The 144179-nt window shown below is 44.2% G+C and overlaps 2 protein-coding genes across 4 annotated transcripts; one reads left to right on the top strand and one right to left on the bottom strand.

The window, feature by feature from the left end:
- Positions 1-7234: 7234 nt before the first annotated feature.
- Positions 7235-60343, top strand: slc25a26 (solute carrier family 25 member 26). 3 transcript variants are annotated; one of them, XM_041955818.1, is made up of 10 exons: positions 7235-7370; positions 10484-10640; positions 11810-11928; positions 18736-18840; positions 19578-19625; positions 43198-43242; positions 47643-47712; positions 51263-51327; positions 54679-54752; positions 59482-60343. In XM_041955818.1, exons 1-10 carry the CDS (start codon positions 7338-7340, stop codon positions 59591-59593), a joined length of 828 nt encoding a protein of 275 aa, XP_041811752.1. In that variant the 5' UTR covers positions 7235-7337; the 3' UTR covers positions 59594-60343. The 3 variants fall into 3 exon arrangements, with proteins under 3 accessions (XP_041811752.1, XP_041811767.1, XP_041811760.1); XM_041955833.1 differs by lacking the exon at positions 47643-47712; XM_041955826.1 differs by lacking the exons at positions 54679-54752; positions 59482-60343 and adding an exon at positions 53174-53566.
- Positions 60344-62092: 1749 nt separating this feature from the next.
- lrig1 (leucine-rich repeats and immunoglobulin-like domains 1) lies at positions 62093-100336 on the bottom strand. Its single transcript, XM_041957260.1, has 18 exons — positions 99302-100336; positions 87016-87087; positions 85947-86021; positions 79264-79401; positions 78770-78913; positions 77485-77628; positions 76797-76940; positions 74808-74951; positions 72482-72562; positions 70503-70574; positions 69962-70033; positions 69569-69732; positions 68861-69214; positions 67742-68023; positions 65784-66218; positions 65207-65341; positions 64696-64974; positions 62093-64139 (listed from the first exon to the last, which is right to left on the bottom strand). Exons 1-18 carry the CDS (start codon positions 99502-99504, stop codon positions 63937-63939), a joined length of 3141 nt encoding a protein of 1046 aa, XP_041813194.1. The 5' UTR covers positions 99505-100336; the 3' UTR covers positions 62093-63936.
- Positions 100337-144179: the final 43843 nt, after the last annotated feature.

The following is a 144179-nucleotide window of genomic DNA, read 5'->3' on the forward strand; positions in this document are numbered from 1 at the left end:
AGGGTTTCGGTGAACAGGCCAGTGATTCTGGAGGCAGTGTGTGTGATAGCCTATGATGCTCTTGTCATTTAGCACGGTAGAGAAACAAGGGTAACAGTAGCGTCATAGTAACATAGACTGAATTAGGCATTAGCACTGCACCCCTCTTTGCAACAGCCCAGGTTCTTCAGGTTTATCTGCACTTCTCACCAGCTGTAGTTGCAGCAGGTGTTTTCTGCCCTCCAGCCTCAGGGGGCAGTAATATGCCCATTACAGCTTGGCGCACCAGAATGGCACTTATAAACCTGCTTCTTCCAAGCAACACAAAAGACTTAAAGGATGATGAGTCACGAGGCTGTTTGACAAATGCACATCTGGTTAACTTCCTCACTTCCAATAAAGAGAACAAACAAACCTAAACTTTTCAGTGGGAAGCATGTGGGACTTCACCATGCGATGGATGGCGAGGTCCCAAACACGGCTAGTGAATGGTGGCGTAATGATCCAAACTGAGTTTAATATCCCATCTTATTCCAAGGTATTTAGAACACCCTCCTTGCTCAACAGCAAGTCTTAACTGTCAATTATCGGCAATCATCCTGAGTTCAATTAGCTAACAGCGCAAAACAGATCATGGAGTCACACTCAACAAAAACAGGATAGGCAGCGTGTGCCAGCGAGGCTTTCAGAGAGAGTCTTAACAGAGGCAGAGCCATGCATGAGAAAGCTGTACAGTGTTGCACGAGGCTTTGCGGAGCGTCAAAGCGGCACTGAAGCACCAGCCGCTAGACGGCAATAAGGCTTGGCAGGGATATCTGTCACCGCAGACACAAAGACAGACTGGCATTAGTGAAGTCAACGAGGTGTGTGTGACTCACATCACACAAAAGTGTTTTGTGATGGGAAAAGAGCGCATTATGCTGCACAAAAAAAGAGGAAAAAGTCACAGGAAACTTCCACTTTGGTGTTGGAGGTTTTTTTTGTCCTTTACATGTTGTTGTTTTATCTGTCATGCATGAGAACCATCCCTGTTCTTCTCCAGACCATCGCCTATTGAATGTGTGCAATACATAAGGTGGAATTTATTTATTCATAAATTTTTACAGAAGATGCAAAAAGCCGAATTATAAAGGAGTGAGACTTGGTGAAGTGATTTATCGAAGGACGCAGGATGCTGCGGACAAAGCTCCCATGATTCATTTCGCAGCTCTTGGTGAAGTATTGTTGTTTGGGTGCTCTCACCTTCTCCTCCTCAGCACTTAGGCCATGACAAATGCAAGTGTCATCTGTGACTGGGAGCCGGAGCTGCGAAAGGCCAGTCAGTTAATACTAGCGGAAAGAGGAAGCCAGCCACACTAGTTGTGATGAATAGATACCGTATCTCCTTTGAGATAATTTTGTGAAAGTTGCTTTCTGTGAGGAGACTGGCTGTTCATCCTCCCTGTTTTACAGCAGTCAGCACATTTCTCCAACCTGTTGGCTTGCTTCCATCGGATCACACTTGTTCTTGGGCATTTTTTTTTAAATGATCAGGATTTTGTAAGGGAAGCTATGAAAAAATACTGATACACAGTGATAAAATACTAAATGTTCTGCATGAACACCTTCACAACACTCTGCCACAGATGAATAGACGAGCATTTCCATACAGCATATTCCTAAAAACATTTTAGAGGTTGTATCATGTAATAACTTTCAAGATCTCAGTTTTCTTTGGCATTATATATATATATATATCTATGTGTTTCATAAAAAAGCACTCTACTATACACCATAATGCTGTACATGATTGTGAAGGACCAAGAAAGCCAGAAACAAGACACAAAGTGCAAAATATGGTTTCAGTTTAATTCTAAATCGTCTATTACATTGTGCTGTTTTACTTAACAAGACTAAAGCAGGCTGAAACACAGCTAACCATGAGTTCAGCCTAGCATATTCAGTAATCATTGGATATTGGTGGCTGTGAGGCTGTACGGCTTGACGTTGTGCTCCACGCATGAGCATCAAAATAAGCATCCAGAGGGATCCAGCTGATAACTAATGACATGTAAAGTCATGGTAAAGAAACATTGTGACACTTTGTAACTTGTATGTATTTGTGAACAATAGTTCATGACGAATAGTGAAATGAAATGGTTTGGGGTGGCACAGCTCAACCTACGCACCAAAGAGACATGAGACCGGGCCTTTACAATGGTTTGTAACACAAGCAAATAAATACACACATATAACAAAGGACATAAATTGTGTCAAATTCAACATTTGACACGTGACATTTAATACTCAAAGCTTTATCTTCAGTGTGAACGAGGTCCTGACAGCTGACGCCTTTATTGTGGCCACTGCCGCTGGACAGCTATAACACAGGGATGATTACACCCTTCCTGACCAGTTGAAGGCCATCACAATTCAACCCGTGTGACAACCCTTTGCTCAGCTCACCTGCTCTCGCTGAGACAACGACAGCAGGAGCACAGAATCCATCAGCGTGCATTGTGGTGAAATTGATCGTTGCAATCAATATCAACCCGCGAAGCCATTGGCAGCGCGGCTGCTGCTGCTGCTGCAGAGGAGGAGGAGGCATCAGGAGTGCTTCGCCTTGTCTGTGATCTATCTATCTTTAGGCAGGAGCTAGGCGTGGGATCAATATGCTACAGGCAGCTCATATTTCACTGGTGGCCCAGCAGGGATCAGTAGGGCAGAGGGGAGAAAGGGGAAGGGGAAGATGGGATGATGACACGGCTTTGCAAGGCTCTCGGGGGTCAATCCAGGGAGCAGACAGCATGAGGCACAAACAGGTGATATGGATGTAAGCAAAGGTGAGAAAGGGAGAGAGAAGTTTTGGGTGTGACGTAGGAGTCAATAGTGCAGCGGAGGCTTATACACTACATGGACGGCAGCGCGGCCTGACAGCTTGTCGATTCAGTGAATTTATAATGAATGTTCTTTTATTCTCCTCTTTCTCTCTAACCTTTCCCTTCTGCTTTACTCCCTTTAGCTCACCTCCCTCCTTCCTCTCGTCCTGTCACCTCCCTTCCTCTCTTCGCTTGGGGCATCACTCCCACCCTCCCTTCCCTCCTGCTCTCCCTCCCTGTCACAGTCTCATGTAGCCTATCATCCTGAGAGTAAAAACAAAGAGTTATGTGAAAGGCGCTTAGTCGCGTTTCCTCCTACCCCTGCTGTTGCGGTGTCCTAATGATGCAAATGTTAGGCCGGCTAATGAGCAGGAGTTATGTTTTCGGCTGAAGTTTACCGCACCGCTCCAACGCCCTGTCTCATGAATAATGTCTCCGTGTCAGACTCAAGATGTGTGTTCCTCTCAGCTCACAAATAATGACCATTACAGATGGCGCTTTCTCAAATTACGCACGAGAAAAAAAGGACAATTCTGGGTCCATAACGGTGTCCAGCAGAGCAACTGGGCCTTTAAAATGAAGGTAATGAAAATTCATTTAAAGAATTCAAATGTAAGCAATCTGCCCCATCTGAAATAACACACACACACACACACACACACACAGAGGCAGGAAAAGTGTCTAAAAACTTCAGGTGGAGCTCTGAACACCCTCTCACCTGTGCAAACCACATAACCTTTTGACTCTGAGTTCATTCTGGCTGTCACCTAACACACAAGCCTGTAAACAGAGTGAAACCAGTAGATGTTGGCTCTGTGTTATTACAATAACCCTTATGGCTGCTTGCATTTCTCCCCCTCCCTGCCTCGTGGCTTAATCCTCCGCGCTTTTGCCCTTCAGTTTTTCAAAGACAGCCTGCGGGCTGGAATTGCCCTTTGCTGACTTGCGGCTGACAGTGAATAAGTTCCCCTCTCGTCTCCTCCCTTTTATCTCTGAGATCATACTCTGAGTGGGTCAAGATCAATGGTGCTCCCTGCAAATCTGCCCAGACTCTGGGTGCTTCTCATTGACCTTACACAGAGGTAAGTGAGCACTCCTACTCATCCAGCCAGCTTTAAATGAACTTCTATGGATAAATTCACCACTGCTCGATGGGCTTTCATCCAAAAGTCATGGACCACGTTGGTGCAGACCAGTTTCTGCGCTATTTGAGTTCTTTTTGGCCTCAAACTGTAAGCTGCACTCCTGACATGCATGCGGCTGAAGTCATTCAGGAACACGTTCGTAAAGGTAAAAGGTAAGATTTTCATCACTGCTGAAGAAATACATAAATGACTCAGAAGCAGACGGTCAGCCAGCCTACTTTCTGAGCACATGAGCTCCACAAAAATCTCTCAGAAGTGAGACACTTATTGAAAAAACGATCCATGCTCCAGTTAAGAAACTTCTATGATTTGTGCATTTTCACTGGCACCTTAAGGTTTGCAAACAGTTCATTGAGGCTTACAGGAATACAGCATTTGGAGCACAAATGACAAACATCCCAATAACCAAGGGCGTGCTGTGACAGGGTGATAAATGGCTTTACATGATGGAACAGACAGGACTCTGCTGCAAACTTCTCGACAGCAAAACAACCACCAAAAGAAAAAAAAAAATCAATTTCAGGTATGGCATAGAATTAATGTGCTGTATTGACAAAGTTTCCCTCAGGGATGGGCTGTTATGTAAAAACACCACCACAGTGACAGCGCCACAGTAAATAACCAGTGCATATATTCAGTGGAACATGATTAAATAACGTGGCCAACAAAGAAATCCTTGCAGGCTGTGAAATATTTTATGGCGCTGCATCAAGATAATAAAAGCCTGAGAAGCTGATTCTAAGTGATCCTATTTCAGTCCTAATACAGACAAAGGCAGCAGAGCAGCAGCCCGGTCCAGATCCAGCTGGGGCTCACATCCAATGGGATTCCTACGAGACCCGCTTCAACAAGATGGATGGCGGGCACCGAGCTTCAAACTGGGCGCGCTCAGCCCAGACATCACTGGGTCCGGGCTGAATAAAGAGGTGGTGGCCCCTCGCCTGCTCTTCCCTAATAGGAGGCGCTGCCTGGCTGACAGCAGCCCATAAATAACCCAGTCGGCGTGTCGCTGGAAAAGAACACACTCACCTGAGCACACTCACTCAACAGGCTCACGAGGGAGAGGTGAGCCGCGGCAACACCAGTGTGTGTGTGAAGGAAGGTCACCGAAGCACATGTTTTGACTTTTATACGTTTGTTTTTTCATTCATCGTGTCACTACATGAATATAATGTCATATTTAAGGTTAAATTAAAAACATCAAGTTTAATTTGAGTCAGATTTTATACACCAAGTTAGGATAAATTAATTTGCTGCAATATTTTCCAACCACTCAAATCTGTCATTTTTTTTGTCCCTAAACCTCATTCTGTTCTCCTTTCTGGGTTTGTCACAGGCGACGAGCGGGACTGGAGACACTCTGGGAGCCAGACAGACAGGTCAGTCCATCGACAGGGCACTTCTTTCAGGGTCCCTCTGTCAAAACAGAGACCAATCAAAGAAACGCCAGTCCAGTAGCACTTTACTAGTGTCTCATTTAGTTGCATTGAAATTTGTGCAGCCGACAAATTCGGGAATGTTTCAGCTGTGTGATTCACCTTTGTTTGACTTTAACGTGGTCTTGTCGGACTGGTGAAACAGTGCTGCCTTGATCCATCTTGTGTTTGAGTCTTTATTCAAGTTTTGCATCATCACCCCATTTGAACAACATTACAGACAACAAACAGCAACATCACTGTCCTGGTCTGGGAGAGAGTAAAGTAAGAGTTTGCAAGTCAATGATTGTTTTGCTCACTGTTTTTTATTACCTGGGGTCGACCTGTGCCATTACTTTCTTCTGTTGAGAAGGCAAATTTAAGAGGACCTTTAGAGCCTGTAATTTAACTCAGCGTCCAATTAGCTGCAATGGTCCAGCATTTATCAGAACTAGCAGACCAAACATTTCTATATTTTTATCTCTCAGGGAATGCAACAGCAGCTCGTTGCTCCAGGCCTCACAACAGCTCACTTCACTGACCACCAGGCATCCCTCAAACACCTGTGAGCCGAATGAGGTGGATCTGCAATAGTTTCACCCATCACATGACACTAATGAACCCACAGAGATGGTGTTGTTGTTGAATGGAGGAGGGATTTGGATCCTTTACTTGAGTAGAAGTACTAATACTGCTATGTAAAAATACTCCATTACAAGTAAAAGTCCTGCATTTAGAATGTAATTTAAGTTAGTAAGTAAGTATGTAAGTATAATCAGAAAAATGTACTTTATGTAGTAAAAGTAAAAGTACTCAATGGTGAAAAATATCCGCTGCGACTGTTAAAGGTTATATCATTAGATCATTGTTACTCATTTTCCTGTTGACGGTTGAAGTGGAGCTGATTTTTAACTATTTTATATAGGGCTACAACTGATGTTTATTTCCATTAAATAAAATTCCGCTGATCATTTTCTCTTATTATTTGGTTTGTAAAATATCAGCAAATAGTGAGAATTGCAATCACTATTACCAAAATGTTGTAGTACCAACAGTCCAAATGAAGCAAATCCTCACATTGAGAAGCTGGAACCATGACATGTTATGCATGAAAAATGACTTGCTAGTTGGGAATTAATTTTCTGCTGATTAACTCATTGCAGCTCTGCTTGTATAAACTGTTGGGTAGTTTATTTTATAAGAAAACATCATATTTTCTAAGCTCTATGTTCTTTATGCAAAAATGTAACTAAGCTGTCTTATGATTGTTGTGGAGTAAAAAGTACAGTAGTTCCGTTGAAATGTAGTGGAGTTAAAATAGAAAGAGGCATATGAAGAAAATATTCATGTAAAGTACAAGTACCTCAAACTTGTATTTAAGTACAGTACTTCAGTAAATGTACTTAGTTGTACATTCCACTACAGCCTTTTAATCAGTCAGCATTTTCATTATCTCATGAGCAGGAATACATTTTTTGACGAAAAATTTTCATAGATCTACATTCAGTCCAGCTGTGGGCTACAATCGAAGGCATATACAGTGTGGGTGAAGATGTCTTTAACTCAATCGCTGTATCTCTGACCAGTGCACAATGAGCACAGATACTGTGTGACTGCGTCTGACTTTTCTTTTCAGCAATTTCTTTGTTTCATATTTTCCTTTCACAGTTCAACCCCCAGATACCTGCACACTGATACTTGAAGTCTGGGTGGTATGTAAAGCCAGTGTAGTATAGACCTAAGAAAGCGAAGCGACAGATACAAACTCCCTTAGCGTTCGACATCACATGGTCAGCGTACGTCCTGACGTCACGCGGAAGTAGTTCAACCAAGATGGCAGCGTCCTTGACAGGCATGTTTTGATCACAGTTAGAGTGTCAGACATGCTCAGCAGATGTAAATTTACTGACTCGAAAATTGAAAGTTTTTGAGCGCGGAGGATGGAAAGACGAGAGTTCGTCGCGTCCCTGGTGGTAAAGTAGCAATGTTGTCTTGTTTGTTCATGATACGTGTTAACATGTTCATCAACCAGCCTCTCAATTAACCACATTTAATCACAATTTCTGTCGGTTACTTGCATTTGCAGACTAATTTACCACAGGAGCTTAAGTCGTGTATATGTTTTGTTCGTGTCCTGCATATAAGTCACGAAAGAATTCAGGTGCAAAGTATGCAAAGTATAGTATCAGACAAGCCAGACTAGACCAACGAGACTAGACCACAAGGAGCTGTATCACCTGCTGCAGCCACAGATTAATGTATTTTAAATCCTAACGGACGACGGGTCTTAGCTTAAACTCGAATAACACAGTAGTCTGACTTTACGGGCGGTAGCTAACTGAGTTACTGTAAGTGTCACAGATAACGCTAGACACAAAGTGTTATTGTAAATACTTAAAGTAGAGAACTGGCTCTATTCTGTAAACCTTTATTGTGGAAAAGAGCATCTCTCTGTGTGGGGTAATGGCTGTCTGTCCGTGCACGAGCCTAAAACCAGGGGGCGGGGCATCGCTACCCCCTTGTTACATGACAAACCAGGACTTAGTGTTCTGTTCTACTGTGTTTGTTTTCTGGCCAAATAGGACGAAATGTTACCAGTTACCAAACGTGAATGACAGGACTGCTACTGCCACAGTTCAACTGTTTGGGGACATGGGAGCATTTTGTGTCCCTTTATTGAAAACAGACTATAATGAGACATAAGGAAGAGCAAAACTTGATGATGTGACAGGCCAGTAAAGGTAAAAGACAGACATGAGTGTTGGAAAGATGTGTGTGTATAGTGCAAAAAAAAAAATTAACCTCTTTTATTGTGTTATTGCACATTTATTGTAATGTTGAACAGTGATAGAAAACATATACCAGTATGTAGTTAGTACAAAATTCTTCACATGAATGCATTTTCAAGGTAATTGTACCTGAGTACTGTGACGTGCTTTATACTCCCTCGTGTGGTATTTCTGCAGCATTCACACTGACTAATGATGTCACACTCAATGAGGGGAGCTGCTTTATTTGTGGAAAACAAAATGTTTTCTGATGAATAATCAGTGTCCACTAGTGAAAGTTGGATGACTAAAAGCATTTCGTCTTCTGTCTCCTGTAAACTTCTTGTCATCAAGTGCAACCCTCTTCTGCCATCATTACTTTATACTGCTGTTTCATATTTGTATAAACTACTATCCACTGCATTTAGTTGACAGTTGATTTTATTGATATTTATCTACTACTTTTAAATACAAAAGGTATGATCAGTTAATAAACAAGTATTTGATGCACTGCTGATTTTGCAGGTTTTGCCACTTACAAAGCATGTAGAACTCTGTAATTTTTATCATAGGTACAACTGTGAGTGTCAGAATCTAAAACAAAAATCCAGAAAATCACAGTGTAGTATTTTTAAATAATTAATTTGCATTTTATTGCTTTATATAGGTATTTGATACAATACGATACGTAATAACAGAACTTAATATTTGGTTCAGAAACCTTTGTTTGCAATTACAGAGATCAGATGTTTCCTGTAGTTCTTGACCAGGTTTGCACACGCCGCAGCACGGATATTTGCCCACTCCTCCGTACAGATCTTCTCCAGATCCTTCAGGTTTCGGGGCTGTTGCTGGGCAATATGGACTTTCAGCTCCCTCCAAAGATTTTCTATTGGGTTCAGGTCTGGAGACTGGCTAGGCCACTCCAGGACCTTGAGATGCTTCTTACGGAGCCGCTTCTTAGTTGCCCTGGCTGTGTGTTTCGGGTCGAACCATCTTCAATGCTCTTACTGAGGGAAGGAGGTTGTTGGCTAAGATCTCACAAAACATGGCCCCGTCCATCCTCCTCTCAATATGGCGCAGTTGTCCTGTCCCCTTTGCAGAAAGGCATCCCCAAAGAATGATGTTCCCACCTCCATGCTTCATGGTTGGGATGGTGTTCTTGGGGTTGTACTCATCCTTCTTCTTCCTCCAAACACGGCGAGTGAAGTTAAGACCAAAAAGCTCTATTTTTGTCTCATCAGACCACATGACCATCTCCCATTCCTCCTCTGGATCATCCAGATGGTCATTGACAAACTTCAGACGGGCCTGGACATGCGCTGGCTTGAGCAGGGGGACATTGCGTGCACTGCAGGACTTTAATCCATGACGACGTAGTGTGTTACTAATGGTTTTCTTTGAGACTGTGGTCCCAGCTCTCTTCAGGTCATTGACCAGGTCCTGCCATGTAGTTCTGGGCTGATCCCTCACGTGCCTCATGATCATTAATGCCCCATGAGGTGAGTTCTTGCATGGAGCCCCAGCCCCAGGGAGATCGACCGTCATCTTGAATGTCTTCCATTTTCTAATAATCGCGCCAGCAGTTGTTGCCTTCTCACCAAGCTGCTTGCCTATTGTCCTGTAGCCCATCCCAGCCTTGTACAGGTCTACAATTTTATCCCTGATGTCATCAGGAAATAATCAATCAGCAGTGTATCAAATACTTGTTCTCTCCACTGTAGTAGGTAAAATTAGCTCCACCAACACCGATTGCAGTGCTTATAATAATAATTCAATGACACAATGAAAAACAACTTTTCATACTGTATACTATAAGTATATTTTACTGAAAATACCAGTATTTTTTCACTGAGGCGCTGCTATGGTTACGTAAAGCACCTCATTGTTTTGGTTGTACAGCTTGCATCTTCGCTGTTTTGGTTGGGCCCCTCTCATCAGCATTGCTTGCAGCAGCAGCAGATAAAATGTTCTGATGAACCCACTGTACACTACCTGCCCAGCACCAAACAGCTGACAGGCAAAGCAAGTAACGAGCAGGTGGATGTAGTGAAGCATTTAACAGCTAATGAGCCTGATATTTCCCTCAGGAGTTGGTAGAGACCAAAATAGAGCTAAAAGGAGAGTGATTATTGACCTCACATATGTCAGGTAGCCAAAACCATGGCTGGAAATTATTCCTCATATTTGCCTGTGTCTGCTGGATATGTAAATTGGCAACTGCTAACAAGTTTTAAGTATAAGATCTGAGTATGTCCTCCAACACTGGTGTTATAGAGTGTGTATGGCATCTCACAAAGGGATCATTGTCTTTTCAGGCAGGAGGCTGTGCAGGGATGTGTGTAGATCTGACCCTCTTCCCCCTGGACACCATTAAGACAAGACTGCAGAGTCAGCAAGGCTTCTACAAGGCAGGGGGCTTCAGGGGCATATACGCTGGAGTCCCATCTGCTGCTGTCGGCTCCTTCCCCAATGGTAAGATGCTCACTGTGACAGGTGGATGTATGTTCTGACGGAGGTTCACTGCTCAGTATTGTTTGTAACTGATGTTCTCCCAGAGATGTAGTACATACCAAACAACCAAGATTGTTCTTTGTTATGGGCTCAGTCTGAGACCTGACCTTTGACTGCGTGTTTCAAGCTTTCGAGGAAAATAACTTATAAGGAGGACCTGGATTTTAAAGTTGACTTTAAAATCCTAATTTTATTAAAGTCAGAATAATATAGTGGAACCTAGAACTGATTGATGCTCTGAGTCTCTTCTCTAAAGGTCCAGTGTAGGATTTAGTGGCATCTCGCAGTAAGGTTGCAGATTGCGATCGCCTGAATACCCCTTGCCTCACCCTCCCCTATTTTGGATGCTAAAAACATGGAAAACACAAAAGGTGCTCTCTAGAGACAGTGTTTGGTTTTTGGCTACTGCTGAAACATGGTGGTGCAACACGGTGGAGGACCTGTTCCCTCTGTAGATATAAAGAGCTCATTCTAAGGTAGCGAAAACAAAACACTTGTGATTTTCAGGTGTTTAAACATACATGCACAATACATAACATAAACATAAACATAACTGCATCCATAAATGAACTTTTTCACTCAATATCATTGCAAATGCACCAAGTCAGTCAGCTATTTAAACTGCATCTCCTAATCGACCTTTGAGTGAATGCAAAAATGATTAAAAGAACCACTGGCTGATTAAGGCTACTCTATTTGGGTACTATAGGGTGCAAATAGAAGTAGTCTTACTTGATAATGAATAGACCATTCAATCAAAAAACTGCATAAATCTGATGACTTTTTAATAAATCAGGATGGCTAAGCTCAAACTCTTTTGATGGCCATATCAGAGAGAGACTGATAAAGATGATAATGTCCAATCTGTTTGCTTCCGTTTGCTAATGAATTCAACACTTTTTCAGGATGAATGTATGTGACTAGTGGGAGTAAGAAACAACTGAACTCTATCCACACAAGACACACTTAACTTTCTCAGCTTTTAGCCTCGTTCTACATGCAGACAGACACACATTCACATACACGCTTGCACCTCAGTTTCTCCCCTGTCAGTGGTAGTGAGGGATATTAATTGCTGTATGCTGGTTGACTAATGGGCCTTAAATGGCTGTGGTTCTGCTTGGTTACAGCTGCTGCTTTCTTTGTCACCTACGACTGCACAAAGTCCCTGCTCGGCGCTGGCGGAGCGCTAGCGTCACCACACGTGGCACCTGTCAGTCACATGCTGGCTGCCTCCCTAGGGGAAATAGTAAGTCTTCCTGTCCCTCATTCTCCCAACTTCTTGCCTCTTCTCATTCTTTCACTCTGCCAATACACTTCTCAAGTCATGTTTATTTGAGTAGGTCTAATGCATTCTCAGTTGTTCCACGCATAGACGGCCAGCTGCTTGCTCTTACATGGACTTGGTCTTCCCTCTTTGTGTCTTTCCCATCACTGTGAGTCCCAAATGAACGCCACCGGCATGTCTGTTAACGTTATTGCCTTGCAAGGGGGCAGCAGTCGAGTGGGGAGGCAAGTACACTTGTGGTTTTGGCTTTAGGCCCTGAGCTCCAGCTGGGTGAGTTAAAGGGGCTTCCTCAGGACTCTCCCAGCATTTCCCCCACTAGCTGGGTAAATAAGATCTCATTACTGCCTATTGACTCATCCACTTTCCCAGCTCTGGCCCCTGGACTCTGCCAATTTAGTCTGGGGAATTCGGGCTCGAAACCAACAGCAACGCAATTTCCTCAACCCATCCTCTCTCAATCACTCGCAGTGAACCACAGAATCTGAGCCATATGGGGGCCACGCGTATTCACATTGGCATGAAGGGGGGTAGAGGGATGGTGGGTATGGAAAAGGGATGCCCCCTGCTATACCATGGCTTTCTGCAAAATACCAGGTTTTCAGTATTCATGGCTTTTGGATGGATGTACTGTAATTTAGCCAAGTTTTGCATGTTTATGAAATGGTATTATTCCACATGGGGGGGGGCACTGTGCTTGAGTATATGAAGAGGACACACGTTATTCTTGTTTGTCAATTTGTACTTGCGTTTCCCTCTTCTATGACTGTGTTGATGAGATCTACTTCCTTCAACACCCGATGACTTAATCACACCCACACAGGTTAAAAACAAGGGAAAGTCTATTTTTTAAGATGAAAGTTGCATTAACTATTGGATTTTCTTTTATAATTTAATGGCTGTTCAAAAATGCTAATTTGAAGGACCCATCCCTACAAACAATCTGTGGATTTTTCCACTTTTTGTCTATGTTATGGTCCAGATGAGTGCAAAAGGTGAGGCTGAGGTTACAGCTACCTTTAACCCCTTTCCTGCTGTTCTGGATTTGAGCACATCAAAGGCACAAATCCTCGGGAGTGGAGCTGAGCAGAGCAGGGGCGGTATCTCACTGCATTCTGGCAACTGGATACGTCTTGTTCAAAGAGAGTAATCTTCAGGCTTAGCCATGAAAGGCCTACCCTAGTGCTGCCCCGTACAAGGCCTAAACACCCGCACTATGATGCAATGGCTGCCACATGTGATTCTTTGTTTCCTCAGTCATGGCTAATGATTTTTAATCCAAAAGTTATTGCATTGAGGATCTGACATAAGCTTGGCTGAGTGTTGGCCAAGTGGGTGCAATATGCTCTTCATGTCTGACGGCTAAAACAATTACTTGATTAAGTTTTTAGTCACTTGATAGAAAATGAATCAAATCAGCATGATTTTCTGATTTTCTCTGTTTGATATCAGTGTAAACAGAATACCTTTTGACTTTGGAGAATACAAACAATTTGAAGATGTCGCCATGGCCTCTGGAAAATTGCGGGGGCCAACTAATTTCTTATGCATCATATTGTTTTGTCATTATTAGTTCTCTCTAGGTACATTCCATCTTTGCCAGACCCTTCAAGCTATGCTTAATGAACATGAATCTGACACCAGTCACGTGATCTCAGTGCTCTAAATGGCCAATCCACACTGTTGAGCTTGAGAGGATATCAGCCTCTACCTGCAAGATACCTGCTCAGTTCAGTGTGTGCATCCTCCAGGTTTAATCCACCATTGCTTCTTTTAGTCCTTCTCATACCCTTAAAGAAGACGGCCGTCTCACATGCTTGCTATATAACATCAACGTTGTGACTGTAAGGGCTGTGTTCTGTCATATTTTGGAGCGTAATGGAAGTTTGTGGGAGACAGCTTCATTTTTGCAGTTAATGTTCTCTTCTCTTGTTCAAACCACACAGGCAGGAAGGTACCTCAGCCCGAATCTTAATCGTTAAACACAGATCACACTGTCAACATGAATTTCATTAGCATTATGTTTCATCTCCCACTCTGCATTATATTTCTGTGTTCTGCCAGTATAAGACAGGGTCACTTGTTTTTATTGTGTTTCTCTGTTGCTCTTCCTCCTGCTTGTCTCTCCTTTGCTGGGAGCAGCTGGGTGCAGGCAGTCTTTGACACACAGGAACTTAAAGAAGAGGAAGAAGCAACTTGTTATTTGGTCCTTGTCTGACATCCCCACCCCACCCCTTCATCAGCCCATGATCCTTTCCCCAGGAGTCCATTTAGTTGTGTTTTACCAACTGTTTCCACTCTGCAACATTCACAACAGAAGCTTTATGGGACTTATTGCTTTGCTAATCCCATCCCGAAGCCTCCCTGCATGGATGATGTGCTTGACTTGACACTAACTTAGTAGATATGGACTTCATTCAAAGGCTATTATGACCACACCAGAGGGAGTTTTTAGCTCAGACTTTATTCTGCATAAAGTATGAGATGAGAATTGAAAAAAAGAAGGAAGAACACTTATACACACTTGAATCTAAGCAGTTTTCATCTTATTAGTGAAGCCTTGGGTCTAACAGATGTTCATCAAGGGGAAGGAGGAATGGTTAAGCATATACAGGAAGAATAAGCCTTAGCAAGGCCAGTTAAAACTTACAGGAATCAAAATTTGGCAATTAATTTAAAGTTCAAGACCTAAATAAGTTAATTAGATTCAGGGTCACAGGTTGCGGAAATATATGATTTTAGAAACAGATATAAATCAGAAATTTAGTAGAGCTGTTGGATGGAGACCTTCAAATATCACAACTTAATGTTATTTCTCTATTAGCCGGCTTACTGCCTGACTTGTAAACAGAAGCACGACAGAGAGTAGGACAGTCATAAGTTGTAGAGAGGAAGAACTAGAGTAGGGTCAAGACAATGAGAGAAATCCCCCCCCCCCCCCCCCCCCGCCAGCAGTGTCCTGATGGTAGTGTGACTGCGGTGGTGGGACGCTCCCATAAAGAATGTGTAAGCTGATGGCGTCTGTCAGGCTCTAGCAGGCTGTTATCCAGCCATTAGATCAGATTTATCTTCATTCCCATTCGCTCGACGTCTGCCCTGAAAGCTCATTTGTCAAGGCGAGGCGGCGGGCTTCTCTTGCATCTATAAAACCCCCACCCACCCTACACCACCTCGCCACCACACGTCTGTGGGAGGATGTACTGGAAAATACAGTGTGACATGACAAGATAGGGGACAGCGAGAAGGAGGGAGCAAGAGGGAGGAGTTTTGGGGGGAGAAACTGGCATCCACTTAACTTGGCACAGAGAAATAATCCATGCATCGCCTTCGAGCAGCGCCACGCTCTGTGATTTATTGGCTGTTGTTTCAAATTTGGAGACACGCAGTGTCCTCATCACTTCCCTTTTTCTTCATGACCTTTTTTCTTCCCTCTCTTCCTTCCTTCCTTTGTCGGCCCTTATTTCAGTCTCTCCTGGTGTATAATGCATCTCCAGGATTGGGCCAGTGATCAAAAACCCAGAAAAGTCATTGGAGGTCTGACATTGAGTGAAAAGGCACTATTTTTCCACCAGAGATGAGCGTAACAGCAGATCTACCAGAGGTTTCGAGCATGTTTAGTACCACTTATTGTCTTACTATCAAGACGTGTTGAATAAGAGATTGAATTGTTTAGCAGATTTTTCAGATGGAGTTGATTTTTTTGTTAGAACTGGGCTAAAGTGAGGTACATTGTTTGTCCTACAGTTTCTTTATATGTGCGACTGCAGCAGTTCCTGTTTGGCAGATTGCCTGTTTTGGTGGCGAACACAATATGTTTTAATGACAAATAAATCCACATAATTGAGGCCCATAACAGTTGCAGCCTGTTTGATTTTCTTACCTGTTGTAAACAATAATCCTGGTCCTGATTGACTGACCGCTGTGTCCTGATGGCCAAAGGAGGGATGAAATGACTAAATCTGTGGACTGATTTGCTGGTTGTGCTGATAATGTGCTGTGAGTCTCTGCTAATTTCCCATTCCCAACTGTGGTTCGCCCATGATTGAGCGCCGGCTTCTTACCTTGTTGTTTGGCGGCCAGTGCTGCAAATTGAAAACATGCTCTGTCTTTTGGATTAACAACAACATGCCAAGGGAAACTGAAAGGCTCCAATCACAGGCAGGCAGACTCCTAATTAATGCTGCTTGATGAATCCAGCAGCTTGTAAATAAAGATGAATGGTAGGAGGAATTTAAAAGACTGACAATGGGTTTATAATACGTTTACAAGACAGAGGAAAGCAGTGAGAATAAAGGGTGATCAAAGTAGATGAAGAAACAGACGTCTGTCATCCTGACAGCCTTCTACCTACAGCCTTCCCCTAAACGTGAGGAAACAAGCCCGACTGGTAATGAGGGACACCTACTTAAATACAAAGAGAATGCATTCATTTGCAAGAAAACTGTGTTTACCATCAACGGTTTTAAGAAGTAAAATGTGGTGGTATCCTTTATCCAATCATGTGTTCACAAAGTAGTGAACCTCGCTACATCCTCACTTGTGAATGACTGAGCCTTTCCAGGATGCTCCTTTCATACCCAATCATGATACTATCACCTGTTACCAACCAACCTGTTTACCTGTGGAATGATCCAAACAGGTGTTTTTGGAGCGTTCCACAACTTTCCCAGTCTTTAGTTGCTCCTGTCCCAACTTGTTTGAAACATGCTGCTTCATCAAATTTAGAATAAGCAGATATTTACAAACATCAATGAAGCTGAACAAGTAAAATATTAAATATATTGTCTATGTACTGTTATCAATTCAGTCAATGTCAAAAGGCATTCGCAAATTAGCAATCACATTCTGTTTTATTGATGTTTTACGCAGCGACCCAGCTTTTTTTTTGGAATTGGGCTTGTACCTCTAGATCACCACACAGGATGTGACTCTATTATCCAGACTTTTCTAAACCCCAGTCCTATCATGCTCAGATTCATCACCATCGCTCCCCGATTTTGTGCTGTTTTCAGAGATCTGAAATGGCTGTAGAGGCTGCACACTTTATCTTCTATCCACTCAACATCGTTCTCCCCACCCCTAGGTGCGCAAATTACTCCCAAATAAACAATGTCCCTAATTTATTTGGTATAATCTCTGGCTCATTCTGCCTTCCCCTCTGCAGTGACAGGAGAGGAAAGGCCGTCTCAACTCCAGGCCCCACATCCAATTACGTCAGTAATTACTTGTCATAGCCACTTTCTTTCCATTTAGCTGCCTTATTCTGGTCCTTTGGAGAATTGGTTTGGGGAAAACATGATGTACAATGTATTATGAATGGTAACTTGACCAAAGGGAGGGCAAATGAGATCTCTGAGATGGATGCTGCGGGCTTAGTGATTACAGGGAGGTGATGCATGTGAAAGGTGAAAGTTTGGCCACTTGGTGGTACTGTTGTCCCATGGTTCGCTTTCAGCTAGGCTGTGGTAATACTCACCTGAAATACCAAGTAAAATTGTGCTGAATTCTCCATAGACTCTCATTCAGGTCTTGTTTTTGCTCTTAGAGAGAATGAGGTTTATCTGCTCACTGTCTGTTGAAAAGAGGAAGAACTCTCAGTCTCTTGCTGCAAAAGTGACACAACGCATGTCAAAACAAAAGCAATAGCCAACAGGATTTTTAGAGATACAGAGCAAGAACTGTGGGTGTACACTTTCACATGTTATGTCTGCAAAATCTGCTGCTCACTCTGTGATTTCACTTGACCTCCAGCACTGCTGACTTATCCTTTCTCCCTTTGTGCTTCACATATGTTCACGTTCTTGCTCATAAAGTGTCCTTGGTGTCTGGTGGAGGATTCGTAGCTGACAGAAGTGAGCCCTCTAGCAGCTGGCGGGGTAGCCTTCTACCCCTCACGGAGAACGTCGATAGATCCTCCAGGGCCCATATCCTCTGAAGCATCAGATGGGGCCCAAACGCTAAATCAGTCCGAATGGCTGAATGAAGTAGGAGCAAAGCAGGGAAGGGCTGAATTTTATCTTTATTGCAGTACCTCCATCAATCTTTTTCTTTCCTCCTCTCCCCACATCACGGTGCTGTGGTGAGGGTGGCACCGGCAGACTGGCATGTGTTTGACCAAGGGGAGTCACAGCAGGGGGGCGGCTCACAAATCGCTCTGGAAGATTGCTTGCTGTTAGCCAGTATTTCCGCTCCGATGCAGGATAAATGGGAAATCAAGTCGCCAGGTGGGCAGCTGTGCCTGCCTGCCTGCCTGCCTTTAGGGCGATGAGAGTTATAAAGCATAAATATTCATGTCTATCTTCACTGGCTGTTGGCAGTCCAGATTTTTGTTGACATATGGTGGATGGGTTGGAACTTGTGGCGGGAGGTGTGCATGTGTATCTGGATCTATCAGTGTGTTTGATGGAAGCGCATGTTCTTTGGACACAGATACACAGTCAGCCTGGTGACCTTTTTACCTATTGCTCAGGTGTCATGTCTCCTTTGTGCACTGGTTTGTTAATTGGCCCAACTGGACGCTAACTAAAGCGCTCCTTAGCCCACCAGCTCCATGTAAGGTGTAAGATCTTCTCAGGCTGGGCCGTATCATGGCTACCTGCCATGTAGCAAGAGCATACACAGGCTAGTATCGTGTACAGCAAAGGGCACCTGGGGGAGTGTGAGGGGGAGGCATATCTAAAAGCCCTTTTAAAGGAAATGCAGCACCGTAAATCGACATTTTATGTGGTCAGGTAACAGTATCTGTTTACTTATGTTCTTTCCATTGTGTAGGTGGCATGTCTGATCCGGGTGCCAACCGAGGTGGTCAAACAGAGGACCCAGGCTTCACCCTCATTCTCCACCTATCACATGCTGCTGTCTACACTCAGAGAAGAGGTACATAGCAATCAAAGGCACCACCTGAAAGGATTACTCTGGTTTATTACACTTTTTAGCTCTTTTGGGGGGTTTTGGCCATCGTTGCTAATAACACTGTGCTCACCGAGTTAAATGCTGAAATACAGGTGGGATGGGGTGGGGGAGTTCAGAGGCTGTTATGCTGGGTTCAGACTGGAGGTGGAAGCACTGCAAAGCACTGAGAGAGATGAGGTGGTGGGCACAGGCTAGCCTAGGCCATTCAAATGTCAAGGCATCATCATTATTATTACTGTCTGAAAAGAAACGAGCAGAGATAGCACTGACATACTGCGCCGCTTCCATCTCTCCATCTGAACCTGACGTTAGAGCATCCAGGTGCTTAGGTTTTAGCATACCGGCTCAAGCCTCAACCTTACCCCAAGTGTCAGCACTTACTTTGATGAGTAAAATGAAGGTAGAAAAAAAGAAGACCAAACCTACAAAAATAAGAACTAAATTGTAATAGGATGGATATATTCTTTGGTTCTACATTATGATTTCAAAGATTAATTTAAGAACTTTGATTTATTCACTGTTGTAAAATGTTGAACTTGGTTTCTTGTAAGAGAATGACCTTATAATATGTTTTGGTATTCATATATAATTGATGATTTTTTAAAAGAAAAATGTTTCTCTATTCATTGAGTCGAATTCTGAGTGCGTGTCTGGTAGTAATAAATGTGTGTTTGTGAAACTTTTCTGTTATCTCTACGCAGGGTGTCCGAGGCTTGTACAGAGGATACGGGAGTACAGTTCTCAGAGAGGTAGGATTAATTCAACTGTTTTTTTTCTCTCCTCTCACCCATGTCAGTGGGTCTCTGTCATCCATTAGAGATCGTGATCACAGCCAATAATAGCTTTACTAAAGCAGATCACACACTTGTTATGTCTGTCTTTGGTAAAGTTTAGTTTCAGGAAATTGCAGAGCACATCTTGCAGATTTTACTAAAATCAATTTCAAGAGTTTAGACTAAAGACAATTACTGGACTCCTTGAAGGCTCTGTGGTGAATTCTTTTTGATAGGCTCAATGAAAATTGAGGCTTTCCACTCTTCTGACAGAAGACATTTTAATTTCTCTTGGGCTTTATTAAGGTTGGAAATATTGATTTGCCGCTTTTTTCCCCCCTCACTTTCATCTCATTCAATTACTTGTGCAAGATGCTCTCCCTCGTATTAAAAGTACATCTGATTAATTAATGCAATTAGTTGCGTTATAAATGCAAAACAAAACAAAACAAGGATAAATGAAAATTGGGGCCGCACTCCCTTGATGGTCGCTCACCTTTTTGTAATGAAAAAGCCGCTCTAGTTCTTTGATTCATGATCTTCTGTGTAATTGCACCTGCAGTGCATGATAACAAAATAATTGTAGCAAAAGCTTTATAGCTCTCTCATATTAGCCCTCACCCCCACCTGATAAGTTTCAATAAAACTGGAAAAGAAAATGAGAAAGGGAGGCAGAGAGGGAGAAAGAAGTACATGAAGGTGACACTTGTCTTTCCATCCTTTTTTTTTTCGGGGAGGTGGGTGAGGGCGTAATCTAGTCCCCTCTGCTGTGCTAGCCTGTACTTATTTTCTGCCTCACTAAACTGATGTTATTCACGCAAATTCCATCTGGACAGCCGGGGAAAAAAAGGACAACAAGACACTGTGATTTCTCCGAGGGGCTCTGAATAAATGAATACATTTGGAGGCTGGCGCATGGCCTGTGTGCATACTAACACTGGCGGATGAAACACAACGGTGGCGGCAGGGATTTGGGGCGCGGGAACGGCAAGGGATGCTCCGCAGTGATTGGCTTTGACGTGTGTCAGGAAGGTAATTCATTTTCTCTCGGCCTCCTTCGCTATCCGCACATCTCCCTCCTTTGACCACGCGACCCTGTCAAGATAAGTTTGTTTATGTGGTATGGCGTGTGCCACCCCCCTCCCCCTCTCGCTGGCCCACTAATTGGGGTTCTCTCTGTGCTATATGTGCATTAGGGTCCTGAAGGCATCTCTGATGGGCATGATATCACGTTAGTGCAGCATGTGTGAGGATTGACTACAGTCTGGAGGCTGGTGTGTAGGCTGGAAGGTGGAGTTAAGGTGTGACTGATTCAGTGATCTGCTTCACATTGTAGCACCACCCTACATCCAGATCATCAGCTGTATCAGGGAAACTTTAAAACAGTTATGGAGGCTTTTACACAGCTCACCCCTACAATGCCCTGAGTTTTACTTAAAGCCTTTTCTGGACTATTGACTAATAGGCATTAAATTCGTTTTTCTTTTGCACCACATTAATCTTGTTGTCTGTTGTCTACCCTCAATGTAAAACAAACTGTCAAGTGCTGAGTTGGCACCTTTTGGGTTCCAGCTGAATAGAGCATGAAATCAATGAGATTTAGATTGTGATGAATAAAACTGTGCTGAGAAAAATGACTTTATTCAACTCCAAAAAAACAAAACAAAACAAAATTGTTTAGAAACATCAGCAATACTCTGTGCTGTATTTTAAGGAAGAGTCAACTTGTTTTCAGTCCCACACACAGGCTGTTTATGTTGTCTGGCTTCATTTGTATTAATTTTATGAAAATGCAATTAGCTGAAACTCTACTCATATTTCATCAAGACTCTTCTCTTATATTTCATCATCAGGTGAAGTCTGTCATTTCAAGCTGTGACAGGCTTCTCCTTTTGGATAATACCACCCATCACCACTAGATGGCATACTAAGATTAGCACTGCTGTGGATGTTTGTGCCTGACTTTCTCTCATTTCTCTCCTCGGCTGACTCCATCTGTACTCTCCCCTCCTCACACTTTCGATCTCTCTGCTTCCCCATTACACCAATCCAGCTTTCTGACATTTATGAGCAGCGGTCTCTGCAGTGAAAATGATGGCTTTTTTATGGCAAGCCCTTTATTTTTCTGATCTAAAGTGCTGTGAGGTGATTGTGGATTTGATCTAACCTGCTCCAATTTGAGTTTGAGTAATGAGCCTGAGATAGGTTATTAGATCATAATTTGGTACCATGGTGGTATGAGGGCCGTGGAGAGACAGGTGTAAGTGAAGCTGACAGTGTCTGACGCAGTCGACTGAAGAGCCTTGAGCATCTGATTGACTATACTATACGGCCACACTGCATAAATCTCCCATACTCTTTCACCACTCAGGTCTGAAAGCAGGTACGCACACAGACAAGGAAGGTAATTGAGCTATGTGAGACTGAACAGTCTACTGATAAAAATGTGTTCCTAGTCTTCCCTTTATCCTTGTTATATATATTTTTCTTTAGCCAGCCTCTGAATCGGTCTTAAAGTCTCTCCACCCCAGCAGCTGGGACCTGGCAACCTGAGGTACAGAATCTGGCAGTGGGGCTTATGAAACACCTCTCCATCCAGGCTCCTCCACACCACACCTCTGCTTCCTCTTTATCCCTCTCCTCTTCAATCCCTGGTTGATCCTTTCTCTGCTTCCTCCATCAGGGGGTTTGGCTCTAAGGAAAGACTTGCTGACTTGGGTTTTAACTGCTATCAACAGGCCAAATTACATTGCTCCAACTTTGTGATTTCTGGAGTTATGTCCTGATTTGGAACTGATTTTAAGGTTTTTAAAAAACAACGGAGTGTTTTAGTAATGTGTTGGACTACCACAAGCCTCCAGACCAGCTTCAGAGCTCCTCGTCGGATTGTCAAAGTCTGGAATTCTACAGAAGGGATGAACACCAATCTTCCCAAAAATATTCCCCCATGTGGTTTTTTGATGACGGTGGTTAGAGCGAAGTGTCTACCACACTTCTGACCATAAAGGCGACATACATTTCTTTTCATAATCGATCGGTCTGTGGATTTGTTTTCTTGATTGATCAATTGACCGTTTGGTCCGTAGAACGGAAGAAAAAAGTAAATAATTCATCCCAATTTGTTAGCATATGCAAATTGACAAGTATTCACAATTGCGTAGCTGGAACCACAGATCTTCTGGCATTTTCACCTTAAAAAAATTGTCGACTACTTTCTCAATTAATTATTTGGACTATAAAACATTAGAAAATCGTTAAAAAATGGGCACCAGAATGAACTTAAACTCAAGGGGATGTCTATAAATTACTTGTTTTTTTCTCATTAACAATTCAAAACCCAAAGATATTCAGTTTTCTGTAATGTAAAACAAGGAAAAGCAGCTAATCTTCACATCTGTAAAGCTGGATGCAATAAAGTTTTTGATATAAACCATTAATCACCTAATCGTTTCAGCACCAGCCCCCTTCCACATTCTCTCACACTCATCCTCTTTCTTCCTTGCAGGGCCCTTCTCCCCATCGGGGTCCTAGTCAGTGTGTTTGATTTCTCTTGTTGTTTGCTCAGCTTCTGTCATAGTGGACTCAGCTTTAAAAAGGTGGACCTATGTGAGAGTTTGCATGTTGTGTGCATGAGGCGTGCAGTCACGACCGTGCAATGACATTGCTGTGTTGTGCATACAGTCCATACAGGGCAGTGAGGGAGTTCTGCTTCCACTGCTGGGATGCTGAGGTTGAAACTGTATCAACCGGCACGCAGCAGAGCCGAGCATAGCTGACCCCTGCGTGGCCCTTTTTTGGAAAGGAGCCACTTTTCACCGTCTGTGACGCAGGTTCAAAAGGGAGAGGTGAGGGGAATCACTCTCATATCCTGTCTCTGTGTGCACTGATCCACTGAGGCTCATGTTTATACACCCTCATATGACTAAGACAGAGCGGAGGAGAGACAGAGCACAAAGAGAGAAGAAAGACAGGGCAGGGGAAACAAAAACGGTTTATTTTCTTCTACATATGTAAAGGTAGGATTTTTGGGACGTGTCTGAATTAGCAGAGGCTTCCTCCTGCTTTGTGTTGGACATCATCAGAGCAGCTGCTGTACGTCCCTCAGAGGAAGACAGCAAACCAACTCTTCTAAATGACTTCAACGCCTTAAAAAGCTTGACAAGAGTGGATTCAATGAAATGGAAAACACCAGTAAAAAAATAGTTATTAAGCTAAGGACAATAATTAACTGTTGGCTGAAAATGACATATAATGCCTACCAGTGAGATAGCTATGGTCACGTATATTTTTCCTTTTCTCGTTTCATTTTGGAGTTTTTGTTAGAGTCATCTTGAATGTATGTTTCAATTTGTTTGCAGTTGCACAGGCATAGGACATGAGTTTTATCAGCCTCTGCAAGCCAGTAGAATAACTGCCAATGAAACTAAGTTTGGCTTTATTGGCTTCAAAGATGGAGGTGAATCTTCAATGTGAGCTAGTGGTGCTACCTTATCTGTTTGCACTGCGATCAGTGAGTAGACTTAAGGGTCTACCTCTTGACCTCTTTAGATTTGACCCTTGACATGGCTTGACCCACAGAAGGGCGTGTGCGTATGTGTTTGTTTGAATATGGAGAAACAATAGAAGAGTTAAGTTACTGTAAACTGTAAAGTGCACATACATACAGTATTTTACACACAAATAGACAGTTAAATGAAATTACATTTTGGGAACATATGCTAATTCGCGTTCTTGCTGACAGTTAGATGAGAACATTGATAACCATTCATGTTTCTGGACGCTGAATATGAAGCTTAGCACTAAGACTAGAAACAGGGAGAAACAGCTAGCCTGGCTCTGTCCAAAGGAACAAAATCTTCCTACCAACACCTTTAAAGCTAACTAATTACTGTTCCTGCGGTTTGAATCTTTGGTCTTGGAGTTATTTTAGGCTGAGTTAAAGCAGACAAATTAATCAGTTGCTTCACATTTTGTCGAAGAAATATAGTTAAGAATTCTTATTGCTCTACTTATGGAAGTTAAAATACCTCTTTCATCTCATTGTAAATCATGCATTCTTTGCTTATTCCTGTGTGAGGCTACAAGGGAAGCTAGAGCTTATCTCAGCGTGGATGGAGAGAAAGGGAGTAATAGCCAGCACTACAAAGGAGGTTGGCTGGTTGGCAAGAGCTTGTTTAGGGATGATGAGCCTGAGCCTTACCTTCAGCGGCTAGCACAAGCAGAGCCCCATGAAGCGGCCAAACAAAACGGCATGCGTCAAATACTTTCTTTGTTTTGTTGTTATGGTTGTTCCTAAGGACACCTTCTGCAGATATTCTGCTTAACAGGTCACAGCAAGACAAGTAAGTGGGCAAACAGGTGTGCACAAGCCCTTATTACACCTGGTCTCTGAGTTAATTGATAAGCCCACTCACAGCTCGCCAAAAGAAAGGAGGAAATGGACAATGTGAGCCTTGTCCTCAACTTATTTAACAGGAATTCAAAGGCAGTCAACTATAGCTGCAGAGAGGCCTCAGCCTGATGTGTTTATTCACAATTTGAGGTTTAGAAGTATTCGTTTCTTTGATGAATCACTATCTGTCCACCTGCTTGAGTTATGGACTGTTCCTTTTGAATGCTGCCCCCGTTTGACTTGTTTGCGGGTCAGGCCGACCCTTGTAAGAAGAGTGATGGTCTTCTTAAGCTACAGCGATTGATTCCTCGTCGTCACTGGAGGATCTCTATCACTTTACCACACGTCACTCCAGAGATTAATGGTTTACTCCCACCACCATTCTGGATGACAGATGGATGGGCTTCTTCGCTGCACCTGTCATTTACATTAGTGCAGTTGTGTGAATAGAACTGTATCTTCACATTTTTTCTGTTTTTCTGTGCCTCGCCACACAACCCTGATTGGGTTGCTGCGTAAAACATAAGTAAAACAGAATGTGATCATTTGCTACTCCCTTTTGACATATACTCAATTGAAAGCAGTTGAAAGACAATATTTTTAATGTTTTTTCATCATCATCAATTCATTGATTTTTGTAAATATCTGCTTATTCTGAATCTGATGCAGCAACATGTTTCAAAGAAGTTTGGACAGGAGCAACAAAACACCTAACAGGTAAACAGGTTGATTGGTAACAGGTGATAGCATCATGATTGGGTATGAAAGGAGCATCCTGGAAAGGCTCAGTCGTTCATAAGCGAGGATGGAGCGAGGTTCACCACTTTGTGAACGCATGATACAGGTATAAAGGATGTTACTACATGGGCTCGGGACACTTGGTAAAACCATTGTTGGTAGACACAGTTTGTTTGCAAATGACTGCATTCTGTTACTGTTTTTTGGAATCTGGGTTGTACGTCCATGCTGGCCTGTGCACCTCTATCCCCCTGACACATCCAGTCCCTCTGCTTTGGACATTGGCATGGTGACTTTTGCTGTAAATCTGACTAAACCTCAGTAACCTTTCTAAGATCAACACACGGTCTTATTAATGACTTTTACAGTAGGATGTGTTTAAAGAGTTAGCTACCATTCTGTCGGACCCCCACGTGTGCCTTCCTGCTCTGTGCAGACTTGGCCGGGGCACAGTGTGGGCTTTCTGTGCTCCCCTTTTGAGGATGATGCATTGGAAGTCTGTGCCACTGAGAGCCATGGATCACACACTTATGTTAAGTATGTTTGTCCCCATTGAGCTGTTGAATCCACTCAAAAATCCATCACTGTGGCTATAATTCCTAATGCAGGGATTCTTCGTGCATTTCTGTGTTTTTGTGTGGAGACTTATTACCAATATCTACTGCCAGACATTTTTCCAGGAAAAAGACACTGTTGTTTTAGCTGTGCAACTGTAGCTGTTTTTATGCCTCTCCCCTCTGCTGTATGTCTGTCTGTGTATGTATGAGCGCTGTGGACATGACCACGGAGGCCATGTTCGTCAGTGTGTCTCGCTAGATCTCTGGGCTGCGTTTGCTTCCCACAAGTTTACGCATGTTTGTCTCAGTACGAGAGCAGAAAACCTTTGGTGCTCCACATGTGTTTCTAATAACACACAGCCCCAACGGCCTGGCAAAGGACAGGGGGTGGGAGGGTGTTTAACAGAAGGGGGACGTAGGTCTGGAACGGAGGGAAAAGGGACAGCAGTGGTTTGGATCTCATGTGGAAGGAAATACACGTCAAGAATATGCTCCTGTATGTTGGCATCTGGTGTCAGTACACAAGATTGAGTATGATGCATTATTCCCCTGACAGCAATACTCGCCATGCAGATTTTGCTTGAATTGGACACCTGTTCCACTTGAATTTACCAGGCATTAAAGTGACATAATACCCTAACTGCCTAATTGCTGTAATACCCTTCTCAGTCAACCAGCCCATTATAAAGTCACTGTAAGAAACTTTTACATGGGTAAACCCTCAATCAGATCCACTCTAAATAACTGACGTTTTATTTTCCCTTTATCCTGGAGTGACAGGAGAAAGTGAGAGTTCAGGGAGTGGAAGGAGGATAAATCAGTGCTGCGCAAAAGCCAGACATGAGGAAGCACACAGCAATTACAACACCACTTCTCTTTCATGAGAAGCAACGCTGCACATGCTTCTCCCTCTCCTTTTCTCCCCTCCTTTCCAAAACCAGACAGTCGCATCTCTCATTTCTGTGGATTTAGAGTAACGTTCAACTCCATGTAAAATATGACCCCTTGTGAATTCAGTCGGCTTTTGGAATGTAAATCATTTCAGACGCAGACAATGAGTTGCATTTTTCAATCACATTATGAGTTGCAGGGTTGTTTTGTAGTGTGCAAGGTTTTTCTGTTGCATAAGTGCCCTTTTTCCCAGACAGTCATATGAGGTTCTCCAGAAGCAGCACCTGCCCCCCTCCCCCACACACACACTCCATCCAGGCATAAACCTGCCCCTATTTCCTCAGCCACAACCATCATCTACTAGCAGGAGTGCTTACAACCCAAAAGCATCTGGAACGAACCACCTGAATGTCAAGGTTCACGCTGTGATGTGGCTGCTTAATGTCCAGTGGAAAAAAGAAATGTAAAGTGTCACCTGCACCACAAGCATTCACCTCAGTCAACCCCAGCAGAGGTGAGGAGTTCAAACCGATTCATAATTCAACACTCATCTGCATTCACAGCAGTCCGAGCTGGAGCTGTTGTTTATGTGAGCCAAGCTGTTACATGGTTTGATTCTCGTGCTCGATATATCACAATAGTAATTCAAACCATGTCAAATTGATGAAAGGTTTCACATTTTTTTGTATATGTTCGATGTCAACAAAAAGAAGGTCTTTACTGAGCAAAGGAGCATTCTTCTTGTAAAAGACAGATTTTGAAGCACCTCTACCTGATTAGCCCTAGAGCCTGGGCTCGAGGGACGCTAAGGTTCGTAGGTCTGATAGTCTCAACAATATATGAAATATGTGCAGACATTCATGGTTCAAAGAGCATAAATCGTCATGACTTTGGTGATCCCCTGACTTTTCATCCAGCGCCAACATGAGGTTGACAGTTTTGGTTTTGAGGTAAATCTGGCAAATGTTGGATGGATTTCTCAAAACCAGGTCAGATATTAAAGGTTTATTTTATCTATTAAAGGAGCCAAAGGATTAAATTGTACATTAATTACATTTTATGCACTCTATGTACTCTATTATACCTTTTTTTACTCTTATTGTTCAGTGGGTTTTGTTTTCCATCAAGTGTCCTGTTTTAGTGTTAAGTCTATTTCTTTTTCATGTGAAGCACTTGGTGCACTTTGAGCCACATTTCTTGTGTGATACGTGCTATACAAATAAAGATTACAGTATTATTATGATTATTATTGTTAGTAGTGGCATCATTATATATTGGTGCAAATGCTTTGTTAGTAATGAAAAAAAACTGTGACAAGCTGAGTAACATGTTGTTTTCATATTGACTAATGATAGTGCAGCTCAGTGTGATGTTGTGCAGCCTTTGTCAAGGTCTGTAACGGATTGATCGGGCCTGTGCATGGCTTTGTTTGACTAACTCATCTAGCTGTATTGGTTTTTTCAGAGTGGTTGCGTCACTGCCAGTATACGCTTCTCTCACTATGGAGATTCTGTCATTTCCAGCTGTGCTGCTGCTGTTCTTATCTGATTCCCAGCTGATAAGATATGTTTCTGTTAGTGAGAAACGGGGAGAGAAACATTTCAGTTGGCAGTCAGGCAGTGATTGGTTAGCTGGAACGACTCGGGTCTGTGTTTTATTGGTGTGGGCACTGCTCCCAGAGAAGTGCGTGCGTGCATGTGTGCATGCGCGTGCGTGTGTGTTGTGCATGTGTTTTTACACAGGCGTGTGTGTGTGCCATGCTGGAGATATCAAAGCAAGCGGTCTTGTTCTGGACCTTCCTGCCCACTTTACTCTACTTTGACTAAAATAATAGAATTCCTTTGTTGTTATTGCAGAGTATGAAATTGAGCAGCAATCCTAACAGCGCATTACACATATCAATCAGCTATTAATAATATTAGAACACTAGACTAATTGAAGGTGCTAAGGATATAATTAAAAAATCTGTGACTTAGAACAATGAACAATGAAATATTAAACGGTAAAATCAGACAAAGTTTATTCATCCCACACTAGGAGAGGTCTCAGCAATATATCAGCACCTCGAGAGTCAAAAGCAAAGAAAGAAAGTGGTTGAGTAAAGGTGAAAACAAAACAAAAATAAACTAAAATAAGGATAAAATAAGAATAAAAGCTAGATAAACCTTTCATTTATACAGACATGACCATGATGGATGATTGCGCCCATAATTGTAATACACACATGGTGTGTAGCATTTGCTCTTTCCTTTAAAGGGAAGCTCTCATGTCTTTACTCAGGCTATTTAACAGTCTTGAATGTTACCTGTATTTATAGACGCATTTTTCAAATATATTGCCAGAAGACTACATGCAATGCGTTCTGCTTTCAGACAACTTTTGGCGGTTTAACTGTTGATAAAATACCCCGTATTCATTGCAAATGCTGTTCTGACATGAGGGCACCCAGTGACAGTCAAACACATGCAGATGTTTCACCTTACAAATGTACAACCACAATTCTGCATGATGCACGGTTCAAGTACAAAACAAATTTTTTGTGCTACTGGGTAGGACCAGACTACCAATATGTTAGCAATATATAAGCTCAAAAAGTGACATTCTTTGACATTGTTGGCTGTGTACACACATTTGGTTACACACTCACTTAATAGCAAAGTCCTGTTGTTTGTGTAGATGACGGTTACTCTTTTCTTCGAAAAAGCCTGTGTATTTTTATGGTAGCACATAAATTCAGAATTTCTTTGTGCTACCGTCCACAGAAGAATCTGACAGAAACATTACTTTCTGCTTCATATTGATTCCCCAGTGTCTCTAGCTTGCACAAATAACCATGTGTCTCCTGTTGCTCCTTTCAGTTTGTCTTAGGACGTTAGAGAGATTAAAGTCTTTCATACATTCAGCAGTCTGTCTGCACTGGCTTCCACAACACAATTTGGTCATAAATCATACACACTTATCATTCCATGCTGTTGGTTAGCGTCACTGGCACCATTTGGCTGAATGTTTTCTCTAAAATCTCTCTAAATTGAGTTATTTGCAAGCACAATTGGAAGAGAAACCGCCACACCCACTGTGAGTACCAGCCAGCTGTGTAGCTAGGCTAACTCTGCACCACCAACCTCTCCCATGCTTAGGCGCACAGCACCAACTCAGTCCACTCTCCCACGTCTTCCTCCGAGCCTCAGCCATCTCCTGAGGCAGCCATACATCTCTCTTCCTGTCAGCAGCTAATTGGCTGGCCCTCAGGGCATCCTGTGCCACACCACACCACCATTCATTGGCTAATACGCACTCTGCCATGGATGTCATTTGTCAGTGGCTGTGACAGTCCAAACAGTCAACCAAATGAAAGAATATATAACAAATAAAATGTGCTCAACACAGCTTGTTATTTGAAAACTTACAGGATGCTGAAAATTTCTACCTTAACATTTTATGATACTACAGTGTTGCATTAGCAGCAGGCTGCACTTCTCATCCCGTCATTAAAGGCTGTGGAGAAAAAGAAGCCTCAGGTGCCTGGTAATGAAGAAGCTTGTGTTTTTCTCTCTGTGCCTTCGCCTGTTTTGCTGTATCAGGTGTCCATTTTGAAGCAACAAGCTGCACACAGGTGGGAGGAAGAAAAAATGTCCGGCACAACATAAATATTATTCAGTTTCTGGGAAGCATTTCTCTCATGTCGATGGAATTGCTCCCTTGAATTGTTGCCAGCACACTGTTTCTCCCCCACCACCAGCACCACCTCTCCTCTCTCTTTTTCCTCCGCTCCCTTTCGCTCCCCCTCCACCTCAGAACAAGTCTTAATTTGTCGGGAATATTACTGCCCCGCGCCTTCATTTGCTGGGCTGCGGCGGCTTATGGGAACCGTGGGCCAGCTGCGATTTGATTTGCTCACGGGAGATGTGCCGGTGCTCAAACCTCTCCCTAGTTTGGCTTGTTTTAACACACACACACACACACACACACACACACACACACACACACACACACACTGAGCTGCCCTTGGCATTCAAAACTGTCAGATGGAATTCTTCAGCAAGTGCACTCACTCTCGTTCTAGTTTTTACAGCGCCGGGGAGCTGGAAAGGTTGGGATGAGTGATTGCTAGTTGCTTACGGCAGAACACTCCTCATAGTTATATAGTATAGGCCTTAAAGGGACACGTGCTCATGCTGCAGGATGCACACAAACTGCATGGCTTCCAGCACTCCACTCACTTAATCTGTGACAAATTTAGGTTTTTGAGGAACTGCACTGAGCACAGGGGGAGTTGTGCTTTCTATGTGTTATTGGTTTAAGTTTGGATAGGCCTATGATTTGTGTGAAGTGTGCCTCAGGGGAGTGTAAAGACAGGTGTGTGTGTGCGTGCGTGCGTGCGTGCGTGCGTGCGTGCGTGCGTCCGTGCATGCTTGAACTGAGACAGTATATGGGGGCCTGTTTTCTGTTATAAAGAGAGCAGGCCTTGGCTTCCACTAACCAGCACTATACAACCACCTAGAGAGCAGTAATCCAACCTTCTCTCTCTCTCTCTGTCTCTCTCTCTCTCCTCCTCCCCTCCTTTCTCCCTCTGTCTCTCCCTCAGGCCTCTCTTATGAAGTGAGAGGCCAAACACAAGCCCGGAGTGCCGGATCAGGCTCCCTCTATCGATTGACTTTATTTATGTGTTTGTTTATTTATTTAAAAGGCCCTGAACCCCTCTGTCCCTGAGGGGTACTTAGGTGCCACAGTCTCTCTCTCTCTCTCTCTCTCTCTCTCTCTCTCTCTCTCTCTCTCTCTCTCTCTCTCTGGACTGTACACACACAGATCCCTCCACCGCTCCTATGTTTAGCCAGGGGTTTTTGCAGCGTCACTGCCGGGTGTAACGTGTGTCGTCACTGCAAAAATTAGGTGTGACATTAGCTCATTTGTGCACACACAACTTGCGCCCAGTGTTTAGAAACATAACATAGAGCTGTCTGTAATAGGGAAATAATGAATGGCCCATATGTGGTTAAAACAGGGACGATGTTGGAAAATTGAATTGGCTCGCACAGCTGCAGTTACAGTAGTTAGTTGTGTCTTGAATTATATTCTTACACTATGTAGCTTTTTTTGGGATGATAATACAGCTGCTTGATAACATGAAACGATTTCTCGACTGTACGTGGAATCGTATTTTGATGATCTAAAACGAATGAATAAATAACTAAATAACTAGATAACTACGTTTTGTGTCCAAATTATGATTCAGAAGAAGTTAGATTAACAACTAACAATTTGAAGAAAGTGAAAAAAAAAAAACATTTTCCACAATAAAAGTGTTAAAAAGTGTAAATGGAAGGCACAAACAAATCATGTAAAAGGAAATTTATGAAAGTAAAAAAGACAACAATTGTTAAGGAGCAAAAATAAAGAATGACATCGATAACAGACGACTCAAAAATGGTGTTTATAATGTCGAAAATGATGCCTAACTGAGGAAGATGGTGATTTGCTGTAAATATCAGGATATACGATACAATATCAAAAAGATTTGTAAAGAATTATTATTATTTTGTGCCCGGGCCTGAGGTGGTATTCAGAAAATGTCCAGCAGGAGTTATTTTAGGGAAGTAACAGCGGCCCCCCGCTCACCGTCAGAGCTCAGGGTACTGCAGCATACATCCTTATCACATATCTGTCATACTTCATTAGAGTGTTACTAAGCAGCAACACGCCTCGTTGTGTATTTCTCTGTGCTTTTCTGCCACATGCTCAGCTGTGCAGGCTTTTGTTTTTGTATTTTTGTTTTGTGTGCACTCTTGCGTGTTTTGCCTCAATATTTACATCCAGATTGTCCTTCAACTGACAGACAAACAGGTCCGGCTTCTTCTTGCTCAGTGACTTTCTAAGACTGAGGTTCAGCACTTGGCACAGTAATCACGGAGGTGTCCAACACCACCTGCCTCTCTGCCATGATTAATGACTTTGTCAACTTTCAACATATTAAAATCTGATGTCTGTCTGTTTGTTATCAGCGCGTCACCACAGTCAGTTCCTCGTCGTGCTTTTGTGACATGCAGCAGATGGAATGTGGGTGTGTCTGCGTGTTTGTGTGTGTGCTTGTGTGACTGTGGCAAGTGAATCCAGCTTGCAGCCCTGTTGCATTAGCAGGTAATAAATGTGGACTTAGATTCAGGACTTTGCTCCGCCTGGCCAGTCTGTATGTTTTTTTTTTTTATTTGCAAATGTGTGTGTGCGTGTGTGTGTGTGTGTGTGTGTGTGTGTGTGTGTGTGTGTGTGTGTGCATGCATGTGTGTGTCTGTCTGTCTTTTGGTCTTCACATGGCCAATAGTGATTCCTCACTTTGAATAAGGCTGCTGTTGATCGCTTCACCATCTGACTCCCATCTGCTTCCTCTTAAAAGCTCCCCTCCTCTCCTCTCCTCTCCTCCTCCCTTCTTCTCCCTCGCTCTTTCTCTACCAAAAAATATTAATATGAAATCTAATTTATTCTTTGAGTATTGGACACACAAACAAAGTTCAGGGTTACAGGGTATAATTTACCACTACAAAAAGAGTATCAGAGGTAAAAGGGAAATGCTGAAACTGCAAGATTGTGATGCAGTTAAAAAACTATTACTGTAAATGGCTCAGGATAAAATGTAAAACTGTTGTTGTAATTTCAAGGTGAACGCTTTAGTGACTCACAATTTGTTATCGTGATGACTTAAACGTATCAAAGCAGCCAGTGTAGATTTTACTTTGCATATAAATTGAATTTGAGAGAGTACACACGTTCTCATTTGAAATGGTACATTTGGTAAATTCCAAATCCTCGGGTTTAGGAGGTTTTGCCAAATGGATTTGGAATGACCATCCCGAATCAGATACTAACAGGATCCAGCAGTCTTCTCTGGCTCGTGAATCATTTGCTCTTTTGCTCATTTGCTGCACATCTGGTGGCAAGAACGGAGCAGAATGAGTTGCAAGTGTGTCAGTTGTTGGGTTTTATGATTGCACCACAATGTCTTGACTGAGTTATAGTGTGAAAAGTGGTTTGCTGAATACTGTTATTTGTGTCTGGGATTTCATCATATATCAGTGAAATCTGGGAGGGTGCCCTTATTGTCATTGTAATGACAGTAAACAGTATCATTTAGCACATCATTTTAAACCATATAATGCGAGTTCTGACATAAATGTTTTCAGCAGGGTGGGAGTCTTTACATATGGGTAGAAATCTTGATGAAACAAAACTTTTGCTCTGTTTTCACAAGACTTGCATCTCAACCAAGGAGAGAATTACCAGCACGATTTTAGTGTGAACAATCTCAGCAACTTTTGGAGGCTTGGCATGAAATTTTGTACAAACATTCATGGTCCCCAGAGGATGAATTATAAAAACTTTGGGCATCCCTTAAATTTATAATCTAGCACTAGTAGCCAGTCTTTTAACTTTTAATTTGTCCCATACTTTCGTGACCAGGTACCAAATACCTGCAAAACTATTCTCATCATCTTCATTTGTGCTTTGTTTGTACTAAGAAGCACGCTGCATGCTGATACACTGAACTAAGATGATGCACATGGAAAAGACCAAACTTGCTGAACATCAGTGTTTCCATTTTGAGAATATTAGCATGCCGTTGTTTGCATTTAGCACAAAGCACCTCTTTGCCTATGACAGAGTCACTAGCAAGGCTGTTGACTCGTAGGCCACGTTCAGACCGACTTGAGCCCTGCCTGAACAATCGTAGCCCTGTCATTTATTTGAATTAAATCAGTCTGTTGGCTCAGTGGGGGTGCCGACGAGGGCCCACCTCTTGCTGAGACACGGCTTTATCTGGCAAGGCATTGCGTTGGCCAATCAAATACATGCTAGCACACATCCATGGTTTATTTCTTTTTAACTTGATTAAACCTGAAGATAAAACCTGGACTTCCTGGATCGTATGTCATTGTCTCACTGATACCTTAAGCAACATGTCAACGCAGACTCCTGTCCTGTTTTAATTTGCTTTGTTTGTCGTCAGTTTAACTCATAGTTTGATCCATCTTACCTTACCTGAGAGTCTTCTGGTAAAATAATATCAAGTGGAAAACTGTTTATCGCTTATCGTACTGTTGTTGCTGATTTTAACAAACATCTACCAGCCTGTCAGTATTTTATTTTTTCATCCATTGTATAAAAGTCTGTAGTGCACTGTTAATGTTAAATAGATTGCACAAGCTAGCTTTATGTCCTCTCAATGGTGTCATATTATGCTAAATATCTGACATGCTGTGACAAATTATTACATTTTGTTGGAAAGCTTCTGAATTTTGGTTTCCGGTAAAGTTGGTTTTGGAGAGCCTACTGCTTCCACAGTAGCAGCAGGTAGAAGTAGGAGAAGTGCAAACATTAAGGGATGAAGTACATTTTGGAGAAGAATCTGTTGGAAGAGATGAATAACGTCTCATCTGTTGGTTCGGCCTTCTATACATTTGTCCGCTTGTCTCTCCATCGTAATATCTGTCGTTCTTACTTTTACTCTCTCCTTCTAAATGCTCATCAGTATGCAGAGGCTGCAGTATGACCTATTAAAAGTCATTTGTCAAATTGCAGCCAACTGGCTTGCTTGCAATCAGGCTCAATGTGAATATATTTTGACATGTGTTTTTCCTGCCCTCCACTGAGTGCCTAAGGACCTGTGACAGCCCAAAGCCTCTCTGAATACTAATAAAGTTAGCACTAATACAGTTGGCAAGGACACACACACACACACAGGAGCATTGTCAGCAGAGTGACAGAGCAGACGCAATCTCCATATTCCTATAATATAGTACCTGACAGTCACAGCAAGTGGCACTGTCACCTTTGATCATTGACAAAATGTGTCAGCCAGCAAACATAAAATGCCAGACACACATACGCACACCAGCAGGAATATGATTAAGCATGCAGACATATTCATACAAAAACGCAAGACCCACACATGCAGGATAGCGGGTGTGTGTGAGGGTTGGTCATGTGTTTCCCAGCAGTGGAATCCTGTCCCTGGAGGCCAGCTGGATGACACAGATGTTTGTGGGCTTTGGGAGCAGATGTTGCAGAGCTCCTGGAGCACAGTTTTTACTTTGTGGCCAAGTTGCAGAGCCATACTTTGGCATGATTTCAACCACAACAAAAAAAAAAAGTGGTATATAATAGTGGATATAGCTTTAACCTAAGACATCACCAGTTGTGATCCTTACTGTATGGTGTGGGTGTGTTAATAATTCGATTGAGGTTTGATGCAGACAGTGAAGACAATATAGTTTAGACAGCATGTATAAGAGGGTCAGAAATATGAGGGTAGACACTAAAAACAGAGGCCTAGGGAGGCTTGCTGAATCATTTCAGCAAAGCTTCAGTCCAGAGTGAAACAGGTTAAAGGGTAAAATTAACTGACCTTAACCAGCCTAATTGGACATACAATGTATACTCAAAACAAAAACAGAAGGGCCGCAGCTAATGATTATTTGATAAATCAGGCCAAGCCCAGGGTGACATCATCAAATTGCTTATTTGTAGACAGTCTTGAACCTAAAGAACTGCACTTCACTATCACATAAGAAAACAAGACTGAAAATCTTCACTATTTAGAAGATGGAACCAGAGAATATTCTGCATTTTTGTGTGAAAAATTACTTCAGCTGGTCAAGATTTCACTCTATACCAGAAATATTGAACAGCAGGGGGCGCTAGAGGAAAAGTCAGGGAGGATTCTTCCTCTGGGAACCATGATTGTACTATATATACAAAATTTCATGGCAGTGCATCCAATAGTTGTTGGGATATTTCAGTCTGGACCCAAATGGTGAACTGACTGAACTTGGCCTCCAGCATTATGTTGTTGGCACGGCTGAACAAGTCCATTATGTTTACATTTATGTAATTGTAAACCTCCCTATTCCATAGCTGTAGATATGATTGCTTATGCTTCTGTTACTGTGTGTGCGCGTGTGTGTTTGTGTCAGGATTTTTATGTCAAGTGGCAGGTCATGTTCGCAGACCTCAACAATGTGTTAAGTGGACTGGGTGTGTTCGTCTCCCTGCTTATGGTTATGATTCGGTTGCTGCTCATGTGGCCGTGCAAGTGCGCTGATCGGCTCAAGCTGGAGTTGAGTGAGCTAGTAAAGTTTTGGCAGGCAGAGGAAAACCTCAGTCGTTTTCAATGGACATAAACATCAGCGCTGCTCTGCCTTCAGGGTAGTGTTTTCTTCTGCTAACTGATCATTTAAATAACAGCTACACATTTAGTCTGTGTGAAATGACACACTGAAACAAGATGAAAGCGCGCTCCCTCTTATTTGCTGTGCAAGTTTGATGGTGTAATTGTAGGATCCTGATTGTTATGTCCTGATGATGCTGACAGACATCTCTTTTCCACCGTTTTTAATGCCATTTATGAAATCCTGTCTGTTTTTTCGAGTTAATATAACGACCCTGGATTGAGTTGCTGTCATCCACACACTCAGACACACACACACACACACACACTCAGGCACACACACATACACACAGAGCAAGTTTGGCTTGGCTTAACTGTGCTGAATAGGCCATGGTAGCTGATGCATTATACAAGGCAGGGGAATGAGACAGAGTCAGAAGTTAGCACCATGGAGCAGTGCGGATTTTATGCTGCCTGGCTGCCTTCTTGCTAGCCTAGCGTAGCGCGACCCTGGCTGTCTGCATGGCTTTGTGCTAGTCTACCATGACGTCGCTCAGTTCAAAATGTGCCCTCAACACTCGTTGTAGACCTCTTTGTAACTCTAGAATATCAAAACCATGTGGTTCGTCCATTGGGCCGATGGTTACAGAATATGTCCCCTTTTGACTTCGAGTTCAGCACCTGCAACCAGTTACAACCAGGTGGTCCCTCACAGTGTCCTTAAGCAATATGCTGAGCCCCTAACTGGCTCAGTCACAAGCTGCACAGGATAACAGTGTAACTGCATGATCCATGTTTTCTTTTTCTTTTTTAAAGGTAGCTGTTTGCTGACTCTCATCCTGATTTCATTGGATACATTTTCAGAGCTAAAAGGTCACAGTGTATATTTTCATCATAGCTAATCCTGAAATTTAACTTAAAGAACTAACTTACTGTTCATTTGTTAGTTTGCTCGTCTAATGCCACACTAGTAGACGGGTAAAATACGGGAAAATTAGTAGATACGTACAATAAGTGTAAAATGAATTATTTTTATCAACAAGAGATGTTCAAATAGGGAAGAGTTGTAAACTTGGGGTAGCGGGTTAGCCATTGCTTTTTAATTGATTTCATTTAGTTATATTGCTGCCCCTTGGTTGAGCAAGACTTTTTTTTTATTACAGTTTTTTCTTTTTTTTCTTTTTTTCAGAAGCACAGTTTGGGGTGGGGGTTTACCCCACCTTAAGGCAGTCTGCACAATGATCCAATTGAATAATTACTGTCACACATAATTCCTTAAGAACTGCACTTTCACTTCTCTGATGTTGTGGACAGATTAACTGTTTTGCCTGAGGGAATAGACAAAAATGTAACATTTCAGTTCTCACAGTGTCTGATTCTGGGTCTGTGCAATAGATCATTATAGTGATGTATTTGAAAAGTACAGTATGGTGTGTGGGGGGTTGTATTTTTCCTCATATAAATACATGAACGTTTAAACACATTTTATGGAATTTTCCTGTCAATGGTAGATGGAATTTCAAAATAAAAGCAGCTCTGAAAAACTACAGGAACAGGACAGGTATGAGCACCGTTCTGTCTCTCAGGTGCAATGCTGATGCATAAGTCTGTCTCCAAGGTTACCCCACCTCAAAAACAATAGCAAAAGCGAAGAAAACCTGCTCCCCTGGGAGCTGGGAGTTTTGAGAAATCTTGTTTGTGTTTTTAGTGCAAGTCAGAGCATTGACACAAGGATTGCAGTTCATTCCACAGTGGGTTCCACATTGCAGGCATTACTCAGCTTGATAGAATATGAAAAGACACCAGGCTGCTTTTTGATTGGGACGTTCACAGTGTGATGATGCACTGGTATAAGAAATTAAAAAGGAAGGAGTGAGAGATGGATGACTTGTCTACTCCCCTTTCTTCACCACTTCTCTTTCTGTCTCTACCTGTTTTCATTTCTCATTCAGCTGAGAGATTTATTACGTCTGTCGTCTCCCTCCGTCACTACACCAACATCAAGTTAAAGTATTGCTTTGGTAGGTCGGTGCTTGTTGATGTGAGATGAGAAGAATCATTCTAGAACTGGAAGGAATAAGACTACAGTGATTAGCTCACATGTCCTCCTCCCTGTATATTTGATGCGATATTTGAACTCAAATAAACAAACACAGAGTTGGATTCTGCCACATCTACTCAGGTTCATACATGTTTCAGATGTGTGTGTGTGTGTGTGTGTGTGTGTGTGTGTGTGTGTGTGTGTGTGTGTGTGTCTCCTCAGCCTTCCCTTAACTATAAATGGCTTATCAATTTTAATCAGACCGCATGTGGTTTTCAGACGTTCCATCTCTGCCAGGCAACACACACCCACACACCGCAAGCACAGTGTGCCAGGGGTGTCAAACCAAGTCATAAATCATTGGTGGATCAGTCTTTCCATCTGCAGAACCCAATTGTCCTGCTCTTTCTCTCGCCGCGTTGTTCAACAAGTCCTTCAGTGACTTTTCTGCACATTGAATTATTATTTTAAAATTATTTTTAAACTTGGATTTTTCTTTTACCAATATCTGTCAGCGACATTTCAGGCTGATTTAAAATGATAATAATTTAGCTTCGATAAATGTGAAACATTATTGAAACAGTTTCAGTTTAATACTGATGCCGTGGTATGATCTACATCAGCAAGACGATTGGTGGCAGATCATACAGAGTTATTCGTAGTGCCTCTCACTGGGTCTGATTACCTGTCAGATGAAACTATTTACAGCATGCAGACCAGAAGAGCCTATGTTTATGTTTTCCCATGCAGTTTCACAATGAGTAGTACGTTAGGCAGTTAAAAGGAAACAGGAGGAGATTTTTCTTTTGAGAATTTTGAGGTTGTATTTTGTGGCTATGGCTGATACTGGAGCAGGATCAGTTAAGAGAAAAAAAGAATTGACCGGAAAACAGAGAAAAGATAAAAGGAACAGTGATAGAGCACGGGGAAAAACACAAGTCAATCTTAGTCGGTCATTGAACAGATGGAGAGTATTACAGGATCTTACACAGCTGTGTAATATGGACATTTTCAATAAGCTTTCTCAGCAAAATTACTATTACCAAGCAGCCTGATCGGATAGTTGTATGTACAAAGTTTACTTTTCTTTCACCAGCGTCATATTTCAGTCATTAATCTTGCAACAAATACAAATACACAAGTTACTTAATTTCTATGCATCCTGCAAACAGCTGTGTATAAAGGAGAAAAATGGTAAAAAGTGGTATTAAAAATAAGTTGTATCTTTCATTTAACAATGTTAATGATTGGGTTTTTAACAAAAACAAAACAGAATCTAATATCGCAAACATTCAAATCATGTAATTCTGGAATAGAATATAGTCTGTATTTCATCTGAAACTTTCATGTACCCTGTACACTCAAGTTAGATGAAATCTGTGCTGTGCTCTATCTGTTCTGTGTTTTTGATTAAATTACACAAGTTTGCACAAGTATTGCAGTGAGTCAGGACATAGGTTTACTTACTTGCATCTAATTTACTGTCATTTATAGCAGTTCAATATGTTCTGCCTTCATTTAGCAATAGTAGCTATTGCACCGACACCCTCCCTACATTCATGCTGTCTCTCTCTCTTCCTGGCCTGGAAATAAGCAGAACTCCTTTGGGTGATAATGAAAGGCAGACACACTTTTATTCTTTTTGAAAGCCCTCTTATCTCTCCACGGTTGGAAAACAGAGGTGTACTCTCTCTTCATCATGTAACACTCAGGATACCAGACCCAGAGTTGCCACTGGAACATTTCTGTTGTACTGTGTAGACCTCTGTCAGGCAACAGTCAAATGTTTGCTTGGGCTGTATGAAGTAATTGTAGATTTTTGGTGCAGGGCTCTAACATGTATTTCAAACATTAGCATGCGGCAGTAACTACACTTTCATTGCATTATTTCCAAAGGTGCAAGACATGGTATTCACTAGCTATATTATTGTTATTGTGTTATTATATTATGTTATGTGTTGTGACAGGCTGCAGTAGAGAAGCACCTGTTCAGGACTGCAACATCCACTGCCTGGAAACCAAGTTACAGCTGATTAACACTAGTAGCTCTTTCCTGGTTTCTTCAGCCTTCGACAAACTTGCTCTAAGTAACATTACATTTGTCATACTCAACAATTAATCCTGATCTCTTGAGAAAGTGAAGTGCACTGTTTGAAAATAAGAGCACTAAAGTTTTTGACCTCAGTGAAGCTTGTCCAAGTTCTGCTTTCAGCATCCAAGCCATTCAAGGGTTAGAGTAGAACAAGTAACATTTATTGACATTTTCATTTATGATGCAGTGCTACAATACTAAGTAGCCCTAACTGCCTTGAAACGCACAACATACTCAGATGGTGAGGATGCTGACTTTTAGCTTGAAACATTTAGCCTTAGCTTTAGTCTCCCAGCATTACATCATGTATGCAGCCATCAAGTGCAAATCTAAGACCCTTTTCACAAGATTTGGATTTTAAAACTAAGCTGGAATAAGAATTTTTAGCCATCAGCCAGAAATGAGAAGCGAGTGCAAACCTGCCGTTGTCACATGTTGATGCTTCTATCTGCTTTTGTACTGTACTGATATCTGTACAATATTAGATGGGTATCTGATTTTAATTGAATCTCTATAAAGCGCGCTTTCATTTTTGTTTGAAGCTTTTCTTTATTCAGGCCTGCCTGGTAGAAGTTAAAGTATGAAAAGTCTTTAAAAAAGTACGTCAGACCATTTTAAGAGTTGCTAAAAGTATTAAGAGATGATGACAGTTAACTTTTATGACTATCTCCTCCTAATGTTCATCAGGCTTAGTAATACAATAACATGTTTATTGTCTCTCATAATCACTTTTAATACAACTGTGCATCAGGTCTTTAATGTTGACAGCTCTACGTCTTTACGTTTGTTTGTAAAATGGCTTTTAATACAACTCCAGGTCATTATGAAGATCTTAAAAAGTTTTATATTCAGCCCTCAGAAAGCAGATGCAGCAGATCCCCTTTATGTGAATCTACTTCAGATTGAGTGTTTATATGAGGTCAGTACATTTGGACGAAGTGCTTAATAAGGTCATTAAGTGGCATAAACACAGTTCATGTATCGTCTTTGTGCTGTGGCTGACTCAGAGTCAGATCGGTCCAGCTTTCACTGATGTGCTAACGTAGTCTGATGGAACATGTTGGAGGAGGCGGCACAGATGGATGAATGATCCTCTTGTTTCTGTGATCAAAGACTGATGACACAACCCAGTGTCACTTTATTTATTTCTGCCTTTGGTTTTGTTTTTGTTCCCTCTCTTCCTTCCTGTCCTGCTCTGCCGTTCCTGCAGCGCAAGATGACAGGACACACGTGTGTGTGCATGTGTGTGTGTGGTCTGACTGTGTGTCGTTTGCCCCTTGCCTTGGCACTACCATTGATTTCCTCCTGCTGTAGCTTCCTGCGTGAGCCGATTTAGTGTTTCCAGTGGCAAGACTCACACTCCAACCATCTCTTTAGGACCCTCCCTCCTCCAAGTTTGCTCCATCTATTCATATATCCATCTATCTATCTCTCCATCCACCCACCCATCCATCCATCCATCCATCCAGGACTGCCAGACCACAGCCTGTCTCATTCATTAATCATCAGCAGTGAGAAGGAACAAGGGAGCAGTCATACGAGCGAGAGGAAACAGAGAAAGGTGGCAGGAATGACAAGTGCAGGAGATTGGAGGTTAAAGATGAAACGTGAACCTCCAGAAAATCAAAAACTAACGCTGAGATAATCCTGATGATTAAAACTCTGTCTGCTTGTTTTTCAGATCCCGTTTTCGCTGGTGCAGTTTCCACTTTGGGAATATTTAAAGGTATGTATCAGATCTTTCCATAAATGTTTGCCTAACTGACTCGACTCCCTCTCTGTCCATCTATTTTATCCCCCGTCATCACCTCCACTCCCCACCATTCGTCAGCACCATTATTTACAGTAATTATTCTCGGTGATACATCCGTAGGAAGGTTATAATAGTGTGCTTACGCTCTGACACATTTACAGCGGGCTCACCCTCTGCATCCCCCTGTATCATTGTGGCAGGCGAAAATGGGACTTTGCGCCCCGGTTTAATGGGTTGTCACGACTGCCATCAAACCAGCCTTCAATTTATTGCAAGCATATCCAGCCGTGTATATCTGTCCCTTTCTAGCTTTTTCATCGCTCTTTATTGATATCTTTTTTCTCCCTCTCCTCTCTCTCTCTCTCCATTGTGTGGCTCTGAACACATAAAAAGCTGTTTCTCTTTGAAAAGACGGCATTTTGTTGGAGTGACATCATGTCTCAAGGGCGCGAGAGGCGGACAGTCAAACATTCCATCAATGTTAGGAGCTAACGGCCGAGCTAAAATGAACAATACACTGTACAGCTGTGTGTGTGCGCGTGCGTGTGTGTGTGCGTGCGTGCGTGCATACTATGTGTATGTCTGTGCATTTGTGAGTTAGATTTTGTCGTCCACAAGTGTCTCTTTGTCCCTCAGTCAAAGGCCCTCTCTCTCCAGGCCATCTGGACACGTCCGTTGGCGGAGAGCAGAGCTGCTGGAATCTGGACATCTCCTCTTTCTACTTATCCTCCACTCCATCCACTGGCTCCCTGCTCCCAGTCCTCCCAGATGTACCCTCAGTATTAACATGGTGCTCTGAATAGCTAATGAGGCGTTTCCTCTCTTACAATGGCAGAGACTTGCTGACTAGTCATGGAAGGGGATGAAAAAGCCACTACTTGCAACAGGTTTTTACTGCCATTCCTTTAGAGTGACCACCAAGATGTTCAGAGGCTTTTATAAACAAGTATAACATAATTTAGTTTGAAAAATGCCAGAGTGAAGGAATTTGAGAGAGTGCATGTGTGTGGCATGATCTCCCATCTGCTTTGTGGGATTGTAATGTGCTGTGTTATGGCCTTTTTACTTCACACTGAGCCAGCACAGCTGTCAGTGAGAGAATCAGAAAGAGGGAAAGGGAGAAAACCAACCAACCAACTGCTATTGGCCTGTTGGAAAAGGAGAAAGCAGACAAATCCTTCCGTAGAGTGCATTAAGTTCAACGCCTCCTTGAATTTCTGGGATATCACAGAGAGGCATATTCAGGGCAGGAAGAGACAGGGAATTTTATAAATTCATCAAAAAGTTACAGGAGCTAATAGAATTTTACACATTGGTCACTGTTTTAGTGTTTTTTTCACACCAGACTTCAGTATCCATGTGAATAATTCTCACTGTTCTTTCACACATTAATTTCACAATATTGTGGTTTTCACTCAGTTGTTTTTCCCAACAGCAACTGTAGAATAAGCTTCAGTTCAGCCATCTGTTCTGACCTCAAAAACAACATTAGCAAAACAGGAGGGTGTAACACTTTTAGGTTATGATTGAACACCAAGAAAGAGCCACAAAACATTCAGGGAATCTTGCGTCAAAAGGCATGACGGGAATTCATATTTAACCAATGAGACGCGCTTACAGATGCTGTCTCCCCGCACATGTGTGCACGCAAAAATACAAACACATACGTAATGTCCGGACACATTCGCATGCACGCAGACCTGCCAACTCTTTCCTGTGGGAAGTCCTCCAGGTGCAAACTCTGACCCTGACACGAGGGTTCAGAGGTCAGAAAGTTTGTTTTCCCAGGTTTACCCCTTATTATTTATTCATGAAACAAAGAGGAAGAGGTGGAGAGACTCAGAGAGACAGAGAGGAATCTCTCAGCGTGAGGCCTTTGATGTGGAAAACAAAATCTCCTTTTTAATCTGCCCTCTAATGGAATACACATGACACATCCTGAGCTCGTACACACCATCAGCCAGTTCTTCTCCTTTGTCTTTTTCTGTGTGTTTACTTGTTTGTGTTTGCATGTGTTGTGCACGCACACATGGTTTTCGTGATGTCCACATGTGTGTGAGACAGGAGGAAAATGAGATAACATGCAACAGATTAGGCTCGCAGGGGGGGAAGGACAAAGAAAATATTAGTAATCGCTCCATGCTGTTGCTCAATTGCTCTCCCCGAGAAGTAATCATACCTTGCAGCGCCTGAGGCAGCCCAGCTGTCCACATGCATTTTATACAGACGCTGCGTAGTCAGTCTCCTCATCGTTTTGCTGAAAGTAGTAGGAGGAGAAAAAGAGGAGAGTTCATTGTCAAAACAAAAACATCAGGTGGTGTCACTCAGTAGCCGCTAGTGCGCAAGCAGTCCTGTGATGTGAGGGCTTTCAGGCACAGACAGTAAAATGCTTTAAACTGTCATCATCTCTTAAAACTGTATATTAACAAACGTCTGTGCAATTAGCTTTGTTTTTAAGCAGATATCTTGATTGTAGCTTGAACTGTAGAACCTGTTAAGCTGTGTAATCCTTTTTTAACCACAAGTTTTGGCTATTGGTTAGGACATCTACTTTGTGCATGACACAAGTATTTTTTGTTTAGATTAGTTCACTTATAATTCACTGTATCACAATACCAGTCGGTCAGACGTTTACAGACACTAAGTTGACTGTTCTTTAAACAGCTTAGAAATTTTCTGAAAAGTATGTCATGGCTTTAGAAGCTTCTGATCGTTTCAGTCAATTGGAGGTTTATCTGTGGATGTATGTTAAGGCCTCACCTCAAACTCAGTGCCTCTCTGCACCTCTCTCACATCGTGGGAAAATCTAAAGAAATCAGACCTCAGGGGAAAAAAATGGTGACCTCCACTAGTCTGGTTCATCAGTGGGAACCTTAAGGTAGCTCATTCTGTGTTTTTACTACTTGTACTACTGTACAAACAATAGTACACAAGTATAAACACTATGACATCACACAGCTGTCATACTGTCTCTGGGAGGAGGAGCGGTTTGTCTCCTATACCATCACAACGGTGAAGCAAGAGGGTGGCAGCATTGTGCTGTGGGGTGCTCTGCTGCAGAAGGGACAGGTGCACTCCACGTTCAACAATTTAAAGGCAACGCTACCAACTAAGTGAGTGAATATAAACTTTTGAGCTACTGGGAATGCGATGAAAGAAAGAAAAGCTGAAACTCTTTCTACTATTAGTCTGACAGTTCACATCCTTAAAATAAAGTAATGATCCTGAGTGACAGAGCAATGAATGTACCATCAAGTATTGATTGAATATATTTCCAATTAAATCCATTGTTTTATTATTAGTGTATTTGTCTGTTTCACTGATTCACAGAATATAATACCTGTCACTGTGAAATGGATCAATGATAGAAATTGAATGAAATTCACAAGCTGCAGTCTTAATAATTTGATTGTTGAGCTGCCATTTGGCCATGATCAGTCATTTTAAATGTCACTAAGGTGGGATTTATTGCAGGGCTGCTAGCATTACATTGTAACTTCATTACACCCCACAAATTTTCTTGTTGCAGTGTAATCATTCAATTTTTTTTTTAGCAAGGCTGGAAAATTGGTGCATTTTTATTATAAGTTTAACGTTTAGCACGCTGCATCTAACTGCTCAGTCAACATAAAGACTTTAACAAACAGTACTCTGGTTTACTACAGCGCAGCTGACATTTAAACTTTCTAAACGTACAATAAAAGTTGACTTGGAGCAGTATCAAGAGGGGTGGACAGCTGTTTTCTATGTAGTTTGTCAAAATATATGCTGTGTGCATGTGTATATAGTTGCAATTTAAAGCTTTTCTTTTTGGTGTGGGGTCTTCAAGGGGCTCCACTTGGACAGAGCAGCCTCGCCCCATGTAATTTGAGTTTGAGACCCCTGGTGCATATCGTATATTTATGCGACTCTACTGTTCTGTATGTTTTAGTGCTTCGACACATAAATGTTAACAAATAAAATCATGTGTTGATATGCGAGTATGTGCTGACCTGCTGCACTTCCACATGATGGCATCGAGACAAAATGTGTAAAGCACGATAGAGTGGGAGCGCTGCAGCGTATCCTCTTGCCTCCCTCTTGTCCCGTCCCAGTTCTTGGGAAACAAGTAGCATGACATCACTGGGGAGAAAAGGCAACACAAAAATAGCCGGACAGCCCGGTTCCCAGCCGCGAGCCTGGACCCCAGACCGGACCAAGGTTCACAATGTGTTTCCAATGTGTCCGATATCCCCACTAACTACAATCTTCTCTCTCTCTCTCTCTCTCTTTCTTTGCCTCCCTCCCTCTTTCTCCCGTTTTCTCGCTCTTTCATCATCCCCCTCTACTGACAACCCTCTTTCTCTCTCGACATTTCTCTCTCTTTCTCCCAGACTCTGTGGTCACGGAGGCAAGGTCACACGCTCTACTCTTGGCAGGCTGCAGTGTGCGGAGCTTTTGCAGGTGCAGGGGATTATTTGCTGCTTTGGGAAAGGGGCGGAGGGGGCGTTCAAGGGGGTGGATGAAGGGACGGATGGAAGGATGGATGCATGGAAGGATGGATGAGTGGGTGAATAGATGGTGGGAAGGGCAGGACAAGTTTACCCAAGGCCACGTTGTTGTAAGATTCCACAAAGGTGAGCTCAGCTGGCCAATCACATCCTCACCTGCACAACAGATCAGAGGAGAGAAAAACAGAATGGAGAAGAACGGATGGATGGAAGGAAATGAGAGCAGCCTTTTTTCTTTAACACTAAAAATTAGCAGTCATCATTACGGTGATCCTGCATTGTTGTCTCATAAAGATCTTATTATCAGGCTTCTCAAGCCCTTCAGCCAATGAAAATCATACCAAAGCAGACTTTTATGGTTCTGTCTCAGCCTGGATGAGTATCAGGGGAGAGACGGACGACCAAGGGAGGAGAGAGCAGGGATGAGAGGGGGCCGGTTCCTGGGTATGGGCCCCCGCAGCTGTGCGACCTCCTGAGCGCTGGAGCCTGAAGTGGTTTAAAAGAGAGGGAGAGAGAGAGGCACAGGAAAGAGTGAAAGAGGGGAAAGGGAGTGGACTAAAAACAAGACGACTAGGGGAAAGGAAAGCAACAAGAGAGAGAACACAAGAGGTATATATAGATAAGCTGAGCCTGAGATGATTGTCATTTGTCAGTGTTTAAAATGCTGAATTTGAGCGTAGTTCTGAATTTGATGATTTTGTGTTTTAGTTGAAGTTTCAGCTGAAGATAAAGGTCTCAAAAACCAAAGGTCACAGCCCAGGGTCACAGTATCAAGGATAAGGACCTTGCAAGACAGAAAAAAGCTCCTGTGCGGTGTGTAAAATCGGGTTTGGTTGCCTTTGTCTGATAAGTTGACACAGGTGGTCACTCTCCAGTCATTTTAGTGGCGTCAGCCTGTAAGATTATCGAGGAGTGACGAGCTGAGGTTAGGACCTCTATTGTGTACGTGTGACCAAAAAGTTTGTTTCAATCCTTCAATGTCGTGATCATGTACTCCATCAGTGGTTTGACCTGCTTTAGACCTCTAAAGTTTTTATGCAACTTTGGATACATGAAAATAAATAATGGCACTCGTGAGTGCTTTATATCAGTCGTTACTGAAATGCTCTGAAGGAGCTGCGTGAAGAATGAGCGTGTCTGTAACAGCGCTGTGTTCTGCACTGTCCTGAATATTTTGCATTTTACAGCCTCTCCACACCCACACAGGTGCTTTCACTTCATGTGCTTCATTGGACACCCTCCCAGCGGACTGTGGGTGTGTGTGTGCAGACTGAGCTCGATTGACTCTCCTTAGTTAGTTAGGTTAGGGCAGGACAACTGACAGCATATCTTACACCCGTCACTTGTATTAGTTCATCCAGTCTACTGACTTTACACAGTTCAGAGCACAGCTCCTCCCAAACTCAAGCAGAGGTCTGATCAGCCAGAATAAATGAAAACACCTGTGTGGGTGTTCCGCGCATGTTCCATCAAATTCGACCTCGTTTTAGCTGGCTTTATTTTCTATTTTGTACTTATGGTGTTTTATAGCTTTTTTTTTATATGGAACTGTGTATGGGTGCTGTTGTTTGAGCTTTTTGATCTTGTTTAATGCCTTCAGGAAGATAAGATATATAAAGAAGCACTGGTAACAACATAGCATGTACCTCCAGTACTGTAGCTCTGAGTAAAAAATGTGTCACATCATCTATCTTTCCACTCAGTCTTCATCTTTTTATGCAATGAAAAAGCAGAACCACCATCAAAATACATATTTCAGGAGTATAGTTCCGCAGACCGGCCCGTGTTGGACGGTTATAGCTCGCAGTCCATAACTCTTGCGATGCTACAACGCGCCAGACAGGACAGGAAGATTGAGGTTAGCTGCTCCAGGGGAGATGGAGAGATGGAGGCGAAGGAGAGAAGAGGGGATGAGGAAACAGCGCCCCGAGGGGCTGAGACGTGGCCCTGCTCCACCCCACCTGGACTCAGTCCACGCTGCGAAGAGGAGAAGGAGCAGAAGAAATCAGAACAGACTGAGAGACAGAAGATGAGGAGCAGAAGGTTTGAGAATAGTCCAGACAAGTTGTCAGACAGAGGTATCTCTTCATATTAGATGAGCTAAAACTAGTGAGGGTTACATTGTTAATACAATTTAAATAGTATTAAAGTATTCAGCTCAAAGCAGATATCTTAAACATCCAGCATACTGACAAACTGTTAATTTGGATATGTAGAAAAAAAGGTTTGAAAAATCTGAAATCGAGGGATTAGAGGGTCATCCAAGCCAGAGGGAGCAGAGAGGGGAAAGGGGGCCAGGGGGTAGTAAGGGGTGGGGTGGGAGTATGGGGGGGGTTGTGGGTCCAGGATAGGAATCAAGTTCACGTCCCAATGCGACCGAGCTGCTGTCCAAGAGGGATCCTCAAGTTTCAGTCACTTCCCCGTACATCGCGCTTCACGCTCTCTCTTTCACTCATACATAATCAGCTTGACACTGGAAATGCTCACACAGGCGCGTTTAATCATCCCAAATATCTCCTCCAGTACCCTGCGTTGACTTACGACGGGCTTGACCCCGTTTGAACCGCCCAGAAAAAAAAAAAGCGCTGCCTAACCCGAGACGAGATTACATCAGCGTCTGATTTGGGGCTAGCCTTCATCGCATCACATGGTTCTTCCAGCCAAATTTAGATCCTCCAATGCAGCGCTCCATGTGTAAGATTTATTCGGATAATGCATCCTTTTATTGCTTTCCAAGAATATTACAAGACAGGCTACAGTGAGAGGAACGTCTCTTTTTTATCCTCGCTGAGGTTTTATCCACCCAAGTAGGGAAAAAAAAATAAAAAATCATTTCAGTCCCCTCTTATAATCAGCCAGCATTAACTAGTAAATGTAGCGCTGTGTTACACCACACTGATCCTAATGTTTTCCTGTATCCTCAGCTCACTTACAGTCACACTGCTCCTCGGTGGCCCATATGGATATGTTTACTGAGAACAGTCGCTGTGTTTGTGGCAGAGTGACACACGCACACACACACACACACACACTGCGGCTCAGTGGGGACACCTCTGGATCACGCCACCCATTCAGCTTCCAACTTGGAAGGATGGAGGGAAGTTGGGGTGTAACTGCTCTATAAAACTCATAGGGAGGGAGGGAGTGTGTGAGTGTGTCAGTGTGTGTTTGTGTGTGCGTGTGTGTGTGTGTGTTGGGGGAAAGGTTTGGGTTGGATGAGGCAGTAGGAGAGGGGGGGTGGGTGGGAATAGAAGTGTGTCTGTCTGGTTTTTGTGGTCTAATAACATGGAAGGTCTCGGATGGGGAATATTATCATTTTTATGAAGTTAATGGAGCGGAGGACCAAGAGTCTCACTGTTTATTGCTGAATTAATACATTACTGTATTTGTGGTTAAGTAATTGGCCCTTTGTATGGTTTATTTTGAATATTTAAAAACTCTTCTCAGAGCAGAGAAAGCCCCTTTTATGTTTGCGCTTTGCTAAATGTGTGTGTCTGTTGTAGGTGCGGTGGCAGCATTTGTTACCACTCCCCTTGACGTGGCGAAGACCAGGATCATGCTCGCAAAGGTATACACACTGAAACGCGCGCACACACACACACACACACACACACACACACACACACACACACACACACACACACACACACACACACACACACACACACACACACACACACACACACACACACACACACACACACACACACACACACACACGCGCGCGCGCGCGCGGAGCGCACCACCACCTCTGGCAGCGACTTTTAAACAGTGCTGTCAGGTGATGCCTCGCAGGCAGAGAGCTGAGCGGGCCTGCCGCCTGAGCGAATTTCAACAGTGTCAGCAGGCGGGACAGAGCGGGCCGAGGCAGCGGCGGGACAGTTGCGAGACATACACTCAAATCTATCATCTGATCCGGACTGTGGACAGTGTCGGGGAGACATGTTTGTGTGCATGGTTAGTGTTAGAGAGAGGACTTGTTGCTGCTCCAGAGGAATTTCCATCTCAAGGCTGCTTGTCACTGAGAGGTGAAGCAGAAGGCCAGTGTCCCTCCTGTTAACTCTTCTACTCAGTCCATCCTCCCAAACAGCCCCCCCTCTCTCTCTCTCTCTGTCTGTGTGTACCGCTGTCCCCTCCTCTTCCTCCCTCTCTCCACCTCCTCTTTCACTTCTGGCTCGCTCTAACTGTATGTCTGGCTTCCCTCACTGTGTCCTGTGTTTTTGTGTGTGTGTGTAAAGGGTAGTGAGTTCAGAGTTACCCCAATCAGCCCCCCCACATTCACACACACACACACACACACACACACACACACACACACACACACACACACAGACTGTCCTTGGAGAAGACACACTGTTCCATTCCCCCTCTCCCCCTAACTAATGAGATACTGGAATTAACAAAACACTCAGACAGTCTTGATGTGTTGCGAGAAGCCGTTGGCTGTAGGTGGAACAGCGCGGTGCAAAAGCTTCCTGTAAACACTATTTGAAATGCAGCTGCTGCAATTTACCACCAGCAAAGGACTTGGCCCGTGCTGCCTCAGCAAGGTTCAGTTATAGCTTTATAAGGCCAAGTTTTATTCACTTAAGGCACCGCAGGTAAGCTGCAAGGAAACTTAACAGCCTCCACTTTGATGGCTGTTATCAGCTGATTACACCCCAGCGCTCCGTCTTCACCAGCTAATCAACAAAATAAAAGCCAGGGTGATCCACTTAGATACAATTCAAACTGTTACTGCTGTCAAACAGGTTTGTGTGTTTAACATCCATCCAGGTGCCAACACTTTCAGTATTAACATAGCTGCATTAAAACAAGCAAAGTGCCTTTTTTATTCTATTTTGTTCTGTGGGATCATTTAAGAGTTTGTAATTTCTGTAGTTTATAAGGTTTTTCTGTTGATTTGGTTAAATGATTTACAGTCCTATATTTTTCCTTTTTTTCAAAAAAAGAAAAATATATAAAATAGACGAGACAAAAGGAATATTAATCATCCTTTGTACGCCAGTTTTTAGGCGCTTTCCAAATGTTGTGACCAAATGAATGTGTCAGGTTGAAAAATATTACATTGAAAAATGTGAATCTGTTACAGTGTATTATCAGTAAAACCTGCTCTTCATTTGACACAATTGATCTAAAATTTAGGGCTGCAAGAAACTTAGTCATTTTTTTCTCAAGTAATGATTACTTGTTTAGTCTCGAAAATGGAAGGCGACAGTGAAAAATGCCCATCACAATTAAAGCCCGAGGTCTTCAAATGTCTACAAATACGTATATTTTTACCAACCAACAGCCTAAAACATTAAGATTCTTATCTCTACCTCTGGTGCCACACCCTAAAAGGTAACATGTCATTTTTAAAAATAAAAATCGTGTCAGGCTTCATTTTGGTTTTGTTGTACAAACTCCCACAGCAGCAAAGGCTGACAAGTCCAGGCAGCAGAGTGAAACAGACGCAGACAGATGGAGAGAGAGCAGAGCTGCCGCTGACGGGCATGGACGCTTTGGATCGGACGAAGGGGAGGAAATGTGGGTGCTGGAACTTATCACGTTAGTTTCCGTCCCGTGGCCGCAGAGCAGGAGGTTGTTTCTTCTCTACGGCGGGCGGAATGAAAGAGCAGTGTTGTACGGTGGGCAGCCTGGCACGGACCCGGTTGAAGCGGGCGGACGTCCAGGGCGCGGCTGGACGTGTGAAGCCCCTCCTGGGTAGGGGCTCCTGCCACGCCGACCTGCCTGCAGCACTGGCACCTTGCCCGTGCACACCACGCTGCCGCTGCACGCCTCCTACGCTGTCACTATCCAACGCCGCTCTCCTCGTCAGACTGCCGCCACACTGCCGTGTTCACTACCCTCCACTGGAACAGCTGTGGCAAGCACAGGAGCGGGTGTCAGGCTGCTACGGTCCGACACCTTGTTCAGCAGCCACTGCTGTCGTTCACTCGATCGCAGATGCTGGAGAACATGGGGACGGTCAGCGTGACGCTAATCTGTTACTGCTCACACATGATTCTGAGAAACCCAAAGCAGAAAGCCAGCGTAAGCCAGAGGAGCTTATAGACTGAGCTGCGTGGAGATATTTTTGTCTGTCAGCATGAGTTACACAAGGAACGTGTGTGTGTGTGTGTGTGTGTGTGTGTGTGTGTGTGTTTTGGACACCCTCTTCCTCCATCCCCTCCTTCCACCATTCCACAGCGGTAAAGGAAAAGAAAACTTGTCAGACGAGGAGAGGGCAGAGTCATTTCTCAGCCACTTGTCTCCAACAGAAGCACAATGAATAGGGGTCTGTTTTGTTTTGTTTTTTCCTCCTCACATGAATAAGATGCGGGAATCTTCTTCTCGTTCCAGCAGATCGAGGAGTCACAATTTACAGCGGACGCCGCAAACTGTTTCCTACATGCTCAGTGAGCTGTAGCGTAGATTGGCGCGAACACACACACCCACACACACACACACACACATCCTCCTCGTGTTAGCACGCCCTCCACTGCCGCTCTCTGTTTCTCCTCTGTGCCACCACCCACCCTCACTTAACCCTGGCTGGCCCTGTTCTGCAGCTCCCGTACCCCTCCGCCGCTCCACGGTGATGGATTAAAAACTCTCCGGCCAGCTAAGCCCTGTTGTGTAAATAAATGTTCCAAACTCGACGGGTGTGGAGAACTTGTTGAGTGTGTTTTTGGGCGGGTGTTGGAGGTGTCACCTTCGCTGACACAGCTGTCCGGGAGGAGAAGTGGAGGAGGGGAAGGGGAGTTGAAGGAAGCTCAGCTGAGGAAGACTAAACAGGGTGTCTGTTGGAGGAGCAGGAAGTGAAGGAGACGAACCATCAGTCATCACACCTCTATTTTCTCTCCCTCTCCCCCCTCCCTCTCTCTCTCTCTCTCTCTCTCTCTCTCTCTCTCTCTCTCTCTCTCTCTCTCTCCAGGCCGGGTCGACCACAGCGAGGGGCAAAATCCCGCTGGTGCTGTACGAGGTGTGGAAGAGCCGAGGCCTCACAGGGTGAGTCGTCATTTCAGAGACAGGCCATCGTGATCGTTTAAAACCGAAAATCCTGTTTTGTTTTTATGTTTGTTTTCTATCTGAGCCCTCTTGCAAAACTCTTATTTTCCATGATTTGATTTAACTGGGCTTGATCCCTCACATAATCAAGTTTGATGATAGACTCGCTACTCTTGGGGGGGTGGCGGGCACGAAGTTACAGCCGCAGCTGAAAAATGAGACGCAGAATAGCTTTTCCTGCCGGCTAGCAGTGTCGTCCTATTGATTAAGGCGTTACGGGGGCCAAGTGGAAGGGTTTATTTGAGTGTTTTGATGTGTTTATAATATGCGCCGGACAAAAGGCCAGGTCTAATGGGGCCGCAGAGGGCTGCCAGCACTAAAACAAACCCTCAGCCAGGGTGAGTAATAGGCGTGCTTGTGTACAAGCCGCCATCATTTAGTGAGGATGCACCTCGGCCTAACGCTCAGAGCCGATATGGTTTGGGACTGGGCCAAACACCAGTGGGACACCCCCCACCTCCCCACCCCCCTCTCTCTCACAAACACACACCACTGTGTCATTGTTTGTTTGTTTATGCTGCAGTGCTCGAGTCAAATCGGAGGGAAATCACATTTCAGCTTTGTGTTTTAATACGAGGATGATGAAGGGTGAATCCCTACGAACAGCTTTCAAACATCAGTAACAGCCCGAACTACAATTTCAATAAGGATCACGTTCGAGGCTACTGCACAATCTCAATGAGGTGATAGTTGGCGGGCCCCTGTGGAAAAGCCTAAATCCCACTCTCCCAGCTGCAACAGTAACCAAGTGGTAGTGCACAGGGAAGCTCTTTGATGCCAGCCCCCCACCTCTGCACACACGGCAACCTTTGATGTCTTTCTCTCCCTCTCTATCTCCTCCAACTATCCTCTGGGGCCGGCTTTAAAACTCGCTCACACTGCGCGGCCCGGACAACATGCGCCCCGAGTTAAAGCTCTCCAACACGGTGAACTCCTGAATAATCCTTTTCTCCCCTGATATTGATGTAACCAGAGAAGGTGGAGAATGTGCAATAAGAGAGCATCTAAGAGGGACGAGAGAATGAAATGCAGAGACAAAGGAGAGTGTGTAGAAAGTAAAAGGGTGGGGGGGTTGCTGCTCCGCAGGGCCAAAGGCCTGGTGGTTGCGCTGGTGCATGCCTGATACAAATTGCTGGGGCTTTAAAGCTGTAATTATGGTAATAGGCCCAATTGCAGTGTAGTGAAGCTCTAAAGTGCTTCCATGTGTGTGCCATGCCCCAGAGACCCTGGGTTAGCAGAGAGCGGCGCAGCTCAAACCGGCCTCCCCCCAGTAACCTGCAAACTGCAACGGGAAACATGTCAAAACAAAGACTAATCGGCAACATGTCCTCCAGGCTGTGTCTGCCTCATGCCTTATGTAAACCAAAATGGAAGAAAAGTAAATGCACGATTGTACTGCACACACCACAAAGCAGAGACTCTGGAAGTTTGCGGTAAACCTTAATTGTACTTTTATGACAGCGGGACTCTTTGTTCTCCACCGTGAGGAGTGGAGCAGAGCAGATGGGGCACTTTTCACCCACCCGGTTCAAATGACATCAATTCAAACACATCGTGATCTGTATGTGTGATCACTCAAATGGGGAAAAAGCTTCACAGCACAGGTTTCATACTTAATTCATTCAAAACATTTGTCGACAGGTAAAAGATGAGACTTGTTTTTGTTATCATCAACAAATGGCAAACCAATAATGTGTTAGTCTGTCTCTCCCCCAACCTGTGTGTGGCTCTCTTAGCTCGTACTGAAGATAAAAGCCTTCAAACTATATAACTTTATTTTTAAAAAAAGGTTACATAATCTCCTAAAACAACTGGGCACTGCTCAAACAGCCGCAGTGCATGTGATGGGGCCATAGATTTGGTGCGCTAATGACTGTTTACTGCAGTAAGAGGAGGGAATGAGTCAAAACAAACTGCAGTGTGTTCATTGTGCAGAATGAAGGAACAGGTCACCCAGCGCGGCTGCGTGGCTCACTGATGTGTGTGGCGCAGAGGAAGACGCCACGTAAGACGATACTTGTTAGTGGGATCAACCCGCGGGATTCTGGGTAAAACGGCAGAATATCACTTCGACCCAGAGATTCAAGCAGAGTTCACCACTGTGTTCCTCTGCGCTCCCCTGCCATGCCTCCAAGCTATATTTAGTCCCATCCCTCAGGAGAGGCGATTGGCCGGCAGTAGAGGGATGACAGCTCTCAGTGGCCGGCCAGGCTGTGATGTCAGAGTGAGTCAGGCCGCCCGGGGGAGCCGACGGGAATGTTTGAGCCCGGGCTCCGCTCTCCACAGGTGGGCAGGAAATGTAACGGTAGTCCAGAGCCGAGACAAAACACAAGCGCCGGGTTTAAAATGGGTTAATTCCTCCACACTGCTGAGTATGTCAGAACTTGTTGTGTCTGCTGTCGTTCAGCTGTCCAGCTGTTTCTGTCCCTTCGCTTTCCCCCCTGCCTGTCATTAGATTTTGATTTAGCTTTGGATCATATGCGATATTGTTGTGTAAGTGATGCTAAGTAGCTGCCTGGAGCGGGCCTGCTGCTTGTGTTTCAGCAGATGGTGATAAATATGCCGCGTTGAGTCGAAGAAACCCGCTGAAGGGCAGCGCGACGACCTCTGACTAATGCCTCGTTTATTTGTAGCATTTACACCAGTCCCTGCTTACACAAACACACTTTTGGACGCTCTCTCTCTCACACACACACTCTCTTTGTGTTTCAAAGCTCACGGAGCCCAAACGCCTTTTAAAAAACACTCGATCCGGGCCGGGGCATTCTGAAACGTGGAGTTGCCTGAATGTTTGGGATGGCTGGGAGATCCCCGTCATGCTTGGCACCTTGTAAAGCTGCGCAGTGGACAAAAGTGACGTACAAGCTGTGAGTCTGTGACCCGAATCTTACATTTCCAGTGAAAGAGCTGCACCCAGGTTTCCGAAAATACGGAGCTAAAATGGAACAAACCACAGCTGATGCTCATAAGCTGAAAAAAAATAAATGTCATGAAAAAATGGGGTCTCTGCTCACTTGAAATTAGTTTACATAAGCAGCAAGCTGGAACACACTTTGGTCCATTTTGCTCTGCAAGGGTTTAATCTCATGACACAACAGCCAATGAGGAGCTGGTGCAGACCTGGAGGAGGGTCTAGTTTTCCCCGAGGAACCGGTGGTTCCTTCTTCTTGTTGTGAGACATTTTTTTGTCCAGTTTCCAATGAAAGCTCCAAAGTCCCCACCTGTCTTTTTTGTGAATGTTGACGCTCTTCAGGCATTTCGACTCGTCACAGCAGGAAAAGCACAGATATGAATATTAGCATCAATGATGGCTGCATTCCACTCGGCTTCCTGGTCCTGGTGTTGCGCGCGCTTGCTCGCCATCACGCCGTCACGTATTTCTGGGACGCTCGAACAGGACAGAGCCGTCGCTAATGTTTCATCTACTCCTGTGCTTTCCCTGCTGAGAGGAAGCTTCTCTGCTGTGTCACAGCCGATGGAAACCAAACAGAGTTTTGTGATCTTTCAAAAGTTTTTCTGAAAATGAAAATGGACAGAAACTAAAGTGCTAGCACACACACACCCCCACCCACACAGATGATGAATGCAGACAGACATTTTGTGTGCGTAGACACTTTTATCCACTTTCTACACACACACACACACACACACACACTGCTCTTCATCCATCACATCTGGCTCGGACGGGGCCAGGCCATGTGAGCGCGGGGGCGTATTGGCAGGCGGAAGGTGTTGGTAGGCAAATACACGGCGAGAGAGAGGCAGAGACAAATGGGGAGAATAAAAGGAGAGAGAGGCAGATGAAGACACGGGACGAAGTGAGCGCGTGTCTGAGAAGTGGATGACGAAGCAAGAAAAGGAGACGGAGGAGAAATCCCCGAACAACTGAGCCAGCTGAGGGGGCCGTCGCTGGACGGAGAGGCAGAAAGAAATGGATGGACGGACAGCAGAGGGACATGTGTGGATGTCATCCGGCCATCAGTCACGCACAGAGAGGGAGAAAGAAGGGAGGGGGTGAGAGCTCCAGGGAGGCCTTAGGGTGGGGGCTTGAAGCCTAATCCCAAAAACAGCTGTGTGTAGCGGGGCGGGTGGGGGTCGGGGAGGCGGGTGCTCTCTCATGGCTCATCACATCCTCTGACCCCCGCGACGTCAGCAGCTTCTTGTTGGGCCTCAGCCGCTGTAAGCGGGGCCCCTCTCGCTCTCCGTAAAGTGGCTCCACCGGCGGAGCCTCATGTTCGACCCGCTCCCATGGACCCTCGGCACCCGGGGGGCGAGGCCCCGCTTCCACGAAGGAGCCGCAAATCACCGGCAGATACCGTCGATCGGCGCAGCGACACATGACGCAGCCTGAGCCGAGCGCGGTGGAGATAATTAAAGCTGCAGCAGGCAAACTGTGAATCTCCACGTCGAGGAAAAAACAGCCCCCTTCCTCAATCTTCTGCTGAGGAGATTTTTTTCCCCGGGTTTAGTGCAGGTTTATTCCAGCCGCACTAATGATTTCCTTTCACATCACACCTTTGTTTTTATTTAATCTTTATTTAATTTTTAATGGAGAAAATAAGCTGATCAGTTATTATACAGATGAAGTCTTTCAAAAACTGTGCTGATCAGAAGTAATGCTGCAAATATTTCAAGATTTATAGCATGTATTTGTCTTCCTTTTCTTCAGCCTGTTTGCGGGCAGCATACCGAGGGTGGCCTTCATCAGCGTGGGTGGTTTCATCTTCCTCGGAGCCTACGAGAAGGTCCGCCGCACCGCTCTCACAGCATGTCCTCTGTAACTGTCCTCTGCGACAGTCCTGAGCCCGGGCCTGGTGGAGGAACGGCAGGAAAAGCGTCTCTGGAAGTAGCGCCCTCTTCCCCGGAGGCCCCCCAGCACCTCGGGACGCCCGCTGCTCGGCAGGTCTGATTGCATCACCCAGAGTGCTGCATTCCTGCTCACCGGTGCCCTGCGGATGGAGTTTAACAGCCTCAGCTCACACTTGTGGAACAGCACCAGCGGTTTGGTGAAATGAAGCCACACCGTGTCACACAAGACCAGCAATGAGGCATCGTTACTGTTTAGTGGGCGGGTGCGCGTGTGAATCAGTTAGTTTTTGTCTCTTTTTATGCTCTGTGTGAGGTTTGGTGATTCCTCTACTTTGCACAGTTTCAGGATCATTTTAGTGTTTCATCCACATTTCTCTCTGTAAGCGGGACCACCTGTGTGAAGACCTGCCGGGGAGAGACACAGTAATATCTCAGCATTGTTACATTCCTGCTGGAGCACAGCTGAGCTCATCCACCTGCAAGAGCTTTAAATTTATACTTAAGATGCCTTCAACAATAGAACCCTGTGTTAAATTAACACGCCACTTTTGGGGATTTATCTCCCATGTGTTAATAGTGGAATATTTATAGGTGATAAATAAATCTCTGGACTGGACTCTACGTGACATAAACATGATTTCTGTATGTTTTGAAGTTGACTTACTTTGTATTTGGAGCTGCTGTTGTAAAGATTCATTAAGGTGTACGTCCATCATCTCAACCCTGTGAAATAGAATAACTTTAATAAAAAAATAAATAAAGATTAAAAAAAACAAAACCTACCTTTTGTTAATTGCATCAGTAGAGCAATGGTGTCACATAATTAGCTGTAGTTCATAGAGAACATCCATTCAATCCTCCATCCAAGTGTTGAAATACACATTGTTGTCACAATTGGATTTTCTCTGCAGTCACATGTGGTTAAAAAATCCTTATTATTAATTAACAATAGCTTGATGCTTTGCTTTCTTGCTCATAGATAGGAAGATTAATACCATTCTTGTGTGTGTAGGGTCAGTATGTAGCTACATCCAGCATCCTCAAGCAGGGGGAAACGGGATGTCACTTTTCCCAGCCAAGAAATAGACCGATACATAAACTCCCATAAAACTATAACTTTGTTTTAACTCTGCAGCTTGTGTCCAGACTAAACTACTGGGATGTAACATGTTAAATAGTGAGCTTTAGAGTTGCCAGTAGGCCGATATTGTACTTTGATTGTAGAATAAGTAGCATGAATTGCATGCACACCATTTAAACTTTAGACTGCTTACTCAAGTGAGTTTACTGGGAATCGCCCATAAAAAAGAAGTGTGCAGGAGGAGTGAGCAGCATGCTTTCCTTCTAGCGTCTAGCTGTACAGGTTTTGATTTTATTTGTCAAGTTGCCGAGATATCAGCCGCCTAAAACCGAAATTATCCGCATGACCAGCTCAAGTCAGGTTAAGTATTTAGTGAAGTATCAGTGATTCTGAGAATACAAGCTGAACTGCAGATGCAGTTGCAACTGGCCTTACACAGGAAATGACATGATTCGGTGAAAGACGCTGATTAATAATTGGATAAGTGAGCAGGTCTGAGGTGCAGCGGAGGTTGGAATTACATGTTTGACCTGAATTAGCGGATTTCTCCGGGATTCATTTAATGGCTGATGTGTTTAAGATACAACATTTAGTGAAAAGATGTCTTCATGTACACCAGCCAAGTGTGCGAGTACTGATGGTTTCCACATGTGCCTTTTTTTTCAAAACAAGAGCACAGAGTTATCCAAGATAACTTCTTACAAGACTAACAAATCACTCTACGTCTGATTGAAGGGGGATTATTTAAATGACATATGCAAGAGCAGTCAGCCGTAGCATCAGTGTTTCCCCCCTCTTGTATTCAGTGAATCAGGTCACTGTTGTCCTTACAGTCACTACTGAGGTAAAAGTGCAGACTCTGTAAATCCTGCCGGGGCAGAGGGAGACGAATGGCCTCACAGGTGGGAGTGTTTGTCATGCTGCTTGTCACTAGGCTGCTGGACAACAATGGGCCGCGTGTGATTGGTGGAGGCCACGGCGGGAGGCATGTCAATCATCCGATGACAAACATCCATCTGGAATGCACATTCTGGCCAGCCACTGACACTCAGTCAGCCCTGACTCAACAGCAAATATTTTAAACAGCCCGCAGAAGGAAAAAATATGCCTGCTGTCTTTGGAGCTTCAGGGAGCCAGGACACATTCCTGGTTGGAAGATTAGCTTTTTGTGTGCGTGTGTTTGTGGTCCAGGCACAAGCTGCTTCACTCCTTTGAAGATCAAGGTCTCTGGATTTCATGTCTTTGTGCATGCTCCATTTCGATTGATGGCTTCTCCACGACCACTGTGACATGTGAGCGCTGCTAAATGCAAACTCAGCTGTTTGCGATCCTGTTGTCACTAAAACGTCCTTTCATTCTGTTCGCACAGGCGAGAAAACGGGCAAAACACTTCAATGATAGCAAAGTGGGATTTTATTAGACACTTCAATGCCACGTTAGACACTTCACTGTTTCAGCTTTGACATTGGTTTCAGAGAGTTTGTTTCAATAAATTACTCAGAACATGAACTGCACCTTACTCCCTCTTGTCCCTTTTACCTGCTGCACTGGGATTGGTTTTCCAGCAGGGATCTGTGATTGGTCTTGCTGGTAAAATCACCTCTGATAGGTGCTATCAGGTGTAACCAGAGGAGTGTGTCCGCCAGTTTACCTTGATAAGGCCGCTGGTAACAGAGCACAGTTCAGACAGGAGCGCGCCGGCTAAACGCACGCATGCGTTAGACGACGTGACGGCTGCTTTGCCTGATTTCTGAGCCAGTGCACGCAGGGATCGTGACAGTCTTGACTGCATTAATCCTCCAAGTTTGGTCAGAGCGCATTTCACAAGCTTCCCAACAGTTCACAGCACGAGACCGCGCCTTTAGTGACCTCAAACACCAAACATTATTCAGCTGTAGTGATGAAGAGAGTTACCGTTACTCTGTGATGGTGTGACGGAGGCAGATTACTGGCCATTTGCCTGTGAATGCACGACGGTGGATGTAGGGGCACATTACAGCAGTAACAGTTCACAGCATGAGAATGGTATGATTAAGCATTCAGCCAATTAAATGTCGAGTGCACGTAGCTGATTCATTATGAATGTGACCAAGAACAAACGACAGGTGTCCGTGCTGAGATCATTACTGGCTTTTACTGCTTACGAAACAGCTGCTGGCCCACGTTTGACCACATTTAGTCGCGAGCTGGTGCCAAAGTCAATTTCTTGGCCAAATAAAGAAACTAGTGCAGAGAAGAGTACTTTCTCCCAACTATATCAGAGCAGCTTCGCAGTAACTTGTAGTATAGTGAAACGTGGAAGAGCCATGATGGCGCAGTATGTACTGCCGACTAGACTAAAGCGGCGGAGATCCCAGCATTCCTGCTGACAGATATCATGTCCACGATCTGCTTATTGGTGAAGTGAATATAAAAAGTGCTTTAACTGACCACCCGCAAATATCCCAGCTTGAACCATCTGACGTACCAAAATAATTTACATCGAAGCTCTTCCTTCATACAACAACAACGCATGTGAATTGTGTTTCTGTAAGGCCATGATTGGCAGCGCTTGTCAAAAAACATTCAAGTGCAATCAAGTGTTTGTTTTGTTTGCTATAAAGAGTGTACCAGTATCTCTCACAAAAAGTCTCTTGATATATGCTAGTACAGGTTGAGTTTTCTTTGATCATGCAATAAGGCACCGCAGCTGAATGCTGGTAAAAGCTGAAAAAGGCTGTTTTTTGTTTTTTTGTTTTTTGAAGAAAAATAAAAATACCGTCACTCCTTTCTTTGTCATGCACATAAATTCAAATACTCTTTTGTAAAAGTTATATAATATATAATATAAGAAAACTCTTATGTACAGTCAAATGTCCAAAGGTATATTTCTCTTTTTTCCCCTGCACATACATACACTGTACAAGATTCCCTACATTTACATGCTTCAAATGCAAGTCACATTTTTTGGAGCTAGAATTTTTTTTTAATTGGTCACCTCCCAAACGAAGGTTTTTAACTATGTACAGCTGATACGCTCAGATGGGACGCCACCCACACAAGCTCCACCTTCACACTCCGGATGCCCCCTGCCTTTTCCCCTCCTGGTGCTCCCTTTCAGTCCAGATCCAGGAGGCTCAGGATCAGTCGCCTCGATATGAGGTAGCAGTTTATTTCCCAGTGCAAAAAAAAAAAAAAAAGAAGAAAAGTCCACTCCGCTGCAGCGAGTCCGTTTTGGGCTGGATGGAGCGCCTGCTAATCGCTGGCTCTCCTTAGGGGGGCGCTCTCATTCTGAGAGGCTCTGAGGGTGTGTCCGTTAGACAGTAGAGTCTGCTTGAGCTCAGGCTCACAGTCACTGTCGAGGCGGCCGCGGCTCGTCACGCCGGCCAGCTTCACCGGCTTATGGAAGGAGTCCTCCTGCGAAGGAGAGAACGCCTCTGTTTGTCCCGCTCTGCCCGCTGAGGAACAAAGAAGGAGAGACGGGCAAAGTCAGTGACGAGGCATGTATGCAGACAAATATGCTTTCAGCTGTAGGATACAGAGGCAGTGGAATGTATGCACAGGGCTGCGTTGACATGTGGAGGTGAGAATTGGTATTTGGAGGCCAATTCCACTGGTATTACTCCTCGCTAAAGAAGCTCAATCCCAGAACAGGCCCAGACCTGCCAGAGGTTTGGTGCTCAGCGCTTCTTTACAGTGTTTTCAGAGAGATAACCTGAGGGGCTCTGGGTGTGCAACTATGATGAGCTGTCAAATGCTGGTAGGAGCCAATCCATCAACAATCACATTAAAAGGAATTTGCCTTTAAAAAGGTTCCTAAATAGCTGGTAGTTTCTCAGGGCACCAGCTGATATAAATGATATTCCTAGAAGAACTGGGGCACTTTGGGGTGTTAAAAAAGGGTTTTTGTCTATGGGATCTGGTTGTTGGCATTTGTTAGCAGTAGTGGGGGTGCTGGGGGCTACAAAACTCCTTTCAAAAGTACATTTAAACTCACAACACTGATCACCTCACCTCTTCTCTCATGGTTCAGTTGTAAGGGATTGTGATTTTTTGGAAATCCTTGAATGTCCTTTCGGATCCCGTTGGGTGTCCCGTTGTAGAGCAGGGTGGAGTGTGGCCCCGCGTTATGCTGCTCCCCCGGGTGACAGTGAGGGTGTGGAGGGGGAGCAGAGTGCTGTTGGTACTCCATGCCTCCGGCAGGGCCGAACCCGTGCGTCAGGTAGTCAGGATCCTTGGAGTAGCTGCTGCCGTTCTCCATACAATCTGTACATACGACTGCGCCGTCGAAACCTGCAGGCGGGGGGAGAGAGGAGAAATGATTTGGAGGCGCAGAATCAACAACTGTATGTCAACACTGTGGTTAGTGTGTCTGCTGCAATTATTTCTGATGCTGAGCAGGCCTTCAGACAGCAGCGCTCCTTTCATCGTTATGCAACGCTCCCACTGTGCTCATGGGAAGTGGGAGAAACTGCTGGCGAGCACAAACATTTGGCGGGCCGAGCAGAGACGAGCTGTCGGGTACCTGTGGTGTCTCCGACGTGTCCGTTGGGCTGAGGTCCACCGCCGGCCTCCACGCGGATACACACATCCTGCCGCTCGGACAGGGTGCCCTGGGAGGAGAGGTAGCTGGGCACGTCCGGAGGAACTATCGTCTCGTCTGCGAGAGAAGAAGGAGACGTTACACCCAGAGCGGTGGATGCTGTGACCCTCGAGCTCAGACTGTCGATTAATTCATTTTTATTCACTATGTTCATTTTAAACTATCATTGATTTATCATTTAAGTCAGCTTCTAAACATTTGCTGGTTTTCGTTTCGTTGTCTAATTTAAAATTAAATATCTTTGAGTGGTCGGTTGGATATAAACATGAACATTTGAACGTTTCACCTTGGGCCCTCAAAACTTTTCTTATTTCATAAACTGAACGACTGATCGAAAAATAACTGGCAGATGAGTTAATAAGAAAAATGGCTGTTGGCAGCAGAAGTTGTAGTTCATTATGGATGTACTGGATGTGACGGCTTACTTCAGACAGACACAACCGCTGACTATCTTTCTATTTTTAGCCATGCTACCAGGACAGAGTAGACCTGAGTTCACCTGTGTTGGTGACGCTGCACTCCTCGCTCTTCTTCCTGGTCTGGTAGATGATGCACACCCACACCAGCGACGTCACCACAATACTCGTCACCACAGCGATGACTATGATCCCTATAGTGACCGTGCTCGGCCCCGCTGGCGGCGCGCAGGGGCTGCGGCGCCGGGTCACCACCAGCTGGCTGTGAGCGCGCTCCGTGCCCAGCGTGTTGGACATGAGGCAGGTGTAGCGGCCGGCGTCCTCCAGCGAGGCGGAGCCGATGATCAGCAGCTGGTTCCCCGGGGTGAAGTGGTGTCTGTCGGAGGGGCGCAGCGGCTGGTCGTTGCGCAGCCAGGTGATGCGGGGCGGCGGGCTGCCCAGGGCCTTACACTGCAGGGCCACCGTGTCCCCGACCACCACGCTGCGGTCCTCCAGGTCCTGGGCCAGGTGAGGTGTTTCTGTGGAGGAGAGGAGCGATTCTCATCAAAGCCTGGAGACTGAGGTCAGACCTGAGGTCAGCGTTAGCTGTGATTCTATTGTTATTCTACAGCATCAAAGTCTTCTGCTCTCAGGTTTCTGCTGCAGCTCAGGTTGTTCACAGTATTGACTACAGACTGATGAGTCAGCCCGACAGAGCACAAAGTGTGATGTTCTGAGACTGAAAGCTCATCTCATGATGACAGCCTCATCTAACAATCATATTTATGCATCTGTGATTCAGACAAACTCATACAATTTAATTACAGCACACAAACAGGATTTCTGTCGGGACAGAGTCCTCTTCAGAACAATGTTTTCTGTGTTTTCCTGGCAGCTTCTCATTCTGCTGAATGGAGCGCATTCAGCTGAGTGTGTGTGTGTGTGTGTGTGTATGTGTTAAGGTAGGCCTCTCCTCTCAGACTGAGCACTTCCCCTCACAGTGGGACATACACAGATTAAGAGATCTCACTTAACCCACTTCAGTCGTCCCACTCTCCTCTATCAATACTTTCTCCCTCTCCATCAATCCCCTCATCCTTACTAACCCCCCTTCCCCTCCACCCTTTCTTTTCTCTAAATCCCACTTGCCTACCTTCCCCCACACACACAGACTCCTCCATTCCAGCTCTTCTTTAGCTCCCATTTTTCTCCCCCGCCACTCTTTTCCAGACAGGGGCCCCTCGACTGCAGCCACCCCCCTCTCCTCCTTCCCTTCCGTCTCTCAAACCCAAACATCACAGATTCAGTCCAGAGGCATGGTCGCTCGCTTCAATATTTTACATTGTTGGGTGGATTAGCACTCAACTCAATTAGCTTGAACTGCTGTGAAGTCTGAAGTCTCTCACAAGTCGCACAACATGCAAATGTGTCACTTAAAGACTTCTTTGACCGGTCTGACCATGTTAAATATAGGAACTGTTGCTTCTGGGCTTTTCAGTGCACACTTAAGGCTTCTAATTATTGTATGTTAGCAAGGAAACCCCCTAACTTTTTTTTTTTTTTTAGTTCTGTCCAACAAGGGACTGCTTTGCTCAGTTCAAAGACAAAGGACAAAGATGATCTATGTCCTGAGATGGTTATAGGAGAGCAGCTCCGTTTTGTTTGATTTAACAGTGTAAAACAGCCAATAAACTGGGAGCACTGAGGCCTGCAGTGAAGCAGCCATGACTGTCCCTCCCACCGAGAGAGGAGAAGGGGGGGTGGGAATGCCTAACAAACACCCCTCTGTGAGCCCCCCCTGCTTCCCTACCATCCCCCCTTTGACCCCCAACTGTGACCTTTGGCCCTTGACATGCAGCAAGGCCACAGCTGCAGAGAAAAGAAAAATATAAAGCCTCTCATTCTGCAGCCTCGGACTGACCAATTCCCAGCTGAGCGCTGAGCTATTTACAAGTGCTCATTTTTTAGGCATGTGGGAAAATTATCAACACTGAGCACAAGTCAAAAAAGAGCCAATATCAGCTCAACTAAACTACAGGCAGGAAATATACACAGCTCTTACCCAGTACGGTGAGGGTGGCGTTGGCAGACACAGTGCCCGCTGTGTTTTTGGCTGTGCAGCTGTACACGCCCATGTCCTCCGGCTTGACGTCCATGATGAAGAAAACGTCGTCGTCGGGCATGACGTGCATGCGCCGCTCCCGGGCTGCGGGGAAATCCGTGCCGCCGTCCTTCTGCCAGGCGATCTGCGGTGCCGGGTGGCCCTCTGCGGCGCACTCCAGCCTCGCTGTGTGGCCCGTCCTGATGGTGCTGTCCCTGGGAGTCTTCACGAAGGATGGGAGAACTGCGGACAGACGTGACACTGTTTACATCACCACACTCTGTGCAAACGGCATCAACTTCTTCAATGTCTGTGTATTCAGGAGAATCGACTGTCCTCCTCATTTTTCAAGAGGTTTCCTCATTCATCCTGATACAGCTGTGCGCTCACACGTGAGCTGATCACAAACCCTGTTGCAGCAGGTTTGGGTTAATAACCTTCACAGCAGTTGTTCAGGACTGCAGAGCATTACGCATTCAGTTCCTCTACCCACATTTTCACAGCTGGTGCTGGCATTCGAAGTCAAGCCCCGAAGTAGCTGGAGGTCTGATGCAGACTTGGGCAGGGAACCAAACTCCAGTCTAGATAAATACTCCATTTGCAGAAAAGCAGAGTGACAGAGCGCAGAAGAGATGGGCCCTGTTAGCGCTGACATGCAGCTAAATCAATTTGTTCCGAATACCATCCTTGGAGAGATGGAGGCCTGAGCCAGAGAGACTTTATTCAAGCGAAAGAGAAGAAAATCAGCATGGCCACTAATCTCAATCGCTTCTCTGTCAAAACAGGACAACTGAAACTCAGACAAGTTATAACTTAACAGGCATTTTATTTGGTGGAAATGATGTAATGACACACATATCAACAGAGATACTGGAGTGGCATGTTTTTTTCTGTCTATCTTGACTTGACATGACACTGGATCTCTAATGTTCTTCAATTTCCCTCCCATTTTAATTGTATTTTTAGGACCACAATAATAACCCACCTCTCCCCTTTGATAATAGTAATAATAATATAGTCAATCTTAACGTAAATGAGGCCTTTACTGAGCACCAAATGCCTTTAAAAAAAACAACCTACCATTGACAATGAGGCGGGCCTTGCTGGAGTAGGTGGAGCCAAAGTGGTTGGTGATGATGCACTGGTAACGGCCCTCGTGGGCAAAGGTGACGTGCCGCAGGTGCAGGATAGTGGTGTACTCCATCACGCCTCCACCTGCACCTGCCGCGTGAGATGTAGCGCCTTGGTGGTGAGCGCGCACGTGGGCATAGTTCTCTGTCTCGGCGTGGCGAAGCAGCTCTTGGTCCTTACGCCAAGCAAAGGTCATGGGAGAGGAGCTGCTGCTCGCGGCCGTACAGGTGAGACGGACGTCGCTACCGAGGACTGTCACTGTAGTTTCTGGCTGCACGGTGATTTGGGGCTTTGGAAGGTCGTCTGAAGGTGGACAGAAGAGGGGGGAAGAAAGAAAGTGAAAAAAGGTGTGAGGACAGTGAGTGCAGGGACGAGATATAAAGAAAAGACAATGTGACTTTAAGAAGGAAGCATAAATCACACGTGTGGTCTAATGTCAAACATCACAAAGGTCTCTCAGTAAATGGATGTGAAAGAGCCAAATACAACACACACAAGAACCATTAGCATGTCTGTGTGCAAATGCAGAGCTAAACAAAACACCACGCAAACAAATATGTGCAACTATGTAAATAACAGAACAGAGCAGCTGTCAGTGTGGCTCTTGCTCAACACACCCGCCCACATAAACACAGATGAAGCACACACACAACTCACCACACACAAAGCTGCTGGACGGGGCCTGGAAGATGCTGGTGCCCTTGAGGCTCTCCGGGTGGGCACAGGTGGCATTGACACCGGCCTGCAGAGCACGTGTCGCCAACCAGTTGGGCAGCCAGTGGAGCTGGCAGTCACACAGGAAGCTGTCGCTCTGAATGAGACTGTGGAGGAGAGGAGAGGAGAGGAGAGAGGTAAGTACATGTGGTATATGTCACATCTATCTATTGCTCCTGTAACTGAATATGTGTTTCCGAGAGTGTGTGCGGCTCCAAAAGCACAGAGGGACTCGAGGCGTCTGTGGGTGTGAATCTGCTGCTGGCTGTTTTCTGAGTGTGTGGATTCGTGCACGTAGATGATGTGTATTTGTGTAAATGCATCAGCACAACTCACAGGGTTTTGAGGTTCTTCATTTTACTGAAGGCATCAGGCTGGATGGAACGAATAGCATTGTCTCCCAAGTTCCTGTTGGGACATGACGCATTGTCACATCAACTGTATCCACATTGCACACACACGCACAGGTTTTCATTAGCAAGGATCTGACTTTTAACCAAGGTGGAAACATATGCATGTCTGAGGATCATGCCAGCTTTTCCATTACTCCCTGCCCTCATTTGACAAAGGCCTGTGAAAGAGCTTATAGGAATTCCATTTCTTCTACGGAGCTCGCCATATGCTCAATAACTTTGTTCCTGCGCAGAGGCAGGAAAAAAGGGCCAAAGTTGAGATTGTGCTAGGCTAACGAGAGAGAAGCAGCTGGGCGCTCGCAAAAGCCTGTCTTCTCCTTTTACAAAGACGCTATTAAATTGCTAGCAGCCTGCTCTCTGCCAGCTACTTTTGGCAATACCCGTCCACCACCACCCAACCCTCTCTTCCTCACTCTCTCCCTCTCTCTCTCTTTCTCTGGCTGGTTGCATTGTGGGATACTCACAGGTGTTCCAGGGTCTCCAGGCCAGAGAAGGCTTTCTTGGCCACCGACTTGATCTTGTTTCCAAACAGAGTCCTGCCGTTTCCAAACATGAAGGGCGTCGATAGATGAAGAGAGAGAGAAGAGGGGAAGAAGGGAGTGAGAAGAGGGGGGTGAAAAGAGAGAGCAAGAGAAGGAGAGAAGCACAATTAGCAAGGCTGAATCTGATAAGAGTGAGGGGATTGGGGTATTGGAAATCTGAACTGTGCGGAGATTAGCCCGGAGGAAGGGTGAGGGAGACTGGATGGGGTTGGAGTTTGAATGTGTGTGTGTGTGTGTGTGTGGGGGGGGGGGGGGGCACCTGGACTCTGTGCCGCTCTTCAAAGACCACTTTTATCTTTATTAGAATTTAATAGCAATGACCAGGCGGGGCTGTGTATGTCTTTGTGTGTGTGTGTGTGTGTGTGTGTGTGTGTGTGTGTGTGTGTGTGTGTGTGTGTGTGGTAGCTCTTTTCCCTGCAGAGCTTGTAAGGACATACATGCAACCATGTGATTTTGTGTGTGTGTGTGTGTGTGTGTGTGTGCCTGTCAAGCCTGGTTTGAGTCAAGAAGTGAGCTGCTGTTCCCTGTGATTTGGGGTCCTAATCCCTCCTTCCACCTTCTCCCCGCTGCCACCTCCCTTCCCTCGTCGCTCTCCTGTTGTAGTATTTGCTTCACAGGAAGAGGAGACACGGCTGGCTGGTTCACAATGAAGACCCCAGTGTTCGAACTCATCCACATGTACACACAAACAAACGGCTGTCTTGTCACAGGGACGATGAGAGGACTAGTTTGTCGTTTTTGCAACTTTTATTTTGGAGATATAAAAAAAACCCCAAAAAAAACCCCAAAAAACAACAGACTACAATCCAAGATCCACTCATCGTTTTCTCTTGGCTTAGATCTATAAGATCCACTTCCCTCCCATGTGGCGGCATTCACAAGCTGCTTTAAGAAAACCCAGTGTGTGTGGTGGACACTTTGATGTTTCGCCCCTTCTCTCTTTTCTGCATCTCTTTTTCCCATGGTTTGCTTTGCCAGCGTTGGGATGCAGCGGGCCGCTTCCGCCAACGCCGTGACAAAAGGGGCAGGGTCAGAGGGCGGGGCGTGTGAGGCGTTTGATGTTGATGACTGAATGCAGCCCTCAATTTCACCCTCTCTCAGTTCCAAACAACAAGCACTGGGAAAGAGGGGACGAGAGGAGCGGAGGCATGGAGGAGAAATAGAAATAAGCCTATTGGGGAACGAACCCCTGCCAGCTTAAAGAAAAGCCCTTTCTCTCTCTTCTTCTCCAGTTCTTTCTCTTTCAGCGGTGCTCACACTGGGAACCATCTTTGCTGGACATCATCTTTTCATCCTGCAGGTTGATGGTTGCCACTCAGAGCCAAAACTCCACATCCTCTGTAATTTCTCAAATTGCCAATTTTTGACATTGAACTTTTTACAAGCTGCCTTGATGAAAATCACTGAGTGATCATGAAAAAATATAAAAAACAGATCCACTGTATCTCCTTCTTGAACCATTAGAGGGAAAGAGAACACAGTTTGGCCATTAAGCTAGAGTGACACAATGAAATCATAAAGCGAAAGCCAGACTGAAATGGAGACAAACTGGCCTGAGCTTCCACAGGATGACGGGAGTTAAAAAATTACCTTTGAACAAGTCTTGTAAGAAAATGAAGAGGGGCCCTATAAGTCACTGCAGTGACTTCCCTACCAAGTGAAGTGTGGGGTCCTGCGGGGAGAGATATCACACACCCTGTGGCCATTAATTGGACTAGCTGAATTTGGCTGGCAGCAAGGAGCGAGTCGGGATTTGGAGGGAAACTTTTGGATGGAAGAAAAAAGCTAAATTCTGTTTCTCTGATTGTTTCTGAAGAACAGCAGAGGGGGGTGAAAAGGAGGGGTTGATAGCGAAGGAGAGGCAGAGGGAATTAAAAGAAAGAACGAGAGGAGACACTCACAGCTTGTTGAGGCTGTCCAATCCAGAGAAGGCCCCGTTGGTGTCCTCTATTGTGCCCGAGATGTCGTTATGGTCCAGCTCCCTGCGGAGAATGAGAGAAAAGAGGGGGATAAGAAAGATGGAAGGTGGGAGGGAAGGAGGAGAACAGGGACAGGGTCTGCCAGCACTGAAGCGTTACACAGCCCTGGCAGAGGATGGTCTGGAAGTCACGGGTTACCCCTTTGCCCACACTCCCACCCTCGCTCCCTCCCTACATCATCCTCCCCCCTCTGCACCTGGCCTTAAGAGCCCCTCTGCCGCTCTGCTCTGCCAACCAAGCACATTCTTTCCTTAGAGGGGTGGAGTAGTGCATGCAAGTATGTGTGCATGTGCATTGGTGTGTTGAGGCAAACCCAGCACAGGGAAAGACATGTATAATTCATGACAGCATGGAGGGATTGGCGGGAACACAATGCCTTGTGAGAGGCCAAACAGTTGGGTCTATTCGTCCGATGGCGGCAGGTATGGCACAGCCAAAACTAAAGCCGAGAGTCTTTAATGAGGTTAGGAGGCGAGCTTAGCCATGACTGGGCAAAGACAAAATAGATTCCATGAAAAGAAAGAAAAGAGAAATGGGGGCTTCTTTTAGAGCATTCGGGGGTTTCCAAACACTTGTTGAATGCACTTTATTTCCCCTTGCAGGGTCTAAAGAACTACCTCGGTAGGTGAAGTCATAGCTGCAGAGGAGCCACCCTTCTGAATGGTAATTGAAAAGAAAAACAACAGAGTCGGAGGACTCCTCTGAACCATTAAAAGACTTTCTTTCAAACTTGAGAAAGGCCTTTGAGGTTGATGGTCAGGCACACCCTCCACCATCTCCACAATAGCACCTCCGCTCCTCCTCCTTTTGCTTTCCAACTTCTCTTATCCCCCTCTGGTTCTTTTCAGTCTCCATTGGCCGCTGTCTTAGTTGGACTGGACAGGGCCTGCCAATTTCCTACTCTTTCTGGCTGGCTGAATGTGAATGGCCGTTGCCTTGTTAAAGCAAGGCCAGTGGTGGGGGCTGTAGAGCAGGGAGACCGGGCACTGAGAAGGGGGGCCCCGATGAGCCAACGACCCCCGTGGCCGAATTAGAGGGCAGGCTGGCTTGTTTGGAGCTTTCACACCCCGATGCAGGCTCTAGCCCCATGCCAGCATGACCAGCAGCGCAGGCCCAATTAAAGCTCCCCCGGCTCCTTTTCAGGGCCCAACCCATGGCTGTCCTCCCCACCACTGATTAGATTAGGCCTGCCTCAAAGACACAGAGAGCAAGAGCAATACAAGAAAAGGAGAGAAAAGATTATGCAAAATCAAGACAGAGATAGTACTTGTATTGGGGGATAACACGAGGAGATGACAGAGTACATTTAGGAGAACAGAGGAGAAAAATGGGTATTAAGTGTGCTTTAAAAAACTAAAGCCAAAAGAAACAAAGTGAGCAATTAAAGACAAGAAAGGGAAACATGAGAGAAGGACTCAGATAGGGCGGGCACAAGCTAAGCTCCCTATCCCACCCACTATTTCCCTCTGTAGCTAGTTATCTAGCACCCAGTGTGCCAGCAGAGAGAGGCCTTATGTGCCTTGGCTTGTCACCCAGTTGTGAGAGAAAGCTTGTCTAGCAAGTTCTGGCACAACTCTCCTCTCTGGCTCTCTCACCAAGAGGAAGGCATAGCCAAGAAGACCTTGGTTAGGAACCAAGACCCCCAAGTCTTTCTCCTGGATTTATCCCCTGACTTTCTCCCTTTCATTCCCTCCTTTTCTTTCTTTAGGCCTTTGGGCTTTTTGTGCAAAAGGTGGATCGGGAGGAAAAGAAACCTCTGTCTTTATTCATGGCCTTTAAAAGCGAGGAAGGATCTCGAGGGAGGTGAGCGATGTGGAACACTTTTAGATCCAAGTTTGTTGGGAACCAGTGCTCCAGACAAAACAGAAACCCAAAAACAAAACCAGACAAAAGGAACAAAGTGAGAAAAGACACAAGAAAAATAATGAGTTGCCACAGGAACGGCAATAGTGATGCATGAACACCTCGTAAAAACAAAAGAAACCTCATGAACAGAAAAGAATGCAATTGAGATCAAACCCGTCTCGAAGAGTCAACAACTCCTGCTTTCTGAAGTTAAATGAAGGGACTGCGTAAGCCTAAATATCAAATATCACAGAGGCAAAACCAATATTAAACATCTCAGCTTTCACTGCTCCCAAGTGGCACATCTTTGCCTGATTGTCAGCTGGGGCAAAACTGTAATGAATGGGTTGTTGGGGGTCATTTGGGGCTTGGTAATGGCGGTCAGGGAGGGGTTGGTACTTACAGGATGCGTACGGCCTTGAGGCCTTTGAAGGCTCCCTCGGTGATGTGGCTGATGGAGTTGTGGCCCAGACGGAGAGTGTGGAGATCCCCCAGCACAGCCAGACTGCCTTCATCCAGACGAGTCAAGTTGTTGTACGACAGATTCCTGGAGAGAGAAACAGAGCGCAAGACAGACAGAGCAGAGGACAGAGGCAGACATGGAGACAGAGAGAAAGAGAGGAAAAACGGGGAAGAAAGAGAAATGTTCTGTGTGAGGTCTGGAAGGAGATGACAGGTTGGCAGAATGCTGAGGCAGCTCGCGACATCATTATACTTAAATTTCATGGCTGATTCAATGTCTATTTGCCACTCTGTGATGTGCTTTTCCATTGTGCGTTTTTCTTCACCACAAGATGTTAACAGAGAATGGGCTTAACAGACCTTAGAGCTCAACTGAGGTCCTAACTGTTTGACAGGGAAGAAAATACATTCTTGGTTGGAACTTTGCATGGCTACAACCTCCATTTATAAGCTTACTTGAGCATGTGGTAAACCCCAGGGGAATATACTGTCACTCATGTGAACTGCAGCCCTTAAAATGTTACTTATTTTCCTATCAAATCTCTTTTTTCTTGCACAGCTGGAGGAAATCCAAATGGGATGAGAACAGTCCATGGATTTCCAAGCAGATTCACTTGTGTAATTTGGAAAGAAACAACACTGCTAGTAAGAAGATGACACTTGACTCGAGGAAATTTACTTGAGAAACAAGGTGAAAATGAAGCCTTGTTTCAATGGCTTGTGAGAACATTTTTATAGTACGTATGAACTACTTATTGATAAATCCAATAATGATATTTTTCACCAGAGACGTGTTAGGAATCACTGCTCTTTGGCATGTATAGAGGCAGATTAGAGCTCCAAGGTTTTTCACTGAGAATGAATCCTCTTTTTGAGCACAAGTATCTTGTGTTTAAATTAACATGTGGTGGTCAAAGGCAGTGTTGTGCATTTCATTGGCCTCTCTGTGGCCCTTGTCATCGGTCTCCGTGGCCAGGCTTCAGGTTTGCTTGACCAGTCATGTGTGCAGAGATTCTCCCTGATGACCAGCTCAGCCTTGCATTGGGAATGCAATAACCGGCTCCACATAAAGACAAGTCACTCTTTTCTATCAGTCATTGGGGTCATCATAACTCAAATCACATAATTGCTGACTGGTGCAGCGTTGGGGGGGTGATTCAGGGATGGTGCTGGATGCAATCTTTCATTCACAGATGTGCGCACAGGAAACAGCATTGAGATACACAGAGCAAACTAAGGTGAACGCCATATATATCGTTATCCTGTCTGACTGTTAGACATAAACAAACATAGGCGCCACAGATACCCCAGGTTACCTCGCAGTTAGCAACGCCTCAGCTGAGCAAAGCACTTTACAGCAGCAATGGGACAGTCGTGTCAACAGAACGGGAACAGCTCTCAGATAATAACTCCTCATTCCGTAGACAAAGGCCGTGAAGGCGATCCTTCAGGGTAATTACCACAACACAACCGGTAGAGGATTACATGCCGGTTTGCTAAACCCCTGCGCTTCAGAACTGAGCACAAAAACTCTTGTCGAAGAGCTCGAGTGTTGTTGAGCCCAGTTCTAATTATGGGATAAACAGGCTTATTCTGAGAATAGCGTAGCGTATTGAGTGTTAAGGCACAATGTCATTTAACCCTTCGGAAGGTAGATGGATGATATGGGTGGGGGTGGGGAGTGTTCTCAGGCTATAGGACAAGTGGTTTAGATCCCTAAAGACAGAGCAAAATTTTACTTCGCAGTTGGTGTTATAAACATATTTTTATTTTTTTAATTGAAAAACGTATGCCCTGCATTCATTGCTTGCAACTTTCTTGCACTGCAGTTCATAATTCTAGGTTTAGGAACTTTAACCACTGTCTACTGGAAGAGGACATCTGGCACAAGAGTCTGAATGTTCGGGCTAATTTAAATGCTAGTACTCACAGTTCCCTCAGCTTTTGGCAGAACTTCCATCCGTCAGCGTTGATGCGGGCTATAGAGTTGTTACTGAGGAATAACTGCTGAAGGGAGGTCAGGCCGTATAGTGAGCCACTGTTCACCTCTGTCAGGCTGTTGTAGTCCAAGTGACTGCAAGAGACAAGAATAAGCAAAATAAGTATCACCAGGAATTAGGACATTGAGGATTTGGACACAGGGGTTTACAGGCAACAGGATGGCAGGAGTTTGGTGGTAATTGTTGCACCCTGAAATTACTAAATTGGCTGTGCTGTCTCAGAAAAACTGCAGTGTAATTGTGACCATTACTGTGTTATTTTGCATGCAGTTGAAGTAATGTGTAAAAATTGCAGGTCAGCAGGACAAGGTGTGATTGTTGCAATAGTGCGCAAGTTCCAGTAAATACTAAAATGTCTTATTTTTATAAAGGTTTGGATGAGTACTCCTGTAATAATCAGTAACCAGTGCAAATGGGATTAGTCTCTAGGAGCAGCTGGTGCTTGCTCCAAACTATGAGCTGCACCCAAACTTCACGAATCAGATGGTAAGTTTCAGATTTTTGGTTAGATATCATGTTTTATGACTGTCATGCAGACACTACAAATTTCTAATTTTTTGTAAATGTACTACTATGCTTATGTATACTGTTTCATTTTATTACTATTTTAACACATACAGGACTTTCATCTTGGCCAGGTCCCAGAAGGCCCCATCAGTGAGTTTGCTGATGCTGTTTCTTTGCAGCTTGAGGACCTCCAGGCTGGACAGACCCTGGAAGGTCAGACCCTCCACCTGACGAATACGGTTCCTGTTCAGCTCACTGCAGTGTGGACAGACAAACAAACAGAAATGTACCAAATGATCATGAGAGAAGATCAGTGATGCATTTAATCATACTTCAAACTCATACTGTCAAAACGTTCCCTCCATTTCAAAGCAGGAAAAACATTTTTTTCTCTTGACTGACTGAGGGATGGTTTGCCCTTATTCTATATTAGCATCCATCACACTGTAGCCAAAACAAAAGAATCCTGTAGCAGCTGGAGCTGCTGCATTTTGCAGTTAACAAACTCCAGGCTTAGCAGGCATTCCTCAGCGGTGTCCTTTCCACCTGTGGCATGAGGCCAGCACTGTATACCCCCAGGATTTAGCTTACATACAAGGGTCAACTTCCGACCTTATGAATTAACAGTGACACTAACAGGAGGTATCAAAGACCACGTGGAGTAAGTTATTAAACACTGCAACGATTATTCATTTCGCATATGACGTTTCTCCGTGTAACAGTGAATCTGTACATCTGGAATATGTGTGTCTGTGTGTGTGTGAGTGGGAAGATTATAAAAGCCCCCATGTTGGCAAACATAAACATTCACAGAGGTCTTTTGTGTCAGATGTGCATCAACACAACCATGTGCAGATACAGTGTCATCCGGGCCACCTGTCCAACAAAAGGCACCTGGGGAAACTACTGGAGCCACAATGGAGGAGACTCCCATTACGTGAGTCCCTTTGCTCTCAGGAGTGGAGGTGTTGAGCTACAAGTAGGTCGACCTCGCTGTTACGCTGGAGGGAAGTTTGACAAAGATAATGGAGCACGGTGTGGGAAATGTACTAACCACTTTGGGGATATGGAAGATGGCAATAAATTACCAATAATATGGCTCCGGTGTTTACCTAGTCAGACCTTACCCACCCCTCACACTAATAGCTTTCCAAATGTTAAACACACACAGACCTCCATCAACAGACACTACAAACTCCTCCTCATTTAAACTTCATTCTTTTTAATTCTGTAACGACTCCAAAAGCTACAACTGGGAAACTAGCATTTTGGACGTTTGTGTTTAGGCTGAAAATGAATATTGTTTTCGCAGGTCGAACTGTTCTGACAGATCAAAACACAATCTTGTCAGCACGCTAACTATGTTGTTTAACTGATGAAATCCAGTGGTACTCACAGATGGGTGAGCCTGGGGAGCTGGAAAGCTCTCACGGGGATCTGGCTGATGCGGTTTCGGCTCAGTCTCAGGACTTGTAGAGTTGAGCCCAGATGGTCCAGAGCTCCAAGCTCCGACACGCTGATCTTGTTGTTGCTCAGGTATCTGAACACAGAAACAGCACATTGTGGCATAAGAGATTTCTAACAAACCTCAAATAAGCTAAAACATGAATGGCCCTCTTTCTGTCTCTCTTGACTTACTTTTCATACTTTGTTATATACTGTACTCAATTTTACTCCATATGTTTTCATTAATACACTTTATGTAGCTTGAGTATGGTGTTTGGGATACAAACATGAGGGATCTTGTGTGCACTGTTTTTCTGTTGAATTTTATTTTTCTAAATACTACTAAATTATTTATTAAAGTTATCTAAGTACCTAAATTTTAAAAGATGTATTAAAGATTGTTATTCCATGTGACACACTGTAATACTAAGAGATTGTACTTACAGGTCTCTGATTTGGAGGCCTGCAGGGAAGCAGTGCCCTCGGAGCTCAGTGATGTCATTATTGCTCAGGTCCAGGGTTTCTACAGAAACCAGCTCTCTGGTACGCCGACCATCTATACTGCGGATCTTATTATGATGTCTGGAAAATAAAAAACACACATAAAAGGCATTAGGTGTGGTTGAAAATCCTCACAGACCTACGACTCTACCCTATGAGTGTCAGTATCACTATCTTGGAAAATATGACCCTGCTTAACTTCAGTGTTCTTTTCCCATCACCCAAGGAAGACACTCCAAATCCCCCGGCTTCTCTAAACCCACTCTTGGGCACAAAGAGAGCAGAGCACACATAACAAAGTGGTCTTCATCCACCTCAAAATGTGTACTTCAAGAGCTTCCAAACAGAGTCTGGCCTTCTTTAAACAATTCCAAGGACACCTGTGCTTCTCAACAGAGCTTAGACGCAAAATCTATTAGATAGACGGGGCCTCTGTGATCAGTCAGGGCCAGTTGAAGGGGGTTTTTGGAGTACTTCGGTGTGTGATGGAATGGAGAGATGGCTGTGTAATTTCAAGAAGTTCCAGCCAAAAAGGAGTGGGGACTACTGGCTAGATAACAGAGAAGCAAGACTTGAACCATCTTGAATAGATGCAGCAAAACAAACAATTAACATTCTTTTCACAGCAAAATCTGAAAAAATGGCCTGCTGATGTACCTGAACCCAGAGAGGAACATCGGCATGTCACCCTTTCTACTTCCAGTTTGCAAAGCTGACTAGAAAAACACAACCATCCCACTTTTAGGAGTCTCCACACAAGTAAACATTGCACTAAGATGTATCATTCTGCTTTGTCTGGCCTAGCTAGCCTGGGTGAGCCAGAGGACTGGACAGATTTTTGTTTATATTTTGGCCTATTATGGGGTCTCCTGTCAAGGGGTATCCTGTAATAATTTGGAGGAGAAGAGGATGGTGGAAACAATGCCTGACTGACAAAGTGACAGACACACTCACATAAGCAAACATTACACAGTAGGTATATGTTGAACAAAGCAGACGGACAGTAAATATAGAACACACAGATAGACATCCTTCTGCCTACTGCCTATACAACTGGTGTGTGTGTGTGTGTGTGTGTGTGTGTGTGTGTGTGTGTGATATGTGAGCATACATGAAAGACTTTCCTGGGTGACATATCTGACACATGCCTGGGTGCTAACTAGGGACAGGAATATAATTTAGTATCACTTTCTTTAACACAATTGGTCGGGGGGGGGGGGGGGGCTAACAAGTGAGAAAGTGTGAAAAGGAAAGATAAAATAAAGTATCTTTATGCGGTACACAACAAACTATAAAAGCACTAGACTTGACACCAGTCTCCAGAACTGCTATAGCTTCATGTACTGGGATTCTTCCTTTCGCCATTCACCCAAGTGAAAGCTACATTACAATGGTTACTTATTTTAAGCAAGTTTACTAAAGGAACCAATTCTATCATAAACAACTGGAGTTTTTAGTGTTTTGTATGCAGCTGATGTTATTAACCCATATGTCCTCTCTCTCTCACAGACTCCTTTTATATAAAACATGTGCATATGATGTGGCTCTGCTCAACTAGTCTACCCAGGCTGAATAAATTCACAGGACACTCTGGTAGTCACTGTCACCACAGACGGCAGTTCTGTACACTTCACAGAAAAACCAGAGAATTACAGTGCATTACATCACATAATTACCATCAGAAGCTGCGTTTCAGTTTCAACTCTCTCCATTTGTCCATACACATGCTCCCTTTCTGTTTCTCGCTCTCTGATCTGCATCCATCCCTGGCCCTGTGAAAGGGTCATGAGGAAATATCATCTGATGGGGTTGACCCATACAGATCGACCACTGGCACTGTGCTGGTTCTGCATGGGGCATTTTATCGATGCTTTCACGCCAAGGAGCTGTGTTAAACCCCCCCTTTCCAACATGGAGCTGACCTGCTTGGGATCCATTTTGCCCAAATCTCTGTATGTGTGTCTGTGTGTGTGCGTGTGTGTTAGTATGTGTTTGTTTGACAGAAAGAGCACGAGAGAGAGAGAGAGAGAGAGAGAGGGAGAGAGAGGGAGAGAGAGAGAGAGCAAGTGTTCCACTCATCAAAACAAGGTCAGTCCCTCCTTCCTTTCTAGCCTTCAGCCAGCAGATGGACACACACACGCACACACGCACACACACACACACACACACAAACATATTGGTGTACAAGGGGAGGAGGGGTCACACCACAGTGGCCCACCTGAATAAACAGTGGCTGAAATGGTTAAGGATGAGCCATGCAGGCACGCCTGGGCAAACACACACACACACACACGCACGCACACACACACACACACAAATAACAAATGCACACATGGGACAGAGCAACAGACAGTGGCTACAGTGAGCATGAGCAAAAGGACTGAGGGGAGGAATGGGGGAAGGGAAAGGAAGGGGGGAGAATGAAGGGGTGAGGTGGGGTCAACAGCTGGTGACCTTTGCTGGGAAAAACAGATCAGTCTCAAACTGGTGGGAGAGGTTGACCTCTCTCACTCTTTCTCTCGCCCCGTTCTCCTTCCACCACTCAAACCAAATTCCCCCCACCCACCCCAACCCTCTCATTCCCTCCCACAGTCAGAGCCCAGCTGCGTGTGAGAGACAGATAAAGCCCTGGCGCTCAGTGTGTTTGAAGTCCACACATACAATAGTAGCGTTTATAAAAACTGATTATCATACGACTAGGGACATTTCTGATAAAGAAGAGCTGGGCTCACTCATGTTCCCTTTGATGTCCAGGGGCCTTATTCGCCTTGAGTCCTCTTAATTCCAAATCTCATTACCCTGCCCCATTGACCATCTGATTATCATGAGCCTGGCTCATTTTGACACTTCTTTTGATGTATGGAAAGCGCATTGGCGGTTTACACTAGCATGCCCATTCTCCCGTTTCTAGTGTCATCTTTGAAAGCGATTGTTTGGCCCGTCCCATCCCGTTTGAAGCTGGCGGTGGGGACAAAAGGAGAATTATTTCAAAATCAGATCATCCAGCGGGCCATGATTTCTATCTTGAGCTGTTTTAAAGGCCCCCTTTGATGTTCACTGAGCAGGCGATGAAAACAATGGGAAAGTTTGTAATGTCACTGACAGTGTATTTTTAAAACTTTTTGTTACCTTTTTTTGCCATCCTGCTGTGGCATTCTGGGAGTTTGAGGGGAAAGGAAGTGGAGGGAAGTAGACTCATCAAGTGCATTGTGGGACTGTGGGTGCCTGCTGTGTGGTTAGTTCATCAGGAGCATCTAGGCGACTAGGTGACGTTTGCTTTCAATTCAAGATAAAAGATGCATCTCAGAGCTCTGTTGTGATTGGTTGATGGCCATCTAACCAACTGATAGAGACTGGCCCAACAAATTTTAACTGCAGTAATACAACCATATAGTCAGGCTTATCTGTGCCTAATGAATTCCACAAGAGCTGCCAGGCATTGAAAGTAAAGGAATAAAAGCTAAAGAAAGCAGAAAAACATGAAGGAAAAGTCACCTGTCAACCAAGCAAGAGATCAAGAAGAAAAGAAGAAGGAAGAAAGAAAAAAAAGGAAGGAGGGAAAAAAATCCAGCCCACTCATCTACACCTTCTTAGTCTACCTACTTCTTTTTCTATTTCAGATACATGACTTTTTTTACCATATTGTACATCATATACTGCAGGAGTAAGTCATCAACTTCCTTGTAAGTGCAAACCTTCAAAGATTCCGAATCAGATAACTCTGAATAGCCGCTGATAAGATTACACAGTCTGATGATCATGTTGGAAAAAGTTAATCATCAGCAATCTTGACAGTTCTTGAATGAACATGAAAATCTCCTAGCAATATTAAATAACATGAATGACTAAAAAAGATTTGTTCAAATCCCGTTTCCAACAAAACCATGTAAAAACATCAAATGAAAATTTGAAAAACTTGTACTTCTGCTGACAAACATTGCCCTCTCCAACTCCAAGTATAATGAATACTGTGTGCACTACTGCCATTCTGCTTGATTCACTCCAGATTGTGGCATAGTAGGATCATAATCGTACAATATACCATAAGTGTTTGTCCTTTCCTTAGTACCTGGTTTGCCCACACCACAGAAATTTTAACTCAACATTTAAAGAGCCAGAAATTCGAGAAACTTGAAATTTCCTCAAGCTATTTAAAATGTGTAATTCTACAAACATCACTTTACCACTTCTGTCAGACAGTGCAAACCTCATCAGCCACTAGCAAACTGATACGCTCAAAGACTCAGAGGCAGTCAGACAGTAGCAACCACATACAATGATGGTCCCTTTTAAAGAGTTCACTGTAGAATCGGGGGCTGAAAGGTTTTATTTTCTCAGTCCACTTGCTTGTGTGTGTGTGTGTGTGTGTCTGTGTGTGTGTGTACATGTGTATTATTCAGGTTGTGGGGACATAAATCTGTTTATAGTCACAGTGTGGGCACCTTCCTCATTGGGCCAAAACGGAAGTCCCCATAACAAAAACCATTAAATTTTAGGGTGAAGACTTGGGTAAGGTTAGGTTTAGCTTAAGCTTATGGAAAGTGTTAGGGTTAGGCAGGTAGTAAGGGGGTAAGGGTTAGGGTACGTCTCCAGGAAATGAATGTAAGTGTATGTAATGTGCCCAAAAGTGAAGGAAGCACAACTGTACGTGTGTGTGAGGGTGTGTGCAAAATCCACAGTCTCATATAAACTTGTAGTCAGACGACATTCCAGACTATCTCGACCAATGCCAAAGGAACACTACCCTGCAGTGTATTGTATTTATTTTTGGGAATAACCCTGTGTATGGGTTCACCTCTCGTTTCCCCTTTTTGCTTCTCTACCCTCCTGCTGCCACCTCCACTACTTCTCCTTAACCATTCCTCTTTCGATATGTGGTGATGTCATCCTGATCTGACACGATTCACAGCCCCCATCCTGTCTTCCCTCTCTATTTTCTCATCCTTCCTCCCCTTCTCACTGTCACCCATTTTACTGTAAGCCATGTGACTGACAGCTGCAGCTGCAAGTGCTTCAGCGGGCCCTCACTTCAGCTGTGTGGCTTTGTAAAGATCCGACCCTCCCTCCAGCCTCCATCACGCCTACAGGCCTTACCCTAGCAACAGGCTTCAAGTCAGGCCAAAAAAAGACACCTCGATCATTTGGAGGGGCTGCTGCTCTGCATAGTTTGTGCAAGTAAAGGTGAACTTGCTCCGATCTGTTTCATATCAAAAGCAAAGTGAACGGGAGCTTGTGCTAAACCCTACACATCGAGACTGGAAGCACACACAATAACAACTCAGGCCTTTTGGAAAGATGACACACTTTAACAGACAGATTTGCTTACTCTTCACTAACTGTTCACATCTTTCAGAAATGTTCTGACCTCATGAGTGATCATGATTAATTCTGAGAAGTGGGCAGATGACACAGATCACACAGGGAGAGGCGAAGGTGTGACTCCCACAAAGCTCACCACTGACTATGACACGACAATGACCAATATTACAGGAACCTGCAGCTGTACACTTTAGTCAGTCAGCCGGCATGCTAGCATGGTGTGAAAGAATATGCAGGCTGAAGCTAATGGTTAGCACTGGACTAGCTTAGGGGAGTTTGACTTCCTTGTTTCAAGTTGAGTGAGATGTAAGAATGTTCCTCGGTCACAGAAGGGGAAAAAACTATGACAACAGTCCACCCAACAGATGATTTGGATGGAAGGCTGTCACAATTTTATGTGTGTTTGTGTTGGTGTAGAACTGAATTAAATAGTATATATATAATTTAAGAATTATAAGCTTTAATATCAGCTTCAGCCTTTTGATTTTTACGTTCACTTATTTTGGTCTAACCTTAGAAAACCTTTCATTGTGCTGTATTTGTTTCATATACCTCACATTCCTTTAGATAGAGCATCATAGTAACAAAGAAAATTGTCGAACAGAGATGACGTTGAAGACTTAGTGTGATGTTAACCATTTCTTTAAATAGCAGTACATCAATTATTATTAGGCTAATTTCTAAAATATAACTTCCATCTGATGGAAGTATTATGAACTTCTGTTGTATTGCCTTTTAATTAAATGCTGCGTTTACTGGCTACAAAACTGCAACTTGAATAAAGTTATCAAACTAAGCACTTTCTTGCCTCAACAGCCTAAAAATGAGACTGTTGATGGACTACCAAGCATCACGTTTATGACATACACAAGTGCACACACGCCGTTCCCAAATAGGGCAGTAAATCTCCAGTGAGATGCCAGTGCTTGCAGTCCCCACAGGCACCGTTTCACAACTGGAAGCACCAAGTTGGAACTACATACAAGCTGACTCTCCAGGCAGCCAGCACCACTCACTGTAGACAAGAGCACATGGCCAGCTAATAAGACTAGTCAGTGACATGACCCAATACTAAGTGTAGAGGGGATTTTTGATCTAGTTTAATATAATAAAGTCACATTCATGGCTAACATCACATTAATGCAGTATTACTTCTCAGATGCAAAGGCATATGGATCCTGCACAGATGTCAAGAGACTATTTCAAGAGCATTTCAAAGAGGCCACTGACCTAAGAATACAGTAACAGAGAGGCAGATAATTTCAGTACCATGTTAAGCAGTAAATGGTGGGCAGGGGGGTACTCACAGGTAGAGAGATACAATCTTAGAAGCAGCCTGTCCTAAATCTGGTATGGAGGTCAGCTCATTGTGGTCCAGCCGCCTGAAAGTGGCAAACACAAATTGCAGTAGGTTAGAGAGCAAAACTGGGCCCTAAAGGAAAACACAAAGAAATGCACAACAGTGACATGTTGTATGAGATTAGAGGACTTAACAGAGGCACTTATCAAAGTAGAAGACACAAAAATTAGGAGCACAGTAAATAATTTTAGTAGTCTTACTGGTGAAAACAAACAAAAGTAAAAATCCTTATTTCAAATCTCAAATTTAGGCACAAAAACAGAATCAGCGTCAAAGTAAAGCTACAATGTTTGAGAGGTTGTACTTCAATTGCATAACTGTATATGCTAGCTGAGATGCCACGGTGTTGTCGTGGCTATTCCACATGCTCCACCGCATGAGACTAAATTCAATCAAACCTTGCATAAATCAAAAGAACTCAAACTCAACTTGTCACGTCAAGCAAGCAAGTAGCAAGTCATCCTTTTAAAAACCAAAAATAACATGGGAGTAAAACAGATGTCCGGGAGCGTATGACTGGCTGGTGGGCCTGCCAAAGATGTCACCGGTGTGTGTATCATCAGTTAGCTTGTGTATGTGGGTGCATGTGCCTTGTGCAATGGCGCTGAGTGACACAGAGCCAAGCCCTCTCCTCACCATATAAAATATTTACAAGGCCAGCGTTGGCCACAGTATCGGGTGGTGGAGGGGAGGCTTAATATAGAAAACCACCACTTTATTCTCAATTGGACTACGCTCAAGGCAACACATACGAGGATGCCACTAGGAAGTAGAGTGGCATCCATAGATGTTAGTCAGAATTAAGTCATTGATAAAAATGTGTCACACCTGATGCTCATGGATTAAACAAAATAAAATAAAAAAAGCTACATACAGAGTTTAAGACTCACAACAGAGAAAAAGAGATTATCAGAACCAAACACAAGTCCATTAGAAAGTACTGAAAGTATTCAGGGGGTCGATTGCCTCGATGGAAATCAGGTGTACGTGTGAGAATTCTGTTGGTGACTACTTACAGCTCTCTCAAGTTGGGAAGGTTGTCAAAAGCTTCAACATCGATGGTGGTCAGCTTGTTCTGGCCAAGATTTCTGAAAAATAAAGAATATGTAGTTAAAAAAAAGATGTTCTAATATTTACGGAAGGATCAAATTATCAACAGCACAAAAATATTTTTCATAGCACTTGTCATAGCAATTGTTCAGTAGTTCAAATAAGGATCTAGATCAATACCAACAATTATCTCTTCCATTTGACAAACAGCCTCATCCGTCCGCATTAAGTATGCCTGAAAACACTGCAGTACATCCATTCAGCTGGCCTTCAAGGAGGGCCAGATCAATATTATCGATACAGAGCGCCTCTCTCTCCTGGCTCACTTTCCAAACATAACCCACAGGCTATTCATCTGCAGCAGTCAATTTGCACTTTAGGCTAACAGTGTATTTAATAGCTGGCACTTGACTTGCACGGAGGCTTATTAGAGTGATTTGTCCAGTGATATAACGTTACCACCGTCAGAGAGCAAGCGAGAAGGAGGTTTGTGTGTGCATGCACCTCACTCGCATCTGCCTTTCAGATTGAGCTTCCCACGCCATGTGAATCAGATTTATTTCACGCATAAACAAGTGCTATCTCTGTCACACTCACACACCTCCTGGCTGGCTGGCATGCAGCCTGCCCGTTGGCAGAAAGGAGGCTGCAGTGAGAGTGGTGTTTGTGTTTGTGTGGTGGGGTTAGGCTGGGCGAGACAAAGGGAGCCCACAGCTCCGAGCCGCCTGCCTCCCGCCCCTCCATCCCCCAGTCCAGACGTGAGAGACAGCCCAGGAATGTTTCACAAGCCTGCCGAGAGATGGCTGCTTGTTCCCAGAGACTGGGGACACTTTTTACCTGATGTAACACATTCCTCGTCCTCATGTCCCACCGTGGCCTTAAAAGACCGTCGTGGCATGGGGGTGGGGGAGGTCGGTTTAGGGGCTGAACTCTGAGGCAGAAGTTACTCCATGTCATCGAGTCTTCATTTTTGTAGGACTGGATATTAAGTAAGCGCATGTGAGTCGACTGAGTCAATTCCATGGAATAAGACTAGGATTGTCTCACATCATACACACTCCAATTTTTAATACCGTTTACTCTCATCAATCTTAATCCCAGTCTAACTTGACAGATTTCCCTTTCTTGTCTTCTGTGCTTGATTGCAGATAATGACAGTCTCCCTCCCCAAAGCTTTCTCCTCGTGTCTGTGTATGTGTGTGTGAGTGTGTGACGAGATAATAGCTGTGTCTGCCCTCCAGGTGCAGGTCTGACAGGAAGGTGTGCATGTGTGTCTATGTTATGATCATTTGCTGGGGTGCCTCCCATTGTGTCCCAGATCACTAAATTGCCGTCCCCTGCAACAGGAGGCAATTACCTCGTTATGGTGAAGCTAAGTGAAAAATCACACGGCTGTCCTACAGGCCACCTTTGCCTGGAGGTACATATATTTAGCCAACAGACATGCACACAGCCTAAAGAAGATTAACGTGAGAGAGCGCTGTCATCTGGAAGAACAATCACTACTTTTTATCAACCTGCTTTTGACACAAAACAGGTCAAGGAATTTTACTAGTGAACTTTGCATTACAAGCAAATGAAGATTTATCCAGGAACATCATCTGCAAAAAGAGATTTTTTTTAGCATTTAAAATGTGTCGGGAAATTGGCTATGCACTTATTCTTAGGCACAAAAGTCAAAGCTTAAAATACAGACCAGGACAAAACAGAACAAAGGGACGACTAACAAAAAAGCAAGTCACGTTTGAGAGACAAACCTGCCGTACTGGTGCTAAAGGCCACAGCAACAAACAAAACTGGTCCTTTGTGCATGGATGCAAGCATGCATATGCCTCTTTCTCAGTCACCTATGGTATTTACACAACTAAGCCTTTTTCTCTCCATCTCACTCAGTCAGATTTATTTTCTTCCCTATCAGATCAGATAAGTTTCACAGCATTTTAACACCTACTGTATGAAGCGATGGTGATAAGGCTGGTTTCCCTCCCTCTCCCTTCCCCCCTTTCTCCTGTGGAGGGAGGGGTTGGTAGTTGCTAAGCGTGGTTAATGCTTTCCAGAAAGTGACCTTACAATCATGCTGTTTCTGGAAGAGTTTGCCTAGCCTAGAAGCGATTAGAGTTTTTGATTTAGAGAGATGCAGACGTCCAGACCAGCAAAAACAAACATACTGAGAAGAAGAAGATCTGTCCAAGTGACCTGACAAGTTCTACACTAGCTGCAGAGGACCAACCAGCGAGGTCACAATAGCTTCCAACAGTTTATATGATACAATTCAATCAGCCGGAAAAAGATGTATGGTCAAGATGGGAACAGTCGCTGTGATTAACCATGGCAAACACTACAAAGCAGTTTGGCTTAAAGCTTCAAACACAGCATTCCATTGTATGGTACCACTAGTTTATACAAATGGGCAGGACTGTTTGACATTAGTCAGCGGGATCAAAATCAATGCACCCTCTGCCAGGTACTTAACTAAAGAAAGTGTGTGATAATTTAAGGCTGTGTGTTAAGCCAAATACTAATTTTCCCACTGAATTCAAACGGCTATGACTGGTGCACTGCAGCCAGGCAAGTAGTTTGTACATTCATTAAAAACTTTATTAAATTATCTGTGTTTTAAAAAGACAATTTAATAGGAATATTAAAACCAATGATTGTATTATTACTCTTGTACTCACAGTTGTTTTACAAGTATAATTTAAATTAAATTCAGCACTTTATTGATTCATCAAACAATCACAATTAACCACAGAAACGTACTATGATCATTCTGGTGGCACACTCTAAGTTCGTCAAAGTTCCCCTGACGTCATCATACTCAAGTTAAAACTGACTGATACTAAAACAAAAACAGGCCCAATTCAACATTTACCATCTCTTCTGCACCACAAACACAATTCCAGTGTGTCCTAACAATCTGTTGGCCATCACTGAGGTCAGCATAACCTCTTTTCTGTCAGCAGAACTGGACGGACACAAAACAGAAGGCAACTGGAAAGAGGGCTAGTCTGGGATAAACAGGTGGCGTTTCAGTCCCACCTTCCAACCTCACCCAGCCACCACAGCCCAAACACCTCCCTGCACATTACAAACAATGAGCACAAACACTGAGGGACTTAAATATCAGAGGGAAAACAGGGCTAAATATACTGCATGTTGCACATGCTACGGAAAAAATCGTGAGTGAAAATACTACAGTAATACATGCATGTAGGTCAGGACCCTAATCCACAATTGAAATCATCATGACTCCTGTTATGATGATGTAAGACATATATTTATGATACAAGATAGATATAAAAACTGGGTTCCCTTACCAAAACACCAATGTAGATAGTCACTTACATAGATATCTTATGAAGATAGTAACAGTAATATTTCTATTATATGCAAAATGAACTTGCCCTATATAATTATATAGTATAATCTTTTTACTTACTGCATTGTAATACCCATAATGTTATTTTATTTATAATTCTGGAAATACATAAAGGCTCAAATTGTTAAAATGACATAATTACGATACACACTAAAATAAAAAGACTACTTACAACAAGTTGAGCTGACATGAATCTTAGGATTCCGGTTTTTCATGCCTGTTTAAGTGACGAACTGCACTACTTCTGCTGGTTTTTACAGATGGTGACAGACATTTTATACTCATCAATTTACACAATTACATTTATTCCACAATATTGTGGCTACTACTAAACTTTCCTCTGTGTGCAAAAAAGTTTTTGTACAGCCCCGAAAGAGCTTCTCTGTGGAACAGAAACAAATAATCAAACACCTGTCACCCTGAAGCAGTGTCATAATCAGTCAGGTAATTAGTCAATACAAAATTGATTTACATAATTATCATTGCCTAAGTCATCAATCAAGTATAAAAGCCAGCCCTTTGCTAGCTGCAACATGGGGCTTTTCTCCACGGAGGGTTAAATCAAGGGCAACTGGACCTTACTGTAGAAACTTGAAAATGTTTCCAGTTGCCCTTGATTCAACCCTCCTTGGATAACCATAACCTGGATGACTGAATCTTCACAGACATCTTATTGACGTTTTTCTCCACTTTTTATCATTATAAATATGCATAACTTTTGAGTTTTTGGACTGTTTGTCCGACAAATGTTACTTGTGACCTTATTAACATGTGATGTGCATTTATCTTTTTCTTTGAACCTTCTTAGCCTTACAAAAATAATTGCTAGATCAACTCATGATCAGCCAAGGACTGGAAGGATACGTGAGCAATCTGAAACATCAGCTTCAATGCTGAGGCTAAAACATGCAAAAAGACTGGGAATGACCTTTAAATTCTATTATCACCACAGCACTCTCCTTTGTGATAAAAGCTAAAAAGAGATGTAAGAGGTGAAAAAGAAGTCTTCATATGACAATGTGATTAACTCATAAAAGGCCCGTCTGACTGAGCAAACTGTCTATGAGAGCAAAATAGGGCTCAGCGCCTGCAGTAGACCGTCATTGCTGGACCGTGTAGCTGATCTGACATATAAAACTCATTAAAAGGCTTTAAAAAATAGCTGCGTTATGGGTGCTGTGGGAGTAGAGGAAAGCTGGGAGTACAGGAGTGATGTCATAGCATATGACACTATGCTTGTAAGTCAGCACACAGTCTGTGTGTGGGAGAGAGGAGATATGAGGAGGGAGGACGAGAGCAGGGACTTACACATACAGAGATACATCATCATTATCTTTCCCGTTTCTATCACAGATAAATGCAGTGTGAACTTTGCTCGCTGAAAGTGTGAAGTGATGTCAGTGATGAGCCTTCTGTAGTCCAGCTGGGAGACAAAGGCCCTTTAATGTGGTCGATTTCAGAGCATCATAAAACTAGTCAAATAATAACCCGAGTGTCTGAGGGACACACACACAGGCGCACACACAAACACACAGAGTCTTCCTGTCATTAAGGGCCAGTTTATAGCCAAGCAACTGCAGTGAGAGTGTACACAAAGCCAACACCAGCTCCAGGCCACCATTTTACACACCAGTCAAACAGAGGAAGGAAACGGGCAGAACAAAGGCAGTATCTTATCAACGCTGACAAGGTTAAAAGCACAAGCCGACGAACAAGATTTGTAACAATAATGATAAATGTGAAGAGCTCAAATCTGAGTAAAACACTCCGAAGCTCTTAGGGGGGTGAAGGAGAACTTGGTTTCAAGATCAGAGAAATGTAGCGCTGATGGGATCAGCATATTTCACCATTTGAATTACAGATCTCCCCCTCCTCCAACACACACAGACATATACACACACACACAAATCAGTTGCTCTGGCCTTTGAAATCAGTCAGGCTAGGAGCGTGACTCAGTTTCAGAAGTTTTCCGAGGCAGGAAGACGGGCCACATCTTGGGGCCATGTGCACCGCCATTCTTCACGCTGCTGGTTTGGGGCTGAAGCGGGGCACTCCAAACAAACAGGGAGAAGGTAGGGGAAAAGGGTGTGCATTTGCCTGAGGCACTGCCTGAACCTGCAGCCAGGCCCAATGAAGCCAGCCCGGACTTCTCTGGATGAGAAACACAGTAACACTCATGCTGTCCACACACACACACACACACACACACACACACACACACACACACACAGACACAGACACAGACACAGACACAGACACAGACACAGACACACACACACACACACACACAGACACAGACACAGACACAGACACACACAGACACACAAAGGATCACGGTCCCACATTTAACACTGGATACGAGTGCGATAACATTGCAATTTCTTACAAATGGCGCCAGCTTACTTCATTATGAGTAAACGGAAATGAATGTCCCCAATTAATCTGTAAGAATAACATAAGTGCTGTACAACTCTTAAGTGGTGCTATTGTTTTAGTACTGTGCAGACAGCTGACCTCTCAACTTCAAAGCAAAGAAAAGGACAGAATAATTAGTCAATTTGCTTTCATACTTATTGTTAATTATACCAGCGGAGCACAATTCTGAAACAATTACACTCCAGCCAGCAGTGAAACAAGTGTCTAAATAGTGGACTGCGCTATCTTTATAATCTAAGTGCATGTGAATGTGTGGCTGTCTAGACAGTGGAGCTCTGATGCTCCTTTCCTTTCTCCATTATCAGAAGGGACAGACACTAATATGGGACAGGGATGAAAAAATGTTTGGCCCAACTTAGCAACTGAAAGCTTCACTCACTTCTCAAAGAACTGCCTCTTTTTTGGGGACAAGCTGCTTCACTTGCGCAGCAACTCTCTCTCTCTCTGTCCAAGTCACATTTTTTTTTCTCCAACATCTTCTCCAGATTTCCAAACTCTTACCAGATGTAGAGAATTCACAGATGATTCATCGATCAAGCCCACTTTGTAGACACCGACTTCAGGGGAGAGGGAAAGGTGGAAAAAAGAAAAAACTTGGCGCCCTAAAGTGTCTTCACAAAAGGGCCATCTATTCTGCTGACTGGATTTTTGTAGAATGACTTGTAGCAGCAGCTGTTTGATTGTCATTAAAGCCAGTGCAAGGCCATGAGCTCATTCCATATCTTCATGTTAATGTCAGACTTTATCTCTTGTTATTGGAGTATGGGCTCAACCTTCGCTGTTCCTTCCTAATTTGTTCAGCTAGTGTTTTGCATGAATCATCTCAGACGGTTAAAAGAGGATCATTTACATTTTTTAAAAATGCTGCTTTAAATTTCCAAACAAACAGTGCTGTACTTTCACCATCGACTTAATACCAAACAGCCTGATAAGGGAGGGAAAAGTGAAGAGCAGCTGATAAAAATCAGAGCCAATGATAATATCATTCTAAACCCTTCCAAACACTCCAGTTTGACTTTAAAATATCCGCAAGAGGACATGCGAGTCACAAGGCTGGGGAAACTATGACAATGAACAAACTTGGTATAATCACTCCCAATACCACAAGATTACAAGGCTGCGTAGCAAGAAATGCTGTAGAAACCACAAGAGGCTCAGCCCTGCTGAGTGCTGCTGCATCGTTGCCCCAACTGCTGAAATGAAACGTGAACCTGGTTACGCAAAAGAAGCATTTCTACAGTTCGCTGTTCATATAGCTGGTCCTCCTATAAAATCCAAACTTACTAACAATTGCAATGGCCATGTTAGAAACACTGCACCAAGGGCAAGTATAGTCCTACTGTGGCAAATTATGCTGGCATGTTTATTCATAGGTTAGATGAAGTTAAACACAATCTAAAAATAAAAGAGTAGTGTCTGATAGTATGCAACATACAAGCAGACAGCCCAGTAATGTTTCATTTCCTCAGGGTCTTCTCAGTGTGCTACAACATGTGTGACAGTGGTTAAGGTTTCTGACCACTGACAGGACTTTCACCAACGAACCAGCCAGCCTGAAGGCAGCAGCGGCAGCAGACCGTGACATTGACAAAACACTTCCACGCAGTGGGCGGAAAATGTCCCCCCACCTCCCCTCATATTCCCCCAGGCCAGGTGATCTGCAGCCCCGCCCTCTGTGGACCAGTCCACAACCAGCCAGCTGAGCTCCCAGCCCCTGCCAGGAAACCACCAACACAAACCCATTTCCTGAGGGAAGAAGCCAAAACCAACTGCTGGGGGTGGTGTTTACCAATAAGGCTGTACTGTGAGGTTTAAGGCTACGGCTTGGGGTTGAACACAGCAGAACACTTGGTGTACGCCAAAAATTATGGCTAGCACATTGGGAAACCACTTGGGAAATGCTGGGTTACAAAGGGTACCATTCAAAATCAGGCCTCTTCTTGCTTTTCACCAGAAGGACTCAACATTTACAAATAATAAATAAAGACAAACCCCATCAAAAACTGTAGCTTTCTGTAACAGTAAAAAAACAAAAAGGATTTTACAATCGCACATAAGAAAGATGCTGGCAAACAGACACCATGTATCTGCTTTATCTCTATCCAACCACTACAATCTTAGCCTCAATTACTAATGTTCATGCTTTTATTTACGTGCAAAATCCCATTATGCCTAAGGCACTGTGGGCAAAAATGCTTTTTATACACATTACATGGCCGCAAACAAGATAACACACCACTCCCGAGAGGGAATATGTGACTGGGTGAGAGTAAACCTGCTTTGAATGTTGTTAGACTATTCATCAATCAGAAACAATGGACAAACATCTGAGACCAGTGGTCAGCTTTTTAAATGTTAGGAGCACTGATGTAAAACAGCAAAGGATATGTTCTACAAAAGAAATCCATGACTACAGGAGCTTTAAAGAAGCTACAGCTGCCCTTTGACCTTCGGTGTTCACCCTGAAAACCTGTGTGGTCAATCACAGAGATTGGACATAATAAATAATTGACATAGCAATACGCTGCGGTCAGTTTTCATTTCATTAACAGTGAAATAAGTCCTTAATACATTGTAGTGTTGTGTAATCCTGTTTTTCTTCTTTAAGAGCATGCTCCACACCTAGCCAATCACATATCTTCCCCTATGACCCTAGTTCCCCTCAACTCCTGGCCTTGTTAGCTCAGTTGGCTCTGCCAGGATGTGCCAACATATTTGTTTCCTTGATTCCTCATCAAGGCCGCTTTTCACAGGGGACTATTAAAATCAGGGTCCTGAAGGGAGATTATTTTGACAAGTGCAAAGCATTAGGGCTTTTTTCTTCCCCTGCAGCCACGGGACTGCTAGGACCGCTACTGATGGATAAACTGCAAACACCTACCCTCTAACCACTCATCTCCACAGGACACATATTCATCAAGGTTTCCAGAGTTACTCCAACAAAGTGCCCTGAAAGGGACTAAAAACAGTGCTACTTCAGAGCAGGAGGAGAGAGTGCAAAATCAAGCTCCTATGCCCACTTTAAACAACTTGTTTGAAATGAATCATCATGTCTTGTCATGATTTAACACTTAGAGGCTGGTCTCAATCACATAGAGAGTCATTTGTGGGAGCATCAGAAGCTACCTCAAAACTGCTTTTACATTTTTGCCCAAAAGCCAACACCAGAGATTGATCTAGCCCCTGTTCTGTTTATGTGCATGTATTAAATGAGGCTGGTGGCATTTAGGCGACGGTGGTGGGGGAATCATTGATGTTCTAGAATTATTCTCTTGTTGCCACAAAAAGTAACTTGTTTTCTGTGGACTGGGCACTCTTTTGGTCACAGCAATGCCTCGAAATTATTCAAAGAAGCTTGTGGTCATTTTAAATAAAAGGTTCTATTTCCACGTGTACCAGAGTGTGTGAGCATGTTGCCATTATCATTTGCCACCTGCACAAAACTCAAACAAAAAAAGATATGCAACGCTCCTGCATCCTGGTGGAGATATGATGACTCTATGTAAGAACTACTTCCCTCTGTGAGCCGCTGTATAAATGCAGGTCCTGAGGTGCTGCTGCTGTGTTCATTACTGTAATCCCAATTTAAGAGCCTGTATAAAGATAATTGCAACAAATACATGACGGCGCAATCCTTCTTCACCCACACAAAAGGGTGGGAAAACTACATTTATCTTAAGCTGGATTTGTCCTCTCTGCTTGACTACTTTAATTTATAGGCTGCAAAGCAGAACATAGAGGACTTTAAAAGTCTGTAAGTAGTTGTACAAAACACACATATACGTATAACGAATTGGGGGGCTTCTTGTTGATAAACAACTGCAGTCACACATGCAAGCTACTTGTTTAACAGTCAAATCCTACAGGTGTTTCAGGTTATTGAGATACTCCTTTAAGCCTTACGTCTGCGATATGAAGAAGAGAAGGGAAGAAAGCTTGTGTTTACTGACGCACACGAATGCTGTCTTCACAACCAACACTACTACTGCTGCTGCTGCTGCTGCTGCTGCTGCTGCTGCTGCTCCCTCCCTGGGGTAAACATAACAGAGACAGTCGATTCCACAAAGACTCGCTTGGCTCAGAAGCCTGAAGGTAGAGATGGACAAACGCACTTTGTTCAAAACAAAGGCACTGAGCAAACAGACACTCTCAGCCAGCTCTATTGACAGGATAAAACTGTTATCGTTGCAGTGTACTATAACCCTTGCTATATCCACTTTGCTACAAAGGTACAGTTGCTCGGTCGTCCGTAACATACATACATGCATGCATTCTTATAGACAGGCAGTACTCTAAAACTAGAATAACAACTTTCGACCCACAACACAGAAAGTTATTTCATCTACTCAAGTGGACGGGACTTGGCATGAGGGACCTTCTAATGGGATCACACTGGCCCACACGTGAAATTGTCCATACTTGTCTCTTTAGGTTTACAGTAATCATCAGATAATCTGGCTCGTTTACAGACCCCGGAGTAACAGAGCTGGTTCCCTTTGAGTTGCCTGCCAACATAATGTGACTATCTCAAGCGGTGTGGAAATATGCAACCTAGGTGTTTTAAAAGATAATTCAAAGCCATAAAGCCATTCCCTTTGAAAACAACAAGATTGTGGGTCCTTAAATCTTGACCGATAAGGTTTGGCAGAGATAACAGAAGCAGACTTGGAAGGAGACATGGGCTCATGCAGGACCCTATCTTTATGCAAAACCAAAAGGTTTAGAGCAGCTGTTTCAGAGGGGACATTTGTCCCAGTTATGCATTGTCCACGAGGACAGGAGCGGCAGTGTGTGTCTGCGTACATGCATGATACACAGCGTCTGCACTTGAACTTGGCTAAGTGGTGCTTCAGGGCAATAAGGCTACCCGGGCACAAGTGCTGTTATTCATGTTTTCAGAGGACTTTTTAAAAGTTGCATTCCTCACTTCCCAGGGGAAGACAACCCGCCTGACACAGGAACCTGGGAGCCAGAGGAGTCTTTGGGTCTTTGGTCTTTAACCCCACATTCCCAGCAACACACACACTCACACACGCTGAAAATTATCTAACAAGATGCCAAATTGCCACTGAGGAGTTACAATTGCCACTGGACATAGTGGCTGCAGTATACTGCGCTGGGAGCCAAAATGTTGATTGGGGAGACAGAGAGTTCTGTTGTCTGTAAATAAATTGTGTCTTTCAGCTTGATAAATGGTGAAGTCCCCCAAGTATCGGAGGATGTTCCTAGAAAAATGTCCTAAATTGCCTCATTTCCTAAATGAGCTGGCAGACAGGGTTTCAACTGTTGTCAGTCTTGTCCTGTGGATAATTCTTAATTTACAAGAAATGTAATTTGTGAACTATGGCAAGCAACACAGACATGGGAATTAGGGTAATACCTGTCATAAATCTGAGTGAATAAAGCAGGGGTTTATTAGTTATGACATGTTCGGGTCCGTTTGTTTACTCGCCCTGAGGGAACAGTTTGTTCACACTAACATTAGAGACGACAGATTTTCACATCACTGACAAAGTAAGAAAAAGATGCTAAATCACATCCTGTGATATTTAATTACATTTCTGAGAGTTAATCCAATTTCAATGTAAAACGGCTTCAAATCAAGATACATTATAGTAGGAACTTCAAACTAACACGATCATCTTAAGAAATGGCTGAATTCTATTTATTATCCACAATATCTCAATGTGCACTTGAGAAAGGCGTTTTACACCTAAATAAATCATGTCCACTGTAAAATGCTCAGTGTCAGTGTGCGCCCCTCTTCTCGCAGTTACCACTACACCTGTTTTACTGCTGTAGATACAAGCCACCAAGCCTGATCAAGATTTTAAAAAAGCGTAGACAAATTATGTTGAAATTGACTGTAGACACTAAAATACTACATTTGGACTACAATTAAGGAACAACTTTGCCCATGGAGAAAGATGGGGTGAAAACTTTATTCGTGGATTGCACAAACAATCCTAATCACGTCACAAAGTGATGTGCCAGGACTGTGTGAGCAAACAGAGCTGGTTGTGTGTTGCTCCATGAGTTTCCAGAGTCAGGGTGCAGGGACCTCCGGGGTGGGGGGCTTTAACGGCAGGGGGGTGCCCAGGAAAATGAGCAACAGTTGTATTCTACTCCTAAAAACTTGACTCACTCAAAAGTTGGTGTTATAATGAAGGAATAAAAATAAGTGCTCTGACAGCTGGTCTCATCTCTCCCTGTTAACAGTTGATAAATTACGCAACTGAAAGCAGAACCACAAAAATCTTCTCAGACGGGATTCCTTGAGAGAAAACCGTATCAACACCGCCTAATGGCCATTTATTCTGTGTCTTATACAGAAAGTTTCAACGACATTATGCGCTTTTCATTCCTTTAAAAAAACACTGTTACCCCGTTATGGGCTGGTCAATAAATAGGCTAGGGCAACTAAGCGCTTTACTTACAAGGAAACAGTCCGGACTGGAAGGTCCAGAGGCGTAGCTGTCAGCTCCAGACCGCTGCAGTCCACTGAATCTCCGTTGCAGGTACAGTTCTGGGCACACGGCAGGTCTGAACTCAATCCATAACTGATGAGCAGTTGTAGCGTCAAAATTAAATAAAAAACACAACGTGAAATGTATCCAAACCGTCCCAGGGACGCCGCCATTTTGTATCCAGTTTTAATAGCGCGGCGGCTGAGCTCTCTCCTCGTACCCACAAACTGGAATATTAATGCAGCTTCGCGGAGACTGAGTGCCTTGTGCAGCACATTAATTGTCTTGCTGTAGGGCAGAGGCTAGCACAAACACCTGTGGCGCAGTAAAACGTTTCCCATCCCAATAACAGTCATTTAGGACACAAGTTCCCAGTCCAACTTTCTCCTCTGGCGTCCGGCGCGGGCTAAAAAATCAAAGGTGATTCACAGATGAACCAGCCGCGGAGGGCTGCAGCCAACTTGCGTGTCTCCTTGAACTTAAATTTAAGTTGATAAGAGTGTTTTCATAATAAGCTGAGAACTACTTTCTCGACAGGTCGACTGCCTTTGGTGACATGTTTGAAAACATGCAACGACAAAACGTTTAAGGACACCCGGATAGCTCTCAAAATAACGTTAAGTGTCGACCAACGGAGCGGCAGAGAGGCTGTCCAAAACCTCGTAAAAACGGTCACACAGTGACTCTTGAGGGCTTTATAAAATGTCCACTAACAAAGTTGAAGGTGTAGCAAAGGAGTTAAGACCCGCAGGAATAGTGCCGAAAACTCGTTGGTTTCTCATACCGAGCGCTGCATATCGTCCAAACCTCCCGAGCACTTCACGGCCGCAGTCGAATAAATCCAACTTTGAAATACACACAGTCCGTTCCGGAAGAACTCCACCGACAGCTTATCAGGTGCAGTCTGTGGTCACAAATTCTCGACGATCCGATTAATAGCAAAATAGAGTCCCCCCTCCTTCCGACCGTGTACCACCACCATGAGTTTTTCCTTTCTTGAGTTACTTTTCCTTTTTTTCCTGAGCGAGCGTTCCGTAGTCCCACGTTGGATGCACAACAGCGAGTCCAGGGTCCTCCCATGGCTCGCCGCGATTGGCTGTTAAGATTTGATGGGCGGATCGGCCACTAACCTCATTGGTCCTTCCGGGTTCTCCGTGCACCGCGGCGTTGGAGAGCCAGCGGTTACTGTCCCCGCCCATGTTTCCCACCCCGGGGTGTGAAACCGCACCACCTCCTCTCACTCTCACTGTTTCTTAAAGAGACAATCACTGGGATCAAGCTCTGTAATCGCATTATAACAAGCCATAATAACATAATTGGTTTGAATGCCATAACAATGCCGTTTAAAGTGTTTGTTGGTAAGACTGAAATCAAGATGTACATGTAAAAGAAAAAAGAGGAAGTAGCAAACAGCACGCTCTGTTTCCTCCAATCTCCACGCAGGCGATATGAAGGAGAAAGCAACTAGTGTTACTTGGCCTAATTCTCCACACACATTAATACTGCCATTAGTAACGATAGCATTAGTGCCTCCACAAATCGATTACAGCCTCTGTCATCAGCCTTTGTATGCTCAGCTGTTGCATTTGCAGAGGTGGAAAGTAACTGAGTACATTTACTCAAGTACTGTACTTTAATACAATTTTGAGGTACTTGCACTTTATTTGAGTTATTCCATTTTCTGATATTTTGTTTTTTCACTCCACCATATTTCAGAGGGAAATATTGTACTTTCTTGCCCCACTATATTTATTTTATACATTCAGTTACTAATTACTTTACAGATTCACATTATCAATGCAAAATACCGTAAGTCATAGTTTAAACAACACAGCTGTATATAAAGCCATTTAAATTAGCCCCACTTTTACCAGTTGCAGCATAGTGATATGTATATTAATCTTTCATTGATTATAATGCAATAATATACATTATTCTGAAATAGGTCTGCATAATGTGTACTTTTACTTTTGGTAAAGTATATTCTGATGCTAATACTTTTGTAATTTTACTTTTACTTAATTTTGAATGCAGGGCTTTAACTTGAAACAGAGTCTTTCTACACTGTGATATTGTCACATAATTGAGTAAAAGATCTTAATATTTCTTTTTATATATTATGAAAATAATATTGTGTGTGTGTGTGTGTGTGTGTGATGTTCACTTGAGCCTGAATTCACCTCAACAATTTGATGAACACTAACTATTCATATATGCTATTTAGCAATTTAAGACACAAACTCCACAACATTCAGAGGCAATTACTCTTCTTTATAAATTTGACACCTGGTTACTTAAATACAAAGTATTTAACTTCCCCACAGCAGGGATGGAAGGATCATTCTGATCTTTTACTTAAGTCAAAGTAGCATTATTAGAAACGCTCTGAAACATCTAAAAGTCATTTAAAATTTTACCTAATAAAAGAATTAAAGAAAAGAATTAAAGGTTCTTGTTATGCAGACTGGCCCATGTCAGAATAATATATATCTCTGGATTATACATTTTGGTGTATTAATGTTTAAGAATGACTAATATTGCAGCTGGCAAAGATGGTGCTAGTTGCTTTATACTATTAATTAACTTCATCTATGATAATACATCATAATTAATTAGCTGCTTATTTTGTAAGGATAATCTTAATGTGCAAAGTAATTAGTAAAGTAATTAGTAAGTACAGCTGTCAAATAAATGTAGTGGAGCAAAAAGTCCATTCCACCATTGCCCAGCAGTATATGAAGTAGTTCAAATTGGCTCCATTTTTAACAAATACACAGTTAAAATGCATCTTACGGGTTATTGCATTGGTAATAGTATTCCAGTAGTGCAGTATTTAACATAATGAAGTAGTGAGATTCTGTTAAGAGGCCGTTCTACATACAGTAATGTATACATTGGTACATTTTGCTAATAATACTTTTGCTTGAGTAAACTTTCTGAAGGTAAGTAACTGGGTATTTTTATATTGTGCTAATGCAATTTTACTTAAGTAAAGGATCTGAATGCTTATTTCACCATTGTCTATGAGTGAAAGTGGATGTTTTGCGAAGGTGTGTCTAAGCATCTGTGTGCATGATTGCGTGCTAACTAGTTCTGTATACTTATGTGTGCCGGCACACCCATGCATGCGTGTCTGTGTGTTTTGTGCATCCAGACTGATCTTTTCACCGTTTTGAGCGTGCCCTACAACAGCCACATGAGAGCACAAAATTCTCCCCAAATGCTGAAGTCAGTGCTCGCCCGTTGTCTCAAAAATGCACATCTGTGATAAATCAGTGGCCCTGTCAGCCTCCTGGCCCCTCGATCACTTTTTTTTCTCATCACATTTCTTTCCTGGCACTGACAGATGCGATTGATTGACTTCGTCAGAGCTATTGTGATTGCTTCGTGTTGGGAGAAGTCCCAGATTTCATTGCTATTAATCACGGTAGCGAGGACTCAGATATTCACACCTGCAGCACTGCAGGCAGTTCAGTGGCACAGTTCCTCGTTCCTTTTCCAGCGACTAGGCAAAGGTTTCACATTGCATCGTGTGTGTGTGAGTGAGCGCAGTAGCCTACAGGTGAGGCCTCCACTTCTTAGCACCAAGGAAAATATCTGAGAAATGAGACCCTGTTAAAACATGACTTCACTGGTCATGGAAAACTGAGTAATGGGCTATAAAATGTCTTTAAAAAGAATACCCACTTAAAGGTTCTAGGAATGAAAACAATCTTTCTTAATAGCAAAGTATAACTTGGCCAAATGTCCAACAATCAAATATGCACTTATCTATAAATGATACATTCATTTTACAAGAATATGTGTAAAAAGCTTAGGAGGTTTCAGAAACGTGTCATAGAGCATGATTTAATTGATGTACAGTCATCTTATTTAAGCACTGAAATAAGTAACTCAAGCTTGCTTTGATATGAAGATTTGGTAAATATCTGGTAAGCTGCATTTTATCTAACAAGCATATTTCTCTGCAATATGTACATATTTCATTTTTTAATGTTTCTTTCAGCATACATAGACTTAAGATTACCATCCAGGCTACCAAATTTACATCTACAAAGTGTTAGAAGTATTCAATTCTTTTCAAACTTTTATGCATATTGCCTTTCCAATTTCACTCCATTATTTCAGGTCTTGCATCTCGGGCCTTCGGCTGCAGCTGTCATGTTCAACCCTGCATTTTGATGTCACTTCAACAGATAGGGTATGCGGACCAGGTACTTTGGGGATGTATTTTGAGAGGCCTGTTGACACATCCTTAAATGTGATTTACTTGGTGGATGACCTGCCCTGGATGACTTGGCACACAAATAACTTTAATGCTGGAGGCAAGTACCAGGTTCAAATTGTCAACAATACACCAAGTTCAGGTTAAAGAGTCTGTCGGTGTGAGAGTCAAAAGGAAGTGTCTGTTGCTAGTTGTTTATGTTTTTTAAATTTTTGTTAAATGTAATTTGCTAAACATGTTAAATAAATGTAATCTACGATAATACAATAATAGCATGTGCCAATATTCATGTGTTGTCGCAGCAAAATAACAGTAGAAAAGAACAAAGCTTTGCACAATAGGTTACTTCCTTGTTTTTATCTTACTGGGCATGCACATTTCTGGCGCTGAGGCCTTTCAGACGATGCTTTCTTTCCTTGAGGGGTCAGGCATTTCACATGTCACCACCGTGAGGGATATTTCTCCCTGGGTATGGGCTGATTCACAACCTGAGAAACAGAGAGTCCTCCGAAGAATCCACATTGTAAGGAAAGCATTAACAGCTTTCGCTACCATAACTGGTGCGCTGCTCATACTCACCCCACACTCATTCTGCTGTGAGCTGCTGCTGTGTGAAGTTGTGACTGATGAGAAGAGTGGACGTGAGGCTGTCATGAGAGTGCATTGTAAAGAGGATAATGAGTGCACCAGATGAGCTCTCGTCTTCATTTTTTCTTTGTATAGATGTTTTTAACACCAACCATATTGGTGTTTACGCAGCTGGAATGGAATGAAAGTGTCAATGCACACGTGACTAAAGATTTTGGTGCTGGTGTGAGAAAAGTGAAAGCACAAACTTCATAGGTGTATGTGATGAGTCAACTACATATTGTTCACATGTTTCGCTCTTTTTTTCTCGGTGCTGGATGGGGTAACGTGATGGCGGTGGGGATGGTGAGAGGGCGCACGGATGCGTAAGGCCTGGAGCGATTCATCACGCTCGTCTTACTGGAATCTTCAAAGATAAGAAGCCATCTGCTGCAGCAATTCATCAACTATAAAATGGAGAGGCGTGAAACCTGGCCAACTCATCATACTGCGACGGGATGGCTAACGGGGGCTGTGGGAGCGTGGAGATGCTTTGCTAATAGGAAGCAGGAGCAGTTTGGGCATTTCTGTCCATACCAGGCTGCCCGCTAAGTGGCGTGGTACGTGGCCTATAAGGAAAAAGGAGGGGGGCATGAGTAAAGAGGGGGGAAAGCATAGCAAAACAGATGTGAAGAAAGGGAAAATATAAGAGGACAACACGCAGCATGACACGAAAGGCTCCGTCTTTCCTTTCCCGTTTGGTTTCTTGGTGATGATCCGAATGAATATGAGGAGCGATACTGGCCACCGGCTCATGAGCAGTGTTACTTGCTGACATGCTGTTTTTGTCAGTAATGAGTGCTGTTCGATCAGTTCGGGCTCTCTGCATTCAGTGGACAGATGTTGTATGTTAGCTTGTCGCTGGGACTGGAGGTGGAGGGAATAAAGCAACTCCTGGTGTCGCGGCACAGGTATGACCAGTCAAAGGATTTGTTGTTAGGACTAATGGGATTTAGTTTCCACTAATCCGCACCAGATACTAACAGGCTGCAACACAACCTGAATGCCTTCGGTTGCCAGCAACAATAAAAGGATGCAGGCCTTACCTGAACTCTCCACTCTTTCCCCGCAGCAGTCAATTCATTTCGGTTAACAAATAGGCAGGAACTAAACCAAAATACGATTATGATTTGTTGTCCATCAAGGTCTCAACAAAAAGTCTCTCTTTTCTTTCCCTCCATCTCAAACCTTTGCAGCCGATCAAAATGACAAATGAGAAGCTGTGAGCATGACACAGGTGGCTCCGAAGCTGTGTGTTCTTAGCCGGCTCGCTAACACTACCTATTGGTAAGCCTGCATTCAGGAATCAGGGTTAACGTTAAGCTAGCTGCTGTTGGTTAGCAAATGCTCGCAGCACTTTGGCTGACAACCTGTCGAGTCACAATGTGTGCGTGGGGAGGATTTGGAGTCGTTTGACGACGAGAGTAATGGAACAAATAATGGCAATAATTTTGATGTTGAGTAACTGATAACTTTTTTGTAGCAACCTGCCCAACACTGCCCACGAGGAAGCAGATATTTCACTCAGGTCGTGAATGGAACGACTGTTAATGGAGACAAAAAGATGCCTGAATAAAGAAGCCTCAACTGTGCCGCGGCTGTTAGCGTTCAACACATGATCTGCAGGTGTCCAAACACCGCGGCTTTTCTTCTCCCTCGATCACCTTTTTTTTTTTCGCTCTGTATTGAAAGTGTTTGTGTGCCAACATTTACATTACTCATCAGTGTTTGTCTAATGAGGAGAGTGAATCACGCTGTGCTGTGCCAGGTTCCTGTCAGTAGGTGAGGCTTGCAGCCCGGCGACCCGACGGCGAGCGATCAGAGACGAACCACACCAGCTCCCCAACCTGTTCCATCACGAGGTGGGCGTGGTCCGAGGTGTTCGCCCTGTCTGTTACGCTCACACATCAAGCCACGGTGTCAGCCGCAATGAAGGTATGCATTGTTGAAAGTGGGGCTAAAAAGGCAGTTAGTTTCCACGTCCTTTCAGCAGGTGTTTACTTGTGTCCACATTGCTCACATCCTCCTCCCGCGAAGACAAAGCTGAGGCCGTGGTTTGTTGCTTTACAGCTTCTTTGACAGGCAGGGCGGGGAAGGGCTGACTCTCTTGTGTATTTGGCTATGGTTGTTTTAATAGGCCTTGTCAATAGAATATTTCATAAAAGAAGCGATGGCCTGGAACAGTTTTTGTTCTGCACAAGCAGAGGAATGTGCTTGTTTCACCCTTTGAAAGGTGACTTCTGTGTTGCACGGCTGCAGCAGCCAAACAGCTTTTTGTCTGCCAGCACTCTTTGTTTCTGGGTTTTTAGTGTGAATGCACTTGTACCGAGAAGGCATCTCCGTCTCTCTTTTGCCTTTGTCTCTCACTCTTGCTCTCTCTCCAGTGTCTGAAGAGGTTTAAACACAGCGCTTGTTGTCGTATCTAATATAATTATCACTGTTAGAATGATTAAACCCAGTATCCTTTCTGTACCTTCAACCGTGCATGTTTTACTCCAAGAGCTGACATTACAAGAGCCTTTTTCTGCTTGATGTTTCACATCAAACCCTTTAAATGACTTTATCTAAACCCACGGAACATAAAATCACTGGCCCTACCTTTGCCCTGTCACATTTCATGGTCGGCTACACGCAGGCACCGCGTTTAGACGTCCACTGAGTGCTTTAATTAGCCGGCTAAATCAGAATGGTCCGCCAGTCCAAATTCAATTAGGTCTTCAAACACGCTCAATGGCACCACAGGCCAGAGGTGGAAAATTCAATTTATTTGAAGTAACTGGATCCCCATTTACTGCACAGTGGACCATATGGCCTCTCTCTTGGTGTGCGCTGTATATGTTTACGAGCAATTCATTCAGAATCATTACATTATCTTAAGTCTGTTATTAACAGTGGAGAAATGGCAATTAGATGGTGTGTTAACGGATGTGTGTGTGTGTGTTTACCAGCCACTGGGAAAAGAGGAAAGGTTCAGAGAGAGAGCTTTTTTGAGAGCTGCTCGGACACAAGTTTTCCTCCTGAACGACGCAAATTACCGTGATTCAATAAAACAGTTCACTGCATTTGCACTCATACATTTAATAAAAACTTTAATTGGCGAGCTCTCCCCATAAATATTCTAAAGCAGGCGTACACAACACAAACGTACTGAACAAAGCAAAACCACCCAGTTGGCTAATGAACACAAGACTGACGTTCCATCAGTGAAGAGAATGAACCCATATTAATCAAACCTTTTCTCCCTCACAAACCTGCTTCTCTCTCCACTCACAGCGCTGCGGAGGCCAACTCATTAGCGGAGGCTTTGGGAACGCTTGTATAGCTATGTGGAGTACAAAGAGAGAAAAGGGTGATCCCTCCTTTTTCTCGGTGCTCCCTTGCTCCTGACAAAGTAGGGCCTTGGTGAATAGCGGAGGCGCAGGCAGAGCTGAATGGAGCCGGAGGAGTGGGGGCTCGCTCATGCAGAGAGCTCCCAGCCCCTCTATACCTGCCCTGGAGAAAAGAGCGGCCAGCTGCTGCCGCTGAGCCTTTTTCCCTGGCTTCAATAGGGACCTTGTGAAAGGAGCCTGGACAGGGTAGCTGAATACGGGGAGAGAAAGTGAGGAATGGAAGTTGGGGAGGAAAGGAAGGAAGGAAGAAAAAGGGAAGGGGGGGGTTGTTGAGGAGCAACTGGGTGCAGAGTTTGCATAAGCCCATCGTTATGCCCCCACTGTGCGCTGAGCTCTCGGGGTGGGTGTGTGACAGAGAAGAAGAGCAGCTTGGTTTAATCAATCATAATGGAAATTAGCATGTTATAATGAAGCGGTAGGAGAAGTCAATTATTTTGGCAGTTCAAAGGGGAGATTGACTTTGGAGCTGGGATCCGCGGATGCCGGCCAAATCAAGCTTGGCACGGTCTCTGCTGAAGCTCAAACAGAAAATAAGCACTTTAAGGAGCTTTCAAATGCATGCTTGGTACAGTAGTAATGATATTCACTCAGCAGGTATCCCACTGCTTTCATCCAAGGGGCTATTTGGAGACTCAGATGGGAATATCCGGGTTGTGTTGCTGTCTTTGGAATCATTTTTAATGTTAAGTCGTTTCTGTGCCACCTCTGTTTCTTTTCTAACACACCTCCATCCCATTAATCTTTGTTTTGGTCCTTTTAATTACCACAATATATTGCTGTTCTGCTTTAATCCCAGCTGCTAAGCTTATGTCAGCTTGCTCTCCTCCTCTTCTCATACCTTCCTCTCCACCTCCCTCCTTTTACCCATGGACTGCTGCTTCACCTCCTTCCGTTGACCGTGCCTCCTTTTTTTTTTGATGCCAGTCTCTTCGCTTCTTCGCCCCCTCCCCAGCTGCCCCCAGGCCTCTGCTGCTGCTAATAGGATAATGGCTGCCATGTTATGCACACTTAAGACCCACAGAGCAGCACTGAGGGCTGTGTGCGTGTGTGTGTGTGTGTGAATGTGTGTGTGCCTGCCTGCCGTCACCGTCGGCCTGTGGGGAGTGCAGGATGTGTTTAAAACTATGTGAAATTCGTTGCAGGGATCGCACAGGGAGTGAATTTCTACATCACCTCCAAAGTCGAAATTAAGAAAATTACACACACTTAGCTTTACGTTCCGGATTGCACGGGGCATTAAACGTTTTAAAGATCGCAGAGAGAAAACCTTCACCATTCTCCGCTCTCTCAGACTTTATTAGAAACCTAGTTAAAAGCGCTTCAGTCCTCATCTACAGACATTGCTGTTCCATTTGCCATAGCCACTGAGCCCTGGTGCTGTGGGCTATAATTCATGCCATGTAACTGGGAAATCCCAATATCTTGACAACAGTATTAACTGATTGAACAGAGTTTCTTTTTCAAATACAGAATGTAATAAACAGGATTGTATCAAAATACCCAGAATATATCCTGATTTATGTTGTTGGATGGCACATTGCTGACACTTTTACACACTGGATTCTTTAAGTAATTGGATGGTAAGATACAGATTTATAGTGTATTGAAAATATACTCCATTTATCTGCATCTGTTTATTGGAAAAGGAGTTGATAATAACAAAAGGCCTTTTGAGCTCTACTAAGTTTTGGCCAGATTTTGAAGGTGCTGTCTAAACTACCTAGCAGATGTTCACTGCTTCTGATGTACGTCCAGTTCCTTTCCAGCGCAGGGGACCTCTCGTCAAACAGCTGCGAGCTCTGAGGCCTGCAAGCCTCCCTGTCAGAGTTAAGCAGCAAGGCACGGGTATGAGGAGACACAGGGTCTCAGTGAAAGGGAAGGGTGAAGTGAGATTTCCCTCTGCTAGTGTGTTCTCCCCCGTAAAAAGAGCGAGCGCTGGAGATAATGTGGAGCGAAGGCAGAGCCAGAAACTGTCAGGGTTTTTTTTTTCATCCAGCTGGAAAAGCTCTGGATGGACGCTCATAACATTTTAGCGTGCACCTCCAACTTTATTCTTTGGCGCTGGAAGAACGCTGGAGTTCAAGAAATCAAACACACTGCACTGAACTCAAATCAAGAGCTTCACATGTAGAGCCAAAACACATACGGACGCACACGCTCAGATACACGTGCAGCGTATGAGCATATGAATGGGTGAACATACTGTGCTCTCTCTTTTACGCACACACAGATGCATGTCATTGGAGAGATAGGGAAACTCATCAGAGTACATCCTAAAACTACCATCCAGAAACCAAAAATAAGACTCAGCAATATGGTGTAAATTAACATTCCTCAGCACCTTGACAAATTCGAAATGCCATGCAAAACAAGTTTACAAAATCCAATTAGCCACGCCAGCAAATGTGATAATTTAACATCTAACATTACACAAGATCTTGACAATGTTTTCCATATGCCAGACTCCACAACTGAATCCTCCACTGGCTGGTAGCATGTGGCATGATGCAAAAAGCCACAAGACACCCATGAATCAGAAGTTTCTTGGTGGTTTTGGGTTGCTCAATACGAGCTGTGTCTCCGAACACACAGCAGATGTCTGGATTTGCGGAGGAGGAGAGGCGTTAAAATCAAGTTAATCGTGAGATATGGACATCTGAGACCCGTGTTATAAACATCGCTTTAGTGTTTCACGGCTGAAGTCATTCAACAGGTTGCGTTTATTCCTCATTAGCTCATTACAACCGCTGACAGCGACGGGCTGTCATTCACACCAGTCTGGAGCTTTTCCATCTTGACTTAACTCCTGCAGATCAATTTAACCTTTTGCACTCCAGACACGACGAGGTGATTAGTTTTGCCAGTGAGGTGCTGCTACGTGTCAAACCCGGCCGATGTTCTCCATTCCTGTTCACACACACACCTGACCCCTCCTGTGCTGAATTTGTTGTGCTTATTTAGCGTGCGCACCTCAGGCAGTTTGAGGCCAGGAGCGTGACAAGGCAGATGCACCACAGTTCCGCATGTCTAACTCCAAACAGACTCACAGTTTCTCCCCCTCTCTCTCTCTCAGACTCTTACTTTAAATCCTGCTCTCTCTTTTTTTTTTTAAACGAGTCTCTTTGTATGTTCGGACTTGTAGCAAAGCACTAAAGTATCTCTAAAAAGCTCTAATATATACAACAAAAACATTACATTCATGTTCTAATAAGTAGTAAACATTTAAAAACCAACACAGCAGAAAAATGCTCAGCACACCTTTTATTCTATTATATTCTTTAAAAACGGCAGTACGGTGAAACAATCAAACATTTTGAGCGCGTCAGCCAGCCGGTGGGAGGGATAGTTCACCTCATGCAGGGAGAAGTCAGAACAATCCATTTCTTGACACCTGTGAGGAGCATCCAAGTCAAACACTCCAAGGTTGATTAAAACATGACCATAACAGGAAATTTGCAGTGGAAATCAAACTCGGGCCTGAGGTGAGATGCAGAGCGCTGAAGTCTGGCAGTCATTGAGGGGAGAAGATTGATTGTCTTGGATTAAACACACTCATCTCAGATTTCATCTTGGACCTGTTTGGAATAGGGCCTCCCCCACTTGCAATGTCATACGTAGCTTGAATGAATTAGACAGAGTTCAAAGGAATTACAATCGACATTTATTTGTGGCCTCTGTGATATTGTTTAAAAGAATAAATGTACAGTGTGCTTACTTTTACTGTCTTTCAGGTTTCAGCCGACATGCACGCCTGCCGTATTGTGTTTCTCCACACGCCCTGCCTGTTATGTGTGTGTATATGTCAACATGCATGAATGCATACATGCTGGCATGCAAAAGAACATTTGGTGTGCGGGTTACTGACCCATTTGCAGGTGTGAATTTGTGTGTGCGTGCCTGCAGACACGGACAGTCAATTGCAGTAATGACACCAGTGTTTCCTGCAGGTTTTCTCCACCCTCTCGCCATCAGTGGCTTTTCATCTTCTTCTTCTTCTCCTTTCTCCTTCCGTTCTTTTTGACAGATTGAACAGGAAATGCCTGCCTGATTGGGCAGATTACTGAGGCCTCTGCCAGCTGTTGGAGAAATGTGTGAAGATGCAAGAAGGTGAGGAGATACAGTCTCCTGCTGCTTGTATCCTCTTTAATTTTTAAGGGTTTTGCAAAAAAAATCACAATGCCAATGCTAACAAGCTGATGTTTGGCTGGCTTCATTTTTACCATGTTGACCACCTTAGTTCCGCATGTTAGCATGCTAACATTTACTAATGGTCACTGAACACAAAGTATAGCTGAGGCTGATTGGAATTTCATTTTTCATTTCATTACTGTACACAGTTTTGGAGAAATGATAATAGTCCTGTCATCAATGAAAAGTTTAGGGATCACCAAAGTAATCAAAATACCTCCTGAGGGGGACATGGAAGTGCCAGACTTCATGGCAATCCATTTAATATTTGTTGAGATATTTCACTCAAAGCCACACACTGTACAGAGAGGAAAACTTGGGGGATCTCCAAACTGAATAGGATTCATTGTCTGGGGACACAAATATCTTTACAAAATGTTGTGCAAATTCATATAGCAGGTGCAGAGATATTTCACTGGAAACATGAACATTTTTGACCCGCTGGTGGCACTAAAAGAAAGGTCAGCAGATCACAAAAGTCATCAGGAGTCATTCTCTGGGGACTATGAATGTCTGTACAAAATATCAGAGCAATCCATCCAACATTTGTTTATATATGTTTTTATATGCTTATGGACCACAGTGGTGGACTGGCCGCCATCTATGGAGCAAGACTGCCAGCATGGCAAAAAACAAATGTTCTTACCTACCTGTGGTGCGATCTAACCATGTGGGTAGTTTTGGTTTTATTTGCCCAAGTTTTGGGATATGCATCTTAGATTTCTGTCACTGACCCTTTAATGCTGAGTTTCAAATCTATCTGATAGGAAATTGGTCCAATCAGCCACAAAAAAGTTTGCTTGCTTGAATTTCTGAAAAATATTGCCTTTTACTGTCCTCCATTAAACCGCGAGAGAGTCATGCGTCATCGTGCCAGTTTGTCACCGTAACTCCACAGGGCTTAATGAAAACTCTGCATCCTCTGACAGTTATATGGGCTCATGTGGAAGACGCTGTCAGATGGGGGGAGTCTGTGTGTCTATGCCAAGCTTGCCTCCTCAACTAATTGCTCTTTAGAAGATTATCAATCACGCTGTGCTCTGCTCCTCCAAATGCAGGTCAGGCTCAGCAGACACAAAAGCTGCCTGTCGTGCTCTGTCCAACAGTCCACGCCCATATTTTACCTGATTTCACCTAACGCTAATTTTCTATGTGTTGCAACTGCATGCCGGGTGCGACACAAGCCTTCACTCGAACTTAACTGACCTGAAAGAAATAAGTAACTGTTTTCCATTCTTTCTCCAAACAGAGTTAGCAGCCAGCAAAACCTTGTCAAGAAATCTTGAATCCTCTGTATCGTGTGACATAAACAACAGATGTATCAAATGTTGAAATCTGTCTTTCAGTGCCTGACTTTTCAAACAATTGCGATGAAACAGAAGGTTAATAATGTAGTGGAATGTGGAAATGCAGCGCGGCATTTGTCATAGCACAAGCATTTGATCTGCACCTGGGATAAGTTGCTTACACAACCTTCACACCTGCATGCCATAGACTTGTTTGGTGGGTGTTTGTGTGCACGAGAAGGAGAGAAAGAGGGAGGCAGAGAGAAAAAGGGCCACGGAAAAAGAGAGAGAGAGAAGGAGGGAGAACGATTTAGAGGAAACAGACGGTAAAAGAGATGAAACCAAGTCAAACAAAAACAGAATAACGCATCGACGCAGGTGGCTGAGGCTCCGGGCGGCCATTTTCTCCCACGCTCTTTCAGGGAGAAGCTGTAAAGTTTCTGTTAGAGTGCGTGCAGGATGTTTTTCGGGGCCTCCCTCGCTCAGCTCGGGACCTTCTTTTATTCTCCCTCTGCACAGTTGCTTTTTCACTCACCCAAGAACACTCTCCTGCATGTCAATGGCCTGGTTTCAATCAACCTGCAAAGCATTAAGTCCTCTTTACGCACTCTTTTCTCCCTAACTGGTTTACAGGCCCATGAGTCAGAACCAGAAAGACTGTTGTGGTAACAAACATCAACAAGACAGTGCTTTCTGGTTTTCATTCGTGTGTACTCCACAATTGTTAGCATGGAAATGTCTTCTCCATCTTTCTCTTGCAAGGTGAGATCTTTAGGTCGGGACGGTGTGGTGGGTGCACCACAGCCTCTGAACTGCATGATATTACTAGCTTGTGATAAGTGAGATAAATTGAGGTGCTGAAGTACTTCAGAACACTGATGGTATTCACAAGGCTCAGCTGCAGAGCGATGCACAGACAGATGGGAAATAAGCCATCATTACTTACTATTGCTCATTTATCTTTAAACGGCTGCATTTAAACATAATTATCTCCATTGCACAGGCCATCAAGACGGGACGATATAGGACATCTGTGTGTGTGCGTGTGTGCTAATTCACTTGCATGTGTGCTGTTGAGGCGGGGGACTGCTGGAAAATTGAGATGCTGATGTTCCATGTATTTTTCTTGGTCTGAAATTGTTGGATTTCTCTCTCTCTCCCACTCAGACCCACGCACACACACACAACAGATGTTTTCATGTGTACCGCCTTGTTTTTACAGCTTTCAAATAGTCACGGCTCCTTCTGATAATTCACCTAATGCTCTGTCGTGTTCTGCTGTGGACCATAACTTCACGCTTGTTATTCGACTGATCTGCCGTCTGAAAGAGCAGGCAATGTTGAGTTAACCATTACGAAGCCTAAATGGTGTCTTTGAATGTACATTTTCAGCTGGTAGTCAGTAGCGGAACAAGTATTCACATGATTGATTCTGGTAATGGTAGTAATTGTACAATGTAAAAATACTCCTTTATATATAAAAGTCTAAAATTTTAATCAGGTAGAAGCGCAGGAGAGCTTGACAGCTGACAAATTCAAGGTCCACGTCCTCTCTCAGATGTCGTGGAACTGTTTAAACTCCTGGGATTTCTCTCCATGTTGAAAACCATTTGATACAGCCAGTAAGTGGACCTTGAGCGGACATGGTTTCGTCAGCAAAATGTATAAAAAGCATTGTTAACAGATTCTCTTGGGTGCAGCAGAACAAGCTGCAAACATTTACTTATTTTCACTTTTTAAAGTGTTTAATGTCAGCAAGCAGCCATTAACACATCCAGCAGACGTGCAGCTACATGAGCATTTATTTAGAGTCATGTCTTTGACCACTCGACGAATGCAAGGCCAACATTTACTCCCCCTGTAGCTCTGACTGGGCCTACATCAACTCCTGAGGGAAATATCTGGCCCTTCAACTGCTAAATGCTCCACTATGTTTACAAGACAGTCGCTAACTTTGTCTGTTTGTGCGGCGTAGGTTGAGTACAGTGGATTTATTCGAGCTTTTTGCTGGACACAGTTGCCTGTTGCGCCTGGAAATGAGGTTGATGAGATCAGTCAAACTGAACCCAGACTGTTTTTTTTACACACTTCACATACAGTTGAACTGTTTAATCTATTGCAATGCTTCATATTTTACTAACAGATCAAATAGATTATGAGTAAACTTTTAATATAAACTTGAATAGTCGTTAGTTTCAATGCTGGTGGTTGAAGAAAAGAAATGACGTGTCGCCTGCTGAGTCAGACAGTATGGAAGCTGAGGACAGCTGTGATTGTAATTTCTTTTTTCAATGCCATTATCTTGAGATCACGAGTTAATTAGAAAATCAACCTCTTACCATGAGGAAACAAACTGTAATTTCCTCTTATTGCTTATTATGTGTCATCAGAGCTCAGGAGTGCCATGTAAACATGCATAGACTGCATCTTGCCAATTGTGGCAACTGGTTTGAGCCTAAAATGTCAGACCAAGCCGGAGTAGCTATTATCAATTGTAGTAGCTATTGATCAATGAATCAGACTGTGCGTCAGTCTTATTTACATGCATTATTCAAACACCCACCACTGTTCAGAGCTCCATTTCCAGTTCCCCTACGCCAGTGACAATTCTCTTAGTTGTAGCCCACGGGACAGTAACCTATGCTTTAAATTGACTATTGTATGTAAGCCAATCCCTTACAATAAACAGTCATAATGTAAATACCATCATAGGGAAAACATTCTTACAACCAGTGGCAAAAGTGAGAAAACTGACTGAGCTTTATTTTGAAAATAACCGCATCAAAAATAAATGACTGCAAGCACGGCCGTTCTCGGCTTCCGTCAGAAGGAGCACCTTTATCTTGTCTGCTTGTTCAAGATTTGTTTGCCCCATTTTATATACGTGGACACTGCAACCATTCACACGTAATCATTTGCCCATAAGCAGGACATGGTTTAAAATTAGCTTTGAATGACTTGTGGTCAACAAGCAATCAGGCCTCTTTGTGAGCATATGGAAGTCACCCAAGAGCTGTATAAATGAGCTGTGCAGCTTCTATAGAAAATGCTTCACTGGCCACACAGTCCGTACAATAGACTGAAGGGAGGAGGAATGTGTGCAGCAACATGTTCAGTGTGATGATTAGGCTGGATCCTATACAAAACAGCCCAGCTAGAGGGCAGCTACCAGTCCGGAGGCACTCGAAGCACAGGTGCAGCTCTGGAGTCTCCCTCAACTAAAGAAAGAGGAAAAAAAAACTTGACCCTGTGACATTCAAACAAAAACAAGCAGCGAGCTGTGCACCGACGGTGGCCGCGGTTGTTCTTTCCATTTTTTTCTCCTCACTGCTTCAGCATTTTTTTGTGGGGGGCGGGAGGTAGCCGTCTCTCTGAAGCTACAAAGCAAACAGTGTAGTGTGAACACGGGGTGGAATAAGGGTAAACACGGGTTGTTGTGACGTGTGTGGTGAGTGAGTGACCGTGTGTGGTGGACATTCCTGATATTGAGCCCGTGGTGCTATTTTTTTTTCTTGAGGGGTGAGATGTTTTGAGAAGCCTGGTCCCCCACCCAGGGCTCACCTGTTGAGCCGTGACAACCAAACAAATGGCTTCCATTGCTGCCTCCAGTGACCTTTGACCCCTGGGCTTTGAGTTGCCCTGCAGAGAGGGGCTGCTTGAGAAGCCTTCCTGGTTCAATAACATCTTTTCCCCCGGAGCAGCTAAAGCGCTTAGCTGTTTAACACCTGTGGCTCCATCCGTTGAGCTCCAACACGACTGCTCATATCTCCCATATATCCTCGCACAATGTGCAGTCGTTTGTCAAGCTTGTTTTCTGCATGCAGCGACAATTTGTCAGATTTTTATGAGAATGACAGAAGCTGCGTGAGTGATAGATATCTTGGAGCCTTTTAAAAGACAAGGATGGAAATTAAAGACTTTATTTGCATTTGTAAGTATTTATGTATAAAATCAGATTGCATTATGATAAAAGCATAATTTACAGTAATGTGCAATAGCGCTGGTTTGCATGCCTTAAAAATGGTTGCATGCAGTCATGCAGATTGCATTTACCAGCAAGCCATTTCTGTGTCTTTTCGTTTGCTTGCTAGTGTTTTCATCAAGCCAGTTAATGTGACTGTGGCGTCTCCAGCAGGACGCCAAATAGCAAAACAAAATATGTCACCAGCTGAGTAATTTAACATTGCTGATTAATTAATGTGACAAAATTACAGAGATGGAAATTATATGGCCTCACAAATGTTTAGATAAAAGGTGTGAACAGAGCTGTGGTGGCTGATGTTAATATGCGGGATGACAATCATTCAAACAAAAAAAAAAAAAAACACAACTTAGCGAGCTGATCAAAGGTATTAAAGCTATACAGATGTGTGCCCACAGTGGTTTGTTGAGGTCGACTGTGTTTGTGAACATCTGGACTAAGTATACGCGCCTCTCTTATCCTCTCCAGCTCTTTCTTCCCCCAAACCCACTTCCATTCCCTGGCACTACACCGACTGTGTCATTGTGGACACATCCACCTCGGAGGCGCACGCCTCTAGTCAAACATAATCAACTCATCGGCCTCTAAGCGGGAGAAAATGACTCCGCGCTCACGCATGAGTAGACTCAATCTGAGGCGGATATTCACTCACCTACTGCATTATAAGCAATTGCTGTCTTACTTCATGAATGAAATAAATAATCATCTTTGTAATTTACAATGTAGACTTCTCACAGGCAGACTGTAATTGTTGGAAGATACACATGCAACCACACACTCTTTCTCCAGTCACACACTTAAGTGTATCTGTATTCTCTCCATGCCCTGACTCCCTGAGGTCGTCCTGTTTAAGTGTGACACCAGATTTCTAAGCAGCAGCAGGGCCTCGAAATGCTGATGCCTGCCTCATTCCTGGAAACTTCACGGAAACACAGTTTTCTTTCACACCTCGGTGCCGTGGCATTACCACACAAAGGACCACACATACTGTATGCACACTCACAGGAGTCCAAAACAATATGCAGATGCACACAAAGATATTGAATGCAGTTAAGATAACCATATGCAAACAGTCATTCTTTAGGATTAAAGGTATAAAACATTCGTAGACTCCCCATTCAGATTGAGAAGCCTTGTACTGGAACAGTCAGGCCCTGTAAGTTAGGCCTGCAGCATACCACTAGGAACACGTAATCGCTCGTATCAAGCTGATACAGATGCACCGAAATGCTGCAATCCAAGACTGTGCTGCCAAACGCTCCGACAAACAACAGCAGCACCTGCCTGAAATCTGGGAGTGAGTGGAGCGTAATGCCTTGGCTTCGGAGAGGGGATGTGTGTTTCAGTGTGTGTTCGTGTGCGTGCGTGTGCGCCTGAGTGTGTGTTTGTGTTCCTTCAGGACTGATCATGATGAAGCAGGACCAGCATTAGGTCATCAGTTCTGCTGGCGTCTCTGCAGCTGCTGGGCTTGACTGGTGGAGACATGTCCACATATGGAGGTTCTTGCTGCTCTCAAAATATTTCATATGAACAGCACTTTGCTCTGAATTGGAACCAGAAATGTGACTTTCCAGGTTGCAGTGGGTCAGATGATTGGCTACAGCTTTTTGGAGGTTTATTATGCTCTCAATAACAAACACTAAATTGACTAATGATGTGGCTGCTATGTGGGCTTTTAAGTTTTAATCTATCTGTCTAATTAGCAGCTTCATACAAATGAAAACAAACTAGGAAGTTGGTCAGGGAGCAGTTCCGCTCTGCTACGCAGTTTGCAACTTGCAAACACCTAAAGGGATTCTCGTGGACCTGGGATGATCTTCGCTGCACTGCTTTTTGAAAAGCTGGAGGAGGTACGCACTGCTCTCCACGAGTGACGCCATTCTTGCTGGATCCACGTTTCTCAAATGTATACAAAGGAAGAAGCGAGTAAACTGTTATGACCAATAGTGATAATGGGCAAAAATATGTGGAACTCCTCTTTCTGTTTGTGTAATTTCAGTTATGGTCTTGATCTGTGATTGCAGAAAATACTGCATTAACAGCATTGTAATGTCTGTGCAATTAAAGCTGGACAACACACTGGCTCATCAGCACTTACATCTGCTAACTGACTCATAATCCACGTGCACACTAAGTAAAACAAATCCCTTACACACACACACACTCTCGTGGCCACAGTCCTTTCCTCACCTCCACACTCAAACAGCATCAGTGCCACTGCTTTTCCTCTAAAGCTGCTGGGTGCGAGTCTGTGCTGTGTTTAGCGAGGGAGATTGTGTATTTTGAGAGTGTACTGGGAGTACAGCAGGTCAATGAATATTTGATGACAGTGCCACCTCTCCTCAGCGCCCAAGCCCAAGCAGATGATCTCCTGACCTTCAGACACCCAGGGCTGGATGAATTATTAAGAGCAGAGCTGTCAGTCACGAGTGCCGGGCCAGCTCCAGGTGGAATAGAGAGGGAGGGCTATCTGTGATCACATCTCGCTCAGATGTCAATCGCCAGACCACCACCTGCTGATTGGACACTTCGACCCGGAGGACAAGGAGTTTCTGTAGGCAAGCTCAGCAGAAGTAGCTTCGTAATAAATGCACAATCTAAGTGCTAAAGCTGATCCGATGTGGATAGACGGATGAAAGAGTGATAGCTGTACTGAAGTGTGCTTTTCATCTTTTGGCATGCTGGTGGACGCATATGACCTGACATTCAAGATTAATGGGACTCTTTCATCCTTGTAGCATTAAGAGTGTTTCCTGCATCATATGGAAAGCCTTTGATATGCCAAATGTTTGCATTCTCTTCTAAGAGACTTCGGCTTTATATTGTCTCATTATTTCCCGCTTAAATATTTGCTATCACGAGTGTATTGTCTGTTTTGATGAGATTATAAATGATTGCATGGGGTTTTGCACATGTTGCAGACTTCCTGTGGTCCCAAGGCCCTGCGAGGGACAGCAGACTGTTGAACTGATTGTGACCTGCTAAGCTTTGTTTGGGTGGAGCCCTCCAATTTCACCACTCAGCTGTTAGAAGCTGCTGTGTTTGTGCTAGCCCGTGTGGACTAATCAATGAGTGAGCGCGCTGGCAAACAGGACTTTCGCTGAGAATGTGATTCGGTGCCTGCCTTCATCTTCGGATATTTGTGTGTGTGAGCAGAGAGTGTTTATCTGTGTGGGTGTGTGTGCGCATGTGGGAGTACCTGTCCATGTGGACTTGCGTATGTGTATCCGTCAGCTTTTCCTGAGGCCTGTGGTCCAGGAGGCTGCCTCAGCCCGGAGTAACCTTCTCGCATGAAGGTGTCGCATATGATACTTCCTCAGGCCTTGGCCAAACATCACCCGATCCCTCATCCAACACTCCAGCCTGATCCCTTCCATCCCCTGTATTCCCTTTCTGCACTCCCACCGCCGCCGCCACCTTACCTCCACCCCTTCCCTTCTCCGTGCACTGGACATTTAGTCGCCACCCCACCCTTCTCTCCTGCTCCACGTCTCCCAGCCCCAGCAACAGCTGGGCTCAACTTGCAGCTGATCGGCACTTTTGCTTTGTTTGGCTGTGGCTGGATGCTGTGGCTGGGTGACAGGGGACCGAGGCCAGCTTCTCTGACCAGAGAAATTTGTGACAGAAGCACAGTGCTGTGTTTTAATAGAGAGATAGAAGAGCTTTTATTGCGCACTTTAAGGATTCTTACAGGGAACGTCTCTTTTCACTCTGTGCTGGCAGTTCAGGGCTGATTACAGAGCGGCCTTGAAGCTGGGCGCAATTCAAAGACTCGCTTTGCAAAAACTTCAGCAGGACACATGTGTGCCTGGTTGAAGGACAGACTCTTCAGTCCACTTTGTTGCACAAGTTTGGTACCATCACTAAAATACGAGAAACTAGAATACTCATTATTTTGCCATCGAGTAAATTGATCCTTTCTGAGCCCTTTCTGCACAATTTAACAAAACCACGTACATTTCAGAACTAATCCGTACACCCATGAACCACTTCTATCCGACCACATCTCTACCTGAGACTTCATATCCACCTTGTGTTTCTGGCCAGCTTCTGCGTGCTGCTGACAGCGGGTTTCAACCACGATAAGCAGGGACAACACCAGAGCATTTCATTTTCTTAGTGAGTTAAATGCTGGCAGGCCCACCTAATCAGATCTCCCGGGGGGGCTGATTGGTTTAACGGCGCTCATGAGTGACAGGTGACATTGTCGTTTCTCAAAGGCAGATGCCTGTGAGAAGAAGTGGGCTGGCGCGGTTGATGCACAGCAGATTGTCCCCAGCTGTCGTTGTGCGGTTAGAAATGAAAGGCTAAGCATGTTCCTCGGCTTGGCTCTGACAAACAACATTAGAGTGACGTGTGCTGATCCTTATGGATCGGACTTCAAAAGGAGCAGATTGGTATGACAATCAAAACATGGTGGAGGTGGATGGTGCTTTTTGTCCTTTTTATGATTTGGCATTCATGCTACGAGAAGGTTGGAGGAAGGGTATCGTCTTAATGTGACGTGTCCTTGAACGAGGAGGCTCTCACGCATCCTTCAAATGTGCACTTTGATTTGCACGAGACATTTTTTTAAAAGCGCACATAGCAGTCATGCACGCACACTTGTTTGCAGCGCAAAGAAAGTATTCCCTCGTTGCCATGGGAGTGATTAAGCCAGCATGAGTCTTATTGCGCCCAGTGGACGCAGGTTTTGTGTTTATTTCAAACACAGTGGCCTTAGTGCCGTCTTTGCTATCTCAGCTATGGGCGTCAGGGGAGGCATTCTGCTCAGGGCTTGGATTCTTATGGGTTTCCTAAGTGAAAAGACAGGCCCTGCCAGGATCACTCCTCCACTTTACTGCGATGGCTTTTCCAGTGACTGGACACTTGTATACAGTAAAGCTCTTTCATAGGGGGGACTGTTTCTCTGCTGTCAGCGCTTTTTTGGACAATGCCGCCACAAGCTGAACTCTGCTTTCTAGATCTTTTGTATCTGGCAGAGGAAGCCTAGACATATTTCATGTAACTTGCCATCAGCTGGGACCACAGTAGAATTTTTCACCGGCTGTGTATCTGATGTCTCGAGCGGTGCATTTTGCTTTGTGTACAAGATCAGCAAAAAAAAAAGAAAAAAAAATCAGCCTTATCATTTTACCTCCATCAACACTCAGCCAGCGAAATATTCTGAAGTAAAAACACAGATGGTGAATGTTACTGATATTCATAATCCAATGTTCAGTTTCATAACCTGTGAGGGAGACATGCAGCTGGTCTCAATTTCATATTTCTCACTCTCTTGGTGTCTCTATCTGTCAAGCTTTCTCCCTGTCACCTTTACCATTGCTCACATCCTCCGGTCTTCTTTTCTCTCTTCCTCTGCCCTCCTCTGCGTCAGTGCCTCTGCATCCTCTGCCTGTTGCTATGTCGCTCGTCATCACGTCAAACTGTGTGTGTGTGTGTGTGTGTGTCGCACCTGTGGGGTTTCAGATTTCTGCCTGTGCACGGAGAAACACTTATTCACAATTAAACCGAGCGCACTCTATTAGCACAGAGCCCCATGGGCACAGCTACGAGGAGGCTGTGACAAATTGCTATTTGAACGAGAGAGGCTGCATTATGAACATCTTCAGTGTTTGTTTATTCTGCGGCTGTTGCACGGGGGCAGGAAGGTACGGCCCTCCCCTCAGATACATTACTGAAAGAATTCTCTACACACTGGTTGAAATTATCCTGGAGACGAAAGATCGAATGTTCCAACTTCATAAGGTACGAATAATAAGAATTCCACTGATCTCCACTAATTTCATCACCCGATCGACGATATCTAACTCTTTATATATCAGCCATTTCTCTGTTCCAAATGCCCTCTAAGGCCTATTTCCTTTCAGGATAGTCACGAGAATACCAGAGAATTACAGTAGACGAATCCAAAGAACATACTTCATCTTGTATTTCCGTGGGAGGCTCTAACAGAGAAACAGAGACGAGAGAGAGAGAGAGTGAAAAAGAGTTTGGCGGCTGTGATGGTGAACTTTTCCCCAGTTCCACCTGGCTGCGGTGGAGGGCTTTTCAGCCACGACGGGCCCCTGGGATCTGGTGCTCAGCGGAGCGGACCGTGCATATGGGCTGCGATCCTGAGTGTGTGTGTGTGTGTGTTTATATGTGTGTCTGGAGAGACAGCTGTCCAGCTCATCTTCCCCCCTTGCGGCCTGCAACATTTATAATTAACCCAGATGACCAGGTGGCTATGTCCCTCTGTCCCTGCCAAGGCATGCTTCGTTCTGACCTCTGAACTTCTATCAGACATTCCTCGGCTCATGTTTACCGCTCATGTACTGCTTGGTTGACTAGACATCCTGGTTTTAGAACAGCACAACGTGGATACATAATGAAAAATTAGACAAGATGGAGTAAAGGCATCAGTACGCCTGAACGTAAGTGCCTAACGAATAGTCAAACACTACCTGAAACCTCTCTCTGTGACAGCAGACCTTCGAGTGTAGCATTTAGCATTCACGTGTGTTTGTTTCAAGCGTACTCCTGCAAGTATGATATGGAATGGCAAGAGAGCCAGACTAGATCAAGATGAAAGGCCAAAACGGCAGAAAAAACCCATTTTACTGGGCTTGGAGGCTCCCTTAGATCCATGATCAGGTCAAGGCAGCAGGTTATATTGCCACCTGCTACTCTCATTCCTGTTTCCCCTGTGATGGCTGCCCTGGCAAACAGCGTAGATTGTATTTGCACCATTGTCATCAGCTATTTCTTCCACCCCTTTTCGGTTCAGTGTCCAGCTTTGGACAGACAGGTCCACTCTTAAAAGCCCAGATCATCACTCAGACGGATAGATCTGCCTGATCAAAATCGCAGCCTGCAGGCTAACCTCTGGCTTCTCTAGTTTTCTCGCACCTTTCCCAGACATCCCTAACTCATCGCCCTGTCCCCCTGCATGTCATTGCCATGGCAACACAAAGACTTTTCCAGATGTTCCTAGGACCTCTGGCCAGCAATGCTAACCCTCCGCAACCTCCATGCAACCTTTCATCCGCAAATATGTCCTTACAGCAAGTGGGGCCGGCCACCAGTGTTCGCTCGAGAATAGGTTGAAGCTCACACATTCTCTGTGCCTTTCTTTCGTCGCCCTTATAATGGTGCGAGGGGGGCCGAGGGCAGGACAGGGACCCAAGGTTAGCGAACAAGGCGTATCCAGTTTCTGTTGTGTAACAGCTATACCTCTAGGCTTCCTGTGCACATGTTCTGTGCAATGCTCATGTCCAGGCGATCGGGCGGGCCATTAGAGGACATGAGGCATGTGAAACTCAACCGGATTCATGCTTCCTCCCACTGCTGCCGCTGCAAGTTGGAGCTGGACTTCAAAGTTGTCTTACAAGTAGATGAAGAGTCGATTGCAGCTCAGACACTGCCTCTTTGTTTGGCTGAGGAATGAAAGCTGACTCGGACAGTTCTCATTTTCGCTCTTGCATTATTTCATACTCCGCTCTGTTCTGAGGTCATTCGTTCGGCACCTCGCTTGAAAACACACAGGCATGATGCAGCAGAATGTGACCCCGTGTCCTGACACCTCTCTTTTCACGAGCGGCTCCTCCCCCTCCCCTTCTCCTCTCTCTAAAGGGCAGGGCCGTGGCACACTAATCTCCCCATGCCCGCTTTACCCTTCTGACTGCCCCACCCTGACCCCACCTCGCCTCCCTGTGTTTGCTTTGGCACTCCACAGGACATCCGTCACAGCACCTGCCACTGCGGCCCGCAGCCTGCCTTCACCCATATCCCCTCAAGCGTGCTAAAGGGTGAGCCACGTGTCCCCAGCACCCTCTAAATGGGTGACAATACCACTGTCCTCGCCCGTCTGGATTAAGCACCGGCACAATTCACTCTCTGTGCCCCAGTGGCTGCTCCAAGGGGAGGGGTCGTGGAAGGCATTAAAAGGGGGAAACAGGTGTGTGTTGTTTTTTCTTAGCTGTCCCCTAGGCCCCCCCACACAAAAACATTTCTCTCTGTCCCAGCAAAGTAGCACTGGGATTACTGGGTGGAGATCTAACTGAGGGGCTGGTTATGGTTAAAGCTGAAATCAAGCTGAATGTTGTAACCTTTCTTTATGCTTTTCTATGGCTGCAGCAAACACTGACGATATCAGGACCTACATCTAAACGATATCTAAATTCCAATACATCATTAACCTTCCACGAAGTGTGGCTGACTACTTCTTTTCAGTGGCTGAGCTAGAAGAAGGCCTTTTTGGGGCCCCTGTTGCTTTGTTCCGTAGGAGAGAGTAACCTAAAACAAGGGTTGAACTCAGCACGCAGGCCAGTCAAAATGAATGGCACCTCTTGACACCTGTATCAAGGCCTCTTTCGTCTAGCTACCCATATGCAGAGCGTCGCGGCCGTTCATTGACCACAACTAGGCCAGACTGAAAGGGAGAGAAGCTGCTTTTGTCCTCGGGGGTCTGTAATGGACTGATAGCATCGTGCTGACCTCCCTCCTTCCCCACCTGCTTCTTTTCCTCTCTTTGGTCTGCTGGCTGTTAAAGGCCCCATTTAGGGCTGCTGATACTCTCAACCTTTGGCTATCAGCAAGTGAGGGCCAGGGAGAGGTGCCGATTGTGTGCGGTGATAGATGAAGTAAGGTAGCGGGGAGAACACACAGTAAACTCTTGTTCGGAGTGAAAGCCGTCTTTAGCCGGCGTTACACATTCTGTAACATTATATGGCGTGCATTCATTAATGAAGCTTTAGGGGGACACAATTGACATGACACTCTGGAGGGGATGTCTGAAGGTTTGTCGATGCATATCGGTGCTGATGGCTTTACAATCCTTGTGGACTTCATAGCATCACCACCTTCGTAGCTCCCGCCTCTTCTTCCGACATGGAAGGGGATGACAGGCCGGGATCACCCCGACGTTAGACCTCCCGTGGGGGTGATTATGTCCCCCGACCGGCCCGACAGCCAGCATCACATTGTGATTCTTTCACTGTGTGAGAAGACCTCTGTCGTAGCAAGCCAGAATGAAAGAGACCATTTTTTTTCTGCCCTCACTGGGCCATCTGACAATCCAATCCAGCAGTAACATAATATCCCTCTTCTGATAGGGGCTCTCTCCCACTCTTTTTTTTTTTTTTTTTTTTTACCTCACTTGCTTTTCTTTTCTCTGCCTCTTTTCTTCTCTGCCTTTTTCTCCTTGTTGTTGTGGCAGGAATCTGCAGAGAGGGGCGAAGGTTGGCAGGGCAGGTGTCTGATTTTCATTAGAATTGCAAATAGGAGTGAGTGGATGCCCGATCAGATAAGAAAGAGAGGCGAGAACAATGGGGGAGAGAAGAGGAGACGCGAGGAGAGGAGAGGATGTTGTTTGGGTCTGGCTGTGCTGCCTTTGATCCCTGTGGGTTACAGCCAAGGCTCATCTGACTCCCCACCACACCCAGGGGACGGGACCCCTTACCTCACTCGTCCTTCCTCCTTCCCTCCATCCATCCACTGGAGTCCCATAGGTCGGAGCAAGGGGAGGAAGGGTTGATGAAACATGATTAGAAAGGACTGAATCAATCTTTGAAATCTTATTGGATAAATATTCATAATTACATGTTATATTCTGCACAAGGACTAGTCCCTGCTAGAGGTGTTTAAATAATGATGAACTTCATACAGTGATTTTTTTAAATCTCCATCTCAGTAATATTTCATTCCTCATGACTGCCTCATACAATTTCAAAGGCATAATTAACTGGTGAACCTCGTACCTCATTACATCAGCTAATAACAATTTAGCACAATGAAAGTATATGGACTTAACGGATATGAGCCACTGGATAAGTAATGCACACTTGTACGTGCATATCAGCCCCACACACCCACAACCCCCCCACCCGCCCGCACACACACACACCCACACACACATGAACAGACTGAGACCAGCTGTGCCCTAAAGCTGTCAAGCCCAACAGCTGGACTTTTCAATTCTCCCCTCTCGGTGAAATATCACACCACATTTCTGGCACCGAATCCCAAATTAACAAAACGATTTGCTCGGCGTGTCTGAATACTGAGCGTTGACCTAAACATGCAATTGTCAGGGTTGTGTGAAGATCCCAAGTTTGCCGAGCGTTCCGCCAGATTCAAGAAAATTCAATAACCAAACAGTTCTTAATCTTATTTTGTGTGTAAATGTCTTTTCTTTGGTATAGACACACCTTGCAGTCCCCATCGCGAGCAATCTTCACACTCCCTCAGGGTGAAGTGTTGAAAATCATCAATTCCATTGGGCTTGTTGCCGTGGTGAAGGCTTGCAGCGACAAGGTTGGCTGGCTGCAGCACTCCCAACATGCACCTGGGCGTGTTTGTGAAAGGACAGGACAGGCCGGAACGAAGGAACAGCTATGTCAATACCGCCAAAATGGGAAAAACAAACATTTCTGGGTGAAGTGTCGTTTCAGTTATTTTTCCCCCTGAATAGTTTTCCCTCTGTAAATTCCCCCCCTTGCATGCAGACTATGTAGTCAGACAAACCTATTTTGCTGCAAATATTTCTGTATTTTTCCCCTGCACGTTCCACGTTTTCCACAAAAGCTGTAAATTAGACATCTTTTTGCTTGCTTTGCATCAGCAGCGGTTGTTGTGACAGACACGGATGTGAAGGAGTTGGAAGAAGCTTGGTGAGTAAGCCGCCCCCTATCTGTGCAGAGACCCATGAGGCAATGTTGGCCTGCGTGGGCGAGCTGGCCCTGTGTTAAACTCTGCTCTGTCCTGGATCAAGTTTACAGTTGTGCTTGGTTTAATAAAGTGGATTCCCCCCGCAGATGAACATGGCTCTGGAGCACCTGGTCTTGCCCCGTTCCCAGCGGGCTCCGTGTTCTCACGACACTGTGCCGCTCTGCAGCACCTGTTGGTCAGACCTCGGGCAGCAGATGTTCCAGCTACATTCCATTTGAAAAAGCATGACTATTGATTTGGAGGAAATCCCTGCCAGAATCCATCATGTTGTTTGCTTTGAATTGTGAAAGTACCCTGCTCCAATTTGTCCTGCTCTTAAATGGCGGGACGGGGGCGTACTCTTTGCCAGGCGCTGGAAGTTCCCTATTTGTCATTAGACATGAATGCTTTAAGACAGACAGGTTAACACAGACACCCATGAAGATGTGCATTTAAACACACACACGGCTGCAAACGCCCTTTTTTCTGCCATGCTCTATAATCTGTCTCTGTCTCTTCTGTTTAAATCAACAATTCATGGCTATCTGATATCTGTCACAAATCATATTCTCTTGTCTCAAGCCATCACAATACAGGCATTTACCATGAAACGGTAATGTTTTTCCTGCCAGTCTGCTGATAGAAAATGGGCTCAGCGTGACTCAAGAGATATGGATTGTAGCGCTTGTTTGCTGACGGATAGGAGTGTCCAAACGAAGCGGATCCGACAGCCTAACGAGTGGCTGGCTTATGGAGCAAATTGGCTGTGCAGCGCATGGTTATCTCATCCCATGCAGAGGTACCTGTCGGAAAAAGAGGCGCGGGGTGGGGGGAAGGTGAGAGAAACACAAGGGGAGTGAATGACAGAATGAGTGACGAGAGTAAAGAGAGCATGTGACAGAGCTGGTGACAAAGTCAGGGACGAGGTGAGAATGTGATTGAGTAGCAGAAACAAACTGAAGAAACGAGAGAGTACGTGCAGAGAAAGAAAAGGACAAAAAAGGAGAGAAAAGCTTGATGCTTCTACAAGACAGAAAAAGTGGGAGGCCCCCATTAACAAACACAACCACACACACACACAACCCAATCCCTGCCCCAAACTCCCTCTCCTTGCCATTATCACCATTCACCAATGGCCAAAAACCGGGCTCTGTCAGAGAAGAGCCTGTGCAGCTGCACACTCTAAAGTACTAACAGACAATTACAGGCTCTGGTTGCCTTGGCAATATGTTGCTTTCTTCCAAGCCATGCTACTTTCCACAAAGTTCAACGCTGTGAACAAAGCCAAGGAAAGGCCAAACAATAGACCTTTGGCCATTGCCCCCGCCCCCCACTCCTCTTTTCCTAAAAATGATGCATTCTCCCTCAATGACTTCAAACGTCCCAGTTACAAAAACATTATTGAATGTTCTGTGTGTTTCAGACCCACAGATTCAGGGGTGCGAGGTCTCCTTGCAGGGGCCGAGGCCTGCTCGAACTCCTTCTCTTGTTATTGTGCTGCTTTTTTTTAATTAATGGGGCATGAGAAGGGTCTGGCATGGCCGTGTGACGTGTCCCGTGGACCGACGCGCTGTGTGTGTGTGTTTGTGGGCAGTGTGTGAGCGTGTCCTCTGCATACAGACCCCATCTGTTTGGTGGCCGGACACAGTCTGGGAAAGTGTGTGCAGGCGAAGAATTCACACACAGCACAAAGGTCCAATTATGAGCCCCCACTCAGAGAAGGAGAAGGGGGGTGGTCGAGGGGATAATAGGGGCTTGTCCATCTCGGAAGGGGGTATGATGGTTTCCTTGCCTCTCACCTCGCCCTCCTCTCTCCTCCCTGCCCCACCACAAACAAATATGTGTCAACAAGAACTGAGCATGGAGGAAATTCCTATGGAGAAAAACAGGCCTGCTGTTTCAGCTTTTTATGCTGTGACCCACCAGATGTTAGAAAAGAGGCCCCTTTTGAGTTAAAAACAAGTCTGTATGAGCAATATCCTAAAGCTGATATGCAAAATGAATAAAACACAAATTCATATTCCGTCTTATGGACTCCAGTCTCGTCTGACATGAGTTTATTATCTGCAGTGTTGGGCTTCTGGCGTCTACACAGTTTCACCTCCAGTCTGTCTTTACTGTAATACCGCTGATTAGATTAGTCTGTATTGGAAGAAAGTGATAGTAGCTCTGCTAGCGTCACCTTTCAAGCCCCAACGGTGGCTCGGCTGGTGCCGGCTCAACTTTGATTCCTTATCTCCGACTCCAGCCACACACTTTTGGCAAATTGCTGTTTGATTCAGGATCACGACGTGCCTGTTTTATCTCAGCCGAACGTCAGCCGACTCCATGCTTCACTCTGACAGCACAGCACTCGGGCAGTTATGAGTCTAGACAGTCTTTGATCTTACGTGTCTTGTTTGAAGCGGGCAGGACAATGTGTGAATTCCCTTAACGCGCTATCAGCGGAAAGCTGCGTGTACGGGTACAAGCCTCAACACTTGTGGCTTGGTTCTTGGACCGGGACAAAGTAAACAGCCAGAGGAACGTGTCCAAGTTAAGAATTACAAAGGCCGAGCTGTGGATAATTCACATTGTCAAAGACATTGTTAAAGTGTACCTACCTGCTGTTTACTGAGTCAGAGGATGAAATAACTCCACACTGGGCCTGGAAATCGTTTGCCAAAAACCCTGAACGAGTCTGCAGGTCAGCAATCAACAGATTCATTCTCTTTGAAGGGATTAGTCCATATAGCACATTGAATGCCAAATGAACGCTGTTTCCTGTCTTAATGCTAAGCTAAACTAAGCTAAGTGGCTGCAGGCCAGTATTCAGATCCTTTACTTAAGTAAAGTAAAAGTAATAATATCACACTGTGAAAATACTGCATTCAAAACCTTACTTAAGTCAAAGTATTAGCAGCAAAAATGAGTACTAATTGTGCAGTGAAATGTTCCCTGTCACTGTTATATCTGATGTTTCTTATTACTGTTGCATTAATGTGTGTGTTGCAGTTTCCTGCTGCAGATGTTAAAATTTCAGCTAATTTAAACTACTTCATATACTGTTGAGTAGTTTCATCTACAGCGATGCATCATATTCAATCAGATCATCATATGTTTGTAGCGTCGCCGTCCTGTCAGAACCATGTATGTCTAAACTTTTCATGAGCTCAGGAAAACAGGCCTGTTTTTAGCTTTGTGACGATGCAGCTTCCAGCTAATCCAAGAGGGTTTTTAGATAGATATCTTAAGAGGTGGGAGAATTTTCTCAGCACATGAAGGAATACTTCATCTTTCATTTCATTTTATCAAAAAACATTCAAATTCAAAATCAACACATTCGGGCACACGTGATTTTCACTGAACAGGAAGGGTATGAAAAATTGTAATCTTAAAAGCATCTATTAAGTAAAGCTGGTGGACAAATAGTAAAAAAAATGCTTAAAATGGAAATACTCATGTAAAGAACAAGTAACTCGAATCTGTACTGCAGTAGCAGTAGTTGTATATTTTCATTTTATGTAGGTTTTGTGTTTTATTAGTTACATTAGTTATATCCCACCACTGCTCACAGCTTTATACTGGATGGACACATACTCTAAGAGAGTGGCATCAATCTTCTCATCTAATTCTCAGCGAGAAAGCAAATGAAGGTATTCCCCCAAATATTTCTCAGTTTATATAAAGGTTATGATATTTTCAGGATATCAGTATCATATTAAAGTAAGGGTGCTAAGGGGAGAAAGACACTCACTCAGTATTTGTGTATAGGAACATGATAGCCAAGTACTGGCCTGTCCTGCACTAAAGTATATAGTTATGCATGTGTTGGTGCATTTTCCCCATGTAACATTCAGGTTCATTGTGTCTCTCAGGAGGAACTGCAGTCAGAGTCGTTCTTTGTTGCACATGTGAACGTAGAAATTTGTATTCATGCATTGTAGCCTGTGCGTGACACGAAGGAGCATATGCCAATGCAAGGGCGTATGTATACATGCACACATGTGTATGGAATGGAATGAACAAATATACAGCTGTGTGCATGTGGTATGAATGCGTGTGTGTGTGTGTGTGTGTGTGCATCTGACACTCAAGCATCAGCAGCTGGTGAACTGCTCTCACACACCAGGTGCGACCTGTAGCTCCAGGCGCTGTGTCAGCACATAGCGTGGCAATATGACACTCCAAAGCACAAACACACACATACGCACGGAACATTTACTGTATGCGCACACACACACACACACACACACACGCGCGCACACACACACACACACACACACAGAGACATACACAAACTCACATAGAGTAGAAACGGTACACACAGACATGCATTCAGAAAACAGCAGGTTTAAATATTAAAAGCATAAATCACTGATTGTATCACAGCATTCATTTTGATCTGATAGGCTGACGGCCTGGGGAGAGAGAGAGAGAGAGAGAGAGAGAGAGAGAGAGAGAGAGAGAGAGAGCTTCATGTCATGTAGTCCCTGCAGTGTTCATGACTGATGTGATCGGGACACACAAGTGGTAAAGGCAGGCAATAAAAGGCATTTGGTTGCCATCTGTCTCTGTGGCCTCAGTGTCAAACAGTTGGCTGTCAGGCTCATGCCATAGACACACAACCAGGATAACCATTAGTCCATAAACAGGCGCCCTTCTATAGACAAATGGTTAGGGATTTCTATGGTCATGTCTGTGGTGAGATAATGGCCATAAAGCTATGACATACAGCTGTTCACGTGAAATACAGGCTGAATGGAGGTGGAGTCAAGAAGAAGATGCCTTTTTAAAGAGCGTTTGTTTATGTGTCAAAGAATAACTGGGTGACTTATGGAGGATCATCTCGGATAATGTCATGTGACTTGCTCTTTCAGCATGCGGGCACGTCATGGGGAGACTTTTCACTGTCGCTATCCTGTTTCCTCCCATCACCATCACTTCAAGGCAAACGTTCAGAAGTCTGAAAAGCCAAAATGCAACATGACTTGGCAAACCATAAAATGCATGATTGTCCTCCCCACATGGTGCCACTCGCAGCTATTCCAGCTAACTGCTGAACTTGACATTTGGATACGTTCCGTCTTTGGGTTGACAGGCAGTCATTTGCTTTATGGCTCTGTGCCTCAAGTCCTTCTGCCGCTGTCCCTCCTAACTCTAAGAACCTGTGTATTGCTGTGTTGTTTACAGGTGTAGAGAAGCGCACCTTCAGATTGAAGGCGTGCTGGTCTCTGCTGGGCCCCTCACCTCTGTCTGACCGCCCATTGTGCACGTCTGCACAAGGCATCAACTTCTCCCTACTACTGGTTAACAGTAAGTACTTTATTGAAGCTTGATAATCTGCAGAATTAATCTTTTTCTTATGAGGAAAACAGAGTGGGCGATAGGAGCAGCGCTGACAGACACGCCGAGGACACAGACACCGCCGGCTCCCACATCTATCCTTCCCCACAGCAGACTTCCCAATCGTCTCCGGCTTCACATAAGCCAGTCGTTGGGATTTAGAGGTTATTACTTTGTGTTCCCTTCTTTGTCTGAGGGGGTCATCTTTCTGAGTTGAGGTGAGATCGGGGTGAACGCCAGAGAGACGCAGCGTAACCGGGGAGTGCGGTATTGATGTTAAACACACAATCCTGAACGCTCATCGGCTGTGATGGAAATAATCTTTGATGACAAACGTGGGAGTGTGGGGTTACTTAATATTTGTCAGTGAGAGGGAAAACGATGAGAGGAGGAACAGTGAAGTTGAAGTAGCCTGTGAGGAGACTGGCCCCCCCTTGGAGCGCCCCTGATGGTGAGGCCTGTAGTGTTTGAGCACTGAAGGTCATGGGTGACACCTGTTTCCCGTCTCATCTCCCAACATCAAGTTGAGTCGCTGGGAGGGATGGTGGGGGGGGGGTCTCAACCCCCACCACAGCGTTGCACAAAACCTCCTGTGTTCGTTTCCTGCCTCAAGCAAGAAAAAAAAATCACTGAAAAGGGGATGAAACGGCCAAGTTTGTATATCAGGGTGGGAAATTAATTTCCGAGGTGAAAGGAAAGGCATGCATGCCTTTGAAGCAAAAAAGGAGTCGCTCTGCTTTAAAGCCTTGTTTGAACAACACACTCAACTGCAGGCCATGACTCAAACTTGAATACTCGAGCTGTACAATTATGCCACTTCTGTCATACTTGCAAGACAGATCTGTTGTTTGAGTCGCTGCATGGTGCTGTATTCATAACTGGTCACTGCAACTCGTCATGGACTTACATGCAAATATTGGAGAGAGTTTGCCCCCTTGTGGAGGAAGATAGCACAGCATTCCCTGCCTGACGAGTGAACCGAGCCAGAATGTCGGCAAAATCAGACAGAATAATAATCACTTGTGCAACGTAAAATCTATTTAATATGACATGAATTTCCTCAGATAATCTCAAAACAGCCACAACTAGCAGCGTTTGCCAAAGGTTGTCTGGTTTTATTGGGCCTCTCAGGTTGGAAGAGTCGTACCTGTGCTGTGCTGGTGGATGACAGCGAGCCATCTGGTTTCTGTTGTCATGGTCACGATCAGGGCCTTGTCTTTTACCATATGGTGTCATAAAAAAAAAAAAAAAATGAAAGCAGGCATAGACAGGCAAGCACATATAGAATATGCTCAGATGTATGCACAGATTCATACAATATAACACAGACTACATACATTAAAACAGACTTGTTGGGGAAAAACTCAGCAAAAGCAGAAAATCATGTGCTCCCAGTCTTCATTATTTGCCCCCTGTTTCCCAGTTGACTTCTCTGCAGCTGAGGCGTGAAACTCCTCCATGTTTAGGCCTGGCCCGGCCCAGGCCTCCATACAGCCACTGTGCTTGCAGCTGTATCCTGACTTGAGGTACAACCCCAGCTGGTTCTCCTCTCCTAACCCTCCTCCTCTTTCCACTGTTTCTCTTCTCTCCTTTTCTTCTTTGGCCCCTCCCTCTGTCCACATGCCAAACCATTTATATTTCAGGAGTTTAATAGCCTCACTTGCACTTGCCCTCTCTGCCACCAAACGATTATATGGTTTTCAGAAGGCATCCATGTGTATGCCATGTGCCATACCTGCAAAGCATTGCTTATTTGTAGGAAAAAACTTACTTCAACACTTGTTCCATGGTTGAATTTCTGAATCATCACTTGAAATACCTTACAGATAAACTTAAAGCAGCACTAATGAATGTACGTGAGAATATCCAACGATGATTTGAAACAAAAGAGTGCTTTAAGGGCAACAGACAGCAGATGGCATCAGTGTGCCAGACCTCTCAGAGTGTTTTCCGCTGATCTCCGACCAGTTGATGCTTATCTCAGGTTGTTCAGACTGGGACATTAGTTGCTGAATGTGCAGCTAATAATGACCTCTGTCTGCCCTCTGGTGGCTTTGAACCTAAACACTAACCATAATAATGTGATGATTAGCATGAGACAAGTGACAAGTGGTGTCGCTGAAGAAATAACATTTTGGGGCTGACATTGCACTCTAAGCAGTATGGGATATGTATCCCATAGTGCCTCAGTGCACTCTACTGATGCACACAGTGTCATCAAGGGAAGGGAGTCACACACAGTTAATATTTTCTCACATTAACAGCACTAATCACAAATTATCGCTACACAAGCACTGTAACCTGATTTTTACAATCGCGTGATGATGTCAGCTTCTTTCCTTCTCCTCCTAGTGTATCCAGGTGTTGTCATGGGAACATGCCATAGATGAGCTGACAGCTGTTTGAGTGCAGTGAAATTATTCAGCCAATCTGGCAACCCCGCCTCCTGGGCAGATGGAAGGGTTGGCAAGGTAGCGATCACATTTAGCAACGTCACACATCACTCTGGATTTGCTATCAGCCAAACTCATTCCATCAACACCCCCCTCCAAAAAAGTAGGATTGGCAGTGTTTTTTCTCTGTTTCTAGAGAATGGGAAGATAGGAAAATGAGCAGACAGAGGACAGATCCTGTCGAAGGAAAATAAGATAACATGGACAAACTGACTTTGCTTCACTTTGGTCCAAAAGTCACAATCACAGATGTAGTCATAGACATCATAGACATAGATGTAGAACATAGACACATATTTGAGATCCCTCTTTGAAATCTATTCATTTCTTATTAAAACAGTCAACAGCCATGTTATAAGATACTTAGACACAGCAGTCCTTTGAGCCAAATGCAGGTGTTTACCAGGTACAGTACAACGTATACCATGTTCACCATTTTAGTTTTGTGTCTTAACATGCTAACATTTGCTAATTAGCACTTAACACAAAGTACAGCCGAAGCTAAAGGGGATGTCATTCGTTTTGCAGGTATTTGGTCATAAACCAAAGTACTGGACGGGTTTTAACCTGATAATGGCACCAGATGAAAAGGTAGAGACTAACAAAAAATATTACAATACATCTTGAGTGTCTGTACCCATTTTTTTGGCCATGGTTGTTGAGATGACGCCCTCAAGACTACATAACCAACCTCCTCATGATGGTGCTAGATGAAAAGTCAAGGGACCTCCAAGGTCACAAGGATACATCCTCTGAGAACCATGAATGTCTGTACCCAAGCTTGAGGATGACACAGATACCACCCCACCGGGGTGAGAAGGAGAATTTATATAGTTAATGCCATGTCAATCCATCCAATAGTCTGGTCCAAAGTGGTGGACTGACTGATAGCTGACATTGACGTCGATACTGTTTAACCACTACCAGGCCAGTGAAAGTGTAGAAACTGGTGTGCCCATCCAGCTGTATTTTACTCACGATGGATTGAGAAAACTTGAGCTTTCTCTCAATTTCTCGATCCACATGTTATGTATCCTTCAGTCAGAAAGAGGCTACACAGGAAGTTCTTTGGAAAAGTCTAACACCAGGACGTTAGTGGATTACTTTAAAGCAGAAGCAGCACTCTCTAAATCTGGCTCATCAGAGGAACTTATCGATTTGGCCGCCAAAGACCTCGTTTGTCTCCCACTTGTGAAGTCTCAGATGACAGAGCGCTTGCATTTTACCCCCTGCGAGTGGCAGGCAACCTTAGACAGAGAGGCAGAGTATTAATTAGGCCTCACTCTCTCCTGCGACGCCCCTCTCTCACCCTCACCTCTCTGGATGCCCCCACAGAATGGGCATCTGTGGCCAACACTGGAAATGAGCCTTGAAAGTGTAATTAATGACTGCAATGGTGAGATAATTACAGAGAACAAAATTATTGATCAGGCCTGCAAACTCCTGAGTCTTATAAACACCTGACCTGAAAAGTCTTACCTCATACTACTGTCAGGAAATATGGTGAGTGAGGTAAGGCAATACAGTGGGCCCTATCTGGGCTTTCTTCATCACTCCTGGGAGATTATTGAGATGCATAAGGAATGTCTCAAAGTGAGAAAGGTTCTTGAACTCTGACCTGATTAGATTCATCTGGGGTGGATATCTGGAATGATTGCTGAGGGAAAAAGTGTAATTATTAGAACAAGAAAATGTCAAAGGTCAAAGGAAATATTTGTGGTGCCAGTCTAGCTCAGTAATCAGTCATGCTATAATAACAGTGATTGCCTTAGTGAAGGCTGACTATGAGTGTGATGGGAATGTGTAAGGTTAAATCATTAAGCAGTTTGTCCAAAATACAGGCTGGGTGTAAGTGATGAGTAATGATACTGTATCCTCAGGAGAAAGCAGATTGTTATGAACTGTTAAGAACATAATGTCCATATGACATCTTTAAAGGACCAGTGTGTAAGATTTAATGCCCTCTAGTGGTGAGGTTGCAGATCGCAACCAACTGAATACCCTGCACTCACCCTCCTTTTCCAGGCATGCCAACTATGGTGGCTGTGAAACTTACAAAAAACATGGTGCTCTCTAGAGCCAGTGCTTGGTTTGTCTCATCTGGGCTACTGTAGAAACATGGCTGTGCAACATGGCGGACTCCGGGGAAGAAGACCCACTCACTATGATGATGGTGATTACGCACTACTGAAGCCATTATCCTGATTATTCTATGCAATTCCTGCCAGTAGATGCCCCTAAATCCTACACACAGGACCTTTAACAGTGTCACCTCTGAGGGCCTCAGCTTACAAATAGGTATAGTTGGTATTTAACAAAGGGCGTATGTGCACTGCGATTTCATTGGCATCCAAACCTTTGTGAGTGATGTGTTGTGGTTGCAGTGCTGGTTCTAAACTCTAATGAGAAAATCTTAATCACTTATATATAAGTGACTGTATATAGGGACAATATATCACTTAATGTAGGGCTGTAGCTCATGTTTGTGTTAGCGATTAAGATACATGTCCTGACTGATACATAACAAACCACTGCCTTCACCATTCACCAACCACTACAAAATCCTTTGGAATGTATTATGACTGCACTTTGTAAAATGGGATATAAATATGTAGCAGAAATATTGCTTTCAGGACAGAGGAAAGACGATTATCTTGCCTCAAATGAGATCAAATGATTATCTGACATAGTGCTGCCGATCTGTTAAATGTGCAATAGAGAGCAAGAGAGGCAGAAAGTGTGTGTGAATGTGTGTGTATGCCTCCCCTCCGTCCTCCCCTTTCCTTTGCCTCCCTCCCTCCCTCCCTTCACCTGTGCCGTGCAGGTAATGAGGCTGCAAGCTGATGGCCAGCTGAAAGATGGACAATGGGAATGACAGGTTTATTTTTGGGCTTCTGAAACAGCACCGAGCATGAAAAATGACGTGCCAGCTTGAATAATTAACGGGCTTCAGAGGCTCCACTGATCCACCTGTCCACAGATCAATAGACAACATTCAGATGGAGTGCGCCATATGTTCTAAAGTGGCCCACACCACCACAGTCCTGAGAGAGGATGTCAATTTTATTTCTGGCAAGGAGCTGCTTAGCAGTTATGAAATGCTTTACGAATAGTTTACCAAATTGGGGTGTTGAATGACCAGACTTTTCTTACAGCGCCTGCTACAGAATCATCTTGTTTGACCAGCAGAGGCTATGAATGTCTTGCTCTAAACACAATGTCATATCTAATAATAATTCCATAATGCCCTTCCTTCCCTGTCCACTCACGGGCTAATACCTAATGAATACTCTTACTGTCGTCACTCTGTTCTCAGGGCTCAATTTTCTATTCTATTTCTGTGTATTGAACATCAAATGCTGTGCAGGGCCCTAGTGTGGGATTAGAGGGCTTGTTCCTTCCTAATAGGCCCTTGACCTTCGCAGCTCCCTGACAGGGCTCTGGCATTACCCCTTTGCAGTAGCGTCCGCTGCCTGGGCTCCCATGATGCAAATTTCATGTCACAACATCAAACGGCATGCTGATCAAAGGTCAGCCCTCCTTTGTGTAGGTGTTTGATATCAAAATTTCTATTTCATCTCCAGCTGTCAAGGGCTGTTAGAGCTGAAGAGCAAAGGATGGAGGGAGGGAAAGGAGAGCAGGAGAGATAGGCTAGTCAAAGTTGATTAAAAAAAAAGAAAGAAATGTAGTGGACTAAGCTTGGAAAAAAGGAAACAAAGCCCACTGGAACTTCAGAGTTTGAGATATAACATACATTTGTCCTGGATAGTTTTTTTCTGATTTAGATTTATATTCTGCAGATTTGCAGCACAGCAGAAATGACAGTGAGTTGCCTACTGTGGTGTAATCTGAAATAGCCAAAGCCGGTACTCTTTTTCTGGAGACTTGCTCTGCTATGAATTGGTCTCTGTTTCCTCACGCATTGCCCATAAGCCCTTGAAAATTGCATAGGAAAGGGAAGAAGGAAGTTGGAATCGATGCATCATTCCGATTAATTAGGGGCATGATTTGCTGAGGCGTCTGAGAAATAAACCAATCTGAATGTGGAATTAGGATTCAGGGGAGAACAGTCGGGCTGCGCAGCATCCAGATCTGTGACATTATGCATGAAATTATGGTTAAGAAAGAAGCCATCTCTCTCAATCATAATGACACACTCCTGTGGCATTCACTGTGTGTGTTTCTGCGCGTGGGTGGATGCACTTTATGTTTGCATGTGTGCTAATAAAAAACAAAGGTCATGCATCATACACCCTGATGTCACCGCTGCCATCCCAGAAACAGAGCAAACACAGCAGCCACATCAGCCACACGCTCAATCACCTGCACCTCCTTCACTTGTAATCTCTCACGCAGACAGACAGGCCACTCAATAAACTACACCCTCCACTAATTTAACCAGGAGAAATTAAATCACATCTGCACAAGGCACCGCTGGGACGTTTGGGATAGGCAGCGAGGCGGGATTATCATTTCACAATGTGGTAGCATCACCGCATCCCATGCAAATACACTACCTGAGCAAGAGCCTGAGGAATAAATCTCAGGCTGACAGTGGAGCATTCCCATCTAAAAGCCATGCTGGCAACATTATGTGCATGAAGAATGTCTGTCAGTAGACCATCAGCATGTCACTCAGGATGGAGGGAAAGGAGGGAAGGGTCATGTTGCTTTGGATTATCTTTGCATGACTACAAAAACATCCTTTTCCTTTTGAACATTCATGACTTTTAGCCTGCTTGGTGTTCACTACAACTGAATCCCACTGACTTAATTTGAAAATTAAAGTTGTTGTTTTTTTGTTTTTTTTTAATCGTGGCATACAAACAGGACGCCACAGGATTGAGCAGAAGCAACATTAGAAGACTGTTTTACATTCTGTCAAAAAATCTTGACGTGTTTGATGATTATCTTTATCTGTAGGCATGTAAAACATCTAATTTCAGCAACTCAACATCAGTCTTTGTGGTGTGTCTGCAGTTCTGTTTCTCACTGATAGATGGCAATGTTGCTCTTCCATAGAAAAGCATTCAAAACCTTCCAGCTACACTTGATGGTTTGGGTATTTTTAAATAGCTGCTTATTGCAAACATTTTTACTCAGTAATTGTTCAATTTAAGTCCATCAGAGCACACTTTTGGCAAATTTGCTGTTATATGGAAACACAAATGAAGGAAACACTTCAAGTTATGAGGGTAGGCAACAGGCATTATGAGGATGCTGGATTTCCAGATTAGAAGAAGAAGGATCCAATAACTCTCAGTTGCCACTTTAACTGAGAATATTGTTTTAACTTCATACTTGAGCAGTCGCATATATACCTATAAAAAAAACAAAAACATTTTTTTCTTAACTTTTCAGTTGCTGTATATCGTTGTATACATAACTATTAAAATGTGTTTTTTTTCCTTCTTCTATATTTGGATTACAATTTGAAGCTTTTTAGTCTGTAGAAAGTTAGATTTTTTTGTCTTTTCTCACATTTCTGTTGACATTACTGTTTGACGGTGTTACACGATACAAGAGGTAAAAGTAGAGCATGAGCTGAGCCCTGAGTGTGACATCAGAGGAAAATGGCCGCCGTGTGAATATGGTCTCTGATTTGCTGATATGTTAACTGATGTTTTAATGAAATGGTGAATTTTTAAACTACATTTAACCACATGCATGAATCTCTGTACATACAGTTCATAAACACAAAGTGGCCACGGTTAGAGCCCAGGCCCCCGGTCGGTCAGGAGACCCACACAAATTTGCACTCATGGAATCAGATAATTTCTCTCATCATAATGTTCCATTGAAAGTAAAGAATGCCAAAAACGGGGGACGCCTAGAGGATGAATCAGAGGCTGCAGAGATAGATTAGTTGCATTGGGTGCAATTACTCTCCCCCTGATACAAATGAAGGCACACGGGTTATCTCCTAGCTCATGAATAGGCTTTGTTTGTAATGGAGAGGCTCCTCATAGCCATGAAGAGCTACATTAATTGCCTGACAAGCCTCACCCTCACAGTGTTCATGGAAAAAGATGAGGAGCAGAAAAGGGGGCTCATTCCCTTTCTTTTATTTCTTTCTGTTGTTTTTTTTCCCCCCTCTGGCCTCACCACCTGTGGAGAGACCAGGGAGAGAGGAGGAGGTGGAACAGAATTTAAATGAAGTTGGAAAAGTTGGGAGAGTGAGAGACAATAGGCAGAGAAAATGGGAGAGACGGGCTGACAGAAACATAATCAGCGGCAAAATGGAACAAAAAACAAGACAGAAGAGGGCAGGTGAAGCGAGAGACTAGTGAAGACGGAGAGAAGTGGAGAGAAAGAGAAGAGAGAGACGTCGCTTCCTAATGCTCATCCCTGATATGGGGGTGGGGGGGGCTTCTTCTGGGGTTGAACACCTAATTATAGATCACTCATATACACATCCATACACACCGGTGGAGCTGTCAGGTAATATGTCCCTTAGAAACTACAGTATGCCTTTCAAGAGGCGTAACAAGTGACATGTCTCCAGTCTGAGAGATGTAATGAAAACATCTCACTCCTGCGGCAGTGATTGTATCGTAGCAAAATCTTTGCACTTGCCTTCATCTTCTTTAAAAAATCCCCATAATAGGACAAATGAGGCATGAGTGTAGCCTGCTATCAGCCACGACCGGCTGGGTCAGGCCAGGCCAGAGGTAATAAACTCTGACTTTTCCAGTCTTACTGTGGCAGACGGTGTCTGGCTGCGCTCAACCCCACCACTCCTTGGTCTGCGCTCTATCCCGTCACCTCAGGTCAGTAACTTTGACTCGCTAACCACCCTCATTAGTATTCTAGAAAGCTCCGTGGCAGACATCCAGTTTCTGTGTGGGGAAAACAAAGGCTGGTGGTGTAGTTGTACTGTAGAATTCTGCTTCTCCCAAATAGCTGTGATATGAGGGAGAGGGCTGAGGAGAATGGGGAATCATCTCTGCAGCACAAGCAGCGGTCTCCAAAAGAAACTCCTCTTGAAAAGAACATCAAAATCTACCAGTGTTTGTGTTTAAATCCAAGGGTTATGGATTAATGTCTCATGGGGGTGTTCAAGCAGACTCCAGCTACCTCTACCTCTAAGACCCCTCACCTCACCCTCCCCTATACAAACGTGTAGGAGAACCTACTTTGGCTGCAAAACCTGTGAAAGACCCCCTCTAGACTCAGTGTTTGGCTTGTGCGTTCTGGGCTACTGTAGAAACATGCCAGTGCAACATGGTGGACTCCAGAAGAAAGAACCGCTCCATGTAGATATGTAGAAGGGCTTGTTCTTAGGTAACAAAAAACAATTATGTTATGTTATGTTAGATTAAGCATGATCAGGGGTAAACTGATGTTTGGAATGTAGACCACTTTTAGTTGTGGTATGTGAGGCCACGTAGGGTCAGAGCAGGGAAAGCGAAACCAGAGGTGGTAATGTTTGAGGGGCTATTAGGACTAAATTTTCTATAGATGTAGCCTCACAAAGGAGAACATTCCTCAGTGGGACAATGACCAGGGGTCCGTTTCACAAAGCAGGTTCAACAAACTCTGAGTGTAACCCTGAACTCTGAGTTGATCTACTCTGAGATAGGAAACTCTGAGTTTTCGATTCCACAACAGCAGATTTGAGTTAGTTTGATTAACTTGATGAGTAGGTTCACCTCGAGTTAAGCGCGTGCACCGCAACTTTAAAAAGACAGCATCAATGGAACCCCGATTTGAGGAGTCACCATGGCAACGGGGAAGCGGGAGGCTGCCTACTTCACGCCACTGGAATTAGACATTTTAATGCGCTCATACAGCGAGTATGAACACGTTTTTAGACGGAAGTCCAACACCGCTGCAGCTGCGAAGGAGAGGGAGACGGCGTGGGAGAACATTGCTGCCCGGGTCAATGCGTGAGTATAAATGTAGTCCTTTGAAATCACAATAATATTACAGGGCAAAACTGCTTGAATGGTTGTCTATTAATTTATTTCATTTAGGTGCAATCCCGCGGGGGAGAAGCGCACTAGGCAGCAGCTTAAAATGAAATATAAAAACATTGTTCAAACAGGTAAGACCTCTGCATGATCTCATGGAGGAAGCTACCTCATTTTGATCATGTTTTACATTGTAAAGTAAATATTAAGTGGCTCCCTTTCATTGTAAAATTGGTTATATTGTGTTCATATAATGTTTTGTTTTTTGTTAACGAATGAAATAAAATTAAAAAATGAAAACAAGTGTTCTCATCTATATCATGTTATGGTAAATAATTAAGCCTATATTTAAACTAACACAGACTTTTACTCAGCTAACAGAAAGAAGGCAGATGCATGAAGAACGGGTGGTGGCCTAAACACGATAACGGTCTGGAAAAGCAAGAACATCGTGGTCTGATAACTATCTCCCCACGAATATTTAATTCTCTGCGCAGTATCGCTGCACCTTCATCCACGGGATCATGATCAAAAGGACATGCCATGTTAACGAAATAAAGTCACCACCTACTGTGCCTAATGGACTTCCACTGACTGATATTTTAAATGATTTTTTTTAATAACAGACGGCAGAACTATGCCAAAACTCGTCTGCTGACTGAATGAATGAATGAGGAAGTGAAATACGGTGTGTGGTTGAAAGAGGGCGGAGACACAGAGAAACTCGAGGTTCCTTGAGTAAAACCTGGTCCCGACCAGGTTAGGTTCATA

This window comes from Chelmon rostratus, chromosome 2 (assembly GCF_017976325.1).
Source record: "Chelmon rostratus isolate fCheRos1 chromosome 2, fCheRos1.pri, whole genome shotgun sequence".
NCBI lineage: Eukaryota > Metazoa > Chordata > Actinopteri > Chaetodontiformes > Chaetodontidae > Chelmon > Chelmon rostratus.

Excerpts from the sequence above, each read along its gene's own strand:
- lrig1 (XM_041957260.1), bottom strand. The coding sequence starts at position 99,504 with ATGGCGGCGTCCCTGGGACGGTTTGGATACATTTCACGTTGTGTTTTT. Across the intron at positions 86,022-87,015 it reads CTTCCCAACTTGAGAGAGCT|GCGGCTGGACCACAATGAGC; the intron begins GTAAGTAGTCAC and ends TGCCACTTTCAG. Across the intron at positions 79,402-85,946 it reads AAGATTGTATCTCTCTACCT|ACATCATAATAAGATCCGCA; the intron begins GTGAGTACCCCC and ends TTTATTTTCCAG.
- slc25a26 (XM_041955818.1), top strand. The coding sequence starts at position 7,338 with ATGGAAAGACGAGAGTTCGTCGCGTCCCTGGTG. Across the intron at positions 10,641-11,809 it reads TGTCGGCTCCTTCCCCAATG|CTGCTGCTTTCTTTGTCACC; the intron begins GTAAGATGCTCA and ends GCTTGGTTACAG. Across the intron at positions 51,328-54,678 it reads CCAGGATCATGCTCGCAAAG|GCCGGGTCGACCACAGCGAG; the intron begins GTATACACACTG and ends CTCTCTCTCCAG.